The 144,179-nt window shown below is 43.6% G+C and overlaps 7 protein-coding genes and 2 long non-coding RNA genes across 11 annotated transcripts in view; 3 read left to right on the top strand and 6 right to left on the bottom strand.

Annotated features, from left to right (window-relative positions):
* Positions 1 to 36,184: 36,184 nt before the first annotated feature.
* On the bottom strand, positions 36,185 to 37,619 carry LOC124693277. Of its 2 annotated transcripts, none has more exons than XR_006999939.1 (3): positions 37,578 to 37,619; positions 36,938 to 36,991; positions 36,185 to 36,595 (listed from the first exon to the last, which is right to left on the bottom strand). It is a non-coding gene; the product is annotated as an uncharacterized LOC124693277 (long non-coding RNA). The 2 variants fall into 2 exon arrangements; XR_006999940.1 differs by having other exon boundaries at positions 36,938 to 37,003; positions 37,578 to 37,615.
* A 2-nt stretch (positions 37,620 to 37,621) lies between these two features.
* On the bottom strand, positions 37,622 to 39,518 carry LOC124693276. The gene is made up of 3 exons (XR_006999938.1): positions 38,938 to 39,518; positions 38,323 to 38,402; positions 37,622 to 37,673 (listed from the first exon to the last, which is right to left on the bottom strand). It is a non-coding gene; the product is annotated as an uncharacterized LOC124693276 (long non-coding RNA).
* A 521-nt stretch (positions 39,519 to 40,039) lies between these two features.
* LOC124690775 lies at positions 40,040 to 42,370 on the bottom strand. Its single transcript, XM_047224112.1, has 6 exons — positions 42,301 to 42,370; positions 40,877 to 41,393; positions 40,722 to 40,772; positions 40,574 to 40,616; positions 40,392 to 40,432; positions 40,040 to 40,312 (listed from the first exon to the last, which is right to left on the bottom strand). The coding sequence occupies exons 1-5, from the start codon at positions 42,368 to 42,370 to the stop codon at positions 40,394 to 40,396; spliced, it is 720 nt and encodes a 239-aa protein (XP_047080068.1). The 3' UTR covers positions 40,040 to 40,312; positions 40,392 to 40,393.
* On the bottom strand, positions 42,165 to 42,809 carry LOC124688553 (auxin-induced protein 15A-like). Its single transcript, XM_047222217.1, has one exon. It carries the CDS (start codon positions 42,781 to 42,783, stop codon positions 42,400 to 42,402), a length of 384 nt encoding a protein of 127 aa, XP_047078173.1. The 5' UTR covers positions 42,784 to 42,809; the 3' UTR covers positions 42,165 to 42,399.
* A 12,005-nt stretch (positions 42,810 to 54,814) lies between these two features.
* Positions 54,815 to 55,490, bottom strand: LOC124688552 (auxin-induced protein 6B-like). The gene has a single exon (XM_047222216.1). The coding sequence runs from the start codon at positions 55,385 to 55,387 to the stop codon at positions 55,079 to 55,081; it is 309 nt and encodes a 102-aa protein (XP_047078172.1). The 5' UTR covers positions 55,388 to 55,490; the 3' UTR covers positions 54,815 to 55,078.
* A 38,065-nt stretch (positions 55,491 to 93,555) lies between these two features.
* On the top strand, positions 93,556 to 94,168 carry LOC124688551 (auxin-responsive protein SAUR32-like). Its single transcript, XM_047222215.1, has one exon. It carries the CDS (start codon positions 93,637 to 93,639, stop codon positions 93,931 to 93,933), a length of 297 nt encoding a protein of 98 aa, XP_047078171.1. The 5' UTR covers positions 93,556 to 93,636; the 3' UTR covers positions 93,934 to 94,168.
* Positions 94,169 to 102,533: 8,365 nt separating this feature from the next.
* Positions 102,534 to 103,207, top strand: LOC124688550 (auxin-responsive protein SAUR32-like). Its single transcript, XM_047222214.1, has one exon. The coding sequence runs from the start codon at positions 102,627 to 102,629 to the stop codon at positions 102,921 to 102,923; it is 297 nt and encodes a 98-aa protein (XP_047078170.1). The 5' UTR covers positions 102,534 to 102,626; the 3' UTR covers positions 102,924 to 103,207.
* Positions 103,208 to 118,986: 15,779 nt separating this feature from the next.
* On the bottom strand, positions 118,987 to 131,492 carry LOC124693274. Of its 2 annotated transcripts, none has more exons than XM_047226751.1 (19): positions 130,674 to 131,492; positions 129,482 to 129,567; positions 129,039 to 129,404; positions 128,866 to 128,949; positions 128,371 to 128,790; positions 127,535 to 127,601; positions 126,325 to 126,520; positions 126,077 to 126,180; positions 125,736 to 125,945; positions 125,301 to 125,533; positions 124,971 to 125,195; positions 124,679 to 124,900; positions 124,549 to 124,602; positions 124,237 to 124,311; positions 124,015 to 124,152; positions 123,580 to 123,633; positions 122,954 to 123,013; positions 120,049 to 120,414; positions 118,987 to 119,974 (listed from the first exon to the last, which is right to left on the bottom strand). In XM_047226751.1, the coding sequence occupies exons 1-19, from the start codon at positions 131,377 to 131,379 to the stop codon at positions 119,810 to 119,812; spliced, it is 3,831 nt and encodes a 1,276-aa protein (XP_047082707.1). In that variant the 5' UTR covers positions 131,380 to 131,492; the 3' UTR covers positions 118,987 to 119,809. The 2 variants fall into 2 exon arrangements, with proteins under 2 accessions (XP_047082707.1, XP_047082708.1); XM_047226752.1 differs by having other exon boundaries at positions 118,987 to 119,977; positions 125,325 to 125,533.
* A 9,909-nt stretch (positions 131,493 to 141,401) lies between these two features.
* LOC124690774 (STOREKEEPER protein-like) overlaps positions 141,402 to 144,179 on the top strand; it is a 3,172-nt gene continuing 394 nt past the window's right edge. Inside the window, exon 1 of the mRNA XM_047224111.1 lies at positions 141,402 to 142,327. Within this exon, the coding sequence (XP_047080067.1) occupies positions 141,402 to 142,322 (921 nt within the window). The 3' untranslated portion in view covers positions 142,323 to 142,327. The remainder of the gene's footprint in view (positions 142,328 to 144,179) is intronic.

Below are 144,179 nucleotides of genomic sequence, written 5' to 3'. Positions count from 1 at the left end.
GGGAATGGCCCCAAAATTTGTGTGTGTCCACATGGCATGCACAAAAGTGATTTGAGATGGTTCTATATCCAATGCTACCCCCTCGGGTGTGCCCGGCTTCTCGGACATGGGGTTCCTACACTTAGGCGGATTCGCATGTATAGGGGGAACTCCTCGGAGGTGAACCGTAGAGAACCTTGGGATCATAGGGTATGATACTTGTTTCCACATGTACCTATGACCTAAGCAAGCTCAAACGTAGGCATACGCCCACGGGGGACCCCGATGGGATGCGATCAAAGGGGTAGACGGCGCGGTCAACGGAACTAGGGTTTCGTCGGAAATCGAGCATCGGACCTAGGGAATGGCCCCAAAATTTGTGTGTGTCCACATGGCATGCACAAAAGTGATTTGAGATGGTTCTATATCCAATGCTACCCCTCCGGGTGTGCCGGCTTCTCGGACATGGGGTTCCTACACTTAGGCGGATTCCGCATGTATAGGGGGAACTCCCTCGGAGGTGAACCGGAGAGAACCTTGGGATCATATGGGATGGTACTTGTTTCCACATGTACCTATGACCTAAGCAAGCTCAAACGTAGGCATACGCCCACGGGGGAACCCCGATGGGATGCGATCAAGGGGTAGACGGCGCGGTCAACAGAACTAGGGTTTCGTCAGAAATCGAGCATCGGACCTAGGGAATGGCCCCAAAATTTGTGTGTGTCCACATGGCATGCACAAAAGTGATTTGAGATGGTTCTATATCCAATGCTACCCCCTCCGGGTGTGCCCGGCTTCTCGGACATGGGGTTCCTACACTTAGGCAGATTCTGCATGTATAGGGGGGGACTCCCTCGGAGGTGAACCGGAGAGAACCTTGGGATCATATGGTATGATCCTTGTTTCCACATGTACCTATGACCTAACCAAGCTCAAACGTAGGCATACGCCCACCGGGGGAACCCCGATGGGATGCAGTCAAAGGGGTAGACGGCGCGGTCAACAGAACTAAGGTTTCGTCAGAAATCGAGCATCGGACCTAGGGAATGGCCCCAAAATTTGTGTGTGTCCACATGGCATGCACAAAAGTGATTTGAGATGGTTCTATATCCAATGCTACCCCCTCGCGGTGTGCCGGCTTCTCGGACATGGGGTTCCTACATTTGGCGGATCTCGCATGTATAGGGGGAACTCCCTCGGAGGTGAACCGTAGAGAACCTTGGGATCATAGGGTATGATACTTCTTTCCACATGTACCTATGACCTAAGCAAGCTCAAACGTAGGCATACGCCCACGGGGGACCCCCGATGGGATGCGATCAAAGGGGTAGACGGCGCGGTCAACGTGAACTAGGGTTTCGTCGGAAATCGAGGCATCGGACCTAGGGAATGGCCCCAAAATTTGTGTGTGTCCACATGGCATGCACAAAAGTGATTTGAGATGGTTCTATATCCAATGCTACCCCCTCGGGTGTGCCGGCTTCTCGGACATGGGGTTCCTACACTTAGGCGGATTCTGCATGTATAGGGGGGAACTCCCTCGGAGGTGAACCGGAGAGAACCTTGGGATCATATGGGATGGTACTTGTTTCCACATGTACCTATGACCTAACCAAGCTCAAACGTAGGCATACGCCCACCGGGGGAACCCCGATGGGATGCAGTCAAAGGGGTAGACGGCGCGGTCAACAGAACTAGGGTTTCGTCAGAAATCGAGCATCGGACCTAGGGAATGGCCCCAAAATTTGTGTGTGTCCACATGGCATGCACAAAAGTGATTTGAGATGGTTCTATATCCAATGCTACCCCTCACGGGTGTGCCCGGCTTCTCGGACATGGGGTTCCTACACTTAGGCGGATTCCGCATGTATAGGGGGAACTCCCTCGGAGGTGAACCGGAGAGAACCTTGGGATCATATGGTATGATCCTTGTTTCCACATGTACCTATGACCTAACCAAGCTCAAACGTAGGCATACGCCCACCGGGGAACCCCGATGGGATGCGATCAAAGGGGTAGACGGCGCGGTCAACAGAACTAAGGTTTCGTCAGAAATCGAGCATCGGACCTAGGGAATGGCCCCAAAATTTGTGTGTGTCCACATGGCATGCACAAAAGTGATTTGAGATGGTTCTATATCCAATGCTACCCCCTCCGGGTGTGCCCGGCTTCTCGAACATGGGGTTCCTACATTTGGCAGATTCTGCATGTATAGGGGGGAACTCCCTCGGAGGTGAACCGTAGAGAACCTTGGGATCATAGGGTATGATACTTCTTTCCACATGTACCTATGACCTAAGCAAGCTCAAACGTAGGCATACGCCCACCGGGGACCCCGATGGGATGCGGTCAAAGGGGTAGACGGCGCGGTCAACAGAACTAGGGTTTCGTCAGAAATCGAGCATCGGACCTAGGGAATGGCCCCAAAATTTGTGTGTGTCCACATGGCATGCACAAAAGTGATTTGAGATGGTTCTATATCCAATGCTACCCCCTCCGGGTGTGCCGGCTTCTCGGACATGGGGTTCCTACACTTAGGCGGATTACTGCATGTATAGGGGGAACTCCTCGGAGGTGAACCGGAGAGAACCTTGGGATCATATGGGATGGTACTTGTTTCCACATGTACCTATGACCTAAGCAAGCTAAAACGTAGGCATACGCCCACCGGGGAACCCCGATGGGATGCGATCAAAGGGGTAGACGGCGCGGTCCAACGGAACTAGGGTTTCGTCGGAAATCGAGCATCGGACCTAGGGAATGGCCCCAAAATTTGTGTGTGTCCACATGGCATGCACAAAAGTGATTTGAGATGGTTCTATATCCAATGCTACCCCTCCGGGTGTGCCGCTTCTCGGACATGGGGTTCCTACACTTAGGCGGATTCGCATGTATAGGGGGAACTCCCTCGGAGGTGAACCGGAGAGAACCTTGGGATCATATGGTATGATCCTTGTTTCCACATGTACCTATGACCTAACCAAGCTCAAACGTAGGCATACGCCCACCGGGGAACCCCGATGGGATGCGATCAAAGGGGTAGACGGCGCGGTCAACGGAACTAGGGTTTCGTCGGAAATCGAGCATCGGACCTAGGGAATGGCCCCAAAATTTGTGTGTGTCCACATGGCATGCACAAAAGTGATTTGAGATGGTTCTATATCCAATGCTACCCCTCCGGGTGTGCCGGCTTCTCGGACATGGGGTTCCTACACTTAGGCGGTCATGCATGTATAGGGGGAACTCCCTCGGAGGTGAACCGTAGAGAACCTTGGGATCATAGGGTATGATACTTGTTTCCACATGTACCTATGACCTAAGCAAGCTCAAACGTAGGCATACGCCCACCGGGGACCCCCGATGGGATGCGATCAAAGGGGTAGACGACGCGGTCAACAGAACTAGGGTTTCGTCAGAAATCGAGCATCGGATCTAGGGAATGGCCCCAAAATTTGCGTGTGTCCACATGGCATGCACAAAAGTGATTTGAGATGGTTCTATATCCAATGCTACCCCCCCGGGTGTGTCCGGCTTCTCAGACATGGGGTTCTACACTTAGGCAGATTCTGCATGTATAGGGTGGAACTCCCTTGGAGGTGAACCGGAGAGAACCTTGGGATCATATGGGATGGTACTTGTTTCCACATGTACCTATGACCTAAGCAAGCTCAAACGTAGGCATACGCCCACCGGGGGAACCCCGATGGGATGCAGTCAAAGGGGTAGACGGCGCGGTCAACAGAACTAGGGTTTCGTCAGAAATCGAGCATCGGACCTAGGGAATGGCCCCAAAATTTGTGTGTGTCCACATGGCATGCACAAAAGTGATTTGAGATGGTTCTATATCCAATGCTACCCCCTCACGGTGTGCCGGCTTCTCGGACAGGCGGGAGAGATGAAGCGGGAAAGGGTGGGCGGGAGAGACGTAGCCGGAAAGGGTTAGTGGGAAAGGGGGGAATATAAAACTTTAAAAAATATTGCCATGTGTGATAATCTATTTTATTATTTGCAGTAAAAAAATGAAAAAGAAAAATAAAAAATAAAAAATAATAAAAAATACTTGTGCCGACGGTGACCGTCGGCACAGCCTAGCCGTCGGCACGGCCCGCGCGGCATAGCCGCTCGAGTCGACACGGCCAAGTGCTCAACCGCATCTCCCCTGCCACCGCCCCCGCGCCCAAGCCACCGCCCCCCCGCGCCGCCGCCATCACCCTCCCGGCCGCCGCGTCGCCACCGCCCGCCGCCACCCGCGCCGCCGCGGATCCCGCCGCCGCGCTGCCTCGCCACTGGCGTCGCAGCCCGACCGCCACGCCGGATCCCGCCGCCGCCTGCCCCCGCACCTCCCGCCTCCGCCTCCGCCCTGCCCCCCGCACCTCCCGCCGCTGCCGCCGCCCCGACCGCCCGGCCGCCGCGCGGCAGCTCCGCCGCGACGGCCGGTGTCGCCCTTGCCTCCCTCACCCACGGCCAGCCCCGGCTCCCCTCACCGGCCGGCCCCCTCGCCCTCGGCCGGCCCTCCTCCTCCCACCATGGTAAGCCCCTCCTTGCTCCTTTTTTTGTAAATCGAATTTTGTAAATCGAAAGTTGTAGGAATTAGGTTTATGTATTTGTAAATCGAAATATTAATGAAATTGAAAAAAAAATTGAATTAGAAATGCATCCATATTGAGCACCCCGCGTTTTATTAGAAATGTTAATGAAATTGAAATGAAAATTGAATTATAAATGTTAATGCAATTAGGTTTATTCATCTGTCATTGACAAACTTTTATTATTTTAACTAGGTCCCATAGTGAGCATCACGCTTGACGATCCCGGATCTTGCGGCGCATCTCTACGGTCGTCGACATCGCCGGTTGTTCGACTACTTCCTCTACAGCCGAGGGTGAGCTGAATTGCCGACTCCCCCTTCGCATTTTTTATATCATTAGATTTAATTTCTCCGTCAAGTCGCGTAACCTAGGTGTCAATTCCCGTCCGCAAGCGTTACGCGGATAAATATGCATTAGTGGTCGAGCATATTTTGAACCGTAACGCTTGTGGCATTTACGGGACGGTCGCCGGACCCGTAGTTGGGTACGTTTTCCATGTTACTGCTCGGGTGCGAGACGAGATTTCGTCGGCGCCTCCCTTGTTGTTCTCCGGATGCACATCCTCTCGGCTTTTGCCGAGACGTGTATCGGGAGAGCAGCGAGGAGGTGCTGCTGCATGCCTGTCTCGCACGCGGCGTGACGTGCCCAACTACGGAGTCGAGGGCTGCTAGGAGCCCACCTAGTAGAGATGTAGGTTGATGCACGCGTTTTCGCCGGTAGAAAAATAAAAATATGATGCATTCAATTTCATGCTACTATTTGTTGTTTGTCACGCAATAAAGCGAGGATGGCTGATAATGAGTGGATGTACGGTGGCCGTGTTAGTTCGACTCAAGTGACGGATGAATGGAAATGGAAGACCGATTTGTTAGTGAAGGAGTTAGCTCGTGGTTCGAAGGGGATTGTTCGTCCCCGTTGCCCTTGCAATGTCTGCAGGGAGGCGTAATCCTAAGGATATTCTAGAGATGACTAAACACCTTTGGTGGAATGGGTATATGCGTGACTACGACCCGCCGGTCGACTTTTCTCGGGACGAACGTGATAGAGGTGAGGTGATGCGGCAGCGGATCGATGGCAATGAGAACGATGGCATCTTAAACTTGCTAGATGATCTTCGGGATGCTGACATGCCAGAGTTACCATGGGACGAACGATACTGAGCCGGAGGAACCGCATCGAACCGGAGGGACCGCCACAACCGGAGGAACTTCCGGAGGAGGAACACGAGCCAACCGCGAGGGCCTTCATTGATATGATGGCCTCGGCTAGGAGGCCTCTATACCGGGTGCAAAAATGTCTCAACTTGATGGCATCACGCGATTGCTAGCCGACAAGTGCATGTTTGAAGTACTCGAGCATCCTTTGAAAAGACTACGAGCACGAGTAGGTAACATGTTGCACTGAAGGTCATTGCTTGCCCAAGACCATGTACGAAACGAAGAAAATCTTGAAAGCATTGAAAATGGATTATGTAACATATGATGTCCTGTCCAAAACTTTGCCTTTTGTTTTGGAAAGACTATGCGGATGACGAAATACTTGTGCCAAGTGTGGTCACTCTAGGTATCATGAGGTAGATGTAGGCAATGGTCGGAAGAGGCGAGACAAAAGTAGCCATAAAGATTCTTCGTTATCTCCCATTCATCAAAAGAATCCAGCGGCTTTACATGTTCGAGGAGACTGCAAGCAGATGACATGGCATAAGACCAGGGATAAGATTGCAAGACGAGAAGAAACGGGTACCCATGGTACATCCATCCGATGGTCAATCATGGAAGCGCTTCGATGAAAAGCACCCAAATGAGGCAAGTGAGGCTCGGAATGTTAGAATTGCGATAGCAACAGATGGATTCAACCCATATGGTATGTCGATCGCCGCGTACAGCTGCTGGCCCGTGTTTGTTATTCCGCTCAATCTCCCTCCCGGAGTCGTAATGCAAAGGAAGAACATATTCTTGTCGATGATCCTTCCGGGGCCCGAATATCCGGGGAAGAAATTGAGTGTCTTAATGCAACCACTTGTGGATGATTTGCACCACTCGTGGCATCACGGTACATTGACATACGACCGAGCATCAAAGAGAAACTTCATCATGAAAGTTTGGTTCCACTATTCGATGCATGACCTACCCGGGTACGCCCTATTCACGTGGGCATAGTACAGCTGGTAAGTTTCCATGCCCGGTGTGCGAGCACGAACTAGAATTCGAGGCACCTAAAAGCTGGACACAAATATGTTGCCTTTGACAAACACCGCAAGTTCCTCGATCCGGGGCATCGGTTCAGATCGACAAGAAAAACTTCACGAAAGGCGTAGTTGTGCTTGAACATAAAGAAATACCAAAGTTCAATGGTGCAAGCGTTGATGCTGAGCTACGTGCTCTCCGGCCTAGTAAGGAACCCGGCCACCAATTTGAGGGATATGGTAAAACGCACAAGCTCGGACTCACATAGCGGGCATAACGGAGCTCGAGTATTACAAGGACCTTGAACTTCCCCATAATATCGATATGATGCACACCGAAAAGAATTGTGGGGAGGCATTCCTTAACACCTGTCGCAACATACCGGGCAAGTCAAGGGATAATGTTTCAGCTAGAGTCGATATTGAGGAGATATGTGACGGGGTGGCTCTACACATGCAGCCTCCCGAGGGCAATCGAAAAGGTTGGTTAAAGCCGCATGCCAAGTACTTGTCTTGATAGCGCCGACAAGAAGGAGGCATTTACGTGGCTCAAATATGACGTGATGTTCCCTGATGGTTATTGTTCGAATATGAGTAAGGGAGTCAATCTTGCTACGGGAAAAATAAACGGGCTCAAGAGTCACGACTATCATATATGGATTGAGCGGGCGATGCCGGTGATGCTTCGAGGGTATCTCCCCGATCATGTACGGCGAGTGCTTGCGGAGGTGAGCCATTTTTTCCGCACGGTCTGTGCTAGCGAGATATGTACCGAGGTGATTGAGAAGGCTGCGGCGGCAAGTGCCGGACATGCTATGCAAGTTAGAGATGATATTCCCCCCGAGGCTTCTTCACTCCGATGTTACATCTCATCGTGCATCTCGCCAACGAGGCACTCTTGGGGGGACCGGTGCGGTATCGTTGGCGGTTTTGTATTGAGAGGGAGTTCAAATATATTCGGTACAAATGTGGAAACAAAAATAAGATTGAAGCATGCATAGCTGAGGCAACTCTCCTCCATGAGATGGCGAGACGCCACGACAATGTACTATGCCAATGATGTGCCCACTAAGCATAACCCGGTCGCTCGGTACAATTCCGATGAGCCCAACGCGTGACCCAAAGCTCTTGCTCTTCAAATATCCCGGTGGCAAGGCCGGTGCCTCAAAAGTGGAGAACATTTCGCCGAGAAGAGAAGGATTGCATAATGCTTTACGTGCTTATGAACATGGAGGAAGTGGTAGATTTCATGAGGTAAAATGATGAACCAATTACTTTGCAACCAGGTAACTTGGTTTTGGTCTAATACGTATTTTCTCCTTTCGGCGAATTCCATGATGAAATGTGGTCGGGAAGAAATGGTCCCACTCCCACGCGGTGGTACACTCTTACGAAAGAGGGTGCCCCGCCCTTAAATAAAAGCTTCGTGAACTGGTTCCATGAAAAAGTAATTTCTCAAATGTTCCTCTTACTTTGCAATCCGTGACTTGTCTTATTACACGTAACTAATGCACAAAATAATCTGAACTGAACTTGTAGGGAGCCGATCCCAACGTTGAGATGACAAATGAGTTGAGATGCGTTTCCCGGGGTTTTAACCGTAGAGTCCATACGCATGAGAAGTATGATGTAAATGGGTATCGCTTCCATACGGAGTTTCACCGGAAGAACCGGCCTAATGCAAAAACAATAAATCTCGGGGTCTACACCCGCGGAGCCGATGATCTTGATTACTATGGAAGGTTACAAAAGGTATACGAGTTGACGTTCAACAACGCAAACATAGAACTCAAGCTCTTTTTGTTCAAATGCCACTTGGTTTGACCCACACGGTGGAATGAGAAGCACCCCTTCCATTGGTTTAGTTGAAGTTAGGCCTACAACCACCTACGGCGGATCCGACGTCTATGTTGTGGCTCACCAAACCAAGCAAGTTTATTATTTGTCCTACCCATGTCGGAATGAGGAACTCATGGGCTGGGAAGTCGTGTTCCGGGTATCGCCACATGGTAAGCTACCCATCCCCTCCGAGGACGATTACAACAACATTGACCCGGTAACATATGAGGGAATTTTCTATCAAGAGGAAGAGCAGTTCGGGGCTCTTCAAATAGACATAGGTCTTCGGGATCTCCACAACGATGTACAAATGCGTGGTGAGACCGTGGTGGACCTGAAGGACATAGCTATGCTCACCAAGCGCCATGCGAGCAAAGACAACATTGTCGAGACTCAACCGGAACCCAATGCCGACCATGAATACTCATATGATACTGATTTTGATAGTGAGGCTGAGAACCCAATGCCTAGAGATGAGAGTGGTGATGAATGGTGAGGGTCTTTTATGCTTAGTACCTACATTATCATTATGCTTAATACATACATTTGTCATTATGCTTAGTACCTACATTATCATTATGCTTAATACATACATTTGTCATTATGCTTAATACCTACATTTTTCATTATGCTTAGTACCTATATTTGTCATTATGCTTATTAATTTTCAACATGCTTATTAATTATTTTCTCTTTTTCTTATGCGAGGTAATTGCCCAATATGAGCGGACGGAAGGCATCATCGAGCTCCTTGCTTGATCGGATGCATCGGCGGAAGCCGGGGCCGAGTGCTTCCGGACGGAGTGGAAGACCCATTGTTCCCACCCGGCGTTACGAAGACGCGAGACGGAGGGCGGGGAGGACGAGGGGGAGGACGAGGCTGGAGGACGAGGGGGAGGACGAGCTGGAGGACGAGGGGAGGACGGGCCGGAGGACGAGGGGGAATGCACGGCTCCTTCTAGGCTGACATTCCCTGCGCTTCGGCTCGGTGGCTTCACGGTCTATGGACGAGGAGGAGGACACTAGGGAGGAGGAGGAGGACACTAGGGAGGAGGAGGAGGAGTCTAGGGACGAGGAGGCTTCGACGGAGATGGCTCCGAAGAAGTTGCGGATTCGTGGGGAAGCGCAGGTTCCCGATGAGAGTAAGGAACCTGCTACGGAGGATGAGAAGTGGCTCCTTGTCCCAGGAAAGACAGAGTAAGTAGTAAGGTGATTTCATTTTTGTTATGACACTTAGCATTTTCTAATGTTTGATAATTGTGCAGGAATTTCACATACACGGGGAATGTCCGCGTGCCAGGGAGTCTGATTGGAGCTGCTATTAGGAAGTACGGCCGGGGATGTACACTCCGGTCCTTGGGGGCGAGTCCAAGCTAGCCTACACTTGGGAAGACTTTGAGATAGCGCCTTACCCCGGCTTTACTTCCGCCGCCGACGCCGTGATCAAGAAGTTTTGGGTACGTAATGCATACTCTTTGGGTTTCGTTCATATGTAGTTGATAACCCCACCGTGATAACTCATGCCTCTCACACTTTCCGTTATGCTTGATTGCGGCGCAATTATAGGGTGGCGACCGAGCATAAGGAGAGGGCGGACGTGATCCTCCGTAGCATGTGTCGGAAGTTGACACGGCAGCGGTGGTACAACCGAGAGGATCACGTGCATCGGCCACTTCTATCGCTGAGCAGGGCGTAAGGTACACAAAGCCCGAGATTGTGCAGGGACTCGCCCCGGCTATGACGATAGAGCAATTCATGTCGGTAAGTAATTGTCAATGCGATTCTATGTACTGCGGCTAACTTGCAACTATATTGTTTGTTCTTCAAATGAGTTTTGATTTTGCAGGTTGTACCACATTGGGCTGATAATAATAAGAGGGCCGCCTTCATGGAGTTGGTCAAGAATTGGGTCGGCGAAAACCCCGATTTCAAGGCCGTGAGCGACCGGAACAAGGCCAACCGTGGGAACCAGGGAACACACGGTGCGGGGAGCAGCAGCACCGATCGCTATCGGGAGCGTCTGGTACATATAAAAATGGAACAAGCTGCATTTTTTTGATTTTCGATGATATGCATAACATTTGTTTTGTGATGCGGGGAAGAAGCTCGGGAGGGAAGTTGGTGAGATGGAAGCGTGGACGCACATGAAGCCGGTGACGCCCAGTCCGAACGAGCCTCGGCCCGCGCCTGAGAGGTACTACGGCAAGGCCAAAGAGAGCAAGGAAAGATACCTGCGAGGAGTACGCCAAGCTCCATCCAGAGGTGGAGGACCCGATGACCGAGCCGGTCGACGAGGTGGCGATGATGCCGGCGGGGTCCGGCCAGCCGCATGGACGTCCTGCCTGCCTTGCTGGGGGTTTCAAGCCTCAGAGGAACTTCACGCAGATCAAGGCTACCCTCCCCTCCGGCAGCTACGCTACCTCCTCGCGGACTACAGGCCGTTCACGGGTAGAGGTAGATGTAAGTCATCCACACTTTCATCCTCTGTTTTGACTCTTGTTCCTGAATGGCTATGTTGATGAGACGCATTATTTCTGAAATTGTAGACTCAGCTCGAGGAGGCCTACGCAGTAGCTTACGAGGAGTATCTCGAGAAGATTAAGGAGCATGACCTTGTGAAAGATGCCTATGTCCAGGTGGACGAGCAACCGGATGGCGGTAAGTTTCAATCTCTATGGTTGCAAAACATCATAAGTCCCCATGTTTGAATCCGAGCTATCTCTCCCGTTTCTTGCGAGTTTCACTCGGTTCATGATGACCGGAGTGCGAGAGGAACCACTCCCAGAGCCACCTCATCCGGGGCCGACGCCAGTGTTCCCGTCCAAGGAGGAGTTCTATATCATGTACAAGCGTCAGCGTCAGTTGACCCCGGTAAGTTGCTAACTTGGCTAAGTTGCTAACTTGGTGTGACATGGCTAAGTTGCTAACTCCCTCCAACATGTAGGGATTGGGAGAATCCGGGAACGACACTCCTTGTGGTACGCCGATGCACCCCGGTCGCCATTCTCCTCGGTGCTTCCGCCGAACCTCGGCATTTTTCTCGGTTCCGGTGGCTCTCGTCGTGGTTCTACCTCCCCGAGCACCGTCGAGATACAGCGGCCTCACTTCACCGACTCGGAGCTAGCTCGTCACTATAGCTAGATCGTCACTCGGGTGGTGCACCACCATAGTTTCTACATTGTACTAGCACATGATGACACGCTCCATCTTTGTAGTGGATCCGGTGTATGTACCATGGTCTTGTATGCTATATTTGTGCTATTTGTGAGATTTGATGCTATATTTGTGAGATTTGTTGCTATACGGTGATATCTTTGTGCTATATGGTGCTATATATGTTACTGCATATTCAATCCTATAATATGTGCATTTTGTGCGATTTTACGAGCAAATGAGGCCAAATTGGCAAAAATCGAAAAAACTGGGCTCGGCTGTGCCGACGGTGTCACCGTCGGCACGTGGCCCGTAGCTGTGCCAAATGGCAGGGCTCGTGCCGACGGTGACACCGTCGGCACAGCCTGTGCCCTTTCGCGCGTTTTTTTCCGGTTTGAATGCCACCGGTTTGCCGCCGGTTCCGGGAAAAAAAAGGGAAACTATGCCGACGGTTACACCGTCGGCACAGCTGGGGACGTTGACGGCGCCGGCGTGACGGCTGGGTGGCTCTGCCGACGATGGGGCGGCCGACGGCCACCGTCCAGCCGTCGGCGTACGACTGTGCCGACGGTGCGCGCGCAGACCCCGACGCCTACTGTGCCGACGGGGAGACGCCGACGGTGACCGTCGGCAGAGACTGTGCCGACGGTGATCATTGTTGTGCCGACGGTGCGGGGCCGTCGGTGTAGCCGGTCGTCCCCGTAGTGATATATAATAAATTATCAACATCTACAAAATCAAATACATGCAATCTGAAGGTATATTTTATAATGGTCATAATAATCGATTTGATGTTGTACATGTTGATACTTCTTTCTATATACTTGAACTGAAATTACAAAATTTTACTTTGACAGAAACTAATACGCAATATATTTTGGCATACAGAGGAAGTATGTGGGTAGACATTGACATAACTTGATCTTAGTGCTTCATGGGGTTCACCGCGTGTTAGTTTACACAATGCTTATACATTCTCCCATCCGACTCTAAAGAGGCACGGCTAGAAAAATTGGCTATAGGCGCACCGATATTAGTGGCACGTCCTAACTATCGCACGCTGCAGATAATAGCTGTAGCGTAGCGTGTGCAATCGGAAAAACCTTACAGTTACAGCTTACCTGTAGCGCGTGCCCATGTAAAAGACACACTACAGATAAGTGGGTCCTACTACCCTGCCGAACAAAATATAGTTGTAGCGTGTACTATGAAAAAAACATTACAGGTAATTACTATAGCGTGGGGCTTATTGAGTACGCTACAACTAAGTGAGTCCTACCGCAGGGATCGATCAGTACATCGCATAGCCCACGCACTCCCTCTCCTCTGTTTTTCTTTCTTTTCTCCCTCTCCCTTTTTTATTCTCTCTTCCTATCCTGCCGCTCGACCTCTCGTTCCCCACACAAGTAGTGACCAAAGACCACCATCCGTCGTCTCGCCTGGGTCTCCGTCGTCGCCTCGCCCCGGTCTCCGACCTCCCTGTCGTGCGCTACCGCCTCGCCCTCCCAGTTGAGCGCCACCAGGTCCTTCCTCGTCATTCTCGGCCGTTGCGTACCGCCGCTAGGATGCCTCCTTCTGAGTCGCCGCCGGCAGGAAGCAGATAGAGCTCACGCGTGCTCACGATGCATCTCTCTGCCGCTCGTGTCGACACGCTCCTCCTCTCCCTCCTCATCCTCTCGAGGCCTCGCGCCGACGTGCTGCCCGACCCAGAACCACGTCGCGAGCTACGAGATGTCGTGCCTGTGTCAGCTGCTCCCACAGGATGCTCGTCGACTTCAATGCCACTAGGGAGCAGGAGCTCATGCTCCCCACACACTACAGCCTCCCCATCGGCTGCCAGCGCCACCGACACCTCCGAGCCAGGGCACAGGGTGTTCTATTTTTTACTATCCAACAAGTTTTACCTATAGCGTGGAATGGGGGCACGCTGCAGGTACGTTGTTACCTGTAGCGTGGGGCGCACACACTATAACCAAATATTACCATTAGGGTGATATCTGTAGCGTGGAGAAGGCACGATACTAACCCCCAAAAAGACCGCTACATATAAGTTTTTTTTTTTCTAGTAATGAGGATGCTGCCACCAATCTAGAAATTAGTTGTGCTAGTCATTAACCTGTGCACCTCACGTGGGCTAGCTATTTTTTTCTAACACATAGGATATATTACAATAATTTTATTTCTACAAAAGCGTACTATATGTCCAAATTGACTTCAAATCGGATTATAGAAATGTATGTCAGCAATCATTTTATAAATGTATGCCCCTCTTTAGATTTTTTTCTTCTAGTAAATCAACATTTGCAATATTAGCAAATTTTAACCGATAGGGTAAGCCATGTTATTTGCAGCGTGCATATGCTCCTCTACAAAAAAAAAAGTATGTTGTAGTGTAAAAAAGTTTGAAAAAAATCTACAAAGTTTAAAAAAGAAGTAATTTTCTGATACCCCTTTGTGACCATAGTTTAAAATTTAATGAAAGGGAAGCGTGCATGGTTTGCAATGGCTCCGAACTATAATTTCAAGATAACAAAGGATGGCTAGTGATCGAAGATGAAGCGTGTGGAAATAACCCGGCAATTGGTATCATTTTTTTTTGACCAAAAACAGTAGGAGAGGCTCCTACTGTGGTACTATATTAAAATGCCACAATATTTACATCATTGCTAGGTGCATACACCTGCGTTACATAAGATCTCTCCAATAAAACTCAAAGATTAACTATTAAGTCTATCTATAAAAGAAGAGATTGTGTGTTCCAGGTTTTGGTTAACCCTGAACCTAAGAAGAGTTAAATCCATTATTACTCTAGCCTTCCAGGAGTTCCTTGAGGGTGTTATGCCTTTGAAGATTAAATCATTCCTTTCTTTCCAAATGCCCCAAGAAGCTATAGTGAAAATTTCGAAGAAGAGACCCTCCTGGAAGTTTGCTTTTGCTTGTGTAATCATATCAAACCTCGCAGCACCTATATTCCAATTAATGTTTAATCTTGTCCAACATGAGATGCTGAAAGTGCAAGAGAAGAATAGGTGTTCCAAAGTTTCTTCATCACCAGTGGAGCAAAGAGGACAATTATAATTGTTTCCAATATTGAAGTGTCTTCTCTTTAATATGTTTCTAGTGTTCAAACGATCAGAGAGAAGTAGCCAAGAGAAAACTTTCAACTTTGGCCATAATTTAGATTTCCAAATCCAGGAAAAAGGAAGTGGTGGTGATATCAGTCTGTGCACAAACTTATAATATTTCCTTGAAGAATATGTATCACCCCAATTATAAATCCATGTATCATTGACATCCCGTGCCTCATTTATATTTTGAGCCACCTGTAGTAATTGTTGATATTGATCAAAGGCTTATGGAGATAAAAGGCATATGAAAGGTGTCAGCAATATTCTCCAATGATCCAAAATGCTTTACCGAAATGTCTTCCTCTTGTGCAAAGGAGAACAAACAGGGATATGTCTCTTGCATAATTTGATTATTCCAATCATCTTTCCAGAATAGAGCTGTGTCTCCTTTCCCAATTTTGCAGGTTGCAATTCCTCTATAGATAGGTGAAAGTTTCATTACCGATTTCCACCGAAACGAGCCACACAAATTGGCAGCGTGCGAGACAGTATTCCGATAGTAAGTATCCAAAATCAGATTGACCCACTGAATATCTTTTTTGTTATAGAACTTGTCCAGAAACTTCAGAAGGAGTGCTTGGTTTTGAGTTTTCATATTAAGGACACCCAAACCTCCTTTTTCTTTTGGTTTACATACCATGTCCCAAGCAGCTAGTGAAATACATTTCTCACCGTCATCCGTCTTTTTGCTCCAAACCACCCTTCTTCTTATTTTTTCTATATGTCCAATGATCTTGGGGTTAATCTCAATTGTACACATTGCATATGTGGCGATAGAGGTTAAGATTGAATTCACATAAGTTAATTTCCCTGCATGTGACATAAGGAGAGTTGTAGTCGAAACCCTTCTTTCAATTCTGTCCACTAATGGTAATAGATCAGTCATAGCAGGTTTAGTGGTGCCCATTGGAAGTCCTAAATAGGTGAAAGGCATAGAAGCCACTACACATCCGAAAATGGTTGCTAATTCTTGTGCTCTTTGCCCAGTAATATTAATTGGCACATGACTTGACTTTTGAAAGTTGATCTTTAGTCCTGTTGATGTTGCATAATCAAGCAGAATATTCTTTAACTGTGCCAACTCATGATCATTTGCTTTCATAACCAATATAGTATCATCCACGTATTAAATAATAGGGAAGCAGTCTCCACAAGGAATGGGTAGAGATATTCTTCCTTGAAGCATTTCTCTATTGATAATCACTTGTAAAAGTTCAGCAGCAGCAACAAAAAGAAGAGGTGACAGGGGATCACCTTGCCTTACTCCTCTCTTGCAATGACAAGATTTTTCAGGAACTCCATTTAGAAGAATAGAAGAATGACCAGAGGAGAGTAAACATTTAATCCAATTAATCCATATTTCATCAAATCCCATATGTTGCAGAATATTCAGAATGGTGTCATGCTCAATCATATCGAAAGCCTTTTCAAAGTCAAGTTTTAAAACAATTATCTATCTTTTAGAAGCCTCACATTGATCCAAAAATTCAAAGGCCCAAGCCAAACAATCTTGGATTGTTCTTCCCCTTATGAAACCATACTGATTCTTACTGACTAGTTTCAATATCCATTATTGCAATCTATCAGCAAGTAATTTAGTAAGCAACTTGAGACAAGAATTCAATGAAGAAATTGGTCTGTAGTCATTTACTGTGGATGGGGATTGTTTCTTAGGAATCAATGTTATAAGGGAACTGTTAATACTTAATACTATCCAGAAAAGCTTTCCCTTCAGCAAATTCTTGACACAACTTATAAAATTCAGGTGCCACAATATCCCAACAAGTCTTTATGAAACAACCATTAAAACCATCCGGACCCGGGGCTTTGTCTAAGGGAATTTTCTGAATGACTTTGTCTATTTCTTCTTTGCTGAAAGGGACAGAGAGACTATTTAAACCCACCAATGGAGTAAAAAAACTCCTGTAGATTAAATCTCATACTATGAACATCAGATATTCCAAGTCTGAGCTTGTAAGCTTGAAAGAGAGCATGAGCTTTTCCTTCATGCTCTGATATAATCGTACCTAGTTGCAATTGAATTTTTTCTATGTCACTCAGTGGCAATTCTATGAAAGAATTTTGAATTTTCGTCACCAAACTTAATCCATCTGAGAGGTATCATAGGAACCTTTTTTTATGGTATCATAGGAAACTTTTTTATGGAACATCCATCATTGACAAACATTCTTGAGCTAGCCGCTGACCTTAGTCTTAGTTAATTAAGAAGATCAATTCATTCTTACACTATAGCAAACGGTTAAGGTACCGACGACCATTACCTACATCGACGGCTTTTAGATGGGGCCGTCGGCGTAGGCCCCAAGCCGGGCAGCCCAACAACACGGTCGTAGGTCCAGGTAAGCCGCCGATGTAGGACATGCTAGGCCGACGGCAGCCGTTAGCGTACCGCGGACCGTCAGCATAGCATCCTCCTAGCCGTCGGTGTAGGAATGTCGTCGGCGTAGGGGGCGACACATGTCCCTGGCCCGGAAGACCTGGCCGTGATGTCGAAGTGACGACGTCACACCTACACCAACGGCTTTGCCATCGGCCCAGGTTTTTTTCCAGTCTCCACCCCCTGTCGATTGCCATTTTTATACTGAGAAGAAATATAAAATGATAAAAATTTCAAATTTGAAAATCCTTTGAGATATAGTTATGTTAAGTGATTTAGATGTTAGGAAAATTCAAAAACATGAATTTCGATATATTTTGCAAAAAATCATTATGATTTACGGATTTAAAGATATGAGTTTTATTCCATTTTAAATAGAAAAAGGCAAAAATAGTAAAATTCATTTTTTTATATGAATTCAATATTATTATTACTTATTCATTGTTGTTTAGTCAAATAACTGTTTGGAATTTAAAAAATAAAGACGCGTGACATTCGTGACCCAAGGGTTTATAGAATTGATAGGGTACTATAATTACCAAAGTAAAACTTCTCTACCCAAAGCTCATCGAAAGAAACAAAGAAGTGAAGCATGCTGAGATGTGAGTGATGTGATGATGGATGACCGACCGCAAATATTAACCACGAGTGAGCAATTAGATCTTAGATTAAGCGTTCTTATTTCTAAATATATCCCTTGCGCGATTAGCGAGTCACTCAATTCAAATATTTTTTTAAAAATGATGAAAAAAGGATTTAAAAAAAAAAGCTAGGCCGACGATCGGCGTACCCAAACGGCCATTAGCAATCTAAGTGGGGCTCATCTATCCTAAAGTCATCGGTGTACGAGCGAAGCCGACAACTTTGCTACGCCGATGGTCCTGGAGCGTGAGCCGACGTTGTCTAATGTCGACGGGCAGCCATCGGCGTATCCCTATGCCGACGTCAATCTAGACTAGGTCGACGGCTTTAGTCGTCGACATATTTAGATTTTAGTGACTAAAAATCATAATTTTGGCACTATTTTTTTATCAGCTTCTAGAATTATTATCCTGGGTTTTCCAAAAATAATATGCGATATTTTTTTAGAAATAATATGGCGACCCTCTAGGCTCGATCTATAGGTTCCTCTCTCCAGCCTCAGGCGGTAGGTCGCTTGCCCATATTGGACAGGGCGTGTTCCTGTGGAATCCTATAGGAACAAATGGTGCAAAGGAATGTTTTGCTGTAAAAATCCTTTCCTGCAGAGTTTATGTGAAAATCAATCTCGATCCGATCGCGGTAAAGGCAAACCTGGAGGAAGATTTGGGGAAGTGCGGACTTATGAACCTGCTCGATTAGCTCAAAAAATGAACCTGCTTGATCGGATGACCAGAGGGCTTTCTGAAAAACTCCACATCGGGGAAGTGCCGCCGCCACCGAAAGCGAAAAAAAAACGGCACCCGCTCAAAGCCTCCGACAAAAGGAGATTGGGGAAAGGACAGCCGCCACCGATGTCTCCAGCTAGGGCCGCCGCCGTCCCCATCGCCATGGCAGTTTCCTCTGCCGCAGGATGCGAAGAAAAGGGCGCTGGAGGTGGGATTCTGCGCGCCATAATGTTGGTTCTCACGGCGGTGGTGGCCGTGGCCGTACCTACCCTATTGCTGGTGTACTTCCACGGACACCCTATGTCCCAAGTGTGGATCATGACGCTCAGTGTCTGCTCCGAGGTCTTCTTCTTCCTCCTGTTCATCTGGCGGAGTCGATGGTGCTACACTGAATTCTGCCGGCTCTCCTACGGCCCCCTTCTGGCCTTCTTTGCCGCCAGTGCGATAGGCTCAGCCACTGCCACCTTCATCCTGTTCTTCAGCATGGCATGGGCTGCCGGAAACTTGGGCTACTCTCTCACTCTACACCGCCTGCGCAACGGGACCGAGCTGGTTACCCACGTGGCGCCTAGACCCTCTTGCCATGCCAAGCACAGCCAAGAACGTCTCAGGTTCGGTCTTTATGTTGGAGCGCCCTTTCTGGTGATACTCTCGACTTTGTTCATGGCGTTGCTTGTCAATGTAGCGAGCGTGTCTGACGAGCTGTGCATCCTTGCGGGCCTCTCGTTTTGTGGCTGGGTCAATTTTGCTGGCTGGTTAATCTTGGTTGCTGTGGGGCCCATGCAGGGATTTCCCCTCGGGGAGTCGATTGGCTGGTTAATGGCCGGTCTTCCCTCATGTGTGCTGCTTTCTCCTGCGATCTGCCTTGTATCCGAGTTTCTTTCAACCTTGTTCCATTTGCTATTCATGCTGGCCTTGGTTGCATTCCTCTGGTACAATCTTGCCATTTACACACGCTACTTGGCGGTTGCTACACCAAGGTATGCATATTTCAGAGCAAACTACCTAAACATGTTTTATTAATTCGATCTCTATTAAATATCCATTTGACTAGCTAGGGCTTGTATGTTGTACATATATGGTCTACTTGAAGGTTTCTTTAATTAATAGCCTTGTCACCTGTTTGATATATGAGATTCTGTTCAATATTCTCTTCAGGGACAACAGTTTTATGCATGCATGATGATAGCAACATGAATTTTAAATTAGTGTATATATATTTTAAGCGCACTATAAAATCTATGTAGCACTAATATTATCTGGCCTTGTTGCTTGCTTTAGTACAACAACTCGGTGGAATGAAGATCACCAGCTCCTGGAAGACAAGACTGGGCAGGTGAAGTCTGATCCTAAACTTGAAACAACTTCCTCACCTTGATGTTTGTCTTCTTTGTCGCCAGATTGGTACTCCTCATGGACCGAAAATAAAACTTGGACTTATCCACCATTTTCTCCCCTCTTCTCATAGGAATACTCAACAAGGAAGAGATGTTTTTCACCATAATTGTAGCAAGTCCTCACCCTTGGACCGCTTGGTTTTTGAACACTTGCAGCATTTCTTGAGTTGTCATTTGACTTGAAGTTTTTGCCCTTGTTGCCCCAAAAGTCCTTTGCGCCAAGTGATGGTAGTCAAACTTGGTCTCCTCATGACACCACTCAACATCTTCCCCTTCTCATTTTTCTTCATCGTGGTCCACCACCTTGGTCTTCAATGCAAGATTATCAAACTTTGATCTTTAAATGTTCTAATTTCCAACGGAAGTGATACAAAGCTTATTTGGTGGTTTCAAGGGTGAGGACGTGAGCCATGTTTGCAAGTGACATTGATGACTGAATGATAAACAAGGCCGTTGTATTGAGTTTCTCATCCACTTCCTCTCTTGTGGTCAAGTTCGTCGGATCGTAGGGATTGTAGCCAACTAGAATGGTTCTCCAAACTTGAGTGGAGGCACTAAAAATGTGTTATTTCATCAAAGATTGCCAATTAGTGAAACCAGATACATATAATTTTGGTGGGGTGGGGGGCATGTAGATTTATATGAGACATATGGGTATTGGTATCCGTGAGCCATTTTTCCTTTGGGAGACGAGGTATGGACATCGCTTTCCGCCATTGTTCAAGGAGATGCTTTAGAAGCTAAAATTCTCAACCACAAGACTACCGCATTGTTTGTGGCACTGGGGGCAATGGTCCCTTGATCTCCAACGTCGCTTGTGTTTTCTAAATCATGGAAGCATCAAAAGTGTTCAAGGATGCTTTGTGCTCACTCCTTGACATAGGAGTATCATCAATGATGGGTGGAGAATCCTACAATCCCTATTCCAAGAGTTTAGGGTCCTTCTCCTTCTCCAATAAAGGCTTGACACAAATAAGTTCTCTTCGTATGCAACTATGTGAATTTCGCTATATGACAATCAAGCAAGCAAACAAGATACTAGTAGTAAATGACAGAAATAACCACATAGGAGACAATAGAGACACGAGGATGTATTCCCATAGTTCCTTCCTTTTGAGGGAAGTATGTCTACATTGAAGGGGTGTGGTGGTAGAAAGCCAGCCGATGCCGCATAGATCTCGCCCTATTCTCCAATGAAAAAAGCCACAAAGATTACTTCACGGTCCACTAAGAAGTGAGTGTTCTTGAAGGTGGCTCCCAAAACCTTTACTCAAGTTTGCATCAATATTCCCAACTCAGTTCTAGGCTCCCAACAACGACTACAAAGCTTTAAAACCCAAGCTTAAGCTCCGAGATGACTTCTTCCATCAGTGCACCCAAGAGTGACAAGCTTCATAAGGGACTAGGGCGGTGGCTTAGTTTGGTGAGAGTGTTTATCTAGGTCAACTCCGCAATCCCCAAAATCTCAAGGATTTTGGGTGAGATGGGAGGGAGAACTAGAGGAATTCTAAACTAATGGTGGAGAGAGATGGTAGGTCGCCGACTCCCAAGGAGGAAGAATACCCCTTTTATAGGTGGTGGAGAAAATATGACCGTTTGGGCACAAGATGGTGCAACCCGTGTGGCCGGACCACACCATCCGATCAGACCCGCCCTACTAGCCTGGACTAGTCCAGTCCAAAATGACCGAAAGTATGGGTGAGCGAAGCCCGGACCGAGGTTAGACTACTCCGGCAGCCAGGTCCGGCCAGGAAGAAAAACACCCAAATGACTATGTGAAGTGGCAAACACTCCGGAATACATAGGATATATAAATGAAATACGAGATGATTTAACTGATTAATAAACCAAAATAAAAACGACAGGCTGATACTTTTCTTCTCGGTCACATGTATCCACCAAATCAGTTGCTTCAGTTTTGATATAACTTAGAACACTTAAGAAAACGGTTGAACATCCTAATGATGTCATTAAAGACTAAAACACAATTAGCGGGTGAAATGACCTAACACGGGCCAAGATCCCGCATTCCGTCACCCGTTTTGGTTGGTCGCTGCCTAGTGCCTCCTGACAAACATCGCCTTGGTCTTCGACATGGCTGCAGCACCTAGTAATCACGATTAGTTCTTCTCAGATGTGACTTGGTTCAGGTTTAAGGGTATTCTTCAGTTAACACGTGCAATGCAAGCGTCGGTTTTTCTGAAGAAAGTCAGGTTTTTTCGTCTGACAATAGTTTGTGGTTGTGAATTAGAGATACATGATCTGAATTGACATAAATATTTACATATTTTTCCAATCCGGAGACCAATTTGTCGATTTCCCTGTGAGATATCACACACTGAATCAGTTTGTTAGGGAGAATGGCATCCTTTAATATGTGGGTGAGATGGAAGTTACCATCAGCCGTGGTCTTTGTTTCAAGAAAGTAATGAAATTTGCTAAGGATTTGTATCATACTATTGAAAGGGGCAAAGTGATTCTTGCAGCCTTTGCCGTTACCACTTGATAACGATTCTTTTGGTAAAACATACGAGAGAGCTTTACTGTCTAACGAACACTCAAGAAATTAAGATGTGCTTTGAACTATCGCTAATGTTTCTAGATGAGAAGCTATGCATGGGGTTACTCCTTTTCCAGAGGCCATCTTGGCCGGCTTCAGAAAAGAAAATCTTCAGTGCGAATATCAAAGCTGACCCTCATTGCCTAAACCATAAAATTTTGGGTACTGTAGATGGTAGGTTTTCTCCCAATCAGGCATTGCCACATCAGGTTTTTTCACTGTAGATGGGCATAGGTAGTTTCCGTTCTTCCGCGCTGGTAGTTTTGGTCCTCCTTTATTTTTGTGTGTCAAAATCGTGGTTACCGGGAGGCTTCCGGTTACTCCATGCAGATGCAACCGGTCATCTCGATTTTTTTATTTATTTTTTCATCTGTTATACCCCTGATTTTCGGTCCCGTCGGTCAAAGCGGTAAAGCGGTGCCCCGAACAATCTAGGCCCTCTTCCTCCCAATCCTAATTGTTGCCCACTTCGTCTTCCTCCCCAATCCCTATTAGCCAGGCTAGAAAAAATATCTCCATCGACGTCCAGCCGTTGCCCTGCTTCAGCCTCTTCCCCTGCAACGACTTCTCCCCTTACTGAGCTCCTCTGTCACCCGCCGTCGTCGCTTGAGTCGGGTCCTTCATTCGCGTCATGGCCGCCGTTCACGCGCTCCCGCGTCGTCCACTCTAATTTCCCCGCCGCGCTTCCTCACCGACGGCGGCCCCGACGGCCAGCGATTTGGGAGCGTGGCGTTGGGACTCCCATGCCCTGCTAATTCCTCACCTCCCACGCCCTCCTGCTAATTTCCCATGCCGGCGTTTGGGATTTCCTCTGTCGGCGCGCGAGATGGCGTGGTAAGCCGCGGGAAACTCCGGCCCCGGGGCAGTACAAGACCGAGGCGGCGAGCACCACGAGCACTGAGGTGAACGACGGCAATCCTGCTGGACGCTAACGATCCCCGTGGACTCCCGCAGCGTGTTGATGGCAGGAAGGTCCCCATCGACGAAGGGGAGATGTTGACGGAGGAGCTCGTGCGGGTCGCCTGGAGAAGGACGCACGCGAGCGCTTCTCCGCCAGGGCGGCGCCGTGCTTCCACATGCAGAAGGGATGGAAGGGCATCAACCAGGACACCATGGTCGCATGGGAGGTGCGCATCCGGCAACTGCCGTTTTACTGTATTTCTCTGCGTGCTGGTTTGCTCCGATGGCTTCAGAGTCCCGATCAGCAGCGGCTCTCTAGGCAAACTTCATGGCCAGCTTCAACAGAAATTAGTCCACCAACTATTGGTTACTTTCGTTATGAGTTAGTGTGTATCTCCGCAGCTTCTTTTAATGACCGGGCAAGGCTTTGCTTCTTTTTTTCTCGCTCTGATTGCTTACTGATTTTGGTCTGTGTTGTCTATTGATTAATATATTCAGGCATGTTGCTGATCGATGCCAGGCCAATCTGGGTGCCTCTGGTCTTCGGCAGACTTAATTCGTAATTCAAAGTAGATGACCTGATCCAAAGTGAGTTGTCCCTGATCGGATTTAATATTTTTTTCTATATGTATCTATCCTGAAATAATATAAGCATTTTTTTCAATTTTCAAGAAATAGCATCGGTGATTCATCCTGACAGAAATAGCACCAATCAGATATTAATCTAATTTTTTTCCGTAAACATAGTGGAGATGACATTCTTTAATGCAGGTGAAAGTTGGAGTATTGAGGCTTGAAGAGCTGAAAGAAATATTAGCCTGTTCTCCTGGAAAGTATGTTTCTATTATCTTTTTTCTAATGAACAACATATGGAGCAAGGTTAAAGAGGATTGTTGAATTTGTGAAGGGTCTTATGGTTGGTTGGTTTTGCTACATATGCAGTTTATGTATCAACCGTATCATTGATACAATTCTTTATTTTTCATAGGAACTTGCTATTCGAGATGAGAAAAGTGCTCTTAATCATGTTATCACAGGGAATTTTACTGTTATGGTGTTAGGTTACCTCCAACCCGATTAGTGGTAAGTAGTTAGAACTGAATCTGAGGACTTCTGACAATCCGAAAAAAATTACGACAAGACTATCAGATGAATAATCGATGATGCTACACAAACACATTACCAATAGTGATAACATGTGGCCAGGATCAACTGTCCGATCTTATCCATAGGTAGCATGCTACTTCGTCAATTCACAAAACCATTTCTTCTTTATTTATATAGCCACATGCTTTAATATGACGTGGTAGAAATTCGGACATGTTTTTGCTGTCATTTCCTGAGAAGAAATAAACAGTGTTCGAGCATGTAATGGATAGTACTAACTTGATAAATATCAAAGCATGCATGTACAAAACTGTATGTTTTATTAATATACTGATTCCATATATTTAGTTGTCACTTCTTATTATCTTGCATAAATTGTAAGTTATGTTTTTCAGGTTCAAATAAGTATCCATCCAATAATATGGACCATCCGTATTTAGCATTTCAAGATGAAAGATCAACTCAGTGCATATGAATTATTGTTCATAGTAATTTTTAATTAGTAAAAGCTTATTCGAAAATGATAACCTTAAGAGACATTCATATTTTCTTGATTGACATTTGTTAGTTGGATATCTTAGTGTATGTTCTATACCCCCAATTTGTTTTCTATACTGATCCGAAGTCCGCTACCAAGCATAATATTCGAACATATGTAGCTAGAAAAAAATTATACAGTTTAAAATCGAAACATGGTTTCATTAACCTATGATGTTGTACAATTGTGTTAAGTACTCTCGCTGCAATATGTTCTTTTTCGTATAAACTTTGGTCTTCAAATTTACATTGGGAAAAATACATGTCAAGTTAACAAGGAACAAACAATGTGGCTCTTCGCAAGAATATTTGTGTTACGGCAAGGAAATAGTTTTCTTAATTCTGCGACACAACAGGCGGAGCCAGGCCAAACTGAGAGTGCACTCAGGAGTGCAACATATCCATCTGGTAAGTAGATGGAGTTGCTCCAGTTATGAACACTTTATTTCTTTCGATCTTTAGTAACTTCTTCGAAAAAATTCACCTTTTAATAATTGAACAATTCCACTTTTTAGTAACTAGGGATTATATTTTGTTCACTATCACTTTGGCTTCCTCTGTGGAATCAAAGCTTTAGTCAACCTTAAGATTGTTTTGAATGCAGAAGTAGAGAGCGCACCGGATACACAGATTGATCATGTTTTCAGATAGGCAGGCTAAGCTGCTGGTATAATATGGGAACTAATTGGTGCAGCGGAGTTGATTTTGTACAAGTGACACTGTCTTATATGTTCGGTAATATCCTAGCTTTCATATGTTTGGTAGTACCACCTTCACTTAAGTTATACCACTGCAACCATTTTCACTTATAGGCTTGCTAGCTTATTGTATGTTATGTGTTGTAGATCTCTCCAGCATAGGAACTGATCAATTTGGAAAAAGAAGTAACAACTCACGAATTTTTATATGAGCTTCCAAGTGGTGTATAATTTCTAGATATTGGATGTATAATAGACTAATGGTTAATGTACTGAACATATATTTCTTACTGGTTAATGTTTGTCCATGTCCTAAAGTCTCCTATATACTCTGTGGAACCTGAGCATTAGTGAGGCACTCCTTGATGCGGAGGAAATGTTTGGAGTCGTACTAAAATACTTTGTAACTTATGCCGGGAGTTAAATATACAGAGCAGGATAGGAATTCTGAATTGAAGTGATCATTTATTTAAACATCCAACTACGGTTACGATTTGCTCCTCTCGAGGAACAAACAGAGTAGAGTAGGAATTCAGCATTCAAGTGGCCACTTATTCAAGCATCCAATTCCGTTTGTGATTTCCTCCCCTCGAGGATAGGATGATAAGTTTCATCCCATATTGCGGTTGGCCAGAAAGTTAGTGTTTTCTAAACGGCGTTTATTTTCATGAATTTCTAGGTGAGTGGAGGGCCAAATCGGAAGATTGTGAAGCAGATACACAAACCGGAAATTCAATTCGGCTCCCGGGTGCGTATGCTCCCTCTACCAAAAAAACATATTTCGAAATGTCAAAAAATTTAGATCAAAAATTCTACGTGTACATCTGCATAATGTATGTGCATTTGCTAAGTTTCACGAAAAACCAATATTTTTTGTGGTCTATGTAAAAAGGAGAAATTTTATCTTGTGAAAAACATTATTTTTAGCACTGAATTTTGTCTTTTTTACACATGTCACATGATAAGTCGATTTTTTATGAAACGACTTTGTGAGCGCGTAGCACGTGAAGATGTACGTATAAATTTTTTGTTTCAGTGTTTTTGAAATTTAAAATGTACATAAGATGCATTTCAAAATATAGGGAGCATATGCACCCATGTTCCAAAACACCACTCCCATACACAAACCAACATTTAGAGTAGAATGAAGAGCTGATGTTGTTTTCTTAAAGGTTCCATAAGAGGGGTAGCAGGGAAGGATGCAGTCTTTGCTGATATGTTCATGTTTTATAGGTCCATCTGGGTCGCTCTGACGACATGGGGTTTGCCATTCTGATTAGCCAGCTACTACTGATTTTGCTAAACTATGCGGTCGTTTTCGTCGGGCTTACCCGTTTATCCATTTTGCAGACCTGCAGCCAGTGTCTTCTATGCTCCTATCGTCGGCACGTTGTAGCTGTTGAATCAGGTAGGACCTGTCAGTTGTATATGAACTGTTGTTTGTTCCTGTTTTCTTTATGCTTTACTGATTGTATGTATGTTAGTGTATTCTTACAAGCTAGCCGACGGATGTTCAGTTACCTTTGTCTTCGAAATTCCTTTGCATCTTGAAATGTGAGTACATTTTCGTTTGTTTTTCTGTTTGGCTGTGTGCAACTGCCCGGTTTGTTCCAAATACCTCTCTGGGTTATCCTTTTTGTGGCAGATCATACTATGGTGGTCCTCACCATCCTTCAAGTTCCTAGCTATGAAGCAACATGATTCATCGTTCGACAGGAACCTGATCGAACCCTCAATTTCGTCTGACAGTGGTGGCTCCAGCTGTCAGACTTCTTCGCCAAGGGCAGAAATCATCGTGGCTACCGACTTCTTCACCAGGGCATGGAATTCATCTTGCTTTTCTCCGACGATGAGGACAACTGGTCGGACCACTGATGCTCTAAAGAGCAAGAAGACCTTAGGCAGATATCTTACCACCCCACTTCACAATTTCTTCATACTTTGGCTCACTAGACTAAGTAGATCATGTGGGGCATATTTTTCCTGTTTATGTTAAGGAACCTGAGGAACTATGTAATCATGTCAAAATAAATATTAGTCTTTGCTTTCCCAACTACGCCGCATATTTTGTGCAAACACACACAGCCAACGGGCGCGGCGTGCCGCCGCGTCTACCTTCCTAGTTGATCATACGTCTGGTCTGCTTTCCTGCCTTCTCGTTTCTTCTTCATATTCTCTTTGATAATTTGACTGCACCTTTTAATTGGGACCAAATAAATCCTCCATCCGCCCTGTCGAGCAGATCGGGTTGGATACTTTAACATGGATGGAGCTTTCAGCTGATCACATTTTCCTCATGCAAGTGCAAGTATACCGATGTACGGGTGGCTTGTGTGTCACATTGTGACCTGCACATTTGCGTACGTGGCCGAATTAAGCCGGACAAAAGAACAAGATACGGTGCACACCCCAGCCAATCTATCCACAGGAGTAGGAGCTAGCATGGCATCATAGGACCACGGCACCACCCGATCGACGATCACCGTATCTAGCAGAAGTGAAATGCCATTGCTCTTTCTGCTCAGATGCTATCTCACAACATCTCGCATTTTAAGAGCATCGATCTCACTCGCCAATCATCTATAAGCCAGGTTGCAACAAGTGGCTGTTTGACTCTAGACACACGATCGATCGCCTAATCAGAATATAGAAAAACCAGGTGCACGCCAGGAATATCCAACGGCGCGTGCCGGATTTTCCAAAGAATAATGCCGCCACTGGTGTGAGATTTATCCCCCACTTAATTAGTCGATCGATTCCGTGTAAGAGACAGGGTGATAAGCACGCTTTGTTAGAGATTGGTCTTGGCTTATCGCCTTAAGATGCCATCTGGTAATGGTCGCGATCACCCCCTCCTCCCTCCAGAAGGTTATCGATCAACTGCTCTACTCTACAAGGCTACACGATCATGTCAGCACTGTTACGTGTTACCCTGAGAGTCTGAGAGTTACGAACAAAATCGTTTCCGGCTCCTGTCCTGTTGATATCTGTCATGGAACGAAGCTGCAGTAAACTTGATCACCTCGCCGGGCGTGCTCGACCTGAGTAGTACCACGGTGCTCCGTCCGAGGCCAATCTACCGCCAGACGAGTCTCTCGTGTACATTTTCCACCATATCTTGCGTCTAATCAAGCAGCCCAACTCTACAATCTACCACTGACACTGACGAGATTTGTAGCTCGAATTCAGTCAAGTTTCCATCTCTTCACCAGTACAGGAGTAGTACTGAATATTCATCAGTGGACGGACCAATACATGCAGCTGGTGCTCGCTCGTCAGTGCGCGCTTCCGGTGATGAGATTGCGACGAGCCGTCCAATGGCGACTCGTTACGCCGCCGGTGCTCCGAAATTCCGACCTCCACTCCGGCTAAACAAGCATAGCTTCATCGCAGCCCGTTCCGTGCTCGTGCGGCCGTCTCTGTCGATCGCTTAACGGCCGGGACCCGTCGTGCACCCGCAGTAAAAAATTAACAGAAAGTTTTGTTTGTTCATCTCAAGCGTACACTGTGAACTTCCAACAAATTATGACCCCCATCTTGCAATTTGATACAAGAACAGTGTCGTTTGTTCACTTTGGAAAACACCTCAGTTACGTATACTAATGGACGTGCTCTCGTGTGCTAGCTGCAACTTGCAGCACGGTACGGCCTTTTGTACTAGTTGACAGTGTGGCGATCACTTATAGAATAGCCAATCCTACTTGATACGTACGGCTGATTCGGCAATTGCGTCCTGCGCATTCCATCCTAAAAGAATTTAACCATTCTAAAGCTCGATATATCTACTCCAACTATTCTCACCATAAAATTTCCTTCAACTTAATAACATCCAACTTGCAGGTCAAACAATATACTCTCCTCCGAATAATAAGATGTCTTAATAATAAACTATATATGAACTGAAATGAGTCACTACAGAAAACGCACAAGGTGCCGACGGCCGACGACTAAATGTCGGGGCCGTCGGCACAGGACCCGTTCCGGCAAGACCAACAGGCTAGCCGTCAGCACAGGAAAGCCGTCGGCACAGTTTCGGCCATCGGTACAGTCTCTTCGCCGTGATGGCGAGGTAACAACGCCATGCATGTGCCAACGGCTTTATCATCGGCAAAGTTTTTTTTTATTTCAGCCCTATGCCGATGGAAAAACCGTTGGCAAAGCCGCCGGCATAGCTGTTTTCCATTTTACTACATTAATCTTAGAACACTCATAACTAAATCATTATAATTCAGAAAAATACAAATAATATACAAAAATTTCCAGACAAATAGGATCTATCTTGGAAAAATATCAAACTTAGAATATTGCAAATATCTCAAAAAATCTTCTCAGAAATGATCTACCATGTTCTATGTTTTATGGCTTTCACGCCGAACGACCAATGTTATGGCTAGACTAGTGACATAGTTTGTAATAATATGTCCATATTATGCACACATGTGCATCTTGGGATGGCGAACAATGTTGCAGCAGGAAACTTTCATTTTCGTCGCACCAAAAAGCTATTTTCCATTTTCCAAGTCCCAAAAATGGGGTGTTTTATGAAACAACCACCAAATGAAAGTTTCACAATGGTACCACTCCATTTTTAAAAAATACTAGACCATCTTACATGCACAATTTTCCAACTGGGGTATCTAAAACATTTCCATCCATTCATTGTGAAAAAGGCAAATTCCAGCCAAAATCGATAGAAAGTCGGTCCGATTTAAACTACAGGTACATGATCTAATGCTCATGATTTTTTGGAAAACTAATTTTTAGGTTCACAATATGCTATCTGCAAGTTTAGCGAGGCTCATCCCCGAACTAAGAATTTTTATGCCCGCCATTTTGACCATAGTTTGAAACGGACATAAGAAATTTAAAAACGATCTAAACAATGATAAACCTTGGTGTGGTGTCATATTATGTTAAATAGTTGGAAGGAAAAAATATCAAACTTGGAATATTGCAAATATCTTAGAAAACCTTGTTAGAAATGAGTTGTCATGTTCGATGTTTCAGGCCGAACGATCAATTTTATTGTTTGATTTGTGGCATAGTTTGTGATAGTGTGCTCATATTGTGCACACGTGTGTATCTTGCAATGGCGAACAATATTGCAGGAGGAAGTTTTCATTTTCGCCGCACCAAAAAGCTATTTTCCTTTTTCCGAGCCCTAAAAACTGGGTGTTTTGTGAAGCAACCACCAAATGAAAGTTTCACAATGGTACCACCCTTTTTTTTTTAAAGTAGACCACCTTACATGCACAATTTCCCAACCGCGGCATCTAAAACATTGTAGTCTGCCCCTCGAGAAAAAGAAAAAATACCGCCAAATTGGTGGGAAGTCGGTCAGATTTGAATTACATGTACATGATCTAATGCTCATGATTTTTTGGAAAAATCATTTTTACGTTCACAATATGCTATTTCATCAGAGATTCACTGCAAGTTTAGCGAGGCTCATCCCCATGCTAAGAATGTTCATGCCCGCCGTTTTGACCATAGTTTGAAATGGGCATAATAAATTCACAAACAATAAAAAACAATGAAAAACCCTCACGTGGTGTGATATTATGTTAAATAGTTGTAATGAAAAATATCAAACTTGGAATATTGCAAATATCTCAAAAAACCATCTCATAAATGAGTTGTCATGTTCGATGTTTCATGTCTTAATTTCTGGCCGAACGACCAATGTTATGGCTAGATTTGTGGCATAGTTTGTGATAATGCGCAAATATTATGCATACCTGTGAATCTTGAGATGGAGAGCAATGTTTCAGAAGGAAGATTTCCTTTTCGTCGCACCAAAAAACTATTTTCTATTTTCCAAGTCCCAAAAATAGGGTGTTCTGCGAAGCAACCACCAAATGGAAGTTTCACAATGGTACCACCCATTAAAAAAACACTATACCACCTTACATGCACAATTTCCCAACCGGGGCATCTTAAATATTTTCATCCATCCCTCGTGAAAAATACAAATTCATGCCAAATCCGTAGGAAGTTGATCAGATTTGAACTACATATACATGATCTAAAGATCATGATTTTTTGGAAAAATAATTTTTAGGTCAAAATGTTATATCAATATCATATTTGGATTTTTCTCATTTTTCTAATCGATTTAGACATATTATTTGTCAAATTCCAGTTTACATATTTAAAGATATTAATTGTTCCATATTAAATAGAAAAGGGCAAACATAATCAATTTACTGTCATTTGAATTCAAGATTAATATTATTTATTCATTGTATTTTACATAAGTTATTGTTTGTAATTCAAAAAAATAAAAAGGTGTGACATCAAGCAATAGGGGTTAAAAGGATTGGTAGTATTATCAACAAGGTGTTATTTCTTTCACGAAGTATGTCCGAAAGCAACAGAGAAGTTAGATGTGCTTGGACCGGAGCAGTGTGAAGATGGATGATTAACTGGAACATTTGATCAAGAGTGCAATGTGACCTAATATTAAGTGTAGTTATAGTTAGAATTGCCAAATGGCCGTTAGTGTCAACCGCGAGATGCCGACGGCTACCGTCAGCATAGGGTTGTGCCAACGACAATTCTAGTTGTGCCGATGGCATGATGGGCATCGGCACCTAGCATGTTTCCCGTACTGAGTGAATAGCCACACTTAAATGTGTCTAGATATATCCAATTTATAAAAAGTTAGGACGTCTTATGATTCATAACGGGCTGGTAGAAATTATGTTGCATGTTGCATGACCGTCTTCCTTTGCCCGTGCAATAAGAATCAGCTATTATGTCAAAATAACAACAGGGAAGGAGAATCGCTTTGACGAAACCCCTTTCTAGTTTGGAAATAATGTCCCTTTGCCCTTGCATGGGCATGGCTGTTGGTTTTGAATTGCGGTTGGAGCCAAATTTTGATCCGAGCTGAAAGGACACACAAAAAAACGCGACCTAGCGATAAATGGACCGATGCAATGTGTCCCTCTATATACAGGAATATCAGTTGTGTCGTCCCTCTGTATGGGGTAGATTTTGTACGTCATTGTGCACACAATTAAAGTAGAATTTGGGAAACTGATGGTCTGTACTTTGAAAAGCCTTCTACCACTGAAACTGTATTCATGTAATATATTGTTGGGGTGTGTGTGGTGTAATGTGGCGTGTATACCATTTTTTCAGCTCACCATTTGGGTCTTTATAAGAAAGTGAAGTAGATGACTACATGTGTTCGAAACTTCGAATAATCAAAAGAAAGCAAGATATTTTTTTGATAAAGGTAATATATAAATATCGAGAGGTACCAATTACACCTTAACGTAATACCCTAATGGCGATACGGGTTCACACAACCAAAAAAAAGGAAACTAAGAAAACTAAAGTCGCATTGCAGTATTTCAGCCCTAGCAGCAAAAAATATATCCACCACCAACACAACACCTGAACTCTCCAGGCTCTCTGAAATCAATGCCTTCAAGAAGGAAACAATGCGCAAGAGCCGTCATCGTCCGATCAATGATCATAGGTTTTCACCTTAAAGATAATCCCTGCTCTCAAAACAATAGCTTTAACAAAACCATTGCTAGCCACAACAAATTAAGATAAAACTGTGATCACGCTCAGACCAATACTGCCTGCCTCTTTCTTCTTCACCTACTCCCCTCAAACTCGACACAACATCAATCTACCAGCAGACAGAAACGCGGCACCAGCGATTCCAAAGGACCCCATACATCCTCCATAGTCAATTGAAACTAGATTTAAATGTGCGCCTTGGCGCACGACCCCGTAAAATGCACGCCAAATTATGTTTTGTATAACAACAATAAAAATAAGGTGAAATTAGGTTTTAGTTTCAATGGTAATTTTTTTTAGGATTTGCAGAAGTGATGATGAAATTAGGATAACACACAAAATCACGAACTGAGTAGCAAATACATCACAGAAATAGAAGGATATAATACATTAACTACCACTATGGTTCTATTAAAAGCAACAAATGTAAGAAAGGAATCAAAAGCCACATAGTAAGATGCCTATGGGCATTGCCGCAGCATTGTCTGTTCAGGTTAGCACACAGGAAACGTTTGTACTTGCAACACCAAAAGTTAGCACCGATGCCAAATGAAAATATGAATTAACACCATTTAAATGTGAAGAAAATCAAAGAAATGCTAAGAAGTGGAGCTTGTCTTTTCGCATTGATGAAAGTTTTGTATAACATATATAATAAGCTGAGAAAACAAAGAGAAGATCAGACGAAATTACAAACATATTAACACATCGCGTGTCAAAAGCAACACAATGGCTGCACTAAATAGGCTATTATCAACCTTAGACTACATGAGTGTACACCATTTTTTATAGATACAACCTTGGTAATAGGATCTCATCCTCATTTTATCTAGCCGTTTTTCCAAACACTCAGATGCAAGAGATTAAAGTTGATCAATTCAGCAAGAGATTCCTTGCATAGTCACCTGCTTGGTGCCGCAGCGCAATATTGATAACCAATGAATGATGAGTTCAAATTCGTTGACCACATTGAAGTAAGCAGAAAGATTGGTGAGCAGACACAATGTCGTTCAGAAGTCACAGCTGGCACATTGAGATAATATATTTCACCCAAAGAGGGAAATCATCGAGATTGCCATATTAACATTTAATTACCCTTGATGCACCAATAATTATAGTAAACCCTGCTGCAACCGGTCTAAGAATTGACCTTGGTAGCACCAGTAGGAATTCACTAATCTCATACGCTTCACCTTCATGCAAGATATCAATGAAGTTTTTAACAGGTACAAATATAGCACTATTGGTCTAAGAAAAAAGGAGATGGTAAAAAAACACCAGTTAAGAACATGTATAATACAGAGAAATATGATACGCAGTATTATTTTTCTGTCTTAATTACGATCATTTAACACCATACCTGAAGAAACAATAAAGCTTTCTAGCTAATAGTACAATGGTGGCACAAATAAAGACATGGGCGTGCATCCAAACTGAAGTGAGAAGTGGTGCAAATTGTGTTCCTAATTATATTTAAATATGTACAGCATAAAACATGTCAATTACGCTTTGATGATAGCTTTTTTCCCAAACTGTACAACACTGACATATAGCGGCATATTATTGAAAGGAAAAGTAGTCACATTCAGTCCCTAATTATATTTTGGAATCAAAATTCATATAAAAAGCATAAAACTTGTTCCTCTATGCACTCGATGACTACATTCGATGCCGACACTGGTTTTAACTTCTGGTAAAGCTAAATAAATTATGAAAATAGCAACATAATTGGTTACTCGGAGACAACTTGTCCACACATGCTCCAGGTGTCCTCGCCCTTCAAACATGATCATAACTCGTTGGACGACATCCCACGAGTATCATAACATCCGAGAAAAACACCAACACATATAGTAGCCCAAGCATATCTGGTGAAACCAATACATTATAAGGATATGTCGATTAGTTTTATGGTAACTTTATTGTGAATCACCGACTGTTTTTTATTAATCGTCTTTCTTGGGTGGATAACTAAGCATCTTTAGCAGTAGAAGTAGCAGTAGTATCAACAACAACAAAAAGGAATCCACAAGATATTTTTTTACTTCGGGCTAAAACGCGGCATCTAATGAGGCAGCGAAAGATAAGGTTAAAATGGAAAGATTCATCATCCAAGTAAGAACTCACCTTTAATTCTTTTGGCACAAATTACAGATGACACAAATGGAATTCTTTGAGCAGGAAGAATACATCTAGGGAGTTGACCAACCATTATACCTTGTTTAAATCAACCTGCATATACAAGAAACAAGATGAAATTCTCTTTAGAGAGATAAAGATTAGAATCTGATGCAAATAAATAATAGCACGCAAAATTAGCAACACCCACACACAAAGTCACCTTGAGGTAAATTGCACGGACAAGTCGACATGAAGAATAAAATTATTAATAGGACTATACAGTTCAGTTGTTAGGAATTCAATACAAATAAGAACATGTAAATGTGCAATAGCGAGAGCATTTTAATAAGTAGAGCGTAGCGCTGTACCAAAACACCGATTGTCTACTTGGTGCCATACTTGGTGACAAATGGGACATAGGTTATGTTCGGGGCAGAGATAATTGTTCTTGTCGGAAGATTAGTTCCTTTTCAACGTCAAATAGTTTCTCATATCGGAATACTGAAATTTAGTAAAACCAATACAGGTCTTGTTTCAGAGAAACTATTTCGCCTAGAGATGGAAGGAGCAGCCCATGAAAGGTTAAAATAATACCACCTCAGGAAATGCTCTGGAATATACTGTTTACTCTAAAGATCGCTAGGTGCTAAGTGTCATTCTAGATAAAAGATTGAAAGAAGAGACCTATAGACTGACTTCACTTTCTTCCGACAGGTATAATGTTATTGGTATGTATCCAGTCTCTGCTCAAACCAAAAGACCACGCCTGCTTATGTATGTAGACATGAAATTTACAAATTGATAGAAAGCCCTATACTGAACATTTTTTTGCTATGCCTTTTCAAATTTTCAAAGTGACCATTCTTGCTAGTCTAGCACAAGACGAACCTTTAGTTCTTTCGAGCTACCTAAATTATCATAGAACCACACATGCTACTCTCGCTTTTGATACAACATGTTTAATGTGGGTAAACTTGAATTACTCAAAAAATTTGGAAACAATATGACCAACTTGTGGTTGATAATAATGTGCAACTTCCGGAGGGTGCAATCACTGTTCGCTGCATGGAATCATACATAGTTGCACCTGAAAATCTGAAATGACAGCAATTCAGACAACAAGGTCGATACATTTGAGTTGTGGAGCAAGATACAAACAGAACTTATCCGTGCTATGCAATATGCTGGCAGAGAAACAAGTATATACTACAATAAATTGGGGAAAACTTATGTAGCTGGTGCTTCCATGAAACAATACGGCTCAGATATTTGTCCACTAAGGAAACAATAAATATGTATGGTGGTAATATTTTACCACAAGTTTATTTGTATTATAAGTAACCGTGAAACCATCTATATTGTTTAAGTAAAAAATTATGAAGATTGAGATATTTGGGACATATGAAAAAAACATATATGAGGTTGTATATGACTAACCAAAGTACCATGAAGGAAATCTTGGATCCATCTCAACCTGTATGAGGCTTCAACCTGTTGACTCAGCTTGACAAAAAATGAACAAGTGATTACGAATTAACAAAGGAGCAGAGAAGGAGCATGATTCAACTTAACTAACATTCATGAATAAGGACATCAAATAATCTCTTGATATTAAAATGCAAGCAGCATAAATATCCTACATAGATCCAACTATATCTTCCATTTTTCTTCTCAATCATGGCAAGTGAACAAAGAAATGGGGCATGGGAATGCCTAGCTAAAGTCATAATTTGCTTTACTGGACAATAAAATCGCTACTCAAAAAGACCGTAACTTAAGGGAGACACTAAATATAAACAAATTGTGTATCCTGGTTATATGTGTTCTTACGGTATAGGCCGTGGTGTGGAAAAATAGAGCTGATGAATTATGCTTTTGAAACAGATAAAAATTTGTTGTTTTGCAAACTAAGCGAGGACACTACAGAGTTAAAATTAATTTTTTCATAAATAAGAGTGGTTTTTGCTCTTATTCACTGGTAGCACGAAATACTAACTATCAAGCAGGTGTTCCAAATATATATGCCAAAGTACGATCAAACATTGGCGAAAACAAACTCATCACAATCCGGTTATACCTGAAGCAAAATAATTCGAAGCCATTGAGCATTGCAAGCCCAGTGACATGTAAGCTGCAGCACGAACCACCTATCCAAATACGAATAGAAATGTATCTGCATTAAAGATAATAACATTGTAAAAGAAGGAAACCATAGGATTTGTGAAGAAAAGAAAACAACCAAAGTAACAGACCATTTAAACTTAAGATTGGCCAAAAAAAGAGCATCTTCTCCTGAAAAATCAATCAGGCTGAAGAGGGCGACATTCTAAAATGTGTTATCTAAAATAAATGAAGCATTCCTTTCCCTGAACAAAGAAACCAAAATGGAAGCTCTGCAGGTGGCTTTTCTACTTCCGGAAGTTATGGAGTAAAGGAAGAGAATAAACAAAAAGGGACAACATGATATCATCCACAGTCCCAAACAACAACAATTTGAAGTTCCCGAAGAAACATGCGGCTTAGTTCCCGAAGAACCAGTGGCAAAACGAGTAGTGCGTTCATATGTTTTCTGTAGTATTTATGCACATGTTTTGAACTTGAAGTAATAGCTGGTCTCCTGGTTGCCTGTCAAAATGCTTTAAACTAAAGTGCAAAGGGAGAATTAAGCCTCTAGTGTTGCATTGCTTTATTACGGTAGCAAAACACCATTATGCAAAATAGAAACCATTATCTAAGATAATAAAGTGGGAAATACTCCATCTTATATGTGAAAGCCAATAGAAATATCAGTGAATTAATGACTTGCAAGAACTATGTCTTACCCCCTTTTTATTGAATTCATGTGGATTAGTCACTCATCATCCGGTGCAATGTAATCTAGTTGTTATAGTTAATGATATATCTGTAGAATATCCATAAAAATTGATCATAAACTAAATTATTTGTAGCATATAACGATATATCTGTAGCATCTGAAAACTACTCCGGTTTAATGGTGATAATGTTGAGCTAGAAATCTAGAAACGGTGCAGCCTGGATGTAAGCTGCACTTTGGTCTGTTTCGCCATCCTTTTACACACTATACGGCACACATACATACTATTAACAGTATGCATCGTGCACTTATTGTTCTAGCGAATGTGTATGTATTATATGACCAAGAATGACCAAGAAAACTGTAAGCAGAACCTATGAGATGTTAGAAAGGCGATGTGTAGTAGAAAAAGCAGAAGCTGCACTTTTATAAGCATTTTTTCATTTATCTGTCCCTTTGTTTATTGATAACAATAAGGAGACCAGGTATACAAGTAAAACCAATTTAGTGGAGATGAAAGGAAAGGACAGAAACTAAAAGGATCACTCACTTTGTAATGCACATATGGAAATACATGGCAATGAGGATCTACTTGACATGAAGGAAAATAAAAAGGAAATACCAAATTAAAAAGAAGCATTGGACTGCTCGGAGCTGCGTAATCTCTTCTCATCTCAAAGCAGCAGAAGAATACCTAAAATCACAAAATAAAAAGGAAAGCATACATTATATTTTTCGATAAGCAAGAGAAGGAAGAGGTAAAGCTAAGGGTCAATGGAAACAGAGAAGAATACCTAAAATCACGAAATGACTAAATTAGCATCACCTTATGTGTCTATTTAACGAGCACCCACCCATCAACAACGATCAGTATATGAGTTAAATTATCTACACTATGGGAAACTGGGGGACATGAAAACATGGCAAAAACAAAACGTTGCTAAATGAAGAAAAACCAAGAGACATAGCAGTATACTCCACCGTACAAACAATGTATTGGATGCTTGCATTTCAGCAAAAAACAAGGCCAACTCTTGCTTTTCCTCCTACTTTTCTTATTATCTCTACTGGAAGAAAGACCTACCAAAAAAAGGAAAATTTAATTACTTCACCTCACATAACCTATGAAGGTAATTAATTTACCAAGCACATAAAGAGGTTTCAAGATTGAGTTAACTTTTGTAAGATGATATTTGTGTCTTTTTACCCACTTGTGAGCAAATGTCGGGCAAGACAAATCGAAGTCCGTGAAGGAGATGTGCCTATCTCTATGAAGCAATACATTCTCTCTCTTTAAGCCTTAGTACAATATAGCTGAAGATAAATAATATCCAGTAAGAGGAAACACACGACGCTAATTTCAGTTGTATTCTAAGCAATAGAATGCGATAAATTATCAGAAAGTATCATATGTTTTATCTTGGTAAGGAAACACAACCATTATTAAGGCCCTACTGACAAGCTACAAGGACCAAATTAGCATTGGTACTATTTTCAACACAACAAAGAATCGTTCTTTACATGGTTTTTAAGGCTTGCATTGAAAAGGTGGACATAATTAGCATCTAATAATGCTCACATGCAGCATAATCAAAGACACTTTTTATACTTTTTCATGTACACACAATCAGATGGAAGCATTTTATGAAAAGTGAAGCTCACCATATGCATTTCCTATCTGGATTTTTCTTAGATCGATCAGTCACAGCAATACAATGAATCATATGTAGCCATTTGATGTCAGGGATTTAAATCTGCCCAAGGATTTTTTTGGATGTACATCATATAGAAAAGCACAAATGTATTTTACATGTGCAAGCAAATATAAGGAGCGTGAGTACTGTTCAGGCTGTTGTTAATAAAAAATCGAACAGAAATATTGCAAGATCTAAATGATGTAGGTCTGACTTAATTTCAGGACAAGTAGTTGAGATCTAGCCCCAGAACCTTGGCTCATGACATTGGGGAAAAGCCAGCAACAATAATTTAGCTATTCCCTGCAAAATAAGAACATAATCCAAAAATTGATTGTCTAGACAGTACTAAGAGACAAATCCGAAATTAGACAGTACCAACCTTCAGTAGCAGCACATACGGCCACTACTCCTTCTGAGGTCTTAAAGTTGTGCCACAAATCCGAAATTAGATTCAATGATAAAACAAAACAGAACAAAATACCAACAACTTGATTTACTACAGACTTGGGCTAAATTTCAGGAAAAATAAAATTCTAAACAACAAAGCAAAATCAGACTTACAGGTTTTTTCCCAAGCACCTTGTAGGCATAGATAAACTGAAACCTGCACAAACAAAAGTGAGAATATGTGGGGACTGGAGCGATAGAAACATGCAAAAAAGGGTAGGGATCTATGGAGATTAGAGAGTGGGGGGAGGGAGGGACGAACCTACTTACAGGTTTTTTGTCAAGCACCTTGTAGGCACAGATATACTGAAACCTGAGGCACAAACAAAAATGAGGATATGTGTGGATTGGAGAGATAGAAACATGAAAAAGATAAGGTTCTATGGGGATTAGAGAGAGGGGGAGGGAGGGACGAACCTGCAGGTGGATTTGTGCTCGCCGTTGAGGACGGTTGCGGAGGTGCCTTGGCCGGTTACGATAGCGCATAAGACAACCGCCACTTCTACTTCTCTGCTCCTCCTCTCCCTCTCAACCTTCACTGGCTGTAGCACGTCGTTGTGCCGGTGCTCGGGAGTGGAGGTGCAGCGCGAAGAGAGGAGAGCAAGAGCGAGGCGGAGATGAGCACGGAAGGAGACGAGGGCGGCGGCGGCGCCGGCACAGAGGGAGGAGGACCGTGCCATATATTCGGGCGGCGCCTCCCGCGCGCTCACACCGTTCTTCGCCAGCGCCGTCGCCTCCACGGAGGAGCAAGGAGAGAATGAGATTGAGGGGAGGGAGTGGGAGGCGGGCGCGACCGCGCGGGCGGCTGTGGCGGCGGTTGAGAAGGAGGCGTATGGGGAGAAGACGACGGGGAGGGGATTGGAGGAGTAGGGCGGACGGTGGTGGTGCTTTGACCAATCTACCCCGCGCGGAGAAGATCTTTTCGTCGGCGGCGCTACGCGAGCCCAACCCAAAAACGAGCCACACCAACTGACGCGTGGACCCGACCGAACATGGGGTCCAGACACACCCGGACGCGGGTAGATCACGGCCAATGCATGGCTTTTTCTAGCGCCAAGGGCAGCCGGTAATAAACGCCCGTGCGAGGCAGCCAACCAGCATGTGCGCTGTTGCCACAAACGGACGGCCAAGATCCAGCCACTGTAAAGATCGAACGGCTCACATTCTTTAACCGCTGTGAGACCCCCTATGGGGGGCATCATTTATACCTTTAGATACACGGTGCTGTGTCATGCTACAACTCGACCTGCCTGCCATTTTTTTCGATAAAGGATGTTTTATTACTTTGAAAAGCAATTACATCCAGCCTCTGCATAACCAGGATGCACACAGCTGTTTCAATTGTCCAGTAAAAATGGGGAGAATTTCACTTCCCGGCCTCTGCACCAACCAGGGATGCACACAGCCATTTGGCATGAGTACTAAGATTTTTTAATCTTGGTTAAGATTAAAGCATAGTCCTCAAGATAAATTGCGTGAGTACCAGGTCTAGCCTGGGCCTCAAGTATAAATAGGAACCTAAATTCGCGTCCATGAGGATTTGAACTCAGGTGCTGGGTTTGTACATCCACTTCCCCAACCAGTTGAGCTATACAGCAAAGCATGATGGAATATTCCATTTCTAACTCAATCGATCTTCGTGAAGTTTGCAAAAGGGTGGTAAATGATCAAACCAAGTTTGTATGTATGTATGTAAGCCCTGCTGTGGCGACTGTGAATCCAACTGTTAATTATACATCTATCTGTCTGTTGTTAATCGTACACACGACTGTGCAAAATTCAGAAGAAAAATAAGCCCAAAATCATAAACAGTATCCCGAGAGTCCCGACTAATCACCTACCAGCCTCTCCTCTCCACAAGCAGTATCTAGGTGAGGGCATGCGCGCTCCTCCGGTGCTCGCAGTCGCCATGCGCGCCAAAGTCGAGCTCGCCTGATAGATCACGACGTGACTTTAGCGCGGGTGCAAGGGGCCAAGTGCCCGGCGTGCACGCGGTGGCTGGAGGACGACGACGAGTGCGTGTCCCGCTCGACGAGGGCGCGCAGACGGAGGAAATCGTCGACGGAGCAGGGCAGCTGGAGGGGACCGGACGAGTGGTAGCCGTACGTGTCCCTCGCCGCCTCCAGCAGCCGGCGGAAGAGCGGGTGGTAGAGGTAGACGATGGGGATCACGAACCGCCGTTGATCCTCGTCGACCCGCACCGCCAGCCATCCCTTCTTCACCTTCCCCATCTTCTCCTCACCATGCATCGCCGGCGGTCCAGCTGCTGCCCAGCTCTCGCCGTTGCTTGCTGCGCTCGCCTCGCGCACGGGGTTGCTGTCCATAGAAAGCTAGCTAGAATCACAAACAGGAGGTGTGTGTGGTGCTATGTCGTTCGTGGAAGTTACGGTGGTTTTTATAGGATTTGGCTCCGACGTCCGGAAGAGATTTTTTTTTTTGGGTGTGACTATTTCAACGTAACTTCGTTCTCACTTACATGATATCATTTGATCTTAGCTGCAAGCCATGTTGCAACTTATGTCTAACCCGAATCACGATACAAATCAAATGGATAAAACTATTCTTTTTTTAATTAAAAGTCTACCAATTTAAATATAATTTTTAACAATGTAAATCTGAAATTAATAAAAAATGATAAAATATATTAACCGGCAGTACATCCTATGCTACTAAATCCGGTCTCACCTAGTAATGCAATTCTAACGACATCATTACCAGTAAGTTACAAATTTTTGAGCCCTATATATGTGTGTCACGATGAGAAACGGACGGTCGATCTATGACCAATAGGTCACAGCGCCATTCGAAAATTCGCGTTGGCCTTCCCCTGTCCTTCGGGTTTCCGTGATAGCTTGTTACACAACTCGTGGAAAGTTCTTGCGTCGCTGCCACGTTGGTCCGTGGAGTAAACATGTTAGGGTGTATATTGAATATATAAGTAGATTATCATAGTATTTAATCCGAGTAAATAATATAGCATGATCATAAAAATGAATTAAACTAATCGTGCAAGCTAATATACGAGAAGAACATATCACATCTACACAAACTATAACATCTATTCTCATTACCGGAACTAGAAACTCTAGTAAAATCTCACGGAGAAAAGACAAGATCACATACCATGTTGCCGGAGCATAACTTACAAGTTGAGGTTGTCATCCATGCGCATGTCATCGAAGAAGTTGTTGACATCCACAAAGAAGTGGTTGTTGGGGAAGGAGTCCTTCAACAACATAGTGGAAAGCTACCCTAAAGATCTGATCGCGTCTCGGCTGTACATGTCTACGAGAAGCGAGGTTCCGGAGGCATACTTTCCCGCCTTCGGTGTATGTTTGAAGATTGGATGGAAAATACATGGGCGTATGTGCAAGGTTTTGTAAGCAAGTAGCCAAATTTGTTGTGTGTCCTCTTGAATTTCGTGCTTGCCTGCTTAATTATAGAGTGCACTCCGGGTAAGGTGTGGGGCGCAGCTCATGTTCTAGTCAACATGGTCCACAGTGCAAAAAAAAATCTAGAAACAAATGGTTGATAACATGCCCGCTAATGATTTGAAAATTAATACATTATTAATTTCCGCAACAACAAAAATATAAACAACATGCATGGGTATGGGCTCGCTTCGCCTCAATCCACGAAATAGGAGCGTGGCTCTCGTTTTGCGACTAGGCGGGTGGCAAAGAAAGAAGAGTGCACATGAACTCCTTCCCTTCTCACTCACCTAGTGTGAGTGGAAGAGCTTACCTTATAAATCACTCCAATTTTCATATTTGTTTTGGGATAAACTTTAGTTTCACCCTTGCCATGCATTAATGGGCATATTGAAATTTCAGATTTTTTTGGCATAGGGGCTAAGGCCCACTAGGCAATAAAATATTTCCATGTGAAGTCTTATAGGCACATCACAACATTATTGTTCCAGAAAACTACTTATATATATGTGCATGGTAGAGAATGTTAATGTGACTTTCAACTTAAAACTTCATACTACACCATCTGTTAATTTAAATAGCTGAGTATGTCTAAAACTATAAGTTTTCTGCCCATTAAATTTACAGGAAGCCTAGGCCGATATTGGAATGACGCATGCTTCCCGAGGGTTGTAGGTTATTATATGTCATGCTACCCCAAGGTCTTCATGAGTCTACAACAATTAACAACCAAAAAATCATATAGGTGTGTTCTTTAAAAAATACTCTACATCAAAACTATTTGCTTAAATAAGTAATTTACTACCCATTTAGATAAATATCAACCTGCCATATAGATTAGGAGACTATTGCTTCTTTACAAAGTAATAAATTTAATATAAGGATACTCTCCTTTCGACATGCCAACGACTTTTCTCAACTCTTCATGGGATCTCAGGTCACATAAAGTGGGTTATAACTTGTTGCAACTCGTAGTGTGGGTCTTAAATATATCTCGCTCGATTCATTATCTATCACATTATGTGATCAACCGTTTGTGAATGGATCTGTCAATTTATTATATGTTTGGATATAATCCAAGGCAATAAGTCTAGATTTTCTCATTTTTTTCTTTCAGATCTGAATTTTCAATTAGTATGTCTTTATATCTTCATACTATCTTTAGAACTATTTACTTTGATGCGTAATTTTGAAAACTAGATAGGGAAAAGCCAACCGGCAAGTTCTCTGGGTTTTAAGAAGCACCGGTCAAAACTCCAAAAAAAACTGGATAAAAGAAGTAAAATCAAGTGTGTTTTATGGGATTCGAACTTGCGACCAACAGACAAGCGATTCAACTCATAGTGTGGGTCTTAAATATATCCCGCTGGATTCATTGTCTTATAACATTATGTGATCAACCGTTCGTGAAGGGATCTATCAATTTATTATACGTTTGGATATAATCCAAGGCAACAAGTCTAGATTTTGTCATTTTTTCTTTCAGTTCTGAATTTTAAATTGGTATATATTTATATCTTCATACTACCTTTAGAACTACTTACTTTGATGCGTAATTTTGAAAACTAGATATGAAAAAGCCAAACCCGGCAAGTTCTCTGGGTTTTAAGAAGCAACGGTCAAAACTCAAAAAAAAAAAACTAGATAAAAGAAGTAAAATCAGGTGTGTTTTATGGGATTCGAACTTGCGACCAGCAGACAAGCGATTCAACTTGTAGTGTGGGTCTTAAATATATCTCGCTCGATCCATTGTCTATCACATTATGTGATCAATCGTTCGTGAAGGGATCTGCCAATTTATTACGTTTGGATATAATCCAAGGCAATAAGTCTAGATTTTCTCGTTTTTTTTTTCTTTCAGATCTGAATTTCAATTGGTATGTCTTTATATCTTCATACTATCTTTAGAACTATTTACTTTGATTCAACTTGTAGTGTGAGTATATAATTTGATTATCATAGTCTCTTTCAGTCATTCAAGTGCAAGTATACGGACCTGCTCTATGTATTTAAACTTTGTCGGCTCATACTTGTTTCGCCAAAAAATCCTCCATGCCCCCCTGTCCAGTAGATCGGTGGATGCTTTAACACTAAGCATTTAGCTGAGCACTTTTTCGTCATGCAAGTGCAAGTATACCGATGTACCGGTAGCTGAGGACGTGGGCATAGCCCAGTGGTTGGGGTTGCAGTGGCACACCCAACGACCAGAGTTCGAATTCTGTCAGGAGCGAATTTCTAGAATTCTCACGCGGAGGTCTCGCTTCTACTATATCATTTAGTGTCTAGTTCCTCCTAGCACTAATTCATTTTGATGTACCGGTAGCTGATGTGTCACATTGTTACCTGCACATTTGCGTGGCCGAATTTAGCTGGAAAAAAAAAAAGCACGATACAGGAGCGTGACCAATGTACAGGAAGTTGTCAAGATGAAAATAAATTCCAAAGGAATAGGAGCGTGACCACAGCTATTCACCGTATCAAGGAAGAAGTGAAATACCACTGCTCAGATGCCCACTTCCAAGGCTCCAAACATCTGGCATCATACGAGCATCTCAGGTTGCGACAAGTGGCTGTTGACTCGGGACAGGCAGCGGAAACGGCCCTTCAAATGGAATGGATCCTGTGCTGAACTTTGCTATTGATGGAGAAAGGTCCATGCATGGTCTCTCCAAACGGGAATAAAAATCCAGGACACGCCAGGAATATCCAAATTAATGTGCCGAGCTCTTTCTGCAGAATAATGCTGCTGCTACTGTTGTGGGATGTCTTGCCACTTGGTCCATCCATGTAAAGAGTGATAATCACGCTTAGCAAGGCAGATAAGAGTGCTTTGGCTTATCGTCTGAAGATGCCGCCTGCCAGTCTTTCACATGTGGTCTTTATCCTGATCTGGTAATGTTTGCTATCCCTCCCTCCAGAAGGTGATTAACAATACTTCCGAACTCTACAAGGCTACGCCGTACATGTAGTTGCATATCACTGTTTTTTACATATTCATTTTCACCCGCAGCCCCTAAAGCCCCTCCAAATTGACTTTGGAGGCGTTGGACAAAAACTATCCGTACCGGGAAACCCTGAATTGTCTCAGAAGTACCGACGACTACTTAATAGGTCCGGTATTATCATGCCGGCCCTGAAGTTAGGGGGGTAGTGGCGTCGTCGTCGAGCCGGACGAGGATGTCAGTAGGCAGTTTAGTGGCTTCTCGTCCTATTTTTGGTACAAGGACGCCGACGATGGAGACGATGGGCCGGACAATTGCGCCTAATAGATCTAGATTTTAGGCCGATAAAGCTATAAAAAATCAAAACTTCTAAAAACACTAAAAGTTTGAGTAACTATCATCGATGTCAATTAAATTTTATGGTTTTTTCTGCAAACTTTGGGATACCACTTTCACTACAGGAACGGGCTGATATGCCGACGACCGGGAACCCTCGGCGTAGCCGGTTTTGGCCGTCGGCATAGGCTACGCCGAGGGCAGCCCTCGACATAGCTCCTCGGCGACGACCTCCCTCGGAGGAGTCACTATTGTCGTCGGTGTAGCCCGGTCCTCGGTGTAGCATGCTACACCGACGGCGAAACCGTCGGCATACTAATCTAAAAATTCAAATTTCCCTTTTCAAAAAAAAATTCAAAAAAAAATCTTTTTTTGCTATGCCGGCGGCAAAACCCTCGACATAGAATTTTAAGTTTTTTCAAATTTTAATTTGTTTTACACCGATTTTTTCATTTTTTTACTTGTTTATCTTTCACCCAAGACACTTTTAATTCTAAGTACACTTAATCTTAGGCAAAAATTACAATCATGGTTAAACTTCCCAGTAGGTCGTCCATCCTCACACTACTCCAGGCTCAGGACGCTTAACTTCTTGGTTTCATTCGGATGAACGATAATAATATATCAACTCTATTAACCCTTGGATCCTGATGTCACACCTCTTTATTTTTGAATTCCAAACAATTACTTAAGTAAAGAACAATGAATTTAAGTAATAATAATATTGAATTCAAATAACAATAAAATGATTTTATTTTTTGATCTTTTTTCTATTTAATATGGAATAATTAATATCTTTAAATCAATAAATCGAAATGCCACAAATAATATGTCTAAATCGATCAGGAAAATGACAGAAATCTAAATATAACATCCATATCATCTTTTGAACCTAAAAATTAGAGGAATCCAAATGTGACGTCCAGTTTGCCATCTGGCCAAAACGCCCCCCCCCCCCCCCCCCCAGATGCGGAATGTCCGTACCAGGCGCGCTGGTGCACCGTTCGCCAACACGCTAAACGGACAAAAATTAGCACACAAAGTGATGTGTTATAGACCTAAAAACATTTTTCCCGGAATTTATTGAGTGACGTAAAGTGTACCCCTAGTGCAAATCTGGTCAGTTTCCAGCGGATTCGGCTGGACACCGCAGGAAGTAGCAGGGATTCCCAGAGATCTAGCGCGCACATATGGCATGTGATATGTGGTGCGGAGGCGGTGTCCTACAACTACGCAGAGGTCTCGCGCAATACTAGAATGCGCACCATGTAGCCGCTTCACAAAAAAACGTTTTGGCACCCCTAAAATGAAAAAACCATCACCCATGGGTCGGATTGGAAATCCGCTACAGGGGCCTGGCTTCCCATCCCAGGGACCACGCACGTGACAAATATGGCCTCGTTCCGATAAACTATGTGATGACACGAGGCTTTTCCTACTCATTTTCCCTAAAAGCCATATAACTCCGAATGTGATAGCCCTATTTGTGAAGGGTTTCCCAATTTTTTTTGTTATATCCCAATTCCGACTTTTGAAGTGGTTACTAGGACAAATAAAATGATGTCATAGGAAGCCGTGGGATTTTATGACTTCGTTTAAATTGCCATCTGGCCAAAACGAGCCCCCGGGAGATGCGGTATGACCGTACCGGGCGCGCTGGTGCACCCGTTCACCATCGCGCTAAATGGAAAAAAATAGCACCTAAAGTGATGTGTCTTAGGCCTAAAAACATATTTCCTGGAATTTATTGACCAACGGGAAAGTGTACCCCTAGTTCAAATCCGATCAGTTTCCTGCGGATTCGGCGGGACACCGTAGGAAGCCGCAGGGATTCCCTGATATCTACCGCGCACATATGGCATGTGATATACGGTGCGGAGGCGGTGTCCTAGCACTATGCAGAGGTCTCGCGCAATACTAAAATGCGCCCCATGTAGCTGCTTCACAAAAAATTGTTTTGGCACCCCGAAAATGAAAAACCATCGCCCATGGGTCGGATTGGAAATCCGCTCCCAGGGCCTTCCTTCCCATCCCGGGGACCACGCACGTGCCAAATATGGTCTCGTTCCGACAAACTATGTAGTGTCACGGCCCCTTTCGTACTCATTTCCCCTAAAAGCCATAGAAGTACGGACGTGATTGCCCTATTTGTAAAGGATTTCCTAAAATAATTGCCGCATCCCGATTCCGACTTTTGGAGTGGTTACTAGGACACATAAAATGACACCATGCAGCTCCGCAGGATTTTCTAACTTCGTTTAAATTGCCATCTTGCCAAAACGCCCCCCCCCCCCCCATGGAGATGCGGTATGGCCATACCGGGAGCGCTGGTGCACCCTTTCGATCACCATCCCGCTAAATGGAAAACATTTAGCACATAAAGTGATGTGTCGTAGACCTAAAAACATTTTTGTCGGTTTATTGCGCGATGGAAAGTGTACCCCTAGTTCAAATCCATAAAGTTTCTAGCGGATTCGGCGGGACACCGCAGGAAGCCACATGGATTCTCAGGTAGCTAGCACACACATATGGCATGTGATAGGTGTTTCGGAGGCGGTCTCCTACCACTACACGAAGGTCTTCCGCAATACTAAAATGCGCCCCATGTAGCTGCTTCACAAAAAAACCCGTTTTGGCACCCCAAAAATGAAAAAACCATCGCCCGTGAGTCGTATTGGAAATCCGCGCCTGAAGCCTTGCTTCCCATACCAGGGCCCACACACGTGCCAAACATGGCCTCGTTCCGACAAACTATGCGGTACCACATGCCGTTTTCTACTCATTTCCCTTAAGAGCCATAGAACTCCGGACTTGATACCCCTGTTCGTGAAGGGTTTTCCAAAATAATTTTCGTATCCCAATTCTAAATTTTAGGGTGGTTACTAGGACACATAAAATAACGCCATGCGATTTCATGGGATTTTCTGATTTCGTTTAAATTTCCATCTGGCCAAGACGGGAACCTGAGGAAACATAAGAAAGTGTTTGAATTGTTACTATGTTAACATGGTACGCTACATGATTCAAATATGCATGATTTTGACATAAACGGATAGAGAATGTTTTATGAACATTTTGGTATCTTATACACATTTTTTAGACGTCGTATGAATTAGTTATGATTTTTACAAAATTAGACAAATTTGAAGGATGGCCTACGTCGAGGGTGGCCGTCGGTGTAGCCGTGTCTACGCCTAGGACCAAAGGTATGCCGAGGGCTGCCCTCGGCGTAGACCTCGATACGCCGACGGTAACGCTACGTCGAGAGTCTTTCTGGTAGGCTGGCCTAGCCAGGCCATACGCCGACGGCCCCAACTTTTGGCCGTCGACGTATAAAAGGCCCTCGGTGTATCGCGGCATTCCTGTAGTGGTTGGGCGCATACCTGGCCATGGGCAGCCCGTCCCGGTCGACCCGGCCCGGCCCGAAATTCCCGGGCCAAGCCCGACCCGACCATGCCTCTGGGCCGGGCCTGGGCCTGATTTTTGGCCCGATGGTTAGGATTGACCGGGCATGAGCCGTCAGTTTGTGCGATTTAGTGAAGCGGCCAGGCCCGAGGCCCGAGGCCCGAGGCCCGAGGCCCGACGGGCTTTTAGTGTGATGGGCCAGGCTTGGGCCTATTTTTCTGGCCCGATGGTCGGGCCGGGCCAGGCCTGGGCCGAGATTTCTTGCGTCGGGCTTTGGCCGGCCCGAGAAATGCTCAGGTATTTGGGCGTCACGGATGTACGCAACCGCCCCTCAAACCACGGTAGCTTTTTCTAGCGTCCCAAAAGGAATTGTCCAGTTTAGCTACAATTCTTTCAAACACATTAAATATCCTAAAGTTTAAATCAATACTCCGTATCATAATTTTTAAACTGCCTAGGGTGGCAAGCGGCGCGGTTTGCGGACATAGGTTTTCGGTAAGCCAACTTGAATTCCTACCGGTTTCGTAAGTCTTTTTGCCATAAATTTTGTTTTGCGTGACAGGAAGCGCGGGGGCCGCCTGCAACCCTACAACCGTCCCTCCAACCGCGGTACCTTTTGGTGGAGTCGTGGAGATGCCCTTACATTTACATGGCGCGAAGAGAGACACAAAATTCATTTCCGGCTCCTGTCCTGTTTGATTGCCTGCGATGTTACCCAACTCAACCTGACGGGTACCACACCGTACTTGTGTGCCCTCCACCGGACTCCTACTACAGTTTCGTGTGCTGCTTCATCCTCTCGCCTGACCAATCGATCTCATATTTCCCAGCCAATCTCCCGTCATAGAAAGGCTTCAGAAATGCTCATTCAGGAGACCTCAAATTTCAAAGGGGGTCACTGTTGGTGCATCGGTAGGCTACGTCAGGCAACTAGTCACTTGACACGACGACTCCAGGCAACTACGTCAGGCAGGAGGTACATAACACATTTGGTGTGGTCTATATGTCTAGGACATGCCTAGCTCAATCAACAGTTCAGCGATTGCAGCACTACGGCTCTTGCCGTACGTAGGTTCCCATCTCGATCGATCTTCCGTGTGATCACGAAGAACAGCCCAGCTTTACGAGCTTCCACTGACAGATGACAATTCAATCAAGCTTCCGTCGATTCACTGGTACAGTCGTAGTACATAATATTCTTCAGTTCTGGTACATCAGTACATGTTGGTGCTAGCAACTTGGCAAGTGCGCGCTTCCGGTCCCGAGACTACGACGAGCCGTCCAATTGCGACTTGCTACGCCGCCGGAGTTCCGACCTCCACTCCGACTAAACAACCATTGCAGCAGCCTGTGCCTACGGTCTCACCTCCGTCGATCGCTTTCCGGGCCACTTCCTCATGCACCCGATTGCTTTGTTTGTTCACAACGTTTCACTTTGCTCTAATCGTGTCTTCTCAATTCTCATGGCGTTTCAAATTGTACTCACTTTGAAGTTCTGAAAATTATAAATCATGGCTTTTTAGTTTGTTTACTCCAAAGTCGCTCAACTACGTACACAAATGGACATGCTACTCTCCTAGCTGCAACTTGCGGAGTGGTACGGCCTTTACAGGGCGACGACCACTTATATATTATGGAATAGTAAGACGTCGTCTTGTTGATACGTACGGGAAAGTCGGCAATCGCGTCCTCTGCGTGAATTATATATAGATACATCGATGGCTGCTCGTTCCTACCTAGAGCTACCAAGGCTGAATATATTTAGCCGGAGGATACCGAGACGTACATCGTGACTTCGTTCATTCAAAGATGTGTCAGGCCAGTTTTTTGAACTTGGTCTCTTGTAGATGTTCATAGGGGTAAGGAGTGTGTGTGTATGTTTTCATAGTTGTTAGTGTATATATGTATTTGTGAGTGTCTGTCCGTGTACTGTGTTTCGCCAAAAAATTACTTAAAAGCTAATGAGTTTTCCTTAACCTCGCTATATCAATTAGCAGTGTACTATGCTTAGAATAAAATTAAATTGTATAAAATCAGCTTGCATGTCAAATCTTCAAATTTTCATACCAAAAGTATTGCTCAATACATAGCAATATCTAAAAAAATTCAAATTTCAAAAAAAAAACTGTCTAGAACAATTTCCATTGACGGAATTTTTCAAGATTTCTATTCGGTTTGAATAAGTTTAAACCTAACCAAGAATCTCGAGGCAAAAGGTAGTTCGTCACCAACAAAAATTTCGTGATATTTTATGCCCCATGCCATATAACATTATGGTTAGGGATAAAATTGCAATGCATGATTGCAAGGACTTGTATCCATTAAGTAGGAGCACTAACTGATACAAAAATCTTAAATAAAAATACTAAAGCTTTGTTTGTTCAGAACTTTTTTATTACGCCAATATGTTATGTTGACGTTTTAAATTGGGGGCACTTTGAAGTTCGATCGGAAAATTATATAAATCATAGCTTTCGTATATACTATCGGATCGTTAGTTTGTTTACTCTCGAAAGCAGCTCAGTTACGTACACGAATGCAACTTGCAGCGTCGTACACGGCTTTTTGTAATAGTTGACAGTGTGATCAGTTAAAGAAATAGTTATATACGTTGTCTGTCTTGTTGATACGTACGGAAAAGTTGGCAATTGCGTCCCACGTCTGCGTGTGACTTGGTAAACATAGTTTAATTGGTGTTCTCCTAATTCCTGGGCAGGGTTACTGAATTAATAAACAGAAGCTCGTAACTATTTCTAATGAAGCTAAATATTGGCATTATACTATTCATGCCATAAAATGCACTTTACACAATTTTATAAAGCACTCATTTTATTTCAATTCGGGGATTAAAATTTGGATAGCAAAATTACATCAGATCTCACCAAAATTAACATACAAAATTTCAAAAAAAAAACTACAATACTTTCACTTGTGAACGATTTTTTTCAAATTTGAATTTTATTGTATTCGTTTTGGACATAGCGCAAAATTTGAGGCAAAATAATTGACCACCTAACAAAATTCCTTTGAAGTTTTGAGTCCCGGGTCAAACAACAATATGGTTATGCATCTAATTGTCATGCGTGATTGCTCTGTGACATATCAGTACTAAATGGTGAATGACTTGTATCCATTATATTTATCTTTTTTTGCAAGGACTTTTTTTTTAAGCTTTTACAAGGACTTGTATCCTTTAAGTTGTACTTAGCAACAAACATATGGCTTCACGTACACCTCCTCTTGGCGATGGAGAAGGACTATTTGAATTTAATTTTGCTAAAGAAACAGTAACTATTTCTGCGTAGGGTTTGGAATTTTTGTACCAACAATATTTTGAACAGTCGCCAAACATTCTGATTTTTTGAATACACAAAAGAAATTTATAACAAAATTTATTGACATGATATTTATAAATCTAAGAAAATTCTATATCTAATCCAAAAATTTGAGATACGAAATGATAACATTTTTGGTACCTACTGAATTTTTGGAGAATTTCGTGGAAATATCGACCGGAGTGTATTTCTTCGTCAGTCAACTGAATTCTAGTCCTGCCCATTAAGATACGTATGTTATCTCATTGTGCGCGCATGGTTAAAGAAGAGTTTGGTAAACTGATGATCTGTAATCTGAAAAGCCATATACCACTCAAACTGTACTCATCTAATATGGTGGGGGTGCGAGGTGTGATGTGCGTGTATATCATGTCTCCGCCTGTCCTGCCTTTTCAAGAAAGTGAAGTCGAGGGGTTCGAAGAATCAACAAAGCAAGAGAAGGGGAAGATATGGAAGATCGATGTGATGAGGATGAGGGGATTGAGGGCTCAGACCAGTGCTGCCTGTCTCCCTCTTGCTCCATCGTCCTCTCGGACCCAGTGCTGGTTGCTGAACCCACGCTGAAGGACACGACATGAATCTACCAGCAGAAAGAAACGCGGCATCGGAAATTCCCCAAGGACCCCATCCTCCATGATTAGTTGGAACATAGATGGTGCTGTCCTGCTGCAACTCGATGTACATGGGGTAGCGCAAAGGGAAACTAATCGATACACTGTAGTTCTGTACGTAGCGTACGCCTACATTCAATTTGAGGCCTACCTGCCAACCCTGATCTTGTTTCATGGCCTGTTTGATATTTCATTTGAAGCTCGATCTTGATAAATTTTGTAGTGATGTTTCCAAAAGAGAGGGAAATTAAGCAAAAAATCATCTCTCTCTGTATGTAAGCACGGCTACGGCGACTGAATCCAACTGTTAATTATACATCGGTATGTGTGTCAATCAATCTAGTATACATGCATGTGCAAAATTCAGAAGGAACAGAAGGCCAAAACCAAAATCATAAGCAGTATCCCAGACTAATCACCTACTCTTCTCTACCTATGTGTGTACACACATACGAGCGTATCCGTATCGTCTCCGGCAGATGGGCGTACTCCTCCGGCGCGCGCGCGCTCTGGCGCTCGCGGTCGCCATGCTCACAGAGTCACAGCCGATCATCGTCGATCACGACGTGACCTTGGCGCGGGTGCACGGGGCCAAGTGCACGCGGTGGGACGACGAGGACGAGTGCGCCGACGAGGTGTCCCGCTCGACGAGCGCGCGCAGGCGGAGGAACTCGTCGACGGAGCAGGGCAGGCGCAGGGGACCCGACGAGTAGTGGTAGCCGTACGCGTCCTTGGCAGCCTCCAGCAGCCGGCGGAACTGCGGGTGGTAGAGGTAGGCGATGGGGATGACGAACCGCCGCTGGTCCTCGTCGACCATCACCGCCAGCCACCCTTTCTTCACCTTCCCTTTCTTGTCCTCGCCCTGCATCGCCGGCGGTCCAGCTGCAGCCGAGCTCTCGCCGTCGCTTGCTGCTGCGCTCGCCCGGTGCCACAGAGCTTGCTAGGTGGTGTGTGTGTGAGTGGAGGCAATCGAGAGGTGTGTGGTGCGATGAGGTTCGCGGCAGCTGCGGTGGTTTTTATAGGACTTGCCCTATGCCAATGGAGAGATTTGGAGCCGCCAGTGCGCAACGCACTGGTGTGCCGATGTTCGTACGTCCTATGCTACGGAACCTAGCATCGCCTTGTCCTTCCGGCTTCCCCTCTTTGTCCTTCGCGGACACGTCGGCCTGTGGGAATAATCGGGTTACGGTGTCACCGTTCTGGCCGTACCCGCCACCAGCGATTGGTCGTCGCGTGTGCGTCAGGCCTCAGTCGCGCGCGATGAGGGGTATGAGTACGGACGGATGGGCATGGAGGAGGGTGCGAGGCATTGTGATGGAGAGTTCATCCAGGGGATTGAAATGTTGCTGTATGGGCTACCCCACGAGAGCACGGTAGCGGGGAGAATTAAGCGCGGATGGATTCGATGCTGATGGCTCAATTAATTGGTCGGGCTAGCTAGTTCAACATCTGATTGTTTTGACTTGTTACTTTCTTTTGCTAGCATGTTTTGGCTTGTTCCTATTGGGGTAATCCTCCCTATGGTTTTTTTTTTCTGAACACAACAAGGGCAGAGGGCCTATTCATTTTGAGAAGGTTAGGAACCTTTTTTCCCCAAAATGAGTGTATAACATGGGCCTCCTCCGAAAAGTGCCTTTTAACACATGAGAACCAATGCTCCTAGTTTTATAAAATAATTCAAATGCATATTGTTGGGCCTCGAAAAATCTGAAGTTAAATACACACATAAATATACGCATTTTGAAGGTATGGTAGAAATTTCATGGGAAAATGTTGAATTTTGAGCTATAAAAAAGACAAATTTCTGACAAAAATATGAGTTTTCCATCCCTATATACATTCATATTTTTTTCTATATTTAAGAATACAACGCAATTTCTGCCAAAACTTCGCATAAGTATTTACGACATGTGCATTTATTCATAGAAACAAATTATTATTTTCTAAAACACTGAAGTACAATTTTCAAATAATTTAAAACCCAACAGACCCTGAAGCCCAAGCATGTGTGGCTGTTGGGTTTAGATTTCAGCTCGAGGTTTTCAGGTCGGGCCTGGACGGGACGTCTCGGGCAGGCTGCCCATGCCCAGATATAGCAGCCATCAATGATTAAAATTAATGGTTGATTACCAAGGGGCAATAGATTTTGGAAGGTATTCAAATTTTGGTGGGGCGCCATAGAATATCTAGTACTCTAATACTCTTCTAGTTAAGAATTTTGGAGTAGCATGTTACGTGTGGTGTTCATGCATGGTTGTCTTTTTCTCATGGCCATAGTGTCATCATGAACATGATGAGTAGGTTGTCATTTTGGGTTGAAGCTTGCTTAGCTTCTTATCTACATGTATTCCATGAACTTCCCGGCTTACAAAATAAGCTAGTAAAAAAATTATTCTGTCGATCTTTCCTACTGTAAACCACCACGGTTAACTCTGATTGTGGTACTCCTGAAACTTGATGTTGCAGTTCTGCAAGTTACTCTTGCTGCAAAATTCTTTATAATATCTTCAACAACGAACTTACTTTGGTACAAATGCACTTACTTTTGATAGATAAAAATAATATTCTCACGCACTCATCAAGAGGATAAAAACGGTTGAAGTTGATCCCTTCCAATTACTTAACTACGTTCGGGACTTCCACGAGAAGCGATCGCAAGGCGGCTCAAAAAACCCATCTAGGGTTCCGTCCCCTCGCCGGCGACGCTGCTGGTCCGCTCCGCCTCCGGTGGCCGTAGGGCCTTGGAGGTGTGGCGGACCACGGCCTCTCGCCGGCGGGAGGGTTTTCGTTCTTTGTTAGGTTATTTTCAGTGTCTTCTTCGGGATGGTGAGGCGGCGGCTCCATCTTGATGTCGGAATAAGGTCCTCCCCGCTCTATCCTCGCTCCGGTGGTGCGTCTAGCATCGGCAGAGGGCGCGTGGAGTCATGTGCCCGGCGGATCTCGCGGGATCCGATCGGTTTTCGTGTTCGTTGGTGTGGTTTCAGGTCGGCCTCTTCCGATCTAAAGTTGTCATCTTGGGCGGCGGTTGCTCGCTTCCGGTGCGCCGGTCCTTTGGGATCTTAGCACGACGACTTCCCGTTTGTCTACTACAACAAGCTCTACTACGACAAGCTTTGCCCGGATCCGGTGATGGAGGGGCGAGGACATCGGCGCGCCTTCGGCTCGCGTCGCTGTTTGTAGTCGTCGCTAGGTGGTCGAAAGACCTACTTGTAATTTTTATTACTTTTGGGTCAGTTTGTACTGCTATTGATGATTATTAATAGATCGGTGGAATTTTCGCAAAAAAAAAAACATCGATCATCTAAGGATAAACCACCACAGACACATCGCAATCTCAGTTGCACTAACAGGGTACGCATATTTGGTGGGAAATGATTAGTACTCCCTCCTGCCCAAAATATGTTACATATAAGTTTTGGTTAAAGTCAAACTTCGTAAAATTTAATCACGTATATTGATAAAAATACAAACATATACAACAAAATAGTAATGTTTATAGAATTGTTATGAAATATATTTTCACATTATATGCATTTGACATGGTAGATATTTGTATTATTATCTATATTCTTAGTCAAAGTTTACACAGTTTAACTTGCATGAAAAATTATGCACAACTTGTGTTCACAGCGTCAAGAGCATATCTCCAACCACATAATGCAAAAAATAAATAATTAACTTTTAGTGCATATAGAAGACCGATAAAAAAAAGGTTCAACGAATGTCCATAAAAAAAGCCCCAAATTTCTGTAGTGTGCCATAAAATTTTGCCTCATGTGCTCGAAATTTGGGGCACCAACCTGGTGCCCTATCACAACAAATGGATGCGAGGCAAAGCCTAACCATCACTTTGTCTTCTTCCTATTCTTGTATTATGTCGAGCGACAACCCCCGCGACGCCTATCCACGGCCATATCCAGGAACGCCTATCCCTAGAGCGCCATTCCCCCCAAGGTTTTGTCGTCGATTGGTGCCCAACGCCACCCATGCAGCATGCCCATGGGATGCCACCGTGTCGCCTCGTGAAAAGCAGCAACAATATCGGGATGCGGCAGTCTAGGCGATGGGCCGCAGAGATCATCCACGACGAGCAGTGGTAGCGAAAATGTGAAAGATTCTTCTTTCCTCATACTTTATGTTATATACTAAAAAAAGTATTTTCTATCACTGAATAGATCATACCCAATATAACATCATACTTTTACCAAAATATATCATAATTATAACGATGTGTTTGGATGCGGTAAATTGGGCCTATACTTGAATTGGACTGGAAATTCCAAATCTAAGATATAAATTCCAAATCTAAGATATAAATCAGACCAGGGAGGACGTCGTCACTGCATCCGGGAAGAGGGTGGTCATGGCCGGGCGAGCGGAGGGTGGCCAGGAGAACGCCGTCCAGGGGGGCGGGGAGGACATGGCGCGGCGCCGGCGGCTATCGACTTACTAGGTACGAGGATGTTGCTCGCCAGTTCATCTAGCACACACTCGTTTCGTCCAGTAAGAAGGCTCGTACCGTTTCGGTGGGCAAATCCAGAAAAATTCAGAGGCTGTGACTTCCGAATTGGACACAGAAGAAAATGACTTCCGGTGGGTGCGGGCTGGAATTGCTTCCGGTTTCCAGTCAAACGGTTGAATTAGAGGCCCAAAATCCAATTCCACAATTCTAGGTCTAATTGATTGCATCCAAAGTCAACACACAGTGTAAGTCTTATTCGATGTACCTAAATGCTAGACATTCATAGTTGTACGTCAATGCATCATAGTTGATAGAACTGTATTTCGCCTAAATCTTAATTATTTCCTAATAAACAACAGCATAATACGTATTTACTGGTCAAGGTGACATTTATATTTGTCCTGGGTAGAATCTTATTATACGTAATCATTTTTTTAGTGTATACGTAATCATGTTATATGAGTAACTAATTTGACCGATTTAACTACTAAGTGGAGCAGAAGGGGCACAACGCATTGCATCGTTACCTGAAGCCCGAAGGGATCAAAGACAAGGAAACCCGGTAACGCCCATTTTCGGAACCCGGACACCGCGGAACACGATTAAACTTACTCTACCACTAAGTTACGCAGTTACTCGACCATTACGGAAAAAAATTAATTTTTTTGTGTCTGGAAATATGAATTTTTGGCCTGCACAGTAACCCGGATTCCCGTTGGACCCGGATGCCGCTGCATATTTCTAGAAATCCGGCCGTTGTGTGCTGGAACGGCCAAACCATTCATCCAGCATGGCCACGGCCACACGGCAAAGCTAGGGCCAGGGCAGGGCAGCCGCACTACTCGCATGGCATGGCACCGGTCAGATCATCCGACGGCGTGATTCCCCCCACTGGCCGACCCGCATTGCTTTGGGTGCGAACATGATTCCACCACCAGCGCGCGCGACGCAAAGGCGGCATGCAGCTAGCTGGGGCACTGGCATTGGCACATGATGTGCGGACGCGCTTTGCTTCCTTCTCGGACGGTTTGGGTGGCGGAGACGCTCGCCAGCGGTGCGCGCTCCGACCAGTGCCACCGCCGCTGTGCCGGCGTCGATCGGAGAGTGACAGTGGGGCACGACCACTTAGTACCGCCAAAGTAGGTCCATCTTATGTGCGTGTGGGCGCGTCGCTGATCGAGCTCCCCCGGTGATCGATCCACCATAGATGTCGGCCGGTCCTTGGTGACCAGCTAGCTATGGAAACTAAGTCTGTACGGCACGTACGTACTTCTCCACTGGCTTCCTTTGCTTTATCCATGCCTTTCTTTAGCGCGTGCCGGTGAGATAACTTTTGAGTTTGTTTATCAAGTGACCGGCCGGCACCACAACCTGCACGCTTTGCTGCTTGTTTCGCTCTCTCGCCGTATAAAAAGTGGTCGTTCGAGCTGGACAGCCACATAGCAAGTGGCAAACGACGTCATAGTACGAGCAAGTAATTGGCTACTCAGTTATATATATGAAGTTCAGTTTTTTACTTTATAGTTATGCATTTGTGACACATATTATTCTATTAAGTTGTACTTCTACCCAAATATTCCATTTAGATGACTTTAAACATGGTTTAGTCTCAATTTATCATCTTGCTTCTTATTGCTAGATACGATAGGCATGATAGGTCGATGTGGAGGAACAAAATATGTAAATATCGATGGTCTCATGGACAATTATGTCTAAACTTCTTTAATCCATATGCTTCATTCATCATCATCATCTTGATATTTTTGCGGCCCGATCATCACGTGACACCTTGCCGAATGGACACACATCAGAAAACAAGCTCCAAAGCTTTTAAAATGGGTAGTCGACATGAATTTTCACTAGGTAGGGTAATTAGTGTCACAAATACATAACTAGAGGGTACAAAGTGAAATTCACTCACTTCTTTTTCAAATTCAAGCAGTCCAAGCACACCGGCATGTACACCACGATCGGCTCACTTGCTCTGCAGCCAATCGATGAACTTGCCTGCGTGTATAACTTGACAATGGCAGATAAGGTGCAAGTGAAGCCAGTAGAAACACTACAAGTTGCAGTTAAATTGAGGGCGTCAGCGAAATCTCGAGCTAACGAGCGAGCGCGCGCGTGCGTGGGGCATCGATCGCCTCACGGTGAGTACGTGTAACTGCTAGCTGATCCTACTAGCTTGCAAGCAAGCGAAAGAACGCCACAGGTTTGTGCTCTGCCCGCTGGGGCACGGCTCCCGTCCCATCTTTCTCGATTAACTGATTGGACAAACCGTGTTCATCCGGCCATGTACTCAACCTGCGACAAGCGATTGACATTCATGTCTCGGTCGTTCCATGTCACCGTGCCGTACGTCGATCTTGATCCAAGGACGTGGCTGACAGGTCGGACCATCACGCCCTTGGGATCAACGGAACAATGTGTGTTCACACTTGCTTGCTACAGGACTCACGACGAAGGAGAACCAACCAAAGCCTCAAACTAACCGATCCCAGCAGCAGTTTTTTTCCCATAGGCAATCTATGTTTGGAATGGACCAAAGGTTGGAATTAGACTGGGATTGCTAAGTTGAGTGTGCTAACTTCAGGGATTGTAAGTTTGGGGTTTGATTTAGCCAGGGCCGGCTCTATGATTTCAAAGGCCCCAGGGCAAACTCGATTAATGGGCCCAACTAAAAAAACGGTAGCATGTATGCATGGATATTTTTTTGTGAATTAATTAACACCGATATTTTTCAGTAGCAACACAAATATGATAAAATTTCTTATTTTTGTTCCGAACCATGTACCATAGAAGCTACAGTGAATGAAAAAGAGAAATGGCATGTGAACAAACCTCCAAAGCCTAAGTAATCGTGAGAAACGAGAATTCGGTGCATTTTTTGACTTAGCAAGTCTGTCTCCACCACAAAAACGTAGAAACTAAACGGAGGCATCTGCAGCCTGCCATTGTTTTAAAAAGAAACTAAGAAAGAACAATCATTCACAGATTTATAAAAAAAATTAGCACCAAAAAATTGAGTAGGCCAGCATCGCCTTGTTGAGTTTACCTTCCAGATTTTACATGTTGATCCTGATCTTGATCTCTGCCCAATCCTGTACTCCCGTGCCTCCATCTTAGACTAATTTTGACTATGTGATTAGCGAAATAGAGATTAGGAATTATAAGGATGCGAGCCGGCAGACGAGGACCTCCGTGCGTGATTGGATCGAGAGAAGGGAAACGTCGATTCGTGCGATCAAGGGGAAGATATTTTTACCTGGGCCTAGCTGTGCGCATAAAACAAATGGCCTTTCCTTTTTTTCCTTCTACTATTCCCTATACATAGTACGTAGCAGATATGGGCCCTTATATTGCCTGGGCCCCGGGCCGTCGCACCTCTTGCTCTGGGCCAGAGCCGGCCCTGGATTTAGCTATGGCCTACAAGTACAAGGTTTAAAATGGACTTAACTCATTTTGAAACCTGTGGCGGTTCCAAAACAATCAAAATTACAGCGCTAGCTCCCACCAGCGGTTGCTCTAGGAGATAGGTGCTCTGCGTGGCCGAGAATGATCTATGTGGGGCAGGGCCAAGTAGATCGGCGTGCTACAATCCCCGCCTGCCTTAGGCTCTGAGGTCATGTCTAACAGCATGACACAAACAGACCTAAAATAGGCTATGGGGCTATACCATGTGAAATAATCTAGATGAAGAGAGGAGATGAGGGAAAGCGATGACCTCAAAGGGTCGATCGTTTGATGTATATATAGGAGGCCGGTGGCCTTAGGGTTTACAAAAGATTTACAAGTAAGAAACTCTAGATACTAACAACTCGTGTAATTATCTTATCTAGACTAACAACCTAACTAAACCTTCTAGAACCTGCACAATCCTAACTGTGGAACGGTCACCAGCTGCACCTACCCAAGCAAAGTTCGTACGGCATGTACATACGTCCTTCTCCACTGTCTTTGCTTTACTAAGTACTCCGTGCTTACTAAATTGGTTCGCGCGCGTCTATGAGATAACTTTCAGATTGTTTACTAAGTGACCGGCCGGCACCACCTTCTCTCGCCGGATGAAAAGTGGTCGAGCTAGACCTGGACAACCACGTAACAAGTGGCAAGCGACATCACAGTAGGATCAAGTAGTTAATTAGCACTATGGCCGAGAACATCATGGTGGCTGCGGTTTGAGGGGCCATTAGAGCAATTCCAATAGTAGAACAAGTTCAACAGTAGAGCCAACTGTTGGCTATAAGTCAAGTACCATGTCATCTATAGTTATCTTAGAGCCAACATATACAATAGTGAGCTATAAAATTGTACCACTTTATTAGTGCATGACCCACCATTCACTCTCACATAGTGCCTAGGAGCACGTGCTAGAGCTGGCTCTTGCATAAGAGACCACTCCTCTTCTCTCCTCTCCTCTCTCCTCCAACTAAGCAACAATATATTATTTTAATCCTTATAGCCAGCTGACTAGGACTTATTGTACTTGCTCGTATAGCCGGTTGTTGGCTATAAGCAAGATGCCATGTCATCTATGGCTAACATGTAGCCAACAAGTACAATAGTTGGCTATAAGTACTACTTTCTCAATAGATGACACACCTTTCATTCACATAACTTGCCTAGGAGCATGTGCTAAAGCTAGCTCTTGCATAAGAGCCCACTTACATTCTCTCTCTTCTCTCTCTCCTCCAACTAGACACAAATATATTATTTTAGTACTTGTAGCCAGCTGACTAGCACTAATTGTACTTTCACTTAAAGGTGGTGCTGGTCTAGCTTGTAAGCCATAAAAACTTTGCTACATAGGTTTTTGTCCTGGCATAGGCTATGTGGCTATCTTCCTCCATTCCACGGTGAATATCCAAGCTTTAATCTTAATTAGTTGTACCTGGCATTGATTTTTAAGCTGATGTTGATCGATAAAGGCTGCACGGATTTACTCCCACCTTGCTTACGAGAGGAGGCCATGACGAGCTTATAAGGAAGAGATTCCCTCCTCCCTTCAGTCCGAGCTTTTGGGATGGAGTGGGCTCTCAGCTAAATGTTGGGTCGTGGGTGCATAAACGTCTATAATGTTGGTTGAGCGCTAGGCTGATCCAAATGGGCGCTAACAATAACCTTGTTGAAACTATTTTTTTCACTACGTGAACTTTCTTCAAAGTTAAAATCGAAGATCTTTGATCAGGCGACAATGATGTTTATGCATTGTTCCCTTTTTTAGAAGCGTCGTTTTTGGAGAATGTGAACTCCGGTTGTTGTCTTTGGCGGTGGTTTGCGCTGCACCTGCAAGGAACTGAAGTCCGGTGGTTGACTTTGGCGGTGGTTTGCGCTGCAGCTGCAAGGAACTGATCACTATGGGGGCCTGGGGGGCTCTTTTTTTTTTGGTGTTTGATGTAGGAGCTGAATGTATTTGGTACCTCAAGGATACTAGTATATTCCTTTTGTCAAAAATAAATTAGTATCGATTCACCATTCTCTTTCCAAGCCCAACTATCCAAATACTGTCATGCAAGAAACGGCACGATGGAGTCAACTTCATGTGAGCAGCAAATAAGTGAACTAGCGTGTTTAACTTAACAAATGACTAGATAAGATGCAAGTCCCGTAGATGAGTGCAACGATTCGATCGTGTTCCATGCAATCTTCAAGGCCAGTAGAAAACACAAGCGGTAGTTAAATTCAGGGCGTCAGCGAAATCTAGACTCTAGAACAAGCGAGCGCGCGCGTTGGGCCGGCGTCGGTCGCGTCATGGCGAGTACGTGCTACCTGCTGCTAGTAGCTTGCAAGCGAAAGAATGCCACCACAGAATCTCTGCTGCCCGGCGGAGCAGGGCACCCATCCCATCATTCTCCATCAACTGGTGTGTCGATCCGGGGCCATGCACTGAATGTCTGAACCTGCGGCAAGGCGACGACATGTCTCGGTCGTTCCATGTCACCGTGCTAGACGTAGACGACTCGTGGCCTTATATAGTGCAGATTGAATTCCTGCATCGAATTATCGTGTTCTGAAGGAACCCAAGACTTATTAGCAGTTTCTCTGGGAGAAAGACGCTGCGTGGCCGAGAATGATTATTGTCCGTGATGATAGCGGAATAGATAGATCGTAGCTAGCGCGGTGCAATCCCGCCCGCTTTGGCTAATGAGAGCGACGGAGCCACGGGGAAGCCTGCCACAATCCATACTGTTCGAGAACAAGCCACCATTGTTGGGAGCACATAATCATAATCATTTTACTTATATTCCTTCCAAAAGCTTGGGCGATCGGCTCGCCGTTGGTGGCCGTCGCTGTTCACTGGTCCCGGACATGAGGCAGGATGAGATGCCCATCGAGCAAAAGAAGATCGATATAGATACAGACAGGACTCCGCATGCTCGCCGGCCGGTTGACCGCCGGTGGAGGCGACCCGTGGCCGAGATGAATAGATGATGATATGCCAAACACAGTGCAAGTTGGGGCCGCCAAACAAAGCACAAAGGGCTCCAGTGGGCTGGGCGGCGGTGCCCGAGATCGGCGAATCGCCTCCCAAATCCCTCGGAAAAGGAAAGCCGGACGCGTCTGGAAAAGCCTCGCGCCGCGTGCCTTTCCCCCGTCGTGGTACGGAGGACATGGATGGATGGATCATGGATGGATGGATCATGGATGGCTTTCGGTCGAGCCGGGCACGCTTTGCTTGCAAGATCACCGGCCTCGCCGCCCTGACATGGTCCATGGAAGCTTCTTCGGCTGGTGCGCTTCTTTCTTTTCCGGCTGAGTACGTACGTGGCTGGCTAGGCTGGAACGGCCGCCTCTGTCTCTCTGCATGCAGTCAGAAATATGGGCGCAAGAAACCCTTGTTTTTTTCTACGAGAAACAAGATTGTGATTCTGATAGTGCGACCCGCTTTTCATTTGGTGGACCTTGAAAGTTTTTTCCCTTGAGTTCTGTTTTACTATTTTACTGCGTTTCTTTCACACCACAAGCAAACGTCTTTCGTGGATCTTGGAAGGTTTTTGTCTTTGATATTTTTTTACTCAAATGCATCTCTGATGGCTCCCAAGGCGGCAGATGGTTTGCTTTTTTTTTACAGCCGACTGTAGCCTAGCGTTTGCTTTTTAGAACGTGTGAAGATGTAATTTCTTAAGGCAGTATTCAGTCATGCCTGAAAATGCAAATTAAGGAACTCTTCGCATTTCAATAACAATTTAAATTCTTATTCAATTCATTTTCCAAAACGATCTAAATGAAAAAAAAACACCAATACAGGGACATAGATCCAATCTACATCCTCCTTTGTATGACATATGCAACAATTTGGGCCTTCAACTAGAAGTTGAAGCTCTGATACACTGCTCGGCCACGAGGGGCGCAACGCTTGCATCTAAAACCTTTTCCCCCTACGCTCATGGTCCTACAGGATTTTATTGTATCTACATGTTGTCGTATAGAAAATTTTGTAACATGAAAGTTGTAGGAAATTTTCTGCTGGCGATGACCTTTCATATATGATCAAAATCAGATTCCAAATGCGACCGGAATCGTCCCGTCGTCGAAGGCCTAAGACTGCACCATGGGACCCCAAAAGTGCATGGTGTGATTTACTCTATGTGATGGATTCAACCATAGGTCGATTATACAGACTTGTGGGGACTGATAGAAGACCTTAGGAAGATTATAGAAGTGCACATGAGCCCGTGGATCAAACAGATTTTTGATTCCATAGACAAGATGCAGTCTAAATAATAAGTTTTTTTCTTTTTCATTTCCTTTTTCTTTTCTATTTCAGCTTTTTTTAGAAATTATTTTTCCAGAAGAACAAATTGTTAAAAGATTTTTTTTGGATCTGAACTTTTATAGTTTTGACCTTCTTTTATATTTATTTTTTAAATTGAAAAAATTTAAAAATCTAATATTTTAAAATTTCGAATAATATATCATCATGAGTTTTAAATTTGAAACAAATGAAAACTGAAATTCTATAAAAAATGAAGAATTTTAATTTTAAATATTTGAACAAAATTTAAATTTAAACATTTTTAAAAATTGAATGTTTCAAATTTAAAAAAAATCAAAACTTAAATTTTATGGATTTAAATATTTTTAAAACAAAAAAAACTAAAACGAGAAAACAGAATAAAGGAACAGAAAAAAAGGAAGAAAAAAACAACGAAAAACAGAAGAAAAAATCGTGAGCGCTGGTATGTGAGCATATATGATTCACCTTAACGTGTCAGTGAAGCATAAGAGCATCTCGAGTCGCGTCCCCTAAACCGTCCGCCAAACGACGTCGGATCGAGCGTTTGGGGGACGAGTTTTATTCGTGCCGCGTTTGGGGGATGTCGCTCCCTAGCCGCGTCCCCCAAAGGTCGTCCCTAATAAGGAATTCAAATAGTTTGCATTAAAAAGAGATCATTCCCACCAAAGTCGTCCCGATCAGAGTAGCGGCGATCAAAGTACTGGATACGCGATCATATTACAGGCCGACAATAGAATTAAAAGAAGGGGTTGCTGTAGGGCGATACCAACGCCGACACCGACGGCGCATCCTGAATCGACGTAGGCCACCATTCACGATGAACTCGTCGTGATCTGCCCGGTGTACATGCTTCGTCGCCGACGTCGAGGCAGAGGTCGACGCAGGTGTAGTAGCGGATGCGTCTACCGGCTCTTGCTCCGGGGTTTGGGCCGTTGCCGCTGCCTGGGCCGCCGCCTCGGACTCCGCCTCGGTAGCCGCCATTTTGGCTTCGATGTCGTCGAGGATTTGGCCTTTGAAGAAGTTGTGCACCGCCCGCGTCCGGGGAAACATTCCTTCTGTCGACGCTCTCGGCAAGGACATGTCATCCCTGCGTTTCTTCAGCTCCATCTTCTCCTCTTGCCTCTTGAGCAGCGCCGCCCACCTTTCCTCGGCCTTTTTGTCGCGGGAGAGCAAGGTCGAGGAGACCTCGACGAGGCACTGCGTGAGCGACGCCTGCGTCTTCTCGGCCGACGCAGCGTTGGCCAATGCGGCCTTGGCAGCCTTGTTGTCGATAGGGCGCCCTGTCGATGTTGCCAGCGGCGCATCCAGATCAATGGCGTCTTTCCCCTTCACCAACGAAATGTGGGTCAACCTCCATTTGTGGTTCATCTTGAGCTTGGTATATGCCCTCCCCCAGCTTCTCGGAGAAGCTGCCCTCCCCCAGCTTCCTGGGGAAGTGATACGTCTCCAACGTATCGATAATTTCTTGTGTTCCATGCCACATTATTGATGTTATCTACATGTTTTATGCACACTTTATGTCATATTCGTGCATTTTCTGGAACTAACCTATTAACAAGATGCCGAAGTGCCGAGTCTGTCGTTTTCTCGCTGTTTTTGGTTTCGAAATCCTAGTAAAGAAATATTCTCGGAATTGGACGAAATAAAAGCCCGTAGGCCTATTTTCTCACGAAGCTTCCGGAAGTCCGAAGATGAAACGAAGTGGGGCCACGGGGAGCCAAACCCCAGGCGGCGCGGCCCCCCCCCTGGCCGCGCCGCCTCGTCATCCGGGGCCCCCGTGCCCCCTCTCGACTTGCCCTTCCACCTACTTAAAGCCTCCGTGACGAAACTTCCAGTACCGAGAGCCACGATACGGAAAACCTTACTGAGACGCCGTCGCCGCCGATCCCATCTCGGGGGATCCTGGAGATTTGCCTCCGGCACCCTGCCGGAGAGGGGAATCATCTCCCGGAGGACTCTACACCGCCATGGTCGCCTCCGGAGTGATGAGTGAGTAGTCTACCTGTAATATCCCAGGTATTGGGGTTACAAAAATAGAGGAAACAGATGTGTGCATTGCATTCATGCATAGAAAATCTGGGGAATTTTCGCGCTTTAAAGTAAAACGATCACAAGAATCTGAAGTTTCACTTGACCTTGGTGGAATTGAAGTAGCTCATCAAGTCAAGCGCTATAAACCTCAATGTGACTTTGTTAAAACTTTGTTTTGGGTAGAGATAATTTGATCTAAGGGGTTAGATCCAATGGAACTAATAATCAACACAACAACACTTTACTCAATGATCAACTACCTGATCTTATTAAATATCACAACATGATATTCCTAGCCATAACATGTGAGCATCCATGTAATTGGAAATCAAGTAACAATAATTGAAGAAACTATTCTCCATTTATCTTCTCCATGTCTTAAACTAATCCATGATCCTACCATGAATCTCATGGTATTTATTTTACTTCATTCTTGGAAGCAAGACAAGGAGATAAACTATAGAAATATATAATCCTCTCTACTACATATTAATATACATCAAACCTAGAGAAGTGAGAGTTCTATGTTACTTATTAGAGGATCAATGATAAACCTGGAACTAAACCTTGAATATACATCCATGTATTCAAATCATCATCTCAGTAGAAACCCTAGGATATTATTGAAGACATTTCCTAGAGAGAGAACACATTTATGTTAACCATAGATATTGGTGACCACATCATTATCTTTGGAGAATAACCTTAGGTTAGCATTGAAGTCCTTTCCAGATGAGAGAGTCCATTCATATCAATCCTAGCTTTACCTAATTAAGAATAAAGGACAACCTGTGAACTAAAAGTATTAGGAGATTAACCATTACATCTTGGAGTGGTGAGACAACCTAGTATCACATGGAATAATAACATATCTATGAATTGATAAAGTAAGGAGGAGCTTAATTCAACCAAGATAGCCAAGTGGAGTTTTAGACTTGATAACTATTAAGATATGGTGAATACACCATAAACCCTAGAATAAACCCTTCCAATAGAAATACTTTAGGAAGCCAAACCTTGATCATTATAATTTGAGTGATGATCATAAACCCTAAGAACTTGAGGTAAAGATATTAAGAACAAGTTGATCATGCCTAAACCATGATCATGCCCTTGAGAAATGTGAGGATAAGTTAAACCCTAATAGGATAAGTAGATATCATTCACCACATGAAATCATGGGGAGATCATTAGTATGCAACAATAGGCTTATATCCTAAACCTTAACTTGTGAACCACTTGGTGATCACAAGTAGAATTCTACCACACATACATTCCACTTGTTCTTCATCTAAGAAAGCTTTAGAGTAAAACTCCATACTTTATATGGGAGAAATCATCAATCCATAGGACCAAAGTTAACTATAAAAAGAACTACAACCACTCGTAGTTACTTAAATGCTAAATTGAGTTTAATAATAGAAGCCAATTGGTAGAAGATAAAACTAATTCTCAATATCATCATAACTAGAGGAGAACATAAAATGTTAAGCAAGTAAACACCTTACTATGGTTAGGGGAGATTAAACCCTAGCACATGCAATATGGAGACACCCCATCTCTATAACCTAGAATTAAATCTCAAACCTAGTTTGAGTATCACTTGGGTGATCACAAATAAAACCTAAACCACAATTGAGATTCAAACCAATTGCCATTAGGTAAACATAATTAGAACCCCGTAATTGCACTCTAGTTAAAATCTATACTTAATTTGGAGCATAAGATAAACCTCATTTAAGACCTTTTAGTCAAACCATGTGTGGGATCAACCAATTGACTCATTAACCAAGATCAAACCATGATGAGAGTAGAATTACTCTAAGTATTTCAAGGTACTAGTAAAATACAATAATAGTGCTAACCTTGAAATAGGACTATAATTAAACCTACATGATATTAACAAACCAAGTACTCACATAAACTCATATGCATGGGACTAAATTCTCAAATATGAAATCAAGTCTTAATGATACCTTGTAAAACTCTTGGAGTATAAATTATCAGTTCTAGCCATTCCAAAAGGGAATGGAAATCCAAATAAAAGGGGACATTAAAATAAATACCTAAATACTTGTCTAATTGAAAATTGTGACAATGCTCACATATACTTAATATTTATTAAACAAAACAATGCAGCAATACAATACTCCTTGTAATAGATATCATAAAAGCCAAATTGATAAACATCTGCAAAACAGATATGAATTCAAATTTGAATTCAAAACAGTACTTAAATTAACAAAATGGAAAATAAAAAATACAAAACAGAAATGAATAAAAGAGATAAAGGAGATGGAGCTTACCTGGACCTTACCGACCAAAGCAGCCCAGCGAAGCTCGCCAAGCAGCCCGAGCACCACGGCCCAACCGCCCAGTCCAGCACAACCCAAAGTGGCCCAGGTAACTCTTCGATGGATAAGAGCGAGGACGAGGTCGCCACCTTCGTCTTCGTCTCTGCACGCGCGGGAGGGCGACACGGCGATGGCGAGCTCCACGTCCCGGCCGTCATCTTGGACCACGCGACCATCAACGACCACCCTGGACCCTATAAGTACTCGCCCGAATCCTCCCGCGGCCCTGTTCTTCCTTTTCTCCCCAAATTTCTCAAACCCTAGCCGCCCGGCCGTCTTCGCCGTCGCCGATTAGGGCCATCTCGAGCACCGCCGTAAGGCTCTGGAGCTTCGCCTGGTCTCCAGCAACCACCTCGTCAACGCATGCTTGCCGGGAAGCCCTACAACCGACGAATCGAATCGCCGTTTCTCCGTCGGTCACCCGCGACGCCGATGATCGCCGTCGAAATAGGCCACCTCAAGTCTTGCCGACACGCCCATCGGAACCGCGGTGAGCTCCTCTACCGCCTGGCATGCTAGCCTTGCTTAATAGCCCACAGCAGCTTCGCCGCGTCGTGAACCCGTGCCCGCCGCCGTACTTCGAGCTCGCCGGAGTTACTCCGGTGACCAAAAGATGGGGGCGCCGCCACCTATAGGCTCAGAATAGCGCGGCGAATTCAACCCGCATCTCAGCTCTGGCGCGGAAGCGTCGAAACGCCGGCGATCCTCGCCATGCGGCCGCCGGCCAGAACCTCCTCTGGCCACCGTGGCGATTTTGACCACGGTCAAAGCCATGTGGCAGCCCACGTGGCCTAGGCCCACCTGCCAGTGACCCTGTGTAGCAGTAGGCTGGGTGCGTTTAGCAGTTTCATTTCATTTCAAATTTCAATAATACCTGCAACTCTAAATAAATCTAGAAAAATCATTATAATTCCGAAAAAGATAAATAAGATATCAAAATTCTTAGAAAAGTAAACCCTATCCAATAAAAATATAAAATGAAACTTTTATTTTTGATAAAAATTTAATTATTTACTACTTGTTAATTAAGCCTTCTCTTTAATTCTAAATTGAATTAAAATTCAATAAATAGTAAAACCTTCTAAAATAAACAAAACCAGTAAGCAAAAATAAAGAAAACATTAAAGCTATTTTTCTTTATTTATTATTTTGTTAAATCTTTATTAGTGGAAATTTACACTCTGATTAATAATTACCTTAAATTATTAATTGTTCAAAAATAACAAAATGGCAAATCCAATATTATTTTTAATTTGCAAAGTTATTAATAACTTCATTCATAATGAAGTTATTAGTCCAAGGACTAATTGACAAATAGGAAACCCTAAGTTCCATATTAAATTAAGAACACAAACCCATAATTTTATGTGGGATAATAAAACCCTAACACCATTAGGAACCCTAGCTCCACTAATCCATTTGAACCCTAATTTGCCACTAACCTAAACCCTAGGTTATTGGATGTGATCATACCACTTACTTCTCCTTCATAGGTTTATTATGAGCAACCCAATGGTTGATCATATTCACATATATATATAGGAACCCTATCATTAATAATTTAGCATCCCATGTATACATAACATAAAAACCAGGTGATCCAATAGGAACACATAAGTCTAAACCCTAGTTCCCTGTTCCCAAGACTATCATCCTTACTCATAACCATTTAGCATCACACCATTGTGATGAACCCTAACAGCAACCATACCTACTATTTTACTTTACATAACCCTGTTCCACTAAACCCTACTAGTGTGAGATACTTATGAACCATCCTATTTAGGAACCAGCCATTCCCTACTTAGAGATTCAATGGCTAGTACAAGACAACCTCAACCCTAATTGATATACTTCTTATTGTTTAAGAAGTATGTTCTTCAAAAGTTATTCTTTTGAAGAAAATAAGGAATCATCACCAACCCTGCTTATAAGGACCTACAAACCCTAGCCAGCTATCATTAGCAAAATAAACCAACCTTGATAACAACACAGTATAATGAATTGCTTAGGATGCCTAGGCTTACCTTAACCTTACAAGCCCTAGGTATTGATGAATCCAACTTTGTTGGGATCCATCTAATACTTATCCCAGCAAATACATGAAGCCATAATCAACCATAGAACCCCACCAGCCTAATTAACATACTTGTTCTTTATTAAAGAACATGTTCTCCAAAAGTTATTCTTTTGAAGTATATAATAAATAATCATCCACCATGCACTACAGGACTTAAAATTGACAACTGCTATTTACTTATTACACAACCTCTATGCCTTGATGTGTATGATTGTTACTATTCATTTTACCACATGCTTATGATTCTAAAACAACACAACCCTGAATAAGAACCTTGTTTGTAAATCATTCTAAAAGGTGCAACACACCCGAACTAATCATTACCACTCACTAATCCTAAATCATCGGGGTTAGGTCACGCTTAGAACGATTGCATATCATACTTATGCATTATTGCATCCTTGCCAATCTTTTAAACATCGTCCTTACCGGACGATGATGCTATTTCAGAATTTGGAGTTATTGCGTATCGAAGACCTTGTCCGCATAATCTTGCGATCAAGAAAGGCAAGTTCATCACTTGCTCATGTCATTTGAGTATTTTTATCAAATTACTTGCAAAGTATTATGGTTATCACTATTGCACAAAAATCAAAACCACTACTTTCATAACTATGAATATGACTATGTGGTGGGCAATGGAACCATGGATTGTGTTGATATGGTGGAGGTTCCATTGCACGGGCTTATATCCATCTAGGATTAAACAACAAATGTCGCCGAGTGATTCTTGTGCCGTAATATCCGTGTTAACCATAAGATCCGGAGTGGGACGGAGTAGTCAAAAGTGTTTCCACCTCTCGTTCATCAACGGATGCGCTTTACCGTAGACACTTGTATCTGTCAGGGCAAGCGGTGGGCTGGGGAAGCCTTAAGTCCCCACGGCATAGTCCGTAGACACTTGTCGCTCGAAGTGCAAGCGGTGGGTTGGGGAAGCCTAAAGTCCCCACGGTATTGCGGTCTATGATGGGTTGCGACTACCGGCGAAGGAGTTTGGTTCGATCCCAAACCGATGTCGTGGTCGGGGTCCATCCTTAAGTGGTATAAGAGGACCGACGAGGACCCGGGGTCGGGGTATGCAACAAAGGGTGGGTGTTCGAGGTAGCGGAGGAACATGATTGGCTAGACCTTATACCGGGCCTCACACCAAAGGAAGTGTGGACGAGAACTAGACTCGGTTGGCACCAAGGTTAAGATCTCTTATGGGTAAAGCAACACACCTCTGCAGAGTGTAAAGAACCGTGACTCGTCACTCCTCGTTCCGGGATATGGAACTGCGAACGCGGCCGGAAAGGAGCTCCATGAAGTTCTAGTAAACCGGTGAAGGCTGACGGACATAGTTCTTCCGAATAAAAGCAACCTCTTGAAGAAATGATTATGAAAACCTCGCATTAGTATTAGACTTTCCGGTCTAATGCCGTAGCTAGTGCATTAAACACCTCTTTCCTATAATGAACTTGTTGAGTACGCTCGTACTCATCCCACTCTTAAATCCCTCGCTTAGATATGGAGGCACCGAAGGAGGATCTACAGTGCAACACGAAGATCGAGGAGTCAACAACTACTTCAAGGGACAGGAACCTGTCAGAAGAGGCAGATACCACATCCAACAAAGAGAAACCTAGATTAACAATAGAAAGGAACTAGCTTCCTAAACTTAGCTCCTATTTAGCTAGAATCTATTCATAGCCTCGTAGCTAGTTAAATACTCTACAACTAGAGTTCGCGATAAGACTAGTCTACGAGTCGTTCTTCTGGAGTTATTTGCAGTTTTACCTCATTGTAAAGTAGGAGGCTGTGCTGATCTTATGTAACCGAGTCAATGTTGTAATTCTATAGACATGCCTTGGACCCGCATATGTTTCGTTGTACCACTCGAGCGATATAATACTAGTGGAACGGTGTTTCATTGGTGTTATATCGGACTTGCATACTACACCATGCAGTGGTATGTCGGGTCACCACAGTTGGTATCAGAGCAAATGCTTTGACCCTAGGATTAAAACCCTTTAAATGAGACCTATAGGATTGGTAGTGTCTATATGAAGTTGTCCTAGGTAGACTAAATACTTCTTATGACTTAAGATGGATATTCACTTGAGAATAATCCTGACACACTTGAGTCAACATTTCCTACCTATCCTTCCTAAGTGAAGTTAGGTAGCTAATCCAAAACATGTAGCATATCAATAAGTCCTTAAAACAATAGATGAGTAGACCCCAGTTGGTATACAATACATGGTAGTCCAAAGAGAGGATACAACCATAAGGAAGCTATCCTATTGGAAGATGTGTACCAACACGAGTCATGATTAAGTAAGAATTATCCAGACCTGTAATAGGAGTAAATCAAGTGATGAAGATAGTTAAGAAATCCTAATAGAAGATGTAGACCAAGTTAAGTAATGAGTAATTAAAATTATATAGACATGTGAAACAGTTGATAGTAAGTGATAACTCGAGTTATATGAGGTAGTATAGACCATGATGAGTCAATCATGGGAGGTAAGGAAGAGTGATTGGAATAAAATTTGTCTACTTATATGGTAGAGTTGCTAATCATATATGATTCACACGAGAATCGTTATGTGATGGACTAGAACCTTATAATAATTAAAAGGTGTACATTAAGAAGCCAGTTGTTCAACAATAGTGCAAGAACTGTGTACCAAAAATATGGAAGTGTGCCAAGCACATCATGACCATATGCTTATAATAGAAACACTTGGAAGTATAGGAGTTATATCTTAATAGATATGAATTCAGAGTAACCATATTAGAACTAGAGGTATCATACCAAATAGTCCTCAATAGCACTTAAATATGGAATAATACTAAGTTAAGTAGTACTTCCAAAGAAAATTAGGTTAACCTTAACCATCCCAAACCACTTTGTTTCAAGTTTATCTCATTGCAGATGTGCAATTAAGGTAAAGGTTGAGACAAATAGTAAAATCCCCATATTCGAGCTAAGTATCACGATATAAACCTATATTATGTGGTGTTCTATACTACACATCAGAGCCTGATGTTTAGAGATGTCTTACTCAACTATCATATTCAGGCTTATGATGATGTGTATTATAAGCACAAAGCTGAATCTTCTTGGATTTTATTGGATTTTCATTGTTTGACTAGATCCATACATGAAGTTTGACTTTGATATGCAAATGCATGTTGCAATATCAAGTTCTTACTTGGTGCTATAGATCTAGAGGGTAATGGTATTCGTGTGAGGAAGTGACGAATTCTGAAGACTCTGAAGACAATATGAAGGTTCACCAGATAAAGGAAACAAAGTTGTGGGAAGCAACCACAATATTCAGAAGGAAGTATCAATCAAAACTCATGCTTTACCTCAACAGAGGAGTACTTTAGTACGGAAGAAGCATGAAGGTGAGAAATATGGTGATTATGGTGAAGCTCAAGCAGATCCATAGTTATTATAGAAGAGGGAATGCATGGGAAATCACTTCGAATACTATAATCATAGTGTTAGCTAGTGGTTTTCTTGCAACAATAAACCCTCAAAGAAAAGAAGATGACCTATGAAACCATAGCAGATATAAGAAGACCATAGTTGATATCAGAAGACCACAATTGGTATAGGATCCATACTGCGAGATAAAGCAGAAGATGTCTCGTCTAGTTGATCAGAACCTATAATAGAATCCATTTTAGATATCAAATAGCCTCAGTTGGTATAATAACCACAGCTGATATCAGTTGGTATTACAAATAGTCTACTATTTAATTATTTGTAACAAAAGTTTGTAAACAAATAAAAATCTTGTCAGCCAAATAGCTAGATCTATAATCATTTAGTCGAAGGATTCACATTGGATGTCCACAATTGGGTGGATACACCACCAACATTCTTCACGAGACTTTAGAAAAAGTAAAAAAAAAAAACCATAAGTTAAGACCTAGACCAATATTCTAACCATAAGTCCAACGGTTGGAAGAAAAGGAATTGAAGACCATAAGAAAACTCTAAGGGGTAGAGTAAAATATTGAGTTGGATGTACAATGACTCCATACTTTGAGTAAGATGGAGAAGAAGGTCTGAACTGAGAAGAAGTTCAATCTTATTTTCATAAGAATATTGAACACTATTTGCATAAGGATGTCAGACCAGAAGACGAGGTTCATACCTCGAGGAAGTAAGAAGTAGGCTATAACTTGAGAAAGTGAGTAATATTCACTCAGCAGTTCGATAGCTCAAGTAAAATTAGGTAAATGAAGTTGGACGAAGAAAATACCGTAGACAAAAGATAGCTCAAGAAGGCCAAAGACCGAAGGAGATTGACTATACCAAAACTAAAGTCAACTTGAAAGATTCCTTTCATGGAACCTAAATAACCCAAAATAGTTATAGGTATTAATTATAAACCATGATTGGATGGACTAAATGAGTCTAATCCATTATTAGAAAAATAAACCATCACGACCAATTCCATAGTTAGTATCTTATTAAGCACCATTACTCCAATTTTGGTAGTAAGGGAAAACAAAGACCTATTTTATCAAATAGGAGAATGTTATCCAATGAGTCCTCAATTAAGATTGTCAGGACAAGAAGAAGTCCCAATAATTGAATATTCAATGAGAAAGGAAACAAGCTTATAATATTGGAGGAAATCATGGAAGTAAAGGAAGTAATAGTTGTTTGATGACAAACACTAATGGATTCCAGGAAGAATCTGGACAAGGGATATATTCAATTATATCCGAGTGAGATCACCACGGAGTTCGAGAAAAGTCGTAGTACTGCACAAGTCGAACCACACTTCGGAAACGTGAGAGAGATCAAACTTCGAGGACGAAGTTTAGTTTAAGGGGTAGAGACTGTAATATCCCAGGTATTGGGGTTACAAAAATAGAGGAAACAGAGATGTGTGCATTGCATTCATGCATAGAAAATGCTGGGAATTTTCGCGCTTTAAAGTAAAACAGTCACGATAGTCGAAGTTTCACTTGACCTTGGTGGAATTGAAGTAGCTCATCAAGTCAAGCGCTATAAACCTCAATGTGACTTTGTTAAAACTTTGTTTTGGGTAGAGATAATTTGATCTAAGGGGGTTAGATCCAATGGAACTAATAATCAACACAACAACACTTTACTCAATGATCAACTACCTGATCTTATTAAATATCACAACATGATATTCCTAGCCATAACATGTGAGCATCCATGTAATTGGAAATCAAGTAACAATAATTGAAGAAACTATTCTCCATTTATCTTCTCCATGTCTTAAACTAATCCATGATCCTACCATGAATCTCATGGTATTTATTTTACTTCATTCTTGGAAGCAAGACAAGGAGATAAACTATAGAAATATATAATCCTCTCTACTACATATTAATATACATCAAACCTAGAGAAGTGAGAGTTCTATGTTACTTATTAGAGGATCAATGATAAACCTGGAACTAAACCTTGAATATACATCCATGTATTCAAATCATCATCTCAGAGAAACCCTAGGATATTATTGAAGACATTTCCTAGAGAGAGAACACATTTATGTTAACCATAGATATTGGTGACCACATCATTATCTTTGGAGAATAACCTTAGGTTAGCATTGAAGTCCTTTCCAGATGAGAGAGTCCATTCATATCAATCCTAGCTTTACCTAATTAAGAATAAAGGACAACTCTGTGAACTAAAAGTATTAGGAGATTAACCATTACATCTTGGAGTGGTGAGACAACCTAGTATCACATGGAATAATAACATATCTATGAATTGATAAAGTAAGGAGGAGCTTAATTCAACCAAGATAGCCAAGTGGAGTTTTAGACTTGATAACTATTAAGATATGGTGAATACACCATAAACCCTAGAATAAACCCTTCCAATAGAAATACTTTAGGAAGCCAAACCTTGATCATTATAATTTGAGTGATGATCATAAACCCTAAGAACTTGAGGTAAAGATATTAAGAACAAGTTGATCATGCCTAAACCATGATCATGCCCTTGAGAAATGTGAGGATAAGTTAAACCCTAATAGGATAAGTAGATATCATTCACCACATGAAATCATGGGGAGATCATTAGTATGCAACAATAGGCTTATATCCTAAACCTTAACTTGTGAACCACTTGGTGATCACAAGTAGAATTCTACCACACATACATTCCACTTGTTCTTCATCTAAGAAAGCTTTAGAGTAAAACTCCATACTTTATATGGGAGAAATCATCAATCCATAGGACCAAAGTTAACTATAAAAAGAACTACAACCACTGTAGTTACTTAAATGCTAAATTGAGTTTAATAATAGAAGCCAATTGGTAGAAGATAAAACTAATTCTCAATATCATCATAACTAGAGGAGAACATAAAATGTTAAGCAAGTAAACACCTTACTATGGTTAGGGGAGATTAAACCCTAGCACATGCAATATGGAGACACCCCATCTCTATAACCTAGAATTAAATCTCAAACCTAGTTTGAGTATCACTTGGGTGATCACAAATAAAACCTAAACCACAATTGAGATTCAAACCAATTGCCATTAGGTAAACATAATTAGAACCCCAGAATTGCACTCTAGTTAAAATCTATACTTAATTTGGAGCATAAGATAAACCTCATTTAAGACCTTTTAGTCAAACCATGTGTGGGATCAACCAATTGACTCATTAACCAAGATCAAACCATGATGAGAGTAGAATTACTCTAAGTATTTCAAGGTACTAGTAAAATACAATAATAGTGCTAACCTTGAAATAGGACTATAATTAAACCTACATGATATTAACAAACCAGTACTCACATAAACTCATATGCATGGGACTAAATTCTCAAATATGAAATCAAGTCTTAATGATACCTTGTAAAACTCTTGGAGTATAAATTATCAGTTCTAGCCATTCCAAAAGGGAATGGAAATCCAAATAAAAGGGGACATTAAAATAAATACCTAAATACTTGTCTAATTGAAAATTGTGACAATGCTCACATATACTTAATATTTATTAAACAAAACAATGCAGCAATACAATACTCCTTGTAATAGATATCATAAAAGCCAAATTGATAAACATCCGCAAAACGAGATATGAATTCAAATTTGAATTCAAAACAGTACTTAAATTAACAAAATGGAAAATAAAAAATACAAAACAGAAATGAATAAAAGAGATAAAGGAGATGGAGCTTACCTGGACCTTACCGACCAAAGCAGCCCAGCAGAAGCCTGCCCAGCAGCCCAGCACCACGGCCCAACCGCCCAGTCCAGCACAACCCAAAGTGGCCCAGGTAACTCTTCGATGGATAAGAGCGAGGACGAGGTCGCCACCTTCGTCTTCGTCTCTGCACGCGCGGGAGGGCGACACGGCGATGGCGAGCTCCACGTCCCGGCCGTCATCTTGGACCACGCGACCATCAACGACCACCCTGGACCCTATAAGTACTCGCCCGAATCCTCCCGCGGCCCTGTTCTTCCTTTTCTCCCCAAATTTCTCAAACCCTAGCCGCCGGCCGTCTTCGCCGTCGCCGATTAGGGCCATCTCGAGCACCGCCGTAAGGCTCTGGAGCTTCGCCTGGTCTCCAGCAACCACCTCGTCAACGCATGCTTGCCGGGAAGCCCTACAACCGACGAATCGAATCGCCGTTTCTCCGTCGGTCACCCGCAGACGCCGATGATCGCCGTCGAAATAGGCCACCTCAAGTCTTGCCGACACGCCCATCGGAACCGCGGTGAGCTCCTCTACCGCCTGGCATGCTAGCCTTGCTTAATAGCCCACAGTAGCTTCGCCGCGTCGTGAACCCGTGCCCGCCGCCGTACTTCGAGCTCGCCGGAGTTACTCCGGTGACCAAAAGATGGGGGCGCCGCCACCTATAGGCTCAGAATAGCGCGGCGAATTCAACCCGCATCTCAGCTCTGGCGCGGAAGCGTCGAAACGCCGGCGATCCTCGCTACTGGCCGCCGGCCAGAACCTCCTCTGGCCACCGTGGCGATTTTGACCACGGTCAAAGCCATGTGGCAGCCCACGTGGCCTAGGCCCACCTGCCAGTGACCCTGTGTAGCGATGAGGTCGGGTGCGTTTAGCGGTTTCATTTCATTTCAAATTTCAATAATACACGCAACTCTAAATAAATCTAGAAAAATCATTATAATTCAGAAAAGATAAATAAGATATCAAAATTCTTAGAAAAGTAAACCCTATCCAATAAAAATATAAAATGAAACTTTTATTTTTGATAAAAATTTAATTATTTACTACTTGTTAATTAAGCCTTCTCTTTAATTCTAAATTGAATTAAAATTCAATAAATAGTAAAACCTTCTAAAATAAACAAAAACCAGTAAGCAAAAATAAAGAAAACATTAAAGCTATTTTTCTTTATTTATTATTTTGTTAAATCTTTATTAGTGGAAATTTACACTCTGATTAATAATTACCTTAAATTATTAATTGTTCAAAAATAACAAAATGGCAAATCCAATATTATTTTTAATTTGCAAAGTTATTAATAACTTCATTCATAATGAAGTTATTAGTCCAAGGACTAATTGACAAATAGGAAACCCTAAGTTCCATATTAAATTAAGAACACAAACCCATAATTTTATGTGGGATAATAAAACCCTAACACCATTAGGAACCCTAGCTCCACTAATCCATTTGAACCCTAATTTGCCACTAACCTAAACCCTAGGTTATTGGATGTGATCATACCACTTACTTCTCCTTCATAGGTTTATTATGAGCAACCCAATGGTTGATCATATTCACATATATATATAGGAACCCTATCATTAATAATTTAGCATCCCATGTATACATAACATAAAAACCAGGTGATCCAATAGGAACACATAAGTCTAAACCCTAGTTCCTGTTCCCAAGACTATCATCCTTACTCATAACCATTTAGCATCACACCATTGTGATGAACCCTAACAGCAACCATACCTACTATTTTACTTTACATAACCCTGTTCCACTAAACCCTACTAGTGTGAGATACTTATGAACCATCCTATTTAGGAACCAGCCATTCCCTACTTAGAGATTCAATGGCTAGTACAAGACAACCTCAACCCTAATTGATATACTTCTTATTGTTTAAGAAGTATGTTCTTCAAAAGTTATTCTTTTGAAGAAAATAAGGAATCATCACCAACCACTGCTTATAAGGACCTACAAACCCTAGCCAGCTATCATTAGCAAAATAAACCAACCTTGATAACAACACGAGTATAATGAATTGCTTAGGATGCCTAGGCTTACCTTAACCTTACAAGCCCTAGGTATTGATGAATCCAACTTTGTTGGGATCCATCTAATACTTATCCCGACAAATACATGAAGCCATAATCAACCATAGAACCCCACCAGCCTAATTAACATACTTGTTCTTTATTAAAGAACATGTTCTCCAAAAGTTATTCTTTTGAAGTATATAATAAATAATCATCCACCATGCACTACAGGACTTAAAATTGACAACTGCTATTTACTTATTACACAACCTCTATGCCTTGATGTGTATGATTGTTACTATTCATTTTACCACATGCTTATGATTCTAAAACAACACAACCCTGAATAAGAACCTTGTTTGTAAATCATTCTAAAAGGTGCAACACACCCAGAACTAATCATTACCACTCACTAATCCTAAATCATCGGGGTTAGGTCACGCTTAGAACGATTGCATATCATACTTATGCATTATTGCATCCTTGCCAATCTTTTAAACATCGTCCTTACCGGACGATGATGCTATTTCAGAATTTGGAGTTATTGCGTATCGAAGACCTTGTCTGCATAATCTTGCGATCAAGAAAGGCAAGTTCATCACTTGCTCATGTCATTTGAGTATTTTTATCAAATTACTTGCAAAGTATTATGGTTATCACTATTGCACAAAAATCAAAACCACTACTTTCATAACTATGAATATGACTATGTGGTGGGCAATGGAACCATGGATTGTGTTGATATGGTGGAGGTTCCATTGCACGGGCTTATATCCATCTAGGATTAAACAACAAATGTCGCCGAGTGATTCTTGTGCCGTAATATCCGTGTTAACCATAAGATCCGGAGTGGGACGGAGTAGTCAAAAGTGTTTCCACCTCTCGTTCATCAACGGATGCGCTTTACCGTAGACACTTGTATCTGTCAGGGCAAGCGGTGGGCTGGGGAAGCCTTAAGTCCCCACGGCATAGTCCGTAGACACTTGTCGCTCGAAGTGCAAGCGGTGGGTTGGGGAAGCCTAAAGTCCCCACGGTATTGCGGTCTATGATGGGTTGCAGCTACCGGCGAAGGAGTTTGGTTCGATCCCAAACTGATGTCGTGGTCGGGGTCCATCCTTAAGTGGTATAAGAGGACCGACGAGGACCCAGGGTCGGGGTATGCAACAAAGGGTGGGTGTTCGAGGTAGCGGAGGAACATGATTGGCTAGACCTTATACCGGGCCTCACACCAAAGGAAGTGTGGACGAGAACTAGACTCGGTTGGCACCAAGGTTAAGATCTCTTATGGGTAAAGCAACACACCTCTGCAGAGTGTAAAGAACCGTGACCTGTCACTCCTCGTTCGGGATATGGAAGCTGCGAACGCGGCCGGAAAGGAGCTCCATGAAGTTCTAGTAAACCGGTGAAGGCTGACGGACATAGTTCTTCCGAATAAAAGCAACCTCTTGAAGAAATGATTATGAAAACCTGCATTGGTATTAGACTTTCCGGTCTAATGCCGTAGCTAGTGCATTAAACACCTCTTTCCTATAATGAACTTGTTGAGTACGCTCGTACTCATCCCACTCTTAAATCCCCTGCTTAGATATGGAGGCACCGAAGGAGGATCTACAGTGCAACACGAAGATCGAGGAGTCAACAACTACTTCAAGGGACAGGAACCTGTCAGAAGAGGCAGATACCACATCCAACAAAGAGAAACCTAGATTAACAATAGAAAGGAACTAGCTTCCTAAACTTAGCTCCTATTTAGCTAGAATCTATTCATAGCCTCTGTAGCTAGTTAAATACTCTACAACTAGAGTTCGCGATAAGACTAGTCTACGAGTCGTTCTTCTGGAGTTATTTGCGGCTTTACCTCATTGTAAAGTAGGAGGTCATGGCTTGATCTTATGTAACCGAGTCAATGTTGTAATTCTATAGACATGCCTTGGACCCGCATATGTTTCTGTTGTACCACTCTGAGCGATATAATACTAGTGGAACGGTGTTTCATTGGTGTTATATCAGACTTGCATACTACACCATGCAGTGGTATGTCGGGTCACCACACTACCCCTGGACTATGGGTCCATAGCAGTAGCTAGATGGTTGTCTTCTCCCCATTGTGCTATCATTGTCGGATCTTGTGAGCTGCCTATCATGATCAAGATCATCTATATGTAATTCTATATGTTGCGTTTGTTGGGATCCGATGAATAGAGAATACTTGTTATGTTGATTATCAAAGTTATGCTTATGTGTTGTTTATGATCTTGCATGCTCTCCGTTACTAGTAGATGCTGCTGGCCAAGTAGATGCTTTTAACTCCAAGAGGGAGTACTTATGCTCGATAGTGGGTTCATGCCGCATTGACACCGGGACGATGACGAGAAAGTTCTAAGGTTGTGTTGTGCTGTTGCCACTAGGGATAAAACATTGATGCTATGTCTAAGGATGTAGTTGTTGATTACATTACGCACCATACTTAATGCAATTGTATGTTGCTTTGCAACTTAATGCTGGAGGGGTTCGGATGATAACTCTGAAGGTGGACTTTTTAGGCATAGATGCGGTTGGATGGCGGTCTATGTACTTTGTCGTAATGCCCAATTAAATCTCACTATACTCATCATGATATGTATGTGCATTGTCATGCTCTCTTTATTTGTCAATTGCCCAAGCTGTAATTTGTTCACCCAACATGCTTGTTCGTCTTATGGGAGAGACACCTCTAGTGAGCTGTGGACCCCGGTCCAATTCTCTTTACTTGAAATACAATCTACTTGCAATACTTGTTTTTACTTGTTTTCTCTGCAAACAATCATCTTCCACACAATACGGTTAATCCTTTGTTACAGCAAGCCGGTGAGATTGACAACCTCACTTGTTTCGTTGGGGCAAAGTACTTTGGTTGTGTTGTGCAGGTTCCACGTTGGCGCCGGAATCTCCGGTGTTGCGCCGCACTACATCCCGCCGCCATCAACCTTCAACGTGCTTCTTGGCTCCTCCTGGTTCGATAAACCTTGGTTTCTTTACGAGGGAAAACTTGCTGCTGTGCTCATCATACCTTCCTCTTGGGGTTGCCCAACGAACGTGTGAAATACACGCCATCAAGCATATTTTCTGGCGCCGTTGCCGGGGAGCTGAAGAAAAGCTACACCACAAAGATTTCTGACTCCCACGTCAACTACGCACCAGCATATTTTTACGGCGCCGTTGCCGGGGAGCTGAAGAAAAGCTACACCACAAAGATTTCTGACTCCCACGTCAACTACGCACCAGCATATTTTCTGGCGCCGTTGCCGGGGAGATCAAGACACGCTGCAAGGGGAGTCTCCACTTCTCAATCTCTTTACTTTGTTTTTGTCTTGCTTTATTTTATTTACTACTTTGTTTGCTGCACTAAATCAAAATACAAAAAAATTAGTTGCTAGTTTTACTTTATTTGCTATCTTGTTTGCTATATCAAAAACACAAAAAAATTAGTTTACTTGCATTTACTTTATCTAGTTTGCTTTATTTACTATTGCTAAAATGGCTACCCCTGAAAATACTAAGTTGTGTGACTTCACAACCACAAATAATAATGATTTCTTATGCACACCTATTGCTCCACCTGCTACTACGACAGAATTCTTTGAAATTAAACACGCTTTCTTGAATCTTGTTATGAAAGATCAATTTTACGGAATTAGTTACGATGATGCTTGCTGCCCATCTTAATAATTTTGTTGAACTATGCGAAATGCAAAAATATAAAGATGTAGATGGTGATATTATTAAACTAAAATTGTTCCCTTTCTCATTAAGAGGAAGAGCTAAAGATTGGCTGCTATCTCTGCCTAAGAATAGTATTGATTCATGGACTAAATGCAAGGATGCTTTTATTGGTAGATATTATCCCCCTGCTAAAATTATATCTTTGAGGAGTAGCATAATGAATTTCAAACAATTAGATAATGAACATGTTGCTCAAGCTTGGGAAAGAATGAAATCTCAGGTTAAAAATTGCCCAACCCATGGACTGACTACTTGGATGATCATCCAAACCTTCTATGCGGGACTAAATTTTTCTTCGCGGAATTTATTGGATTCAGCTGCTGGAGGTACCTTTATGTCCATCACTCTTGGTGAAGCAACAAATCTTCTTGATAATATGATGATTAATTACTCCGAATGGCACACGGAAAGAGCTCCACAAGGTAAGAAGGTAAATTACGTTGAAGAATCCTCTTCCTTGAATGATAAGGTTGATGCTATTATGTCTATGCTTGCGAATGATAGGACTAATGTTGATCCTAATAATGTTCCATTAGCTTCATTGGTTGCACAAGAAGAACATGTTGATGTAAACTTCATTAAAAATAATAATTTCAACAACAATGCTTATCGGAACAATTCTAGTAATAACTATAGGCCATATCCTTATAATAATGGTAACGGTTATGCTAATTCTTATGGGAATTCTTACAACAATAATAGGAATACACCCCCTGGACTTGAGGCCATGCTTAAAGAATTTATTAGTACACAAACTGCCTTTAACAAATCTGTTGAGGAAAAGCTCAATAAAATTGATATTCTTGTTTCTAGAGTTGATAGTCTTGCCTCTGATGTTGATCTTTTGAAATCGAAAGTTATGTCTAATAGGGATATTGAAAATAAAATTGTTACTACAGCAAATGCCATCCAAGTTAGAATTAATGAGAATATAAGATTAATGGCTGAACTGCGTGCTAGGTGGGATAGAGAAGAAAATGAAAAACTAGCTAAAGAGAAGAATATAGCTAAAGTTTGGACTATTAACACCACTAGTAATGCTAATGCTACACATGTTGCTGCACCTCCTACTCATACTAATAAAAGAATTGGTGTTAGCAATGTTTCCACTTCTAATGCAAAGCGTGAAAAACTGCCTGAAACTGCTGAAACTGCCTATGATAAAGCTGCTGAATTTTTTTCCAACATTGGGGATGATGATCCCATTGCTTTAGATTATAATGGTTTGAATTTTGATGATTGCCACATCTCTGAAGTTATAAAGTTCTTGCAAAAACTTGCTAAAAGTCCTAATGCTAGTGCTATAAATTTGGCTTTCACGCATCATATTACAAATGCCAGCTAGAGAAGAGAAACTAGAGCGCGAAGCCTCTATTCCTAAAAAGCTAGAAGATGGTTGGGAGCCCATCATTAAGATGAAGGTTAAAGATTTTGATTGTAATGCTTTATGTGATCTTGGTGCAAGTATTTCTGTTATGCCGAAGAAAATTTATAATATGCTTGACTTGCCACCGCTGAAAAATTGTTATTTGGATGTTAATCTTGCTTGATCATTCTACAAAGAAACCTTTGGGTAAAGTTGATAATGTTCGCATTACCGTTAACAATAATCTTGTTCCCGTTGATTTTGTTGTCTTGGATATTGAATGCAATGCATCTTGTCCAATTATATTGGGAAGACCTTTTCTTCGAATTGTTGGTGCTATTATTGATATGAGGGAAGGTAATATAAAATATCAATTTCCTCTCAAGAAAGGTATGGAACACTTCCCTAGAAAGAGAATAAAGTTACCTTATGATTCTATTATTAGAACAAATTATGATGTTGATGCTTCATCTCTCGATGTTACTTGATACACACTTTACGCGCCTAGGCTGAAAGGCGTTAAGAAAAGCGCTTATGGGAGACAACCCATGTTTCTACCTACAGTACTTTGTTTTTATTTTGTGTCTTGGAAGTTGTTTACTACTGTAGCAACCTCTCCTTATCTTAGTTTTGAGTTTTGTTGTGCCAAGTTAAGCCGTTGATAGAAAAGTAAGTACTAGATTTGGATTACTGCGCAGTTCCAGATTTCTTTGCTGTCACGAATCTGGGTCCACCTCCCTGTAGGTAGCTCAGAAAATTACGCCAATTTACGAGCATGATCCTCAGATATGTACGCAACTTTCATTCAATTTGAGCATTTTCGTTTGAGCAAGTCTGGTGCCATTTTAAAATTCGTCAATACGAACTGTTCTGTTTTGACAGATTCTGCCTTTTATTTCGCATTGCCTCTTTCGCTATGTTGGATGAATTTCTTTGATCCACTAATGTCCAGTAGCATTATGCAATGTCCAGAAGTGTTAAGAATGATTGTGTCACCTCTGAATATGTCAATTTATATTGTGCACTAACCCTCTAATGAGTTGTTTCGAGTTTGGTGTGGAGGAAGTTTTCAAGGATCAAGAGAGGAGTATGATGCAACATGATCAAGGAGAGTGAAAGCTCTAAGCTTGGGGATGCACCCGGTGGTTCACCCCTGCATATATCAAGAAGACTCAAGCGTCTAAGCTTGGGGATGCCCAAGGCATCCCCTTCTTCATCGACAAATTATCGGGTTCCTCCCACGAAACTATATTTTTATTCGGCCACATCTTATGTGCTTTTTCTTGGAGCGTCGGTTTGTTTTTGTTTTTGTTTTGTTTGAATAAAATGGATCCTAGCATTCACTTTATGGGAGAGATACACGCTCCGCTGTAGCATATGGACAAATATGTCCTTGGTTTCTACTCATAGTATTCATGGCGAAGTTTCTCCTTCGTTAAATTGTTATATGGTTGGAATTGGAAAATGATACATGTAGTAATTGCTATAAATTTCTTGGGTAATGTGATACTTGGCAATTGTTGTGCTCATGTTTAAGCTCTTGCATCATATGCTTTGCACCCATTAATGAAGAAATACATAGAGCATGCTAAAATTTGGTTTGCATATTTGGTTTCTCTAAAGTCTAGATAATTTCTAGTTTTGAGTTTGAACAACAAGGAAGACGGTGTAGAGTCTTATAATGTTTACAATATGTATTTTATGTGAGTTTTGCTGTACCGTTCATCCTTGTGTTTGTTTCAAATAACCTTGCTAGCCTAAACCTTGTATCGAGAGGGAATACTTCTCATGCATCCAAAATACTTGAGCCAACCACTATGCCATTTGTGTCCACCATACCTACCTACTACATGGTATTTTCCCGCCATTCCAAAGTAAATTGCTTGAGTGCTACCTTTAAAATTCCATCATTCACCTTTGCAATATATAGCTCATGGGACAAAATAGCCTTAAAAACTATTGTAGTATTGAATATGTAATTATGCACTTTATCTCTTATTAAGTTGCTTGTTGTGCGATAACCATGTTTACTGGGGAACGCCATCAACTCATTGTTGAATTTCATGTGAGTTGCTATGCATGTTCGTCTTGTATGAAGTAAGGGCGATCTACACTGAGTTGAATGGTTTGAGCATGCATATTGTGAGAGAAGAACATTGGGCCGCTAACTAAAGCCATGATTCATGGTGGAAGTTTCAGTTTTGGACAAACATCCTCAAATCTCTAATGAGAAAAGAATTAATTGTTGTCAAATGCTTAAAGCATTAAAAGAGGAGTCCATTATCTGTTGTCTATGTTGTCCCGGTATGGATGTCTAAGTTGAGAATAATCAAAAGCGAGAAATCCAAATACGAGCTTTCTCCTTAGACCTTTGTACAGGCGGCATAGAGGTACCCCTTTGTGAAACTTGGTTAAAGCATATGTATTGCGGTGATAATCCAGGTAGTCCAAGCTAATTAGGACAAGGTGCGAGCACTATTGGTACACTATGCATGAGGCTTGCAACTTATAAGATATAATTTACATGATGCATATGCTTTATTACTACCGTTGACAAAATTGTTTCATGTTTTCAAAATCAAAGCTCTAGCACAAATATAGCAATCGATGTTTTTCCTCTATGAGGACCATTCTTTTACTTTCAATGTTGAGTCAGTTCACCTATTTCTCTCCACCTCAAGAAGCAAACACTTGTGTGAACTGTGCATTGATTCTTACATGCTTGCATATTGCACTTATTATATTACTCTATGTTGACAATATCCATGAGATATACATGTTACAAGTTGAAAGCAACCGCTGAAACTTAATCTTCTTTTGTGTTGCTTCAATACCTTTACTTTGAATTATTGCTTTATGAGTTAACTCTTATGCAAGACTTATTGATGCTTGTCTTGAAGTGCTATTCATGAAAAGTCTTTGCTTTATGATTCACTTGTTTACTCATGTCATACACATTGTTTTGATCGCTGCATTCTCTACATATGCTTTACAAATAGTATGATCAAGATTATGAGGGCATGTCACTCCAGAAATTATCTTTGTTATCGTTTTACCTGCTCGGGACGAGCAGAACTAAGCTTGGGGATGCTGATACGTCTCCAACGTATCGATAATTTCTTGTGTTCCATGCCACATTATTGATGTTATCTACATGTTTTATGCACACTTTATGTCATATTCGTGCATTTTACGGAACTAACCTATTAACAAGATGCCGAAGTGCCGATTCTTTGTTTCTGCTGTTTTTGGTTTCGAAATCCTAGTAAAGAAATATTCTCGGAATTGGACGAAATAAAAGCCCGGAGGCCTATTTTCTCACGAAGCTTCCAGAAGTCCGAAGACGAAACGAAGTGGGGCCACGGGGAGCCAAACCCTAGGGCGGCGCGACCCCCCTTGGCCGCGCCGCCACTGTCATGCAGGGCCCCTGTGCCCCCTCTCGACTTGCCCTTCCGCCTACTTAAAGCCTCCGTGACGAAACTTCCGGTGCCGAGAGCCACGATACGGAAAACCTTGCCGAGACGCCGTCGCCGCCGATCCCATCTCGGGGGATCCCGGAGATCGCCTCCGGCACCCTGCCGGAGAGGGGAATCATCTCCCGGAGGACTCTACACCGCCATGGTCGCCTCCGGAGTGATGAGTGAGTAGTCTACCCCTGGACTATGGGTCCATAGCAGTAGCTAGATGGTTGTCTTCTCCCCATTGTGCTATCATTGTCGGATCTTGTGAGCTGCCTATCATGATCAAGATCATCTATATGTAATTCTATATGTTGCGTTTGTTGGGATCCGATGAATAGAGAATACTTGTTATGTTGATTATCAAAGTTATGCTTATGTGTTGTTTATGATCTTGCATGCTCTCCGTTACTAGTAGATGCTCTGGCCAAGTAGATGCTTTTAACTCCAAGAGGGAGTACTTATGCTCGATAGTGGGTTCATGCACGCATTGACACCAGGACGGTGACGGAAAGTTCTAAGGTTGTGTTGTCTTGTTGCCACTAGGGATAAAACATTGATGCTATGTCTAAGGATGTAGTTGTTGATTACATTACGCACCATACTTAATGCAATTGTCCGTTGCTTTGCAACTTAATACTTGGAGGGGTTCGGATGATAACTCGAAGGTGGACTTTTTAGGCATAGATGCGGTTGGATGGCGGTCTATGTACTTTGTCGTAATGCCAATTAAATCTCACTATACTCATCATGATATGTATGTGCATTGTCATGCTCTCTTTATTTGTCAATTGCCCAAGCTGTAATTTGTTCACCCAACATGCTTTGTTCGTCTTATGGGAGAGACACCTCTAGTGAGCTGTGGACCCCGGTCCAATTCTCTTTACTTGAAATACAATCTACTTGCAATACTTGTTTTTACTGTTTTCTCTGCAAACAATCATCTTCCACACAATACGGTTAATCCTTTGTTACAGCAAGCCGGTGAGATTGACAACCTCACTTGTTTCGTTGGGGCAAAGTACTTTGGTTGTGTTGTGCAGGTTCCACGTTGGCGCCGGAATCTCCGGTGTTGCGCCGCACTACATCCCGCCGCCATCAACCTTCAACGTGCTTCTTGGCTCCTCCTGGTTCGATAAACCTTGGTTTCTTTACGAGGGAAAACTTGCTGCTGTGCTCATCATACCTTCCTCTTGGGGTTGCCCAACGAACGTGTGAAATACACGCCATCAAGCATATTTTCTGGCGCCGTTGCCGGGGAGCTGAAGAAAAGCTACACCACAAAGATTTCTGACTCCCACGTCAACTACGCACCAGGAAGCCGGTTCTATAATTTTCCGAGGCTTCTAGAATAGCTAAGACTAAACTAATTTGGAAGCCTCACAAAATTTTATCATCGGCTTCCCCAAGAAGATGGGGCAGGGCAGCTTCTCGGAGAATCCGCCAAAAGAACTCGGCCATAACAATGCATCAGCGCGAACGACTTATGCACATATGAGTTCTTCCGGTACAAATCCATGGTCTTATCAAACAAACCAAAGGAAGCGCAATCATTTCATCGAACACATTGTAGGCGCTACAGATTATGTAAGAAAGAGTCGTACCAGTTGGGCGACATCGGCGCCGCTGTCGCCTCTGGTCTCTAAGTCATGATGGAACTCCATGGGCTCGCGTTGGTGGCAGCGATACACCCGGCCAACGCGTGCTGGTGCGCGCGCGCCACCAACGCCTTCTTCTCCAACTGCGTCGCCCTCCGTCCTTTCCGCTCCTCCATCGACAACTTCCGGCGCAGACAGTCTTTATGCCACTGATCATCGGTCCATCCTTCTGGCTTCTTCTTTGGAACCGGCGCCTTCTGCGGCTTCACGAAGGGCGCCTTCGCCCCTTTCGTCCCATTGCCCGGCGGCTTCTTGATCCCTTTCTTGGCTATTTTTTTTGGGGCACTCGGTGGTGCCATGGATGGGGAGAGGGTGGCGGCGGGAGGAACAGCGTAGCGACAGCGGGAGGGAGAAATGAATCGGCGGGCGGGATAGGTCAAATGTGTTGGGATAGCAAAAATGTGCGGCGGGAGAGGAGCGATGTGGCAGGAGAGGCGGGAGCGGCAGACGAATTTTCTCTGTGGCAATGACGCGTCAGCCCCGCGTCGCTTCGCCTCGCATTTCGGTGTGTCCGGCGTCCTCGGAGCGTCCCCTGTGTAGCGGGGATGGGCTCGGGGCACCGGACACCATATCGGACCCCACCGGACAAAAAGAGGCTTTGGAGGACGTGGCTGGGAACGTTTTTTATCCAGCGCGTCCTCCAAAGAGAGAGGACGCTTTGAAGGACGCGACACATGCCTGCCCCACACAAGTCTCAAACCCAACCCAGCCCAACTCGGAAGGCCGAAGAGAGCGCGATGCTAAGTTCCGTAGCATAGGACGTACGAACAGTGGCACACGAGTGTGCCGCGCACTGGCGGTTCCAAACGTCTCAAGCACGCACGAGGCACGACGCAATCAGGCAAGTCCTATAAGAACCACTGCAGCTACCGCGAACCTCATCGCACCACACACCTCTCCCTTGGCTCTAGCTAGCGCAGCATCAGCATCAAGCAGCAAGCACGGCGAGAGCTCGGCTGCAGCTGGACCGCCGGCGATGCAGGGTGAGGAGAAGAAGGGGAAGGTGAAGAAGGGGTGGCTGGCGGTGATGGTCGACGAGGACCAGCGGCGGTTCGTCATCCCCATCGCCTACCTCTACCACCCGCTCTTCTGCCGGCTGCTGGAGGCGGCGCGGGACACCTACAGCTACCACTCGTCCGGTCCGCTGTGCCTCCCTTGCTCTGTCGAGGAGTTCCTCCGCATGCGCGCGCTCATCGAGCGGGACACGCACTCGTCCTCGTCATCGCACCGTGTGCACATGGCCCCGTGCACCCGCGCTAAGGTCACGTCGTGATTGATGATCGGCTGTGAGCACGACGACGGTGAGCACCGGAGAGCGTGCGCTGGACTACGCTCATCTGCCGATACGGATACATGCGTGTACCATGGAGAGAGGAGAGGGTAGGTGATTAGTCTGGGATACTGCTTCTGATTTTGGTTTTGGCCTTCCGTTTCTTCCGATTTTTGCACATGCATGTATACTAGATAGATTTATACCGATGTATATATAATTGACATTTGGATTCACAGTCGTCGTAGCCAGGCTTAACGACAGACATACTTGAATTTGAATTGCTCAATTCCCCTCTCTTTTGCAAACTTGAAGACCAAACTAAACAAGGTCGAGATCGGAATGAATGGCAAACAGGACATGAAACAAGATCAGGGTCGACTCGACAGGCACCAGGCAGACGTCAAGTTGATAAAAAGTGCGTGCGGAACAACATAATAAAGAACGGATTTTGAGAAGGCCTTTGATAAGCTCGATCACTCTTTTATACTTGAAGTTCTTGAGAAAAAAGGCTTTGGACAGAAATGGTGCTCATGGGTTAAGCAGATACTTGTCTCTGCAACCTCTTCAGTTATGTTAAATGGAGTACCTGATTCTTTGTTCAAATGTAGGAGAGGGATCAGACAGGGGGATCCTCTCTCTCCTTTGCTATTTGTTCTTGCAGCAGATACTTTGCAAACTATGGTTAATCATGCAATGAGAGAAAACTATCTTCACAGGCCTTTGGCTCTTCAATGTTCCTCTTCTTTCCCAATAGTGCAATATGCAGATGATACCCTTGTTATAATGCAAGCAGATGTTCCTCAGTTAATTGTCTTAAAGGGTTTGCTTCAGAGATTTGGGGAGGCTACTGGTCTAAGAGTCAATTATGAGAAATCCAATCTGGTTCCCATTAATATTCCCGATGATAGAGTGAGCTTATACACATCTGCTCTTAATTTTCAACTTGGAAAGCTTCCTTTCATATATCTTGGATTACCTCTTAGTATCTCCAAGCCACCAAAGGAATACTTTATGTCACTAATACAGTTTGTACAGAGAAGATTACCCTCTTGTGCCATGTACCTTAATTATGGAAGCAAGTTAAGACCTTTCTTCGTTGCCAATTTTCTCTATGAGTACACTTAAACTGTATTAGTGGGATCCAGATGAATGTGACAAATACAGAACGCACTGCCTATGGAGGAATAAGTACCTCAATAGTAAGACTCCTCCTTTAGCCTCATGGGATATGGTTCGTCGTCCCAAAGCTCAAGGAAGTTTGGGTGTTCTCAATTTGTCAGTTCAGAATAATTGTCTTTTAATGAAACATACCCATAAGTTTTATAACAAAGAAAGTATGGGAGTCTTACTATCACCATGCCCTGCCACCCCTTAGACACAGAGATATTTCCTTCTGGTGGAGAGACTGTCTTAAAAATCTTGATCTTTACAAGGCAAAAGCATCATGCACACTGAACAGTGGGGAGACTGTACTTCTTTGGACATATTTATGGAGTACTGAAGTTTTATCTACAAAATGGCCTTACATATTCACGTTTGCCAGAGATATCACAATTTCTGTCAAGAAGGTGCTTCTTACTGAGGAGATTACATCTCTCTTTCATTTACCTTTGTCTACTCAAGCTATGGATGAATACCACCAGTTTTTTACCCTCATACAAGAAACACAAATTTCATTGAACAAGGATAAATGGTCAGTAACTGCTGCTGCTCCAGGATATACAGTCTCATCAATGTATAATGATCTGATGAACCAAGGACCCGTGCTACCTATCATTTCTTGGCTCTGGAAAAGTTACTGCCAGGAGAAGCATAAAGTATTTTTTTTGCTGCTCTTTCATAATAGACTGAATACCAGTGCCATCTTACAAAGAAAGAGGTTCTTCCTGCCAGACTACACTTGTGTTATGTGTAATGGCACTGCTTTAGAAACAAGAGACCACTTGTTCTTCACATGTCCTTTTGCAATTAATTGTTGGCAATACTTATGCTCTGGATGGGCACCAACACTTTCCAATGGTATATCCAGTGCTTCAAGATATGGTTTAGAGCTTAAAAGTCAAGATCCAGCAGCTGTTCTTCATGTTATCATGTTGATTTCTTGGTCACTTTGGACGATTAGAAATGACTTTATATTCAAAGGAATCACTCCAAGTCTCTATCGCTGCAAATATAAGTTCAAGGCGGAGATGGCACTTCTGGTCCATCAAGCCAAGATGAAATCTTATGTTGGCCTTAAGGCCTGGGTAACGAACTTCTTGTAAATCCCTAGTAACATAGTGTAGCTTAACTTAGCTTAGTTTTTGCTTTCTTTTAGTGTTCTCCTCCAGCGCTCTGTACTTTTAGTTTTGAGACTTATACCAAAAATCAATAAAAATATACGCAGTGAGGAAACTCACTGTATAGCTTTCAAAAAAAAAAAACGGATTTGCTAAAGCTCAGTAGATTTTCTAACCGTTGGATAATACGCGGACATTGGTGCGAACTTTGTGAGTTTCCCGTCTGCGTTGTTTCGCATAGGCCAGCGCAGTAAAATCACTCGCGCGCGTGCAAAAGAAACTGCGGTAGAAAAGTTTCGAACCTGAGACCTACGGCAAGCATAAGGACCACTGAAGCCACTAGACCGGAATACATTAATTACATGGTAGTTAATTGATGAACATTCCTCATGATATATGAAGTCTCGCGTCTTATTTTTTTATTTTTTTCTTTTGTTTTTGCTTTTTTCTTATTTTTCATTCTGTGCATAATATGTGAAGTTGTTGCGACGGAGCAATAATTTTTTTTTGCAGTTATAAGTGGAGTTGCAACTCATTTCTTTGCAGTTGCATGTAAAGTTGCAGCTAAGATTATTTTTTTGTAGTTGCAAGTGGAGTTGCAACTGGGATTTTTTTTCAGTTGCAAGTGAAGTTGCAACTGAGAATTTTCTCGTTTCAACCGAGGTTTTCTTCACTTGCAAGTGCGGTTACAACTGATTTTTCAGTTGCATGTGCGGTTGTAACTGACATTTTTTTTTGTTGCAAGTGCGGTTGCAACTTGAATTTTTCTTTAGTTGCAAGTGTATTGCAAGTGAGACTTTCTCCAGTTACAAGTGTGGTTGCAACTGCAAATTTCTCCTGTTACAAGTATTTTTTTTTTCTAGTAACAAGTGAGATTCCAATCATGATTTTTCGAGTTGCAAGCAGATGTGTAGCCGCACTCTTTTAAAAGTTATTTTAAGCACTCTTTTACGTTTTTTTTTGTTTCACTCGTGAATGCATGCGGTAGCTTGTTGTTTGAGCTGCAAGTGATCTGACAAGTGACAACCACTCCATTGACTCATATACTTGCTTGCGCTTGCTAGTGTAGTGGCGTAATGTAGAAGTATTAAATGATGCACCGAACCAAGGAATTAAACTATCTCTGCCCATGCTTTGCTTGCGTAGAGGTCGGCGTGGCATGGTGCCTGTGTACGGTCATGCGTACAAAAATCTGTCCGAACGCGAGCTGAGACAAATTAACAGACGCTCGGTGGGTTCGATGGCGCGGACCAAATCCTACACACGCACGCGCGTGCGTGACGTCAGTTGCTGAGCTTAATTCTACTGAGAGTTAGATGGACCCAAGAAAGAATACACAGAGACAAGCCTTTTTCGCTTTATAAAGTATATCTGCTGAAATCAAAGTTCAACCACAAGGACATCACATCGCCTCAAAAAAGGAGGGAAAAAAACTAAAGGACAGCACATACATATTTTTTTTTTTTTGATACTAATATCTGGAATATATTACGAAAGGAAAACAAGATAATACAAGAACTGTCCAGATAAAAGACAGCTGTCCCCAAACTTCAGAAAGAACCCTAGACAAACTGAAAATACAAAAAGGCCCTTGGGATCTTCTGGAACATCCAAGATCTGCCACCGCCTGAGCCAACGCGTCGACCTCGCCGGAGCGGAAGAAGAGGCGTCGCCGGCCGCAGCTGTGTTGCCGGAAAGATGCTGAAGAGGAATAAACCTCGTTGAAGTCGCCGCAGTTTCCACCCGACGCGGACGCCGGGATCTGAAGAAGGTTGACCGTAGATCGGCGGGGGACACACCCCGCATCTCGCCGGCAGTCAGGCCAGACCAACTGGCCGGAGCCAGCAGCAAAGCCTGCAGTAGCTTGTGCCGAAGAAGAGGAAGCAGCTGAAGAAACGCCTCGACATCACGAGGTGCCTGGACTCCTGTACACGGACGCCGAGGATCTGGGAGACCAGAACCACCGCCCCCGTCCTCCACAAGCTTGCCAGCGCCGACGGAGCAACCGACGCAAGCACGAGGAAGCAGCCGGGAGGACCAAAACTCGCAAGATGGTGAAGCCCACCTCGCCAGGACCACACCCACGAGACCAACGCCGAAAGCTCGCCAGCAGAGCCCCGAAGGGCGCCGCCGAGGTGAGGATCGAGCACCAGCACCATAACTCCAGAGCACCGCCGCCGCCACCACCTCGCCAGCGCCGCCCGGGGAACCTAACCTACTATGTACACGCACGGTCAGATCCGGAGCTCCCCTCCACCTCACAGTGCCCACATGGCCACCGGAGGCGAAGGGGAGCGGCGAATCCGCCGGCGAGACCAAGAACTTTGGAGTCTCTCCCTCGATCTACTGTAGCGAGGCGAGAGCTCTGGAGGGGAAAGTGACTAGGTCGAATGAGTAGGACAGCACATACATAGCCCACGAATGTGACCTTAGGTAGAGGACGAGTACATAGTTTGGAAAAGATAGCATGTTTAGTCCTTTTCTTCAGATGGATGACAGGTAGAAAAGTTGTCGATGATCGAAGAGCATGTTGATTCAGAAAATATATAAAGTTGCCGCGTGGAGTATGTCAAACTCACTACTCGATCTGGGACTATAGGAGGGGTCGACATAGTATGTCAACCCATATAATGCCAAGTTTCAGTCCCTCCTTTTCATTAAACTCCATGACGCCTTTGTTATAAGATGTTAACTCAAAATAAATCTTACCACAGACAGCTGTAATGCCTTGACACCTGCCAATGTTCACCATTCGGCGAATACCGCCATTTCGGCGCGTGGTGAGTTTGTAGCGGTGTCTGTCCCACTTGGACGCCCCGATCTTGCACACCCAGACCTCACTTTCATCGAGATCACAGACCACGACAGAGCAGCCTGAAACCGCACCTGGCATGTTCGAGAGCAAGCACTTGCAGTGTTGTGGGAATCCGTGCTCTTTGGGTGGCAGCTGGATCCTCTGGCCATCCTGAGGCCGCCATAGGAAGGTCTGCAAGGAGGCAGGGTCGAGAACGAGCACCCAGCCCCGTGAGGTCTCTAAGCAGGGGTAGTGTTGCATCTCGTCGATGGCGAGCGTGCTCAGGGCTTGGCTGGCGATGCTGTAGAGCGGCTGCGAATCGGTACGGGTTCCAACAAGTAGCGGCGACGGCGAGACTCCTGGTTCCTGCACAGACTGCATCTCTATCGTCGACAGCAAGAGATATTCTCAATCCTATTGACGATCAGGCAGCAGCGCGCGGTTGTTTGTGGAGATTGTTTGTGCTTGCACTACGGTGCTGAGCCCACCTTATGTAGGCTTCAGGTCGTGCCGGAACCGGACTGCTGATCTGGGACGAGAAGGAGACGGATTCTGTATCGTTGCCGGAACCGGACTGCTGCTCTGCGGCGCGCGAGAAGGAGATGGATTGATTACACGTTTTCTTCCTCCGCCTCCAGCGTTGGACGCGTGTCCACGCGGGGCCCACGCGACCGCCCACCTCCGCCCTCTGTGCACTTCCTTCTCACGAAGCTCGCCGGCCGCGACGCAGTTCCCCGTCCAGAGCTCGCCCGCCTCGCCGCAGTTCTCCATCTAGAGCTCGCCACACAGAGCTCGCGCGAGGCCGATGACGGGGACCAGTCGCTGCTGCCTCTCCTCCTCCGCGGCCGCGTGCTCCATCCCCGCCCCCGGGATCACCAGCTCCCGCGTACAACTCGCGGAGGTCGTCGACGCCATGAATCTGCTGCAGAGGTCAGCGGTGTTTGTTCCCAACGACGGACGTGATTGCTACAAGGGACGGACGTCGTTGCTACAAGGATTGGTCAGCTTTTGCTACGAGGGAGCGGCCGGACTTGCTACAATGGTGAGGCGGGGTTGCTGCCAGCAGCCTCCGGCGCGTGTTCTGAAGGAACCCACGACTTATTAGTGGGTTTCTCTGGGAGAAAGACGCTGCGTGGCCGAGAATTATGATTGTCCGTGATGATAGCTGAATAGATCGGAGCCACGGGGAAGCACGCAACGAACCCACAATCGATACTGTTCGAGAACAAGCCACCATTGTCCGTATCACCATGATCACCATACATGAGCGGCAAATAATATTCCTTCCAAAAGCTTCGGCGATCGGCTCGCCGTTGGTGGCCGTCGCTGTTCACTGGTCCTAGACTCCTATGACCAACGAGGCAGGATGAGATGCCCATCGAGCTAAAGAAGATCAATACAGATACGGACAGGACTCGGCATGCTCGCCGGCCGGTTGACCGCCGGTGGACGCGGCCCGTGGCCGAGATGATATGCCAAACACAGTGCAAGTTGGGGCCGCCAAAGAAAGCACAAGGTGCTCAGTGGGCTGGGCGGCGGTGAGATCGGCGAATCGCCTCCCAAATCCCTCGGAAAAGGAAAGACGGACGCGCGCGTCTGGAAAAGCCTCGCGCGCGTGCCTTCTCCCCGTTGTCGTGGTACGGAAGACATGGATGGATGGATGGATGGACTCTTGTGCTGTGCTGCAGCAGTAGCTTTCGGTCGAGCCGGGCACGCTTTGCTTGCACGGTCGCCGGCCTCGCCGATCTGTAATGGAAGCTTCTTCAGCTGGAGCGCTCGCTTCTTTCTTAGTTTCTTTTCTGGGCTGGGCTATGTACGTGGCTGGCTAGAGGATCGAACGAACGTCTGCCTCGGTGCATTCAGTCAGAAATACGGGCGCAAGAAACCATGATTTTTCTACTCCATGATATAGAAGATTGTGATTCCTGATAGTGCGACTCTCTTTTCCTTTCCTGGATCCTCTTGAAGGTTTTCTTTTCCTTAAGTTATGTTTACAATTTTACTACTGCCTTTCTTTTATACCACAAGCAAACGCCCTTTCGTGGATCTTGAAGGTTTTTGTCGTTGAGATTTGCTCACTTAAATGCATTATGGCTCCTAAGACGGCTGATGGTTCGCTCTTTTACAACCGGTTGCAGCCTAGCATTTGCCTTTTCAAATTTGTGGCAATGTAACATAAGGCAGTATTCAGTCATGCCAGAAAGTGCAAATTAAGGCACTCTTTGGATTTCATTAACAATTTTAATCTTTATTCAATTCATTTTCTAAAACGAGCTAAAGAAAAATTACACACCAATATACATGCACCTAGATCCAATGTACCACCTCCTGCATATCACATACGTTCTTCCCCTACACCTAAGATCCAACTAGAATCGGTGGTTTTTAGAATGAAAGCTGTAGGAAATTTTCCGCTGATGACTTCTCATATATGATGAAAATCAGATTTTGTATGCGACCACCACAGGATCCCGGAAGTAGATGGCGTGATTGACTCCATATGATGGAATCGACCATAGATCAGTTCTACGTACTTGTGGGTACACAGAGAAGACCTTAGGAAAATTCGATAGGGTCCCAGGAGCCCTTGGATCAAATGTTTCTGATCTCGCGGACAAGATGGGTCACTAAAGTCTATATAAACAAGGAAACCCTATTTTAGAGAGGGCAAAGCCTATGAGTAACGGGTCTTGCTTCACTCGTTAGAAGTAAGTTTTCCTTTATATTAATTTAAATCACAATATAACACCCGAGCAACGGCGCTTCCATATTTTTGGACATGTTGCGCCATAGAGCTCTGCAACTAGGTGCTACCATGCTCATACGCAAGTGCTACCTGAAAGTGTTACTTTTTGAAATAATCTTGCCAAAGATTTATTTTTTGAAATAGTTTAGCTAAACGGTTATTTTTTGAGGTACTATTGATGGTCACTAATGACGGCCACGATGATGGCACCTTAGGGCGCTCCTTTGATTCATAGAATAGAAAATGTATAAGAATAGAAAAAATGCATAGAATTAGGATGTCATGCCTACTTGAATCCTATATGAACATGAAGTATGTTTAATTGTAGCAAAGAATTTTTTTCACGAGGTCTGATCTAATATTTTTTCTATAGATTTTGCACTATAAGATTCCTATAGAATTACTTTCTATAGGACATGTTTCTGTAAATCAAACAACCTATAAAAGAAAAAATTCATATATCTAAATCTTACACAATTCCTCTACAAATCCTACAGATCAAATTAAGAAGCTCTTAGCATATATGTTTATTCCCGCTGAACAACGCACAAATCTTCCATCATCTGCCTCACACAAGTCTCAACCCAACCCAACAGGGAAGGCCGAATTGAAGGACAGGGCGATGCCGGGTTCCGTAGCATAGGACGTACGTTTGCACACGAGTGCGCGGCGCACTGGCGGCTCCAAACTTCTCAGGCTCTCACGCACGCACGCCGAGACACAAGTCCTATAAGAACCACCGCAGCTGCCACGAAACATATCGCACCACACACCCCTCGCTTGGCTCTAGCTAGCCCAACTCTGCGGCACCGGGGCGAGAGCAGCATCAAGCAGCAAGCACGGCGAGAGCTCGGCTGCAGCTGGACCGCCGGTGATGCAGGGCGAGGAGAAGAAGGGGAAGGTGAAGAAGGGGTGGCTGGCGGTGATGGTCGACGAGGACCAGCGGCGGTTCGTCATCCCCATCGCCTACCTCTACCACCCGCTCTTCCGCCGGCTGCTGGAGGCGGCGCGGGACACATACGGCTACCACTCGTCCGGTCCGCTGCGCCTCCCTTGCTCCGTCGACGAGTTCCTCCGCCTGCGCGCGCTCGTCGAGCGGGACACGCACTCGTCCTCGTCGTCGCACCGCGTGCACATGGCCCCGTGCACCCGCGCTAAGGTCACGTCGTGATCGATGATCGGCTGTGAGCACGACGACGATGAGCACCGGAGGGCGTGCGCTGGACTACGTACGCTCATCCGCCGATACGGATAGTCGGATACATGCGTGTACCATGGAGAGAGAGGAGAGGGTACGCGATTAGTCTGGGACGATGGTTTTGGCCTTCTTTTCCTTCCGATTTTTGCACATACATGTATACTGATTGATTGACAGACATACCGATGTATATATAAACACTTGGATTCACAGTCGTCATAGCCAGGCTTAACGACAGGCAGATTTGAATTGATTAATTCCCTTCTCTTTTGCAAAGTTCAAGACCAAACAAAACAAGGTCGAGCTCGGAATGACTGTCAAACAGGCCATGAAACGAGATCAGGCTCGGCAGGCAGGCGTCAAGTTAGATATAGGCTGACGCTACGTACAGAGCTATTAATTATACAGATTAATTTCCCCCTTCGCTACCTCATGTCCATCGAGTTGCAGCAGGACAGCATCATATTATGCTCCAGTTAATCATGGAGGATGGGGTCCTTGGGGAATTTCCGATGCCGCGTTTCTTTCTGCTGGTCGATTCATGTCGTGTCCTTCGTTGTGGATTCAGCAATCAGCACCAGGTCGGGGAGAGGGATAGAGCAAGAGGGAGACAGGCAGCATTGGTCTGACCCCTCTTCGTCACTCCTAAGAACATCTCCACCAGCACAACGTAAACGAACATTTTATATTTATTTTGGTCTGCGTGGAAAAAAGGTATGTCCTCAACCCATCGACCGGATGCACAGTGGCTGGTCTGTTCCACACGAACGCATTTCTTGATCAAATTTAGGTGAGCTTTCCGTCACAGAAATTACTGCTTAGAAATACCCTTCCTCAAACCCCACAATTTGTGGGAGCTTTGAGCACTCGGTACGTTCGTTTTTTGCGTTTATACGGACATTGTGGTCTGTCGGTTCTTGTGGCCTGCTTAACCTCTCTCTCCTCCATAAATTAATGTATGTCCCATGTGCTACCCACATAAAAAGATTCTACTCCTATCTCCTCCCTAAATTAATGCATGGTCCATACGGCTCTAATGTTTGCAGGCAAAAAATAGCACTGCCGCTAGGGCAGGGGATGCATACAAACAAGTTGAAAAAGGGACTAATTTTGTGTGCACGGTCCGATGCAAACAGACATAAGTCGTGTCTGAAATGCGGTGCTTTATTTTAGGTGCAGACACCTGCTCCCCAATTTGGAGAGAGGGTGCATACACCAATGGCCATGATAAGAATCCCAAAAAAAATTAACAAATGAAAGTAAATGAACTTCAAAATTTCCTTCAAATTTAGGTTTATTTATAAAACTTTAATGAAATCTAACCTAAATTACATAAACCCTAGTATACTGGTTTTCGGTTGGGGCGCGCGACAGGTCTGCTTCATCACTGTTCTTCCCCTTCACCGCCACCTCCCGCGCTCGCATCTCCACCCTTGCTTCGTGCATATGGCGGTGCAGCATCGCTGCATGCATCACCGGAGTTTCTCGGCGACGTTGCGCACCCCAGGCGGGATCCCTCATTCTGGGCGAGCCATGCTTGCTCGCGGGCGGCCGCCTCGGCCTGGAGCTGAGCGTTGAGATCAAGAAGCCTTTGTAGCTTGGCCGCCATGAAGAGGCGACATGTCTCCTCCGTGTACGTCCGCTCGCGTGAGATTTGGATGGCATGCTCGAAGTTGCTGATGACGACGCTCGCAGATGTCGTCACCTTAGGACTCCAAGAGCATAGTATCATAGTTAGAGAAGCTTTTTCCCCCACAAGGGTGACTCGAGGATTTATATCAAACTCTCGGAGAATTGGCTTAGAGGTATCTCATTTTCCTCTTCTTCTAGCAACCATGCAAAGCAAAAAAAAAAATCTTGTATCCCCAACTCCACCGTGTGATTGTCAAGCACACAAGGTTTTGTATTCGTGATTATAGATGAAAGAGAAAGAAGTAATAAAAGTAAAGTAAAGTAAATAAACTATGTAAACTAGATAAAAGCGGTAAAGAGGTAGTTGTTTTTGGATTCCGTGCGTGTTTAAGTAAAGAAAGTATTTTTGTATTTTCGGATTAAAATAGTGCTGCAAGTAGAAAATATGATAAATGTAATGGAAAGGTGTTTCTTATGATTAAAATTGGGTTAGGTTCATGGGTTCACTTCACTTGTCTACTCTCTTTTTAAGTTGTAGTGGAATCTAACAATTCATCAATGAGATAATATAGGTGAAACTTCAATGTGTGTTTGATAAGCATTTGTATGGGCATCACGTCCTAACATAAAGATGATGCAACACATCTCTCTTATACTCCAAAAGAAAGGAAAAACTTCAAGCAATCTTGTATTAAAAAATAACAGAGCGTAGCATTAAATACTTTGACATGATATTTGAATATCAAATATGCTACCTTGAACAAACAAATTATCACTATTGTCACATGATAAACAAATGCTCTCAACGAGACAAAAAAAAGGAGAAAACCCTTCTAAATTCACTACATGTGCAAAGTTAGCCTACATTTGACAGAAAAAATAAATGCTCTCAACAGATGCACTATCCACAAACACAAAGGAAAAAATCACTGCATTTCATAAAACATAACTTTGGACATTACCATGCATAACTTCTTGCAACTGACCAGACCTAGGTTGTCCTCATTGTTGGCACATTCACAAAACCTTCTACCTTATATGTAACTGCCATGACTCCCAAAACTATGACATCATCCAAAAAAAACAGAACTACAAATGTGCCAACAATGTGGTAGATGCATGACATTGGATAGAGCCATGTGGTCTTTTTGACTAGTGGCATGTCATCATTTTGCCTACTCAAAACTACACTTGCTACATCCATCCCACCCTGTGTGGTTCACGCATCCGAGAAAAACGTTGTGTGGGTAAAAAATGTGCTACATCCCACATACATTGAACACTAGTATGCAAAACCTTCACACCTATCTGGACTACCTGGCTACATTTTATGGAAAATCCACTATATCCATTGCACAAACAACCATGACATGCGATGTACCTTCCAGATAACTTGCAGACAAAGCAGATGTGGCTCTAGAAAAAGCACAGAGGCACATCCCCCACCCCCACCTTCACACCTATCTGGGCTGCCTAGCTACATTTTATGAAAAATCCACTACATCCACTACAAAAACAATCAGGCCATGGGATGTACCTTCCAAATAACCTGCAGACAGAGCAGTTCTGGCTGTAGAACAAGTACATAGGCATACAAAATGAACACTATCATGAGAACCAACCTAAGGTTGGGTGGTTAGGAGGGTGGTTGTACCCCCAACCCACCAGAGTTCAAATCTCAGGTTTGACATCTGTGTGTCTCATTAAGGCGTAATATTCATTCAGTGGGAGGCGACGCTCCCGTCGATAGCGAGGCGTCAGTGGTGACCTCGTCAATTTCAAGATCCCCGCCGGCTCAGCCTTTCGAAGGTGCTCATAGGGGTAGGGTGTGCGTGTGTGCGTTCATGGGGGTGAGTGTATGCGCGTGTATGTGAGCGTCTGCATTTGTACTGTGTTTTTCAAAAAAAAATGAACACTATCATGCAAAGCCTTCGCATCTGACTGGGCTACTAGCTACATACCATGGGTAAAAACCAACTACATGCACTACAAATTCTACCATCTGGAAGCTATCTAGAAGGGGATTACCTTCTAGAGAGCCTTCATATGGTAGATGTCGGACCAAATCTGGGGCTAGAAAAAGGTTCAGCACCTGGCGATGTAGACGAAGAGGATGTATTAGATGGCCCCCGCCTGAGTTGGCAGCGAGGATGAAGCATGATGGAAACATCTCTGCCAAGCCGCCCCGCTCTCGCCGCTCCCTCCCCCCGCTCCACCAACGCCAACCACCGCTCGCCTTCCACCCCTTGCGAGATGCAACTCTGGTGAACAACGACGATCTAATTTCTGACTGAATCGAAACAGGGAAATCGCCTGAGCGCGATTTCAGCGAGGATGTAAGAGAGACGGAGAAATGAGATTGTTCTCTCTCCTTTGTCCTGACTCGGTGGCACGCATTTCGAAAATGTTTGTCTGGAGACTGGGCCCGGTCGGAGATAGAGCGCCGCTCGGCGCGGAAGGTTGGATATGCATATCGCGGTCCAGACGCCTCACTACGGGACTAGCTACAGTGAGGTTAGAGTAGAAATTGATTTCCCGATTATGTAAAGCCGCAACGTGCAAATCCCATAGACGCTACTATACCAGGGTAGGTCTGCGCGTATTATTATTTGCGTGCCGAGAGGCCGATGCGCGTCCGAGATTTTGACCAGAAGCCGGTGTATAGCCTAGGACCCGTTTGGTAGTCTGGGCCGAAATTCAGCATCACTGCGTCAGGGGGAAGAACCCACATGTGTGTTTTAGATGGGCCACGGGCCCAGAATGGCCCGTTTGGTGGTTTCAGTTGCGTCAGTCAGTACCCAAGTGCTAGTTTGTTTGGATGGTTGGAAAAAATGTGACATCTGTAATCAACCAAAGCACATGTGTTTGGTTGCTATTTTAGACATACAACTTTTGCTTCTCCTCGTCACATTCAAATATGGTAGCCTTAACGTCACACAATGGCCACAAAAACGATCATAAGCATACTACACAGATATATAGACATGGAACATAGTACTTAGTACCTAATCCTAACGTTAGAATGGTAAGACGCCTACTTAAACCTGGAGGTAGACTAGCTAGGTCCAAAATCAATGTTCAGCAGTTTGTAGAGGCCAACATTACAGGCACGCACTAGTAGGGAAAGGCTCTTCAGTGGCCCACCAAACCTAGTATTCTGTAGTGCATGGGCAGTGCACCACAGAATTCATGCCACTCAAATGTTAATTTTGTGGCGCACCAGCCCATGCGCCACAGAACATATTTAGTGGTGCATGCGTTTGTGATACGCCACAAAAATAGGTGCGCCAAAGAATGTCTTGTAGGTGCGCCACAGAATTTGTTACATGTATATACGATTTTTTTACTACACGTTGTACAAATACATGTTTTATATAGCAATTATACAGGTATAATACAAACAGCAATTATACAGGTATAATATAAACATCAATTATACATACACATTACTATATCATCACATTACTTACAGCCCGAGTGACATAGGCATCTCCAATGGGTCTGCCGAAGATGGTACCTGGGGTTTACTAAAGGCCCATGATCCGAAGATTACGAAGCCCGGAACATAAAGCGTCGACTATGGAAGTTATAGATGTATTAGGAATAGACTTGTAATTGTACGGGACGAACTCAAAAAGTCTCCCGCTGTTTGTAACGTGTACATCACGAAACCCTCGGCTCCACCTCCTATATAAGGGCGAGTCGAGGGAGAAAGAAAGGATCAATCTCGTTGTCAACTCAACTCTAGTTTTTAGCTGTCGAGTACATTTTCGGCTGAAACCTTCGAGATCTACTTGCCCTCAACTTCTGTGAAACTCAAGTCTACAATTTGTAGGCATTGAGAAGTTAATACCTTATCAATTGGCGTCGTCTGTGGGAATGAGAGGCGACAAGGAGTTGATCTCGATGGCACCATCAACGTCTTCGACAACATCGTCAACTTCATCGGTAGCAAGCAACGCGATGGATGGAGGTAAACAGATCAAAACCGATCTCGTTGGTTTTATACCTCACCCTCCCGCCCGTGTGGATGCATATGCGCACCTGGAGGAGCCAATGGAGATGACGTTCGGAAGCTTCCACTTTCGCGTTGATGTCTACGGGTGCTTCTATTCTTGTAGACAGTGTTGGCCCTCCAAGAGCAGAGGTTTGTAGAACAGCAGCAAGTTTCCCTTAAGTGGATCACCCAAGGTTTATCGAACTCAGGGAGGAAGAGGTCAAAGATATCCCTCTCAAGCAACCCTGCAATCACGATACAAGAAGTCTCTTGTGTCCCCAACACACCTAATACACTTGTCAGATCTATAGGTGCACTAGTTCGGCGAAGAGATAGTGAAATACAAGTGGTATGAATGAATATGAGCAGTAGTAACGGTGCCAGAAAAGTGCTTGCTGGCATGCAGTTGATGGTAGTAATATTGCGGGAAGTAAAGATGCGAGTAAAACAATGAAACAAGCGATGATTGCAGTATTTGGAAACAAGGCCTAGGGATCATACTTTCACTAGTGGACACTCTCAACATTGATCACATAAATAAATAAGTTATCCTCCTTTGTGATACATATACTCTTGTTTAATAATGAACACCATTCGTTGTGTATGGCTACAAGAGCACCTCAATGCCGGAGTTAACAAGCTCCACAACATTCGACATTCATATTTAAGTAACCTTTAGAGCATAATAGATCTTTGCAATTTAAACCGAGTACTAACATAGCATGCACACTGTCACCATCACACTATGAAGGGGAAATAAATCACATCAATACTATCATAGTAATAATTAACTCGATCCATAACCTACAAGAGATTATGATCATAGCCTACGCCAAGTACTACACGATGCACACACTGTCACCATTACACCGTGAAGGAGGAATAGACTACTTTAATAACATCACAAGAGTAGCACATAGACTAATAGTGATACAAAGCTCATATGAATCTCAATCATGTAAGGCAGCTCATGAGATCATTGTATTGAAGTACATAGGAGAGAGATTAACCACATAGCTACCGGTACAGCCCTTAGCCTCGATGAAGAACTACTCCCTCCTCATGGGAGACAGCGGCGTTGATGAAGATGGCGGTGGTGTCGATGGAGGAGCCTTCCGGGGGCACTTCCCCGTCCCGGCGGCGTGCCGGAACAGAGACTCTTGTCCCCCAGATCTTGGCTTCGCGATGGCGGCGGCTGCGGAAAGTTTCTCGTACCGTGGCTTTTCCGTATCGAGGTTTTAGGTCAGGGACCTTTAAATAGGCGAAGAGGCGGAGTCGGAGGGCTGACGAGGCGGTGACACAATAGGGGGGCGCGGCCCAGGCCCTGGCCGCACCACCCTATCATCTGGTGGCCCTGTGGCTCTCCTCTGCTGGCTCTCGGGTGTTCTGGAAGCTTCGTGGAAAAATAGGATGCTGGGCATTGATTTCGTCCGATTCCGAGAATATTTCCTTACTAGGATTTACGAAACCAAAAACAGCGAAAAACGAGCAAGCGGCCCTTCGGCATCTCGTCAATAGGTTAGTTCCGGAAAATGCATCAAAACGATATAAAGTGTGAACAAAACATGTAGGTATTGTCATAAAACTAGCATGGAACATCAGTAATTATAGATATGTTTGAGACGTATCAAGCATCCCCAAGCTTAGTTCCTACTCGCCCTCGAGTAGGTAAACGATAACAAGAATAATTTCTGAAGTGACATGCTACTTACATAATCTTGATCATACTATTGTAAAGCATATGAGATGAATGCAGCGATTCAAAGCAATGGTAAAGACAATGAGTAAAAAAATGAACCATATAACAAAGACTTTCATGAATAGTACTTTCAAGACAAGCATCAATAAGTCTTGCATAAGAGTTAACTCATAAAGCAATAAATTCTTAGTAAAAGCATTGAAGCAACACAAAGGATGATTAAGTTTCAGCAATTGCTTTCAACTTGTAACATGTATATCTCATGGATAATTGTCAACACAAAGTAATATAACAAGTGCAATAGGTAAACATGTAAGAATCAATGCACACAGTTGATACAAGTGTTTGCTTCTAAGATAGAAAGAATGGGTAAACTGACTCAACAATAAAGTAAAAGATAGGCCCTTCGCAGAGGGAAGCATGGATTACTATTTTTGTGCTAGAGCTTTTCATTTTGAAAACAAGAAACAATTTTGTCAACGGTAGTAATAAAGCATATGTGTTATGTATAAGATGTCCTATAAGTTGCAAGCCTCATGCATAGTATACCAATAGTGCTCGCACCTTGTCCTAATTAGCTTGGATTAACACGGATTATCATTGCATAGCATATGTTTCAACCAAGTGTCACAAAGGGGTACCTCTATGCCGCATGTACAAAGGTCTAAGGAGAAAGCTCGCATTGGATTTATCGCTTTTGATTATTCTCAACTTAGACATCCATACCGGGACAACATAGACAACAGATAATGGACTCCTCTTTAATGCATAAGCATTCAACAACAATTAAAATTCTCATAAGAGATTGAGGATTAGTTGTCCAAACTGAAACTTCCACCATGAATCATGGCTTTAGTTAGCGGCCCAATGTTCTTCTCTAACATTATGCATACTCAAACCATTTGATCATGAAAATCGCCCTTACTTCAGACAAGACGAACATGCATAGCAACTCACATGATATTCAACAAAGGTAAAAGTTGATGGCGTCCCCGAAACATGGTTACCGCTCAACAAGCAACTTATTAAGAGATAAGACACATAAGTACATATTCTTCACCACAATAGTTTTTAAGGCTATTTGTCCCATGAGCTATATATTGTAAAGGCAAAGAATAGAATTTTAAAGGTAGCACTCAAGTAATGTACTTTGAAATGGCAGAGAAATACCATGTGGTAGGTAGGTATGGTGGACACAAATGGCATAGTTTTTGGCTCAAGGATTTGGATGCACGAGAAGAATTCCTCTCAATACAAGGCTAGGCTAGCAAGGTTGTTTGAAGCAAAATCAAGTATAAAATGGTGCAGCAAAGCTTACACATGAACATATTGCAAGCATTATAAGACTTTACATCATCTCCTTGTTGTTCAAACACCTTAACCAGAAAATATCTAGACTCTAGAGAAACTAATCATGCAAACCAAATTTTAACAAGCTCTATGTAGTTCTTCATTAATAGGTACAAAGTACATGATGCAAGAGCTTAAACATGATCTATATGAGCACAACAATTGCCAAGTATCAAATTATTCAAGCCATTATACCAATTACCACATGCAGCATTTTATGTTTCCAACCATATAACAATGAACGAAGCAGTTTCAACCTTCGCCATGAACATTAAGAATAAAGCTAAGAACACATGTGTTCATATGCAACAGCGGAGCGTGTCTCTCTCCCACACAAGCATTTATTCAGAGAATGAAAATAACGAAACGAAAATAAAAGCACACAGACGCTCCAAGTAAAGCACATAAGATGTGACCGAATAAAAATATAGTTTCAAGAGAAGAAACCTGGTAAGTTGTCGATGAAGAAGGGGATGCCTTGGGCATCCCCAAGCTTAGATGCTTGAGTCTTCTTGAAATATGCAGGGATGGACCACGGGGGCATCCCCAAGCTTAGACTTTTCACTCTTCTTGATCATAGTATATCATCCTTCTCTCTTGACCCTTGAAAACTTCCTCCACACCAAACTCAAAACAAACTCATTAGAGGGTTAGTGCATAAACAAAAATTCACATATTCAGAGGTGACACAATCATTCTTAACACTTCTGGACATTGCCCAAAGCTACTGGAAGTTAATGGAACAAAGAAATCCATCCAACACAGCAAAAGAGGCAATGCGAAATAAAAGGCGGAATATGTCAAAACAGAACGAGTCCGTAAAGACGAATTTTTAAGAGGCACCGGACTTGCTCGGATGAAAATGCTCAAATTGAATGAAAGTTGCGTACATATCTGAGGATCACGCACGTAAATTGGCAGATTTTTCTGAGTTACCTACGAGAGAGGCATATTGAAATTCGTGACGAGCAAGAAATCTGTTTACTGCGCGATAATCCAAATCTAGTATTGACTTTACTATCAAAGACTTTACTTGGCACAACAATGAAATAAAATAAAGATAAGGAGAGGTTGCTACAGTAGTAACAACTTCCAAGACTCAAATATAAAACAAAGTTGTTGTAGTAAAATAAATACATGGGTTATCTCCCAAGAAGCGCTTTCTTTATAGCCATTAAGATGGGCTCATCAGTTTTAATGATGCACTCGCAAGAAATAAGAGTTGAAGCAAAAGAGAGCATCAAGAAGCAAATTCAAAACAAATTTAAGCCTAACATGCTTCCTATGCATAGGAATCTTGTAAATAAACAAATTCATGAAGCATGATGCAACAAGCATAGAAAGATAAAAACAAGTGTAACTTCAAAAAAATTAGCATATAGAGAGGTGTTTTAGTAACATGAAAATTTCTACAACCATATTTTCCTCTCTCATAATAACTTTCAGTGGCATCATGAACAAATTCAATAATATAACTATCAAATAAAGCATTCTTATCATGAGTCTCATGCATAAAATAATTACTACTCCCAACATAAGCATAGTCATTCTTATTAATTGTAGTGGGAGCAAATTCAACAAAGTAGCTATCATTATTATTCTCATCATCATAATAAAATTTACTCTCCATAGTAGGCGGCACCAAAAGACCACTATCATTATAATCATCATAAATAGGAGGCAAAGTATCATCAAAGAAAATTTTCTCCTCAATGCTTGGGGGACTAAAAATATCATGCTCATCAAAACCAGCTTCCCCAAGCTTAGAATTTTCCATATCATTAGCAACAATGGTGTTCGAAGCGTTCATACTAATATCATTGCTACTAGCATGCAAATAAGGTTCCATAGGTTTTTAAATTTTCGTATTAAACCATTCATGTCTTGACTCAGGAAATAGTACAAAAAGCTCACAGATGTTTTCCATTATGCCTTACTAGTGTAAAACAAGAAACAAAAAGATGCAATTGCAGGATCTAAAGGAAATAGCTTCGAACACTCACACAACGGCAACAGAAAAGTACTTTACCTGGGACCGGAGTATGAGTGCCTTTTACCTTTCCTCCCCGGCAACGGCGCCAGAAAAGTGCTTGATGTCTACGGGTGCTTCTATTCTTGTAGACAGTGTTAGGCCTCCAAGAGCAGAGGTTTGTAGAACAACAGCAAGTTTCCCTTAAGTGGATCACCCAAGGTTCATCGAACTCAGGGAGGAAGAGGTCAAACATATCCCTCTCAAGCAACCCTGCAATCACGATACAAGAAGTCTCTTGTGTCCCCAACACACCTAATACACTTGTCAGATGTATAGGTGCACTAGTTCGACGAAGAGATAGTGAAATACAAGTGGTATGAATGAATATGAGCAGTAGTAATGGCGCCGAGAAAAGTGCTTGCTGGCGTGCGGTTGATGGTAGTAATATTGCGGGAAGTAAAGATGCGGTAAAACAAGTAAACAAGCGATGATTGCGGTATTTGGAAACAAGGCCTAGGGATCATACTTTCACTAGTGGACACTCTCAACATTGATCACATAAATAAATAAGTTCTCTTCCTTTGTGCTACATATACTCTTGTTTGATAATGAACACCATTCGTTGTGTAGGGCTACAAGAGCACCTGAATGCCGGAGTTAACAAGCTCCACAACATTCGACATTCATATTTAAGTAACCTTTAGAGCATAATAGATCTTTGCAATTTAAACCGAGTACTAACATAGCATGCACACTGTCACCATCACACTATGAAGGGGGAATAAATCACATTAATACTATCATAGTAATAATTAACTCGATCCATAACCTACAAGAGATTATGATCATAGCCTACGCCAAGTACTACACGATGCACACACTGTCACCATTACACCGTGAAGGAGGAATAGACTACTTTAATAACATCACAAGAGTAGCACATAGACTAATAGTGATACAAAGCTCATATGAATCTCAATCATGTAAGGCAGCTCATGAGATCATTGTATTGAAGTACATAGGAGAGAGATTAACCACATAGCTACCGGTACAGCCCTTAGCCTCGATGGAGAACTACTCCCTCCTCATGGGAGACAGCAGCGTTGATGAAGATGGCGGTGGTGTCGATGGAGGAGCCTTCTGATGGGGTTCGTAGCATAGAAAACAAAAAAATTCCTACCGCAAAGACGAATAAATCCAAGATCTAATCTATGGAACACCCAAGATCTAATCTACAAGATCGAAGCAACGAGATGGAGATGAGACTAACCCTCGAAGATTCCAAAGCCTACGAGATTAATCTCGTTGTTGGTGTAGACGATCGTCCCCGGTGCTGCAATCCGGCAGCACTTCCGTACTCGGTCGCGCGTACGGTGTCGATGAAGCTCCTCCCTCTCCCGTTCCAGCGGGCAGCGGAGGTGTGGTAGATCTCCTCGGAATCCCAGCAGCACGACGGCGTGGTGGTGGAGGTGGAGGAGAAATTTCTGCAGGGCTTCGCCAAGCCTGCGCGGGGAAGAAGGAGGAGGGAGAGAGGGGCGGCTAGGGCTTGGGGGGATGATGTGCTGCGCCCCAGCCCTCCCCTCCCTCTTATATAGGCGTGGGGGCTGCCTTGGCCCCTCCTCCAAGCCCAAGGGTCGGCCAAAACAAGGGGGGAACTTCCCCCCCCCAAGTTAAGTCCCTATTTTCAAGGGATTTGATCTTATCCACTTGGTACAACCACATGGGCCTTGGGGGCTGGTGTGCATGGCCCATGTGGGCCTATGCGACCCCTCCGGTCCATGTTGGTCGTCCGGGATAGGTGGGCCCCACTATGGTACCCTCCGGAACCTTCTAGAACCTCCGGTACAATACCGAAAAATCCCGAACTTTTCCGGTAAACCTGAAAATGACTTCCCATATATGAATCTTTGGATTTAGCACTCCTTCTTTGGTATGCCGGGATCCAACAACGATATCAACGTCTTGCAGTGCTCGCCGATCTTCTCCAAGCTTGTTGAGGGTCATGCTCCCCCGGTTAACTTTGTGATCAATGGCTGGCAGTACAACAAGGGGTACTATCTTGACCTAGCCCTCCCGAAGGAGGTGGAGTTTGTCGAGGAAGAAGAAGATTGCCGAAAGGACGTTGAGCGTGCATTTGGTGTCCTCCGGTAGAGATTTGATGTAGTCTGATTCCCCGCTTTGACTTGGTCCAAAGATCAGATGTGGGAGGTGATGAACTGTTGTGTGTGCTTACACAACATGATTATCGAGAATGAGCGAAAGTATCTGGTTCCTCTGAGCAAACAAGCTACACCATATGAAAGAGAGGGTCTTCTTGCACAGTCTAACCACCAGGTGCCGGCATCGTGGGCTGCGTTCATCGCTATGCGTCAGGAGATTCGAGACTCCACAATGCATCAACAGCTGCAGGATGATCTGGTGGAGCACATATGGACGCTTCGAGGCAACACCAACTAGTTTTCATTTGATTTGTTTGAAAACTTGTCATGTTTTATTTGTAAAAATAAGCCAAATGTTGAGAAAACTGGTCAAATTCACCGAACTATGCTAGATATTTGATTTTGGACGTTTCCAAACTAACGAGTGTCTACCGGGGAGACGACTGTAACTTCGACGCTCCCCAGTAAAAAGTTTCGTCCAATCCGACACTATTTACCATCGGATTTGACCGTGAAGAGCGCCAACGGCTGAAGATGCTCTCATATATAGGCACCACATGCCCGGCGGAGTACGGCTGCCGTCTCATCCGTCTCGGCGATTAGCCGATTGAACAAGGGACCGTGTCGATCCGGTCATCTCGAGTACTGAACCTACGACAAGCGATGGGACTCTCCGTGTCACCATCGTTTATCTCTTAACCAAGAATATTGCAGACCGGTTTGATCATTACGCGCTCGGAATCGTGTACGTTCATACTGGTAGAATGGCTGGTGGCCTCATATAAGGCACGACATGATCGGCCATTTTACCCACGGAACATGAAAAGCTTAGGTCGGAAAGAACTACCGCGTTCAAAAAGATGCCACAAGAACTCAGTGCGCGTTGCTCTCGTGCTAGTAGTGCGTCGAAAGGTGTTGCGTGGCCGCAAAACGAATGATCGGCTAGCAATGCTGGTGCCGGTGGTGTAACTGTAGATGGTCGATGGGATCGAATCGGTGGTGTTATCCGGCGTGTTCGCTGAGAGCGACGGAGCCACGGGAAGCAGACAACCGACGTGACCCCGTCGATCGGAAGCCACCACAATCATCATCCCTATCGTCGTCATCGGCATCGTTCAACACTGGCAAGGGAAATATTCCTTCCAAAAGCTTCGGCGGCGCTGACCATTGGTGGCCGTCCTGCTCACCAGTCCCAGAGATAGAAATGCCGATGGAGAAGGTCGATACAGAGACATATACATTCAGGAGCTGTGCACACGCTTCGTGGTCGACCGGGCGCGGCAGTGGGCGTTGCCGGGGACGAGAGAGATGCCAAACGAACACGGCGAGAGCATTTTTGGGGCCGGCCAGGCCGCACCGCCAACCAGAGCCGAAGGAGAGGCTCGCATGGGCTTTGGCGGCGGCGCCCCGGATCCGGCGAATCGCCTGCCAAATATGCCGGGAAAAGTAAGTCTCGGGCGCGTCTGGAAAAGTCTCCGGCGATATGGCATGATAAGGGACAACGCTCGCGACAGGTAGTTGGGCTGTGGGGATGATGAGTGATCTGCGCTTGCCTTCGACCCGTCGTCGTGGTACGGAGGGAGATGGATGACGGTACTGCCTGTGTTTTGGGCAAATCCTAATATCCTATACCAGATTGCTATGCCCCGGTTAGCCGGGAACTAAGTTAGGGCAAAATCAACTCGACGACCGTTAGACTTGCATCATGATTCGTGCATATGAAAATTACATTGCATATCATTTTGCCTTAGTTGGACGTGAGTTACACATCAAACTAGGTTGATCGAACCGCCAATCCTATATGACGACTAGGTCGGCACGCCGCACCCCCGCGTGCGGTATAGGACGGCCTGATCGGCCCAATTTGCTTTTTTTCTTTATTCTTGTTTTCTTTTTTTTGTTTTCTGTTTCTTTTTTCTTTCCGGTTTCTTTTTTATTTCTTAAGTTTTTTTTTGAAAAATGTGCATTTTTAAGAAATTAATTTTAGAAAAAAAATTAATATAAAATGTAAAAATGTAAAAAATGTCGAATCTCAAAAATATTCATATTCAAAAAATATTCAAATTTTATAAAAAAAGAAATTTTCGTATAAATGTTCAATCTAGAAAAATGTTCAATCTCGAAAAAAGTTCAAGTTCAAACAAATTTCAAGTCCAAAAAGTGTTCAAATATTTAAAATTGTTCAATTTTAAGATGTATTCAAAAAATGTTCAATTTTAAATTTGTTTATATTTCCAAATTTGTTCAGATTCAGATTTTCAAAATATTTTCAAACTTTACAAAACTTTAAAAAAGGAAAGCTAAAGAAATAATACATCAGAAAAAAAGCGAAAAAAGGAAAACGTTGTGGGAATACATCATTAGCCTACTTGAATTTTGTTACATAATTTTTGAAATATATAAATATAATTTTAAAAAAAAAAAATTCACTAAAAGCACTGGTGCCCATGACCCAAAACGACTTTTCGCAGTTATTTAAAAATACTCCAAACACATACTGCCTCTATAAAAAAATAAATGTTTTAGTTTTATCTAGATATGGATGTACATAAACATATTTTAGTTGCACACACATCCATATCTAGAAAAACTTGAGACACTTACTTTTAGATGGAATTTTTAGACGGGGGAGTATATGCCAAAAGGTGGCCCTGTCGAATCAGGAGACACCTATTGGATCCGTTACAACCAAAATAAGGTTCCTAGACAAAGTACACTACAATGCACACATCCATATCTAAATTCTAAATAAAATTGCAACACTTAATTTAGAACAAAAGTAGTACACGTGAAGCATTGGAATATCAAGTACGCCCTACGAACAGCATGCAGGACCTAAGTTGCCAGGTCTACCTCAACCCAAGCACGGTAGCCCAATGCAACAGCACAAACATAGAACGCGATTGTCGCCCAAGACATGAATCCATGCTAGATTGTCATCCCTAGCTCCACAAAATGCAGCTTCCACAAGATGCTTTGGAAGAGAAATCGCCACATCAATGTCTACTCTATGAATAAAATGACAGGATGCACGCAAGCCCATTTCCGCCTGGACAGAGCAGGCACGACCCATCAACGCTCAAGCACAACCAATGCAAACAAAAAGGTTCAAGCACAACCAATGCAGAAAAAAAAAATTACCATTACAAAATGAACAGCTGTTCTACATTGCCAGTATAGCTTTGAACACCACCGACCACAACTGAGCACAGTTACAAATCTGGACGGCAAGCAGAAAACACCAGTCTCAGACCAAAAAATCTGGATCCAACATGCAAGTTAACATCTGAGTATCTGACAAACACGCCAGACTTGCTAGTTAACTTCCCCTTTGCTGTTATCTTGACAGCATAAATCAAGTTAACCCTAGGAACATGTTTAAAAACCTACTGGTTCCATCTAATCACCCAGTACGAACCAACATAGAAAAGAATAATCTTGATCAGTGCTAATACCAACTTCTCACTGGTACCTGGCTGCTCAACAGTGGTAGCTGATCCAGTCTATTCAACTGCTTTCACTGTCTCCATCCCTACAAATAACATGAATCAGACCTTGTTAGATACTGCTGTCTTCCCAATCATACGAAGGAACGTCACCACTGCAGTCATCCCAAGTTCCCTTCTTTTCTTCTACAACCAAAAAGCAATGGTAATTCTCACTATTTTTTGCATAACTACACTGTGCATTTGTAAAGGTAGGAATGTACAAAGAAAATTTACAAAAGCTGTACTCTAAACGACCAATCTATATACACAGGTGAGAGGCATCTTTGTATAACCCCTGGTGGGGTGAAATGCACCTATGTTTGCATTGATCCAAGTGACCAGGCATTCTAGTCATGATCCCACACCAAACAATTCCACAATAGCACGGTTTGCATCATTCTACAGCTTGGTTCCGATGGTATCATTTGTTGCTGGTAATCCTCACGAGAAAAGCACATGACAGAACTGCTTGATGCTTGTGCTTTCCAGATGAGAACACTAAGCATGCAAACATTTTGCGGGTTTCCATGAGAGAAAATAACCATCTTGATCTCAAATGTGCCTATCCACCAGGCTCATGTGGTTCATGGGTTTGTGTATTCCGTTTCCATGGTTTCTCTTTAGAAAGAGAATCACGGGGAACATATACATATCCTTTTGGAAGGCGTTGGTTCTGCGTTGATGCTTGATCAGATGTCATAATAAGCTCCTTTTGAAAGGTTTCTATCTGCTGCAAAATCATGTGTTGTGCATTAGCTTGGTGTCAGAAATAATCAGACAACTGGCAAGAACAGTACAAACCTTATCTTTTATTTTCTGTTCTCCATCTTCCAATTTCTGTAGGGCACTCACTGATCTTTGTGGAAGTTGCTTGCCAGCAAGTGGTCCCCTCTCACTCAACTTCCGTTTGAAAGATATCAGTGTCCTTGAGCTATCAGCTGTGTTTCTCTCAGCATCTCCATTATTAAGAGAAAACCTGACGGTTTTCTTCCCAGAAATACTGCTATCCACCGTGACATCGTCAGATCTTTGCACGGTTCCACTGTATGATTTATTATTAACTGAAGTAGTGGCAGATTCTGAACTAGCTCCAGGTGCAAGGTAGGAGAAAACAACAGTATCCTTCGTTTTGGCGAGTATGTCATGGTCACACAGAACTGTCTCTCTCTGGCAAAATAATAACACGGTAAATAAGATTATGTTATGAATAGAAAATCATCAGGGCAAACTGTTCGCAACAGAAGATAAAATATTTGAGTAAGCTTTAGAGTGATGAATAAAAACAAAACTGGAAGGGGTATTCACATGCACAAAACCTAATACTCTCTTCAGTCTTGAATACAAGGCCACTATCAAAAGTGCAATTTGCATCTATACAAGGCCACTATCTCACCCCGAGAAGAATTGATTAGATTTCTACCTCGTACAATGATGCTCATTAATGTAAACGTTACATGCATCCATAGAGAAACGTTACATGCAAACTTTGTTTTCTTGGTATCTAGAAATTCAGATAGTGGGCTTGTATACAAAACTGGAGGGACAATAGGCGATGAAGCCATGACCAAGGGTGATTGTGACTGGGCTTTTCCTTTCCCTAATGTACTTACGATTTTTTTAGCAGTTACCAGGCTGGCTGACTATGCCAAATAGTATAATCGAATCTGATCAACAAATCTTCTAACAATTAAAGGTAAGATTTTAAAACCAATTGAAATGGAGTAAACGGCCACCAAAATATAATCAATTCAATTCAACCAATCCTGCTGCTAACAATTAAAGGTCAGATCTAAAACACAAACAACACCCCACCCCTTTTTCTGGGCACCAACCCAACCACATGCATGACTGCAGAACTGAAATTTATGGAGGTAACAACAGATGCTGCATGTCGACCAAAACCTCATAGGGTCAAGCAGCTGGGTACATGTTTGACATAAATTGGAAACAGTACATGATAACATTTTTCTAAAAAGTAGAAGAAAAAAGAATCAGTCAGGGAGAAAAGATGAGTTAACTGATTTGGCAAAGAGAAGTAGCACAAGAAGAGGACAGATGGGAAGGCAGAAGGGGCGCCCCCTTTGGAGTGGATGAGACAAAAGAGACAAGGTTCTTGGCTGATACAGGCTTTGGTTACTTTTTCCAGTTAGCTCCTTCTCCGAAGTGACAAATTGCGAATCGGAATCGGAGGAAGAAATAAACAACATATTTTCTCACTACGCAGATCATCAAACACTTACAGGATTACATGTTTCTGTGCACAGAAGTTCGAGACTTACTAAAAAAGAAAAAGAGCATACATAAAGAGACAACCCTGATCTTCGTAACTGAAAAAGCACGAACCATGGATCCAAATCGTTAATTCAGCGAATTGCGAATAAGGTAACGGTTGGAACGACTAGAGACATGGAAAATGAGTCCTTGTGCAAATCAGCAAAAGCTCTTTTCCGCAGACAGCTGCAGCTCGAGATATAGCTTGACTAGTATGCTTCTGCTCTCCAGGTTGCATGCACTCCATGCAGCAGGCACCAAGAACGTCGAACAGGTCGAGCTTGTGGAGACCAGCGGAGTGCCCATGTTTGTCCGGGTCAGGAAGGGACCTGGCATGGTCATGTGGTAGGGCATTGCAGGCTGACTTGGAGACACCTACCAGACACCAGCGTACAAGGCGCCGATCCGGTAAGGTGCTGGAGCAGGGGCGCCCAACATGTGTGGCGGGTGATGCCAGAGCAGAAAAGTGGGAAGAGGCGAGTCCACCAGCAGAGGCGTGTTTCCAGGGCATCGTGGCACAAAAAGGGGCAGAAGAAGTTCCCCAACTGGTTGCCTCAGTAGGGATGGAGTGAACTTGCGATGGATGTAGCGGCAATTGCTGCAAAACCGTTCATGAGACTGGTATCTTGGGGAATGGAGGTGGTTGCTGTGGATGTAGCAGGGGTGGCAACGGATGGGGTGGGAACGCATTTGGTGGTGGAAGTGGATGTGCTTTGTTGTCCTCCAGAACAGAGTTGTTCACCGATAAGGACTTAATCCGGTAACAGGTCCTGATGTGGGTTTCTGACGTCGAAGAAAGGTTCCGAGACTTAGAGAACTTTGTTTATTTCATTCCTTGATTCAAAGTGTTGCACAATGGCTCTTCATATAGGTGCCCTGAGACTTAGATAACTTTTGTTTATTTCATTGCTTGATTCAAAGAGTTGCACTATCACTTTTCATATAGGTGGCTCGACTTTTCGCACAAGATACAAACTTTTTCTATCTTTCTCACTTGACAAATCTTGCCTACTATGACAACTCTCTCCGTAACTTATTTCCATATCCTATGGTTATGTGATTCCTGCCTATTAAGACATGCTAAACATGGCCCATAACAATATCGTTCTGAAAATTCCAACACAACACCACCATCAAAGAAAACACCACAGATAAGGTTGTGAACTTTTAGATAGAAGTACAACAAAGCGAATTCTAACAAAACGCATATACAGTAGATAGATAAGGTTGTGAACTTTCAAATAAAAGTACAACAAAACGAATTCTAAGACGACACATATGATGTCTCATAAATTCGTATTGAGGTATTATTTCCAACTATTCTTGTAAAGAAAAAAGAAAGGATTCCTCATCCATAAAAAAAAAGATCTAGCCTCAAGATGTATTTCAATTTTCAAGGCACCAAACGAGAAGTAGAATTGATGGCCAGACATACCTTCACCTTCTCTCTCTTAATTACCCTCTCACACAAGAGGCGTAACTTTTCCAACTCAACCTGCAAATGATATAATAATGGCTCAATTGTCATTTAATCAATGTTCACTTAAAAGTAATGGCATTCCCTAGACACATCTTTTATCATAACATAAATATTGCACAAGCAAGGCTAGTACATCAGTTTGGAAGAATCATGTAGAACACAAAACACAGATGGTACAGCACCATAAATTGAACTAGCAGGTGCATCTCACCGACACAACTTAATATGTTTCAGTTATCTTTCAAAAGCACTCCATGATAAGAGAGAAACAATGAGAAGGGGTGGTGGGGGTGCTTTCGTGCTTGACATGACACTAACCACAATTAGTAGGGTTGATTTTTCAGCTTAGATGTCATTACTACATAGAAATAAAGGAAGATCTAAACAATAATAATCTAGTTACGTATCCAGCTCATTAATATGTTGCAGTAATAGAGCGCCACGCTGATATGATGTTATGTATCAAGCAGATAGAACAAATCATTTCCAAAATAAGTTTTTACTTGGTTCCTAATTGATAGTTTTTTAGTGTTAACCGAAATGCAGTTAAGAATAAGTAAATATGTATCAGGTAAACTAACCCTCATCCTTTTCAAGCTATTGAGTTCCTCAGGTCCATACTGCCAGGCATCAGTCTGTGTGAATTTCAAAGAGCAAAATAAGATACTGAAAATAGCTGTACCACGCGCAGGATTACTATAAATAACAAATATGCCCCTGGTGGTTAATGTTAGCAGGAAAATATGCATAGATAATCAAAGAAATCAAGCCTGCAAATTGGATACATAATTCTACTAACCCTTGCACATGCACATTGTTTGACCTCATTATGGTAAAACCGTAACGCCATGTTTAAGCTAACAATTTGCTATACATGTGCTGCAGGGGACCAAGTTCACTTCCTATTTCATATAGTAACATGTTTATTTGCATGATATAATGTTAATAATTAACCTAGTCGTAGGTACAAAAGAAAGAAATGGATTGCTCCAAAATAGTCTTGATGCTGCACTTACCTCTTTCTGCTCTGTGCTGTGTTTCGCACAGTATGCTTTGTGCTGCAACGTAGTCCCAAATCCTTTAATGTTCATGTAGAAACCAGCATCTCTAGCACAAGAAGGATGAAAAGTGGTCTGGCAGCCCTCACTATTGCACTGCATAGCAGAAAGAGAAACTTATCAAAACTAAGTATCTGGTCTCTTCATGCTCTAACTTACATAAACAGGCACAGGTGATACCTTGAGGCACACACCAACTTTGCTGATGCAGACACAACAAGTATCTTTCTCCCTTAGATAGATTAGAAGGGTTTCCTGATAGATACATTAAATAGCCAAATATCAAGATGATGCAGTATAATGTGAAATGAGAACACTGATGGATAACAACTGATTCTGATAATATAGACAGTAAAATGAAAGAGGAAGTTCTATTTATTTCTTAAAATGAACATCATATTAATGTGAACAACAAAACAACAGAGGAAATTTGATCTACTCTTGAAAATGAAAACTGGAAGGAATTGCAATGCTTAAAGGAGACGAGTGTACCATTCCGCTCACTGGATTATCTTGCCCTCTCATGTACTTGGTCTCCAACAACCACTAACAAAATATTACGAAAAAAAAAAGTTAAAACTGAAACTCATATGAAAACAGAAGATGAAAAAGATTGAAGTACCTCAGCACAGAAGGCATGAATCCACTGGTCATCTATAGTCTTTCTAAAAGCACCAGATGTTCCATGGCACAGAGCACATCGTACCATGGATACGTATTTGTCATTGCAGTCAGCTTCACCACTAGAGCTAACAGCTTCTGATGAAATATCTTCGCAGAGTTCACATTTCCACGGGCCAATAGATATCCCTAGATTTCTATAGCAATCTATGTGGACAGCAGCCTGTTCAACAGGTCAAAGTTAATAACACAATGGAGCATAATACCTCAAAACTCAACAGAATCAAAAGCACCTTGCATCTGGAGCAGACAAATATTCTGTTCAACACAGATTCACTCCGCAAGCAGACATCACAGTAGAGTGCATTTTCTTTTGATAAAATTGGCATATGGAAAGTGCCAAAGTTAGTAACTGGTGAAACTTTGCTGTTGAATGGCTTTGATGAATCCTTGGGCCGTGGTAGTGAAGGAGTCCGCTGGGCAACTCTTGAAGATCCAGCACCAAATTTTGGAGAAATCTATACAGGGTAACAGTAAATAAGATACATATCCTCTCAACAGAAATCATTTGTTAATTGACCAATAAAAATACAACAAGAAACTTTGTGAATAGCATGCAGTACATCATCATTTGCATCTTTTCTCACAGTGGAGTTACGTGAGGAGGCTGCAACAGCAGCTGCAGCTTCAGCTAGTACCGCCTGAGCTTCTTTATGTCTCTTCTCCTTTCTGCCACGTTTCTTAGCTTCTCTAACATCACGAAGAAAATGATTGACAAGGATGAAGTCCCATTTTCTTTTACTGAAAACATTCAACTCGCGAGAAAGATTCTGAACAACCTTCACTATTAAATCTTCTGCAAGAGTCAAACTTATAGTGATTCAGAAAAAGAAATACGCAATAACTTCATTATATAGGGACAGTTTCATTGACAGTGTTGACACGAAGGCCATTGACGTAAAACGAGCAACACAAGAATTGACAAGGTTTAATTATTCTAAAAACCACAGCAGAAGAGTAAAGGATACAAAGACTACATAAACAGAGGAAAAACTTACCATATCTATGCTTCAGAACCATAGCATTGTCAAGAAGCCTAGCTTGTAAGAACACCATTTCTCCTTCTACTTCATCATCAGGTGAATGATCAAGAATTCCCAAAGATTTTGCCTTAGAAATTTGGTCTGCCACATCAATTTCTGTTGTTTCCATTAGTTCTATTGAGGAATCCACGTGCCTTTTCTCACTGGAAGAACATAATTGTCCTTCTAGAAACATTTGACCCAAGAAAACAGATTCAGATAAAGCATGACAAGTCAAATTTCATTAAGAAAATTAAAGGTGCCAACAATATAGCTTAAAACTAGGTAATTATTTGGAGAAAGTATTAATAACTTACCAGAGTGATACTGTGCCTGCTTATTCTGCTTAAAAGTATGGTCCCAAAGATAAGCAATCTTTTCCTTGATAGATGGATGGATGTAAGAATGAGAATCATCAAAGCTGCATGACGCAAAAAAGGGGTCAACAACAACCCGGCAAAATAGGAGGACCTTTGTTCATGCAAAAAGAAAATGTGGTTTGAGACTAAATAAAGAATAGCAGACTAGGACAATAGGACAATACACAATTAGCTGGATTATTTACCTGAAAAAGGGTTGTCCATTAACATGATCCATATTACAATCACGATGATTGCATACGCCATTTTCATCTGAATTCGACCCATGTTTAACATTATCACCCAAAGAAGAGGTTTTATCCAATGAAGATACGCACCCCTCCAGTTCCGAGCCAAGTTCAGGCTCTGTCAAGTCATTATTTTTCCTTCCAAGTGATGTAGCTGTTCATAATATACTGTCAGAACTAGAACAATACCAAACATTTACATGAATAATTCGGTAACATAATTGTTAGCTAAAAGATATCTACTATAAGAAAATACTGTAATGTATATACGACAATCTGTTATGTGTGAATAAGAGTTAACTCTCCCATCCAGGTCCATAAAACTAAGCAATATTTAAGAATTTCTATACAAAATTCCGTTCTGCGCAAGATGAGCTCTGTTGATTCGAGAATGTCTATGGCTTTGAGGTATGCTTCATTTTCACCTTTCTTATTATAAATAATGATATGGAAAAATGGCATATGCAGAAATGGCAACTTTTAGTTGGTATAGCTATTTTTCTTGAACCGGTAAAATTTACAACAAATTGTAGCCCTTGAATGGCAAGTAACAACAGGGAAGAACTGGTCTTGTCCAATAGAAAACAAATAAAGAACCAAACATAGCCTTAAATGCCCACATATATAAATGTAGAACGGCGCTGTCATGACCAGCATTGCAAGGCACTGTAAGTTGTTAAACTAGTAATATCTAATATAGTCCAAATTATAACACAAAGAGAATGAGAAATGCATACTTGAAAATTTGCAACCACCAAGACGTCATTTGCACAGAAAATAAGGACATCAGGCAAGCTTGCAACTTTCGCAAAGTTGGCAGCCACTTCATTACAATACAAGCAGGCAAGCTAGAGCAGATCATTCAGAGCTCGTGCGGTACTATAGAGAAAATGTTGTGAAGTTCTTTTCAGGCTGGCATATCAGACTGGGTCACACTATAAATAAGGATTTCTAACTGTAGGTTTTGCTAAATGTTGTGTGGCAATTTGTCTCATTTGGTTTTGTGAATGAACAATTAACCAAAAGAAAACTGACCTTCCAGTGGTGGCCAACAGAAAAGATCACAGAACGATAAGACAGCAAACGATTAAAATGCTCTCTAGAGTAATAGAGATCGTGGAGAAGGCAGCGAGAACTCAGGAGAAGTGGTTCAACAAAAGATTTTTACCTTCAAGTTGATTTGGTATCTCCATGGAAGCACCGAATACTTCATTGCCAGGGATGCTGTTTGGTATCTGTCAAAAGGATGGGAATCAAAACTGCATCCATAACTAAAGGTCATTTCCTTAAGGCCGTAAATAATGACAGTACAGCCACCTATTAAACCAAGGTAACTTGGAGCTCACAACCTTAGCAGAACAGGGAGACACAAACAATGATAACAGAACAAGATATCTGTTAGCTCTCTGTTGAACTATTTGCAGTAAAAATTAAGAAGACACCTAAAAGCTGATGCAGCAGGGAGAGACAGAGGAAAACTAAAGATTCCATGAACTTACTAGTGAGTGGCAAAATTGTAGAGAACATGTACATTTAAGGGCCAATCCATTTGTGAACACTAATAGAAAATTCATCTACCATTTTACTGTTGAATTTCAGATAATATACTTGTTATTTAGCACGAAGTAGGTCCCTGCAACACTACACAATCAGTCACAGCAAACAGCATACATATATATCACCTTAGGCCTTGGCCACTTGCCCATGTGGAGTTTGAAAGAAATCCCATCAGAGCTACTAAGGATATATCTACCCTCAAAGAACACAGCGGATAAAATCTCTCTTATTCCCATTTACTATACTTAAAAGTTAGCAGGTACGTAGATATGCATGCAGAAACATAGTCAATGAAGATGTTTGCTAAGTTATGATGACAGCCACCAGTTATTCAGGGAAAAAATCAGAGGAAACTATCTACACACTGATATTTAATGCTTCAAACCAGTTCAGAGGCAAGAAACAAGAAAAGCTTCACAAAATATTGAAAAGTGTGTTTTTTCATACCAATTTTTCATGCACTGCCTTTGAAGTATCCTTGTTTCCAACTGGGGACAGATTTCTAATAAAATCTTTTGAAAAATCATCAGCACTTCCTTTAGCCATATCTTTTTTTCCATTTTCCAAAGTAGTTCCAGTTGCACATATTGCCTTCTCTTCTTTCAGAACTTTGGCATTAGACCTTGGTGGTGAGAGTTTTGGTACAGTAGAAACCGACATCTCAACTGCTGCTTCTTTTTCCACTGGGACCAATGAACTATTCACATTGACACTATTTGTACCCTCAGACCCATCTAGTTTGTCCTCTTGTACCACCTCTGAGCTCTCTTTAAGAGGGATTGCTTCAACAGCTGGTATATGTGCAGACTTTTGAAGCCACTTGATGATTTTCAACTTCAAACCATGGGAAAATGTTGTAGTTTCACCCTGAAAATCAGAGAATTAACAAAACTAGCTCGGAAATTAATTTTTAATGCTAGATATAAGCTATGCCCAAAGTACCACGAGAGCAGCTTCGAAGGACGCTGAAGAAATACCCACTTCAGATGCTATATCACTCACACTAACATCCCCTCTGTCAATTAGCTGCAAATACAGTAGGTATTAATATTTTTCTTCACAAAGGTTAATCAGTAAATGCCTGAGTAACAACTTGGTTCTGAATCAGCAGTTACCTTTTTGAGAACCATAGCAATATCACCAGAGTTTCTCATAAGATTACTAACTGAGGGATTATCAGTATCCATTTCCATATTTCGGGTTGCTTGAGTATCTGAACTTCTAACAGTACGGGGCAAAGCACCGTGCTCCATCGTCTCCACTTTGATAAGGCTGTCAGGGTTAAAGCTACCGGTTTCATAGTTCATGGATCTGTCCTTGTTCTTCCGTGTGAATCTCAGCTTTGGAATCTTTCCAATGCTGAGATTTGCATCTTTTGTCCTCACTTCTCTAGCACCCTGCTCAGATGCATTATTGCTTTTCTCTAGAGAGTTGACATACCCAACTGAAGAATGCTTTGAGCAAAACGCTTTCAGCTCAACCTGAAAAACGAACATGAAAAATGAACAACAAGAACTTAGATAAGGCTGTGGCAACTGCTTGAAGATAATGATCTCACATTAGGATGTCCAAATTTTCCCCATATCTCCATTTGGTGCTTGGAATCTCGTGCACATATAGGATGGAAGGCAGCCCGGCATGACCCTGAAAACCACATGGAGCTTAGCGTTAACAACCTACAGAAGTGGGCAAAACTCTGCACAATGGATATTAGCCGAAAGACTAATGCTACCTCCATTCCTAAATATAACCCTTTTTACATAGCTAAGTTAGCTTTCTAAAAGAGCTTATATTTTGGAACAGAGGTAATATTTCTTTGGCATGGCTATATATAACATAGGTGGTAGTATTTATAACTGGCACAAAGTTGAGGAAAAATGTCAAAGATAACTGAACATGTTTCTTTTCATATAATACATCATATATAAACAGCTTTTAGGAGACACTTTTAGTATATATACAATCCAATGCTTAATCTATCTTGCGCAGCTATATCGAAAAACGAAATGTATCAAACAGAGTTCAGGGCATTGCGATATCAAAAAGAATGGTAAGTTTGGTTGGCCATAAGAAAATAACACAGAAAACATCGTCTGTTACTTAGGCAAGCAAGTCAATCAACACAAGACAATAACAAGTATCACAGGGAAATAATGGCCAATCGCCTAGCCAAGGAAATCAATCAACATAAAAACAGGATTCCTTTTGTGTGGCCATGAGAAAACAACACAGAAAACATCGTCGGTTACTTAGGGCACCACTGATGTCAAGGGAAATCTTACTAAAAGGCTGCATCTACTCGACCATCGTGGGTTACTCAGGCATGACTCTTTTGTTGGAATGTGAGTATAAATTATCTTGGATACCTTCCATTAAAGAAGTAACACTTGAAGTTGAAAGAATAAAGTACATGCTGAGTATCAGAAAAGGCAAAGCTCAATACCAAAACTGAGGCGGATTGTGTTGTCTGTTAAAAAAAAGGTAGGTTTTTGGTGTACTGTAAGTTTCAAAAAGGAAAAATAAGCCCGATCAAAAAAAGAAGGAAAAATAGATAGGGAGAACTACCTATTTCGTTTTATAAATTGTATGTACAGGAAGTTAATATAACGCTTAATATAATGATATAACATGGGGCTGCGTTTCTGAAGCAATATTTTCTGCAATACTAAGGTCTGGGTAACCTTAAATATTATACGTAGTGAAAGAAAGCTCAAATTGTGATAATTGAGACGGGGAGTAGAAGTATATACCATGGCTACATCGGACGCATGCACCCCGCTTAACCTTGCAAATAGTGCAGACCATTTTGATTGGATTCTCTTGTACAGATCCAATATTGGTAACAGGCTCCATAGAGTCCATGTCCTCCACAAGAACCTCTGGTCTCCAAAGGCTACAAAACAAGTGCGCAAATTGCAGGCTGCCTCCATCTGCAGTTCGACTAGGGTCGGGTTTTGCAGGTTTTAGAGCCCCTTTCCCCTTTGGGCATAGCACACAAGGCATCGACAGGGTGCTGGCTGCCTCTCTCTTGGATGACACCCCTGCGGACTCCACATACTTGCACCAAGCGCAGAGCCACTTGCCCTTTGGCACGGCATGCACACCATAACACTTCTGGTGCACGGAGGCCTTGCAGGTGCTACAGCGAAGCATCCTATTGGAGGCCATGGCACTCTGTCCCAAGCAGCAAACATCGCACGTCGACCCAGCCCGAGCTCCCAAGCGTGGAAGCAGCACAAGTTTCTGTAGCCCAGCGTCGACACCTAGGAGCTTCCTCTTCTTGTTTGGGCGCTCGGTGGTGAGCACGACTCGCTGCCTCGCTCCTAGCAGCCAATTCAGTGATGTCCCTGCCTCCTCGTCGTCGTCCTCGCATACTGGTGACACGGTGCCACCGCTGCTACTACCTTGCTCCACCTCCTGTGGCCACTCCTCGCGCTGCGCAACCACCTCCTGCATCCGCTGCTCAATGCTCTGCTCGCTGCGGTCCCTGGGGCAATCCAGCTGCTGCACGACGACGTCATGTATGCCCTGCTCGGTGCTGACGTTGCTGACGAAATCCGCACTCTGCGCGCTGCGCTCCTTGTTGCAGACGACCTCCTCGCCGCCCACGCCCAGGTAGGAGCTCGTCTCGGCGACGGCCACGTCATACGTCTCCTCCACCACCAGCTCCTCCTCCTCCTCGCCGCCGCTGCTGCTGATGCTGCTGCCGGGCAGCGGCACGACGACGCACGGGTCGAGCTCCCCGCGGCAGAAGGGGAACCTGGCGGGCATCATGAGCATTTGGACGTCGTTGAGGGTGACGGGGCGGAAGTAGGCCTCGAAGTGGTCCCAGGCGCCCTTCTTCCCGGAGGGCGCGGCGGGCAGCTTGGGCGGGTGCTCCTCGGCGGCCGCGTCGGGGGGCTCGAGCTTCTTGTGCTTCTTCCGGCGGTCGCTGGGCCCCGCCCAGCTGACGAGCCGCGCGGGCAGCGTGGGCACCCGGGGCGCCGCCTCCTCCTCGAACGGCGTGCGCAGGGACAGCGCCTTCAGGGCCTGCTCGTACGGGTCGAAGCCGAGGCCGAGGGCCGCCGCCTCCGGCGAGCCGGAGCCCTCGGCGCCGGCCATGGTGGCCCCCGCGCTCATGAAGGCTCGGCGGGGGAGGGGCGCATCGCGGGCGGAGGATACGCCCGCGCCGGGGAAGGGCCTCCGGCGAGGGGCGCGGCGGGGCGGAGCTAGGGTTAGGGTTTCGTTCCGACCGGGAGTTCTTCAGTCCGTCTGTTGTGTGCCCCTGTGCTCGAGAGTTTTTTTTTTTTTTGCTCCGGCCCGTTTTTTTCGCTTGTGTTTCGGATCCGATGGGAGGGAGGGAGAAGAGGGAGGAGGCCGCCGCGTGAGGACACGCGGTTCGGTTTTGTATACGCCAAGGATACGCGTAGGATACGCCTGGTTTTACATGCTTTTTTTTGGTTTTAAACGCCAACTTTACTGTCCGGAAGCGAGGAAAAGGTGTAAACTGAACGAGCAAAAATTGGAAACTTGTTCGGTCCAGCTAAGCTTCCAGCTGGTGCCAATTCACAGCCCTCAACAACAACAAAATAGTGCAAATTCGCGGTGTAGGATGCAACAGCACAGAGAACAACTCAACCAACTCACCATCAAACAAATTTAGAGATAAAACCAATCGCAAATCGTTGCTCTTACGTGGAATTAGCGGTTGTGAAGAGGTCGGTAAGAAAAAGGTAGCGTGTGATTTGCATCGCTCTCACATGGAGTTAACGAATTAGAGGTTCACAACTCACATGCTCTCATCTACCCCGGATGCCAAACCATCGGCTGTGATGACCCTATCGGCATTTCTACCCAAACCTAGTGTTGTCAGTGGGATATGGAGGGTTCATGCGGTGAACTCACTTGTGGTCGGAGGGGGAGCAAGAAAATTCAGATCCATGGAGAATCAAGGATGGCAAGAAAATTGAGATCCACAAGGACTAAGCAATGGGTGTTCTTTGACGGCGGAAACGCTTATCGTAGAAGAAACCGGAAAGAGGGATGATATATGTGAAGAGGGTCATGGTGAATAAGAAAATTCACCATAAGATGGGAGGAGAGATTGTTGGCAGTCCACGGAAGCGCTTATCATAGAAAGGGCGAGAAAAATCAATAAGAACTGGGAGGGGAGCGAAGAGGGTCACCGAGAATGAGATCCAAATTCATGAAGAGGGGAGGCAAAAGGCGTTCTCTTGCTCGTGTGCTTGTCATAGAAAGGAAAAAATGATAAGGACGGGAGGGGTGACGAGAGTCATGGAGAACAACGGAATCCATAACCACAAAGAGGGGGTGATGGATGGCCTTCGGCTGCGGGGGGTACTTATCGCCAGACGGGTAGTAAAGTAGGGGAGGGGGAGGGGAGGCATGGAAGAGGTGTATGCTACGAAGGCGTATACTCCAAATGTAGAGTGGGAGTCCATGTCATTCTTCAGCTACATATGACACAACACGATAGAGCATGTAATGTGCCTATTTCCGCCAAGCTAGATGGCTAAGCGTCATTGAAACAGTTTTGGGGTGCTTAACGGTAGAGAAAAAGTGTGTCCTGAAAAATATTTTCTTAATGCTTTGGCTACATCACTCTGCCACCAAATATATACCATCGCACTTAAGCTATGCATCGGCAACATGTATGTGTAGTGTCACATAAACTTGAGTCGTGGTACACATAATCTAACGTGGAACATACAGCGTGAAAGGAAATTTGATATGCCCGCTTATGTAAATAAGGGATTTTAGGAAAACTAGATCCCTCTTTGCCTAGAGGGCATGGCGGTGAGGCAATTTTTGATGAGCAAATTGCCTGATGTCACGTACCATTGAAGTGTGAGTTTCCACAAACTTAGCGTTGATAACATGGTGGAGAACCTCGTTGAAAGAGCATGGAGACTCCATGTGTGATTTTGTAACTCGTGACAATCTCTATCGACTAATGGTTGCATTGTGTTTTACTTGAAGGATTTGTTCACATGCGATGCTTGAACCATATGTTGGATTTGAGGTTGAAAGAAGAAGAACAAAGTGAAGAAGATCAAGTGTCGACCGAGGTGTTATTCAAGGAGTGATCCGAAATTTTTTCATGAGAGAGTTGATCCCATGGCGAACATGTATTTAGAAGGAAAAGGTGGCGTGAGAATTTCGCGTGTCTTCAAGACATCATCGTTATAAAGGAAGAATATATGATTCAAGGTTGATCAAGTCAAAGCGCAAGTTCAAGATGAGTATCTAGAAGAGTCATATGCTTCAAGCTTGGCGACTTTTGTGTGATCATGGATATGTGAAGATATGCCTAAAGAGATGATAACTCCAAATTTCAATGTCTGTCTTTGGATCTTAGCTCCAAATTTCGATGCTTTTCGCTTGAAACATAAAATCGAAAACCCAATGAAACCAAGGTTGATCAACATATTTCCTTTAGATCTTGTTTTAATGTGATATCCATCTATGCATATCAGAGGCTTGCAACCTTCCAAGAAATCCCTCTTACATGCATCATATGACCAGTATACTGTGGCCAGATGCTCTTTGGGAACAAGATCTGCAGCTTCGTTAATTTGGTTGGTGCTTAGGAAAAATCTCGACCCAGGGTTTGATCTTCTAAACTCCTGACCATAGTCACGTAATAGGGCAAACTGCTCCTTTTCATCCCCATGAATTATGCTAAGTGTTGCCTTCCTTGCCCTTCCTAATTTAAATTTGTTTGGACATATATTGAATTTCCTTTGAACTTTGGCTGCAAATGCTTGCAAGCCTATTTTTGGTTATCTCTAAATTCATCAATGAAGATTTGAGTGAGGAAAGGAGCTGTCAGTGATTTCAACTCCCAGTACCTCTCACAAGTGTGCTCACTGCAATGTTGTCTGACTACAATGGCTCCCTCCATTTCTCTTCTGACACCTTGATCATTCAAGGACATCCTTCCTCACAATGAGCATCAAGCCTAGTTGCTTCATTCCTTGACTTCATAATCTTAACTCTCTCATTCACACCATAAGTTGACAAAGCCTTCCTAAATTCAGCCATGCTAGAAAATAACATGCCTACATTGAAGACAGGGGTTGCCATGTCAACTACATGGTTGAATTCTTTGAACTTGTATTCCAGAAGCTTCTGTTGCTCATTTGTCAATTTCAAATTATCATGATCAAGGCTAGCATCATCCTCACACTCAACTATCTCTGTGCACTCATTGTTGTCATTAAAATCATTGTCAATTTTATCTAGAAACAGATCATCATCAGCATCTTCTGCATCACAATCACTGTCATAGAAATCACCGTCACATCGTCACCATCATCCTCATCCTCACTATATAACTCTGTTGATGAAAGACATGCAGAGGAGACAGTTCTTCATCAATCTCTTTCCATTTCTCTTTCTCTTGCTCTGCAGCATCTCCGACTCATGTGTATTTGCTAGGAATTGGCACAATGACATCTGTCTTGAGCCCCTGCAAAAAATTGTTATGATCCACCATAATTGACAGTGTCTTCACATCTCTCAGAGCAGCCATCATTGGAACAATGTCACCATCATTCTGAATGAGACACAATTCATCTCTCATGTCACTCCTAGGAACACACCAGTAGAACTTTGTTTTGTCTATCATCTCATTTCCTCTTTGCTTAACAAAATCCTCAAGCCACTGAAGTGAGAAAGTATCAGTGTTGCAATTGTCAAAATAATCCACAATCCCACAAACATACTGCAAATGCTCCTTGAGACCACATAAAAACTCATTGTGATCCATCTCATTTGTAAACCTGTCAGGATCATCTGCACAGAATGCAAGTGTCAAAATTCAGTTAGCACTGCAAATATCAAAATTCAATTAAAAGTGCAAACTTGATATTCAGTTAACTTGTGCAGCTTCAATTTGGATCTTAACTGTGTAAAAATACATGAATTACTGCTACATTGTTACAAACACAATACCAACAATGGAGTAGATGCATTCATCGGATCTGAATCGACTTGTTCATCTGAAAAAATCGAAGATTTCCCGATCAACTTTATTTGCCACCAAAAACAATCAACCATATCGGTCAAAACCTTTCCCAAACCAATCCCTAAGCACTACAACGACGATTTCGACTAATTTTGCGCCTCAAATCATTCACATATGACCAACATCTTCGTGGGGACATCATCCATGGCCGTCGCGCAGCTCCGCAGAGAAGAAGACGAGAAACGAGAGAAGAGGACAAGGCTTATCGTATTGTAGAGGTTCCTCGCACCACTGTCGGCGGCGAGGATCGTCGGCCATCTCCGCCGCCGCCGCCCACAAAATCGCCTCCGTCGTCGCCAACTTCGCACCACGACGAGAAAGGAAACCACATTACGTCCTGCGTGATATGTGCGTTGTTATACAGAGAGAGACCTCGACGACCTGTTCGCAATTATCAGATTTCTTCAGTGCTATATCGGAAACACTCATCTCCCGCCTGGAAACGGCCACGTGTCGCCACCAGATTGAATTGTATGACTTGTGCACCCACTCGCATCGTTTTTGTACAAGTGCAATACACTTTCAAACATGTTGTATAAAAATGCACATAGAAGGCAAGTTGTTATACTAGTGGTGCAATTACCTCTTATCTTTTTTAGCTCTCTAAATGTTGATTGAGTTTTGAGCTATTTTTTTGAGTTGTAGGTACAGTCCATAAGTATGTTGCACAATTTTATCCCATTTTTCTGATCTCACCTGAACCTAACGAGAGGATCCTACACAAGTCAGGAGTAGGATTTTCTGTCTAAAACAAAACCGACATGAACAGTAGAGTCGCTCTGGTCTGCCTCTGGTCTGGCCAACCCGAGCACTCTACAACCCACTAGGCCACGACGCGCACGCCAAAGCCCGCACCCACGCCCGCGCCGTTGCCACCCATCCCGAGCGCCATGGAAGCCGACGGCCGGAGCGCCTCCTCCTCCCCCTCCCATCCCGGGTCGACGATGCGCTCGTCTCGCCCCAGGTTCCGCCTGGACGACCGCCGCCCGGAGCCCAGCCCGAGCCCCCGCAAGAGCGAGCGCAAGCGCAGGCGCCGCGCGGGCCCCGAATCCGCCGCGGAGCGTTGTGCATGACACGCCCACATTTCCATATTTCCCAGTTTTGTTGAGTGTGCATAAATACATAGCATTATCCATGCACCAGTATTTGTTAACTACGTACAAATATCTTGCTAGCTAGAAGTTATGTACTTCCCATCATCGTCCCGATAGTCCCGTCGGCCGCTGGGACACGTCTATTAGTTTAACTGTCAGTATTGTTGGATCGAGTTCTCAAACAGCAAAGCATGCATAAGGAGGATCCCAACAGTAGCGTTGTAGGCAACACCACGTCAATTTCATTGAAAGAGGCCTTGTAGCGGTCCCAAACTAGCCTCGCAGCGAGATAGACTAGAAAACCGTGCCAAACTATGGCCTCGTACTAGGCAAACCGGACTAAACCGTCCTAATTCGTGCCTATTCGGGCTGAACCGGAAAAACCAAAGGAATCCACTAAGACACGACGGAAATGGGACGAAAATGAGACCTTTTCTACCTAAATTTTGGTAGTTTTCTGGTTTTTTCTTAGACATGCCTACTTCTGGCCCAAACAGTGCCCATGCCTGCCTCCTTTGCCTTGTCCCGAATGGGCCTCCATCTGCGTTTTGGTGGGCTAGCTTCACTCAGGATGGAGGACAAGGAACCATAAAAGCCCAGCAACGTGAATCAATTGTTTGTTTGTCTCGTGTGTGTGCATATTAGTCAGAGTTTGCACGTGAATCAAGAACGGATTTCAAATGAAAATTTGTTGTGTTTTTATTTTGGAGGTTTTACTGGTTCTTTGTTGAGAGACTTGTGTGTTTTCACTTTCTATTGGATAGCATTTGTTGCAACGAAATAAAGATATTTCCTTTTGAGGTCGAATCCATCCTGACGATTCAGAGGATTTAGCGGGTATCGGTACGGGCGGATAACTTGGGTAGATCTTGTTTTTGATAGGATAGATTAATTTTTTTAAGACAAAAAACATGTTTAAAAATCCTAATTTTTTTTGACAACACACATCTCTGTTATATATGCAACACCAAAAAAAAAACTGCTGCTTAAAATTCGTGCTCCTGTGTTACTGCACCTTCCAGATGATGTCGATACTGCTAGTCTTCTGGCACAATTGCAGGAAACGGAGCACGAGAATGTCAAGCAACAACAACTGCATCGATATTCAGGGCGTTCCAGCTACCGTACCAACCATAATACGGACAGGGCCAAGCTACCAGTCCGGGGAGAGGAAGTGAAGAAAAGCGACGCGACTCGCTGGGACGACAAGCTGGAAGCTCTCGTGGCGTTCCGCAAGTCCAAGGGGCAGTGCTTCACGTGCGGCGAAAAGTGGAACCGCACCCACAAGTGCCCTACTCAAGTGCCTCGCACATCTTGGAGGAACCGCAGGGCGCGCGCGCCACCGCATCAAGAAACCGTGTCAGATGAAGACATGAGTTCGGGCGATGAACTCATGTGCGCGGACGCAGCGGCGGTCGTCGGCTCTACAACGACACGACGTCGCACCATCCGTCTCCATGGACATGCTAGAAAATAACATGCCTACCCCAAGTCGAGGGAAGGAGGACCCATAGAGCTGCTGCCCTACTATGTGCCACCAAATCTTCAAGAAAAGGTTAAAGCTGGGGTTATCTTGTGCTGGCTAAAGAATGGCACGAAGAAGGTCAAAGAGGCAGTGACTGGTAAAGGCAAGGGCAAGGTTGATGAATGGTAGCCATGTGTTGTAGTTTGATCTAGTTTCAGTGTCCTAGTTTGATCTAGTTTTAGTGTCCTAGTTTGTCCTAGTTTGATCTAGTTTCAGTGTCCTAGTTTCTCTGAATAAAGATATAATGTAATGTTATGTTATGAATTTTGGTTTACATACCTTCTGCCTGTCACTCATGATTGTGAAAGGGCATGTGTTTGTAATTCCCAAATTATCCCTTAGTGTTGCCAAGAACCATTCCCATGAGCTAGTGCGCTCAACTTTTAATAGTCCCATTGCAATAGGATAGATGCAGTCATTTGGATCAATGCTAATAGTAGTCAACATATTTCCTTTGGATCTTGTTTTAATGTGACATCCATCTATGCATATCAGAGGCCTGCAACCTTCCAAGAAATCCCTCTTACATGCATCATATGACCAATATAATGTGGTCAGATGCTCTTTGGGAACAGGATCTGCAGCTTCGGTAATTTGGTTGGTGCTTAGGAAAAATCTCGACCCAGGGTTTGATCTCCTCAATTCCTGACCATAGTCACGTAATAGGGCAAACTGCTCCTTTTTATCCCCATGAATTATGCTAAGTGTTGCCTTCCTTCCCTTCCTAATTTAAATATGTTTGGGCACATATTGAATTTTCTTTGAACTTTGGTTGCAAATGCTTGCAATCCTAGTTTTTGGTTATCTCTAAATACATCAATGAATATTTGAGTGAGGAAAGGAGCTGTCAGTGACTTCAACTCCCAGTACCTCTCACAATGAGCCTCAAGCCTAGTTGCTTCATTCCTTGACTTCATAATCTTAACTCTCTCATTCACACCATAAGTTGTCAAAGCCTTCCTAAATTCAGCCATGCTAGAAAATAACATGCCTACTTTGAAGACATGGGTTGCCATGTCAACTACATGGTTGAATTCTTTGAACTTGTATTCCAGAAGCTTCTGTTGCTCATTTGTCAGTTTCAAATTATCATGATCAAGACTAGCATCATCCTCACACTCAACTATCTCTCGTGCACTCATTGTTGTCATTAAAATCATTGTCAATTTTATCTAGAAACGAGATCATCATCGAGCATCTTCCGCATCACAATCACCTGTCATAGAAATTACTGTCAGTGTCACCATCATCCTCATCCTCACTATGTAACTCTGTTGATGAAAGACATGCAGAGGAGACAATTCTTCATCAATCTCTTTCCATTTCTCTTTCTCTTGCTCTGCAGCATCTCCAACTCATGTGTATTTGCTAGGAATTGGCACAATGACATCTGTCCTGAGCCCTGAGCCCCTGCAAAAAATTGTTATGATCCACCATAATTGACAGTGTCTTCACATCTCTTAGAGCAGCCATCATTGGAACAATGTCACCATCATTCTGAATAAGACACAATTCATCTCTCATGTCACTCCTAGGAACACACCAGTAGAACTTTGTTTTGTTTGTCATCTCATTTCCTCCTTGCTTAACAAAATCCTCAAGACACTGAAGTGAGAAAGTATCAGTGTTGCAACACAAACAAATTGCAAATGCTCCTTGAGACCACAGAAAAACTCATTGTGATCCATCTCAATTGTAAACCTGTCAGGATCATCTGCACAGAATGCAAGTGTCAAAATTCGCTTAGCATCGCAACTATCAAAATTCGATTAAAAGTGCAAACTTGATATTCAGTTAACCTGTGCAGCTTCAATTTGGACCTTAACTGTGTAAAAATACATGAATTACTGCTACATTGTTACAAACACAATAGCAGTAATGGAGTAGATGCATTCATCGGATCTGAATCGACTTGTTCATCTGAAAAAATCGAAGCTTTCCCGATCAAGTTTATTTGCCACCAAAAAAAATCAACCATATCGGTCAAAACCTTTCCCAAACCAATCCTTAAGCACTACAACGACGATTTCGACTAATTTTGCGCCTCAAATCATTCACATATGGCCAACATCTTCTTGGCGACATCCATGGCCATCGCGCAGCTCCACGGAGAAGAAGACGAGAAATAGAGAAGATGACGAGGCTTACCGTAGTGCGGAGGTTCCTCGCAGCACTGTCACCGGCGAGGATCGTCGGCCATCTCCTCCGCCCCCGCCCACAAAATCGCCTCCGTCGTCGCCAACTTCGCACCACGACGAGAAAGGAAACCACCTTACGTCATGCGTGGTGTGTGCGTTGTTATAGAGAGAGAGACCTCGAGGACTTGTTCGCAATTATCAGATTTCTTCGAGTGCTGTATCAAAAAGACTCATCTCCCGCCTGGAAACGGCCACGTGTCGCCACCAGATTGAATTGTATGACTTTCACTGGCATCGTTTTGTACCAGTTGCAGCACACTTTCAAACATGTTGTATGAAAATGCACATAGAAGACAAGTTGTTATACTAGTGGTGCAACTACCTCTTATCTTTTTTAGCTCTCTAAATGTTGATTGAGTTTTGAGCTATTTTTTTGAGTTGTAGGTACAGTCCATAAGTATGTTGCACAATTTTATCCCATTTTTCTGATCTCACCTGAACCTAACGAGAGGATCCTACACAAGTCAGGAGTAGGATTTTCTGTCTAAAACAAAACCGACATGAACAGTAGAGTCGCTCTGGTCTGCCTCTGGTCTGGCCAACCCGAGCACTCTACAACCCACTAGGCCACGACGCGCACGCCAAAGCCCACGTCCGCGCCGTTGCCATCCCGGAACCGGTTCCCGAGCGCCATGGAAGCCGACGGCCGGAGCGCCTCCTCCTCCCCCTCCCCTCCCGGGTCGACGATGCGCTCGTCCCGCCCCAGGTTCCGCCTGGACGACCGCCGCCCGGAGCCCAGCCCGAGCCCCCGCAAGAGCGAGCGCAAGCGCAGGCGCCGCGCGGGCCCCGAATCCGCCGCGGTGACCGCGCGCCGGCCCCGCGCGCTCCAGGGCTCGGCGTCGCCCTCCGCCGCGGCGGCGCGCAGGCCCCGCGCGTTCCAGGAGGCGGCGGCGCTGGCGGTGCTGGCGGCGGGCGCGCCCCGCGCGGCCCTGGGGTCCAGATCTTACGGCGCGGTCCAGCGCCTCTGGAGCGACGCCGACGAGGTGGCGCTCCTGACCGGCGCCGCCGCCTTCCGCGCGCGCAACGGGCACGTCCCGCGGCTCCCGGACATGGGCGCGCTCTTCGGGTACCTCAGGGGCTCCCTCTCCCCGCACATCGACCAGGACAAGGTCTACTACAAGCTGAAGCGGCTCAAGAGCAAGTACGAGCACGCGGCGCCGTCCGCCGCCGCGGGCAAGCACGAGCTCCGCGTGCGCGACCTCTGCGGCAAGGTCTGGGGCGCCCGCGTCGGCCTGTCTGACGAGGACAACTCACCGTCACCGGTGGAAGAACAGGCCAGGGACAGGGAGCGCCGCACTGTCCCGGACGCGGCAGCCATGCTCCCGGTAGCCACCGAGGTGCTCGACGCGTACTGGAAGACCAATGGTCTGGCGCTGTCCGGCGTGTCCCTGGAGAAGGGTCTGTCGCTGCTAGGAACAGAAAACGCGAGGTCGATCGAAACCAGGTGGAGGCAGCAGCTTGATGCAGAAGTGCGCTCGCAGATGAGGCGGCACGATCTGGCTAAGGACGTCTATGGCTTGCTGCTCGACGCCATTAAGGGCCTCGGCCCCTAGCTCGGGTATGGCTGTCAACTGTCACCTTGCATCTGATCTGCAGGGAAGCTAGGCTCTTTGCTTCACTAGTTTAACTTCTTGCTGGGTAATCAGTTTGCAGTTGCTGCGCATTCTGTTGTTTAGTGTCTGTTAGGCTCAATTACAGTAAAGTTGATTGGATAGAGTTTTCATGCTGGTTACTGGATTTTTTTTGTCAAAAATAATAGCACCGGTGTGTGGTATAACTTATTTTTACACAGAATTAGTACATAAACTGCCGCTTTCCGATGCTTGAATATATTGTAAAATTCTGCATTATGCTCCCTTTCACTACAAGAAAGTAACATCTTCTCAGAAAAACTGTGAGAGAGCTAAGCTTGAGCGAGCTAAAATAGGTTGGTTTCTTGGAGTTTTAGGTTTTGGCCTCGGCCTTGTACTGAACTATGCTTCCTTTTCTATCTTAATCAATGAAACAGCAAACCTTTTGCCACATTAAAAAAAGGTTTCGGTTTGTTTGCTTGCCCAAGTCTAGAGCATTTCATAGCTCAATCTCTGATTCAAATGCAATGCATCCTGCTTGGGTATAAGAGCCTGCCAGCTTATTTATGTATACTGACATTACCTAATATTAAGGTACAACCAACGCAGAAACACTTTATGTTCGCAATGTGTGTTACAATCTGTGTGGTGCTGTCTGGAACTCTTGGTCCATGCAAAAGCGTAGAAGGATAATCTATCTATACATTGGTAATATTGGTTTCATACTCCTGAGAGCACCCGAGTCATCTTAAAAACCCCAATTGAAATATCTTCTGAATATCTACAGTGCTGATTCAATAATTATAGGACTTCCATCTCTTTTGTGACCGGCTGCAGGTTTATAGTGAAGTTCATAACTTCATAGTAAGCTTTCTTGCATTATCTGAATTTACCATCTCATCGTAGTCTTTGGTCAGTGATCCGAGCGCAGTGGAACTCTCGTCTTGTACCTACTTGGGATATGTAGGTCCTTGCCTTCAACTCCATTTAGAGCGAGTATTTCCGTCTTTCATAAAACTAGGGTTGAAAATGGAAGGGAAACTTTCCTTCTGTTTCCGAAGAAAAAGGAAATGGATGGCCAAATACGGAAAAGGAAGCGGCATTTGGAGGAAAAGAAATGGAAACGATAAAATCTTAAACGGAAACGGAAAAAAAACGAGGGAGTTCTTTCCGACGGAAAGGAAAACGGCAGAAGGAAATTTTGGAAAAATAAATACGGAAAGTTTTCGAAAATATAACCTAGAGAGGCTCGTGCATTTAGTAGGCCTATATTTACACATGAACCTGGACCCGGCCACGTATCAAGTCCACTAATTACTCTAACCCTAATCACTTTGTATAATTACGTGTGCATGCAGCCGTTAAACTATGTGTGTTACTTTATGTTGAATTGCCGCTTGTCGAAGTTAAGTGATATATCTTGTCTTATTATTATTTTATTTATGTGTGTCTTTCTGTCTACAAATCGGTATTATACCGCATTGTGTTGTGGCAAATATTCGTTTTCGTAACGTATCCGCTACGTTTTCGTTCTGTATTCATATCCGATGATTTCCGTTTTCATATTCGTTTCCGGGGTTTCCGATTTCATTTTCGATTCCGATAAGATAGAGGGAAACAAAAACGATAAAGCATTGTTCCGTCCGTTTCCGTTTCATTTTCAACCCTACATAAAACAATGATCCTTAATGTTTGTTACCCTCGTTGTTTACTAAAGATTTCATCAGCTTTCGTTGAAATTGCGGAAGATATTACATCTACTTATCAGAGCTTACTGTATGTCAAGTTCATCAGTTCAATTCCGGTTGCTGGTTTAGGTTGTCCATGCCTGCGGCCTGC

Source organism: Lolium rigidum, chromosome 2, assembly GCF_022539505.1.
Source record: "Lolium rigidum isolate FL_2022 chromosome 2, APGP_CSIRO_Lrig_0.1, whole genome shotgun sequence".
In the NCBI taxonomy this organism is placed as follows: Eukaryota; Viridiplantae; Streptophyta; class Magnoliopsida; order Poales; family Poaceae; genus Lolium; species Lolium rigidum.
Note: the sequence above shows the minus strand (reverse complement) of the source record. Positions and strands in the feature narration are given on the sequence as shown.

Coding starts and splice junctions, on each gene's coding strand:
- LOC124688550 (XM_047222214.1), top strand. CDS start 102,627: ATGCAGGGCGAGGAGAAGAAGGGGAAGGTGAAGAAGGGGTGGCTGGCG.
- LOC124690775 (XM_047224112.1), bottom strand. CDS start 42,370: ATGGCGACTGCGAGCACCGGAGGAGCGCGCATGCCCTCACCTAGATAC. Junction 40,773..40,876: donor GAGCACAAATCCACCTGCAG/GTTCGTCCCTCC, acceptor TTTGTGCCTCAG/GTTTCAGTATATCTGTGCCT. Junction 40,617..40,721: donor GACAAAAAACCTGTAAGTAG/GTTCGTCCCTCC, acceptor TTGTTTGTGCAG/GTTTCAGTTTATCTATGCCT.
- LOC124688551 (XM_047222215.1), top strand. CDS start 93,637: ATGCAGGGTGAGGAGAAGAAGGGGAAGGTGAAGAAGGGGTGGCTGGCG.
- LOC124688552 (XM_047222216.1), bottom strand. CDS start 55,387: ATGCAGGGCGAGGACAAGAAAGGGAAGGTGAAGAAAGGGTGGCTGGCG.
- LOC124688553 (XM_047222217.1), bottom strand. CDS start 42,783: ATGGACAGCAACCCCGTGCGCGAGGCGAGCGCAGCAAGCAACGGCGAG.
- LOC124693274 (XM_047226751.1), bottom strand. CDS start 131,379: ATGCAGGAGGTGGTTGCGCAGCGCGAGGAGTGGCCACAGGAGGTGGAG. Junction 125,534..125,735: donor GGTTCTGAAGCATAGATATG/GTAAGTTTTTCC, acceptor TGACTCTTGCAG/AAGATTTAATAGTGAAGGTT. Junction 120,415..122,953: donor TTAAGAGAGAGAAGGTGAAG/GTATGTCTGGCC, acceptor TTATTTTGCCAG/AGAGAGACAGTTCTGTGTGA.